A 103714-nucleotide genomic window follows, 5' to 3' on the forward strand; every position below is an offset into this window, starting at 1 on the left:
CGCGGCGCGGTAACACGCTTCGTCAATACTATTAAACTCCCTGCTCCCCTTCCCGCCCTGGCCGCGTCTGCCGGTGCGTTAAGACGAGCTCCGCCCGCCGTACCCATCTACCCTCACGACGCTATACTCAATATTCCTCCTACTTATCGGGGCCCGGAATAGTTACGTCCGGTTACGATCTATCCCTATAAGCCCGAAGAATGCCTTCTCGTCGCCCGGTGCTAACGTAGCCGTTAAGTATACGATCTATACCCCGAACTCTCGTATCGCTACGCCAACCTCGCATAGCTTCGGCCGGAACGACCGGGTCCCCTCTAGTACAACGTAGCACTCATCAACCACGACGCGGTCGAGCGCTTATCGTAACGTAAGCCGTACTATAAGTCCTGGAAGCCTTTACTAACGGCGGACTTAGGCGTAACGAAGATAATGGATACGGCCTAGTTATTCTTATGGCTAAGCCATATATAGGACGCGATCCCCAATTTAGTACACCGCGCCTCTAAGTCGGTCCGAAGCGCGGTAAGTAGTATAATAACTACCGTTACGCCGTCCGGTGAGCAGAACGCTGGTAGCATAAACGATAAACTCTTACCGCTGCCCGTGCCCATTACCTGGATGATCGGGCTATGCCCGTTGACGATAGCCCCGACTACCTTCGCCTGGTTCCCGCGGAACGTCGCTGCGTCGTCCCCCGTCATCTGCCGTAGCCGGCCGGCCATGTCCGCCTGCTGTAGCCGTGCGAACCGCCGTAGCCGGGCCTCGAGACGGACGCCGTCGTAGAGCTCTACCTTTCGCTTCGAGCCGCTGCGGTAACCGTCGCTCGCCCGGTCCTCGTCCCCAAACCCCAAGAACCGATGCCACTGCGAGCTGACCTTACGAAACTGCTGCTGCTTAGCCGCTACCCCGCTACCGAACTGGACTAGTAGCCGCCCATAGATCATACCGGCGATCCGCGTCCCGTACCCGGCTTATAGATCCCACGGGCTATCACCGAGCTCGTCTTCGTCCTCGTCGTCTCCCTTCTTCCCTAGATCCCACCGCCCGAACGCCTCGTGTAAGAATCGGTTGGCGATAGCGATAGCAATATGCCGCCACATACTCACGTTCAGCTTGTTACCGAGTAGCCGGCTGCTGTGCCGTTGTATAATTTGCCTGGCCCGGTCCGTCGTCCACGTCCGATCCTCTGTCCAAGCCTACGCCGCCCTACCCTTGTCCCCGTCCTCGGCAGTGTCGCCCGCGTTGTCGATATCTACGCTGGTTACCGTCGCCGCTCCTCCGCCGCTCCTCTTCTGTGTGACCTCGTCGGCCCATAAGAAAGCGCTATAGTGGTGGGCCTGCTTCGTGATGCCTTCTGCTTCCTGCTAGAACGGAAGTACGAGCTATAAGTACTATACAAGTAGCTCGCCGGCCTCTCTTGGTAAATACCGGTGGATAATCTTAGTCTGCCCGCTGCTCCGGTACCCTTTATGGTACGCCGTTACGAAATATATTATACCGTCGTATATAAAGATGTTCCGTACCCCGCCGTTTACCATATTAGCTACCCGTAAGCTACCTATCTCCGTTGCCCGTCCCGGCTGGCCCCCTAGTATATGCATTAGCAACCATAGCCGCTCGCGGAACTGCTCGAACGTATGCCCGTACTCGCGCACTACCTCCTCCCTGAACGCCCTGCTGCCCGATGTCGGTCCCTCTATACCCTACTGACGCCGCCGCGGTTGGGACCCCACGATACGCCGGAACACCCACCCGTCCCCTTCCCTTAGCCACGCGTTGCGGTCGTCGTATAGAAACGAGTAACCCTCTCGGGTCTCGCTATGGTCGTCCTCGATCGACGGCCAGTGAATACGCGGCAGCGCTTCGTCTAGACAGCTCCTCGCCTGGCTGCTGTCCGACACTGCGTCGCCCTGCTCGTCCCCGCCTGTGACTATCGTGAGCTGTGCTAATAGTAGCCTGGCCTCGTTGACGACGCCGTGGAGCATGTCCGATAACTGGTCTATGGTAAACCGTACGCGCCGATACGATATGCGGTCGCTTACCTAGTCGATTACGCCGTCTGCCGGCGTGTTATACTGTATATGCATGCCATACGTCCGCGTCTCGAGAATCCAATCCATCGGTGTTGGCTCGGCTTGGGGGGCCCCGGGCGTACGCGTTATGAACCTCTGTACCATGCGACGGACGTAGACAAAGAGACTCTCTATGCCATCATCGGCCGCCCCCTCGTCCGTCGTAGCGGCCTGACGAGCGACATCGTATTGACTTTGCGTATATGCCTTATAAACGACTAACATACGTGCTACTTTAATGATCGCCGAATATTTTGTTGTATAGTCGGTAATATCCATCCAGCCACCGTCGGCCCGGATGCCTATTATAGCGAGCGTACTTACTATCGCGTTCTCGTACTGCCCTCTCTTAAGCTGGTGGTCTAGTATGCTAATGAGTATTTTGAGTGCTGCCGGCCGGAGCGTATCCGACGTAGTGTTGGAGTCCCCTTCCACCACGGCCTTGGCCAATTATTCGAACTCGTCCTATGCGTCGTACTGCCTCTCGGTGAGCCGGTACGGCGGTCTCCCGTCGTCCGGTAGCTCTTACGTCCGGAACCATATACAGAGCAAGACCCTCTAGATATCTTTATACCGTACCCAAGTGTCCTCCTTAATGCGGTTATTAAACGGCTTCGTAGGCTTAATATGTGCTTCCTTCCGCTGGACCTCGAATAGTACGGCGTGCCCGACCTTATTGGGCGTGGATATGGCCCTGGCGTACTCCAAGACCTCGTTGACCGAAGTCCACATCACATAGAGTACGTCCTCCACGGCCTCCTAGATTGGGCCGGTGGTTTTGTAGAGCTGGCTAATACGTAGTCCACTCAGATGCTCTGCCCATCCCACCCGCTGGAGCTACGGGTTCGGCTCGAGCTTGTTGTTGGTAGCACGGATGAGATCGTCATAGCTCGCCTTGACCTGCTCGGCTTGGTTCTGCCGTAGTTAACGGAGTAGCTCGGTGGCCTGCCGTGACGCTACCTCCTCGGCGACCGCCTCCGGCGCTTGGTCTAGCGGTTAGCCACGCCCTACCTCGAACCATTAGCTCCCAGCCCGTAATAAAAAGAACCGCTAGTATAGTATACTGGACGTCTACGGTATGTTACGTTCTTAACAAGATCTCGCCCTTACGTTACCGCCCTTCTTCTAATCGTTTACCTACCCGTGATGTCTTTGGTAGTGATCCTGGATCCTTTGAGTTTGGCGATAAATATAGGAGTATCGGTGATATCGGATACCGTCCGTGCGTGGGTCGGTAAGATGGTCGATGGGGGCTGTTGATGGGTCGGGATACTGCAGCTGCGTAAGACTGGCCTGGTTCGTACGTATGCCCATTATACCAGAGATGGCCTTGACGATGCTACTACGGGTCGACGGTGGGATATGGCGGTGGCGTGTCCGTAGGTGGGTGGCTAACTCGTCACTAACCACAGCAAACTGACATGTTTTACAAATAGCGAGTGCATACTCTTCATAAAAGATAAACGGCTCCATTACTAGCGTAATTACGATAGTCTTGGGCCGTGGTAGTTGTGGGCTACTACCGAGATAAGTGGTGTTAGTCTTACATATTGGTGGATTGATGTTGACTGTGGTTGAGTTAAGATGCTGTTGGACGGGCAACTATCTTAACCACAGCATTAAACTGGACATGGGCGCTATCTCCTCATTCGGTAGCTGCAGCGCATTCCTTATCTCGTTTAACTATACTAAACTGCTTACCACAAAGGAAACGCTAGGTAGAAATACTATGATTGGCTGCTGCCTCAGTGAGCATAGCAAGGTTATGTGATGATAGCTCTAGCGTTGATTGGTGCACTGATGCACGAGCCATCTTCACCCCATCAAATCGGCAAACACGAATCTATACAAATAGAGATAAATATTGGGTTATGAATAAAGATAAGATAAGTTCTGAACTCGCCTGATTGCCAGCTTTCGATGCATATCTATATCGTCTATTTTAGCTAAGGAAACCTCTACCAACTCTACCCCTATAATCTCTATCAACTCTACACCCTAGTATTCACGCCCCATAATTATTTTCTATGGCGTTTTCTATGAACTCTACTACAGTTCGTCGTGTCCTAGAGGTTAGGTTCGACGCACGAGCCATCTGAGTAACGGCCACCCTACCGATCATTGGTGCAGCCATGCACGAGCCATCTTGACCCTATCAAACCGTCAATCACGAATCTATACATATAGAGGTGAATACTGGGTTTATAATAAAGGTAAGATCATTTCTGAGCTCGCCTAATTCTCAGCTTTCGATGCATGTCTATATCGTCTATTTTAGATAAGAAAACCTCAATGAAGCTGACCCCCTGTCGTTTCAATGAATCTGACCCCTTGTCTTTAGGGACCCATTTCTATTTCTATGGGCATTTCAATGAATCTGAGTCGGATTCATCGTTGTCTGTATGTTAGGGCCTCACGATATTTGATTGTTTGACTCGCTGAAATTCCTATATTTGACTGTTTGTTTGACTTATTTGTTTGATTGATTTGAATGGGTATGTGCGCTGATATAAAGAGCTTTACAATATTCCCCGCCTTGTACTTTGACATCAGTGACCTTGATAAGAAGCGTCTGGACTATGTTGTCATAGGCTTGGGATGATGCAGCCTAAAGAGCATTGCCATAGAAGCATCTGGACGATGTTCTCGTAGCCTCCCTCTGATGCAGCCTGAAGAGCGTTACCATATCTGCCGCCTTCTGCGTTGACATCTGCGCCCTTATCGAGAAGCATCTGGACGATGTTGTCGTGGCCTCCAGATGATGCAGCCTGAAGAGCGTTGCCATATCTGCCGCCTTGAGCGTTGACATCTGCGCCCTTATCGAGAAGCATCTGGACGATGTTGTCGTGGCCTCCAGATGATGCAGCCTGAAGAGCGTTGCCATATCTGCCGCCTTGAGCGTTGACATCTGCGCCCTTGTTGAGAAGCATCTGGACGATCTTGTCGTGGCCTTTAAATGATGCAATGTAAAGGGTGTTGTCATACTCGCCGCCTTCTGCGTTGACATCTGCGCCCTTATCGAGAAGCATCTGGACGATGTTGTGGTATCCCTCGTATGATGCAGCCTGAAGAGCGTTGCCATATTCGCCGCCTTGAGCGTTGACATCTGCGCCCTTGTTGAGAAGCATCTGGACGATCTTGTCGTGGCCTTCTAATGATGCAGCCTGAAGAGCGTTGCCATATCTGCCGCCTTGAGCGTTGACATCTGCGCCCTTGTTGAGAAGCATCTGGACGATGTTGTGGTATCCCTCGTATGATGCAGCCTGAAGAGCGTTGCCATATTCGCCGCCTTGAGCGTTGACATCTGCGCATTTGTTGAGAAGCATCTGGACGATCTTGTCGTGGCCTCTAAATGATGCAATGTAAAGAGCGTTGTCATAGTAGCCGCCTTCTGCGTTGACATCTGCGCCCTTGTTGAGAAGCATCTGGACGATCTTGTCGTGGCCTCTAAATGATGCAATGTAAAGAGCGTTGTCATAGTAGCCGCCTTCTGCGTTGACATCTGCGCCCTTATCGAGAAGCATCTGGACGATGTTGTGATATCCCTCGTATGATGCAGCCTGAAGAGCGTTGCCATAATCGCCGCCTTCTGCGTTGACATCTGCGCCCTTGTTGAAAAGCATCTGGACGATCTTGTCGTGGCCTCTAAATGATGCAATGTAAAGGGCGTTGTCATACTCACCGCCTTCTGCGTTGACATCTGCGCCCTTATCGAGAAGCATCTGGACGATGTTGTGGTATCCCTCGTATGATGCAGCCTGAAGAGCGTTGCCATATTCGCCGCCTTGAGCGTTGACATCTGCGCCCTTGTTGAGAAGCATCTGGACGATCTTGTCGTGGCCTTCTAATGATCCAGCCTGAAGAGCGTTGCCATAATCGCCGCCTTGAGCGTTGACATCTGCGCCCTTGTTGAGGAGCATCTGGACGATCTTGTCGTGGCCTTCTAATGATCCAGCCTGAAGAGCGTTGCCATAATCGCCGCCTTGAGCGTTGACATCTGCGCCCTTGTTGAGAAGCATCTGGACGATCTTGTCGTGGCCTCTAAATGATGCAATGTAAAGAGCGTTGCCATCAAAGCCGTCTCCTGCGTTGACATCTGCGCCCTTATCGAGAAGCATCTGGACGCTGTTCTGGCGACCCTCTAAAGACCCCCAAATGAGTGGTGTGTAGCCCGCTTTGTCTTCTGAGTTCAACGCAGCGTCGTCTGAGGCAAGTAGTCTCTGTAACACTTCGTCATGGCCATTCAATGCAGCCAGGTGTACACTGTTGAGGCCACCCCTCGCTTTGTATTGATAGTTTGTTTGCCAGAATATTGAGACCCATGTTTCGAATCGCCCATCTTGCATGTTATATAGCTGCAAGATCTGCTTTTGTAATACGTCCTTTGGGGGATTTGCGTCTCGCAAGTGTGAAGGCCAGTGTGTTGCTGAATATTCCAAAAAGGGGTACTGGGTAGTGCTCGTGTCTGTTTCTCTTCTACCAGCAGGAAACCGATTGTCTTGAATGTCCCTAAATGACAGATATTGAACACAGATTTGTGTCATTATCGCGTCTGAATGTGGTTTGTAGAGGGAGTGTTTCCAACGGTTGTTAGCTGGACTAGGGTGAATGATCCGTTGAACGAGGAATTCCTTGGCGGTCTGGTGTATCAAATAGACTCTGTTGTCGTTTATGAAAACAAAAAGGCCGCAAAGGTCCCGGATCCGTAGCTTGAAGTGTATATGATCAAGTTCGAGATCATCGTGTCTGTCTGCGTTTGGTAGTTCTGTCGCAAGTTGATAGGCCACGTATAGTTCTATCAGCGTAAGAGGCTGCCGAGCACCGACAACGATATGAAGAAGCGTTTGCACCTTCTTTCTATGGCCGTTACTGTGTCGGCTCAGAATCCTTTCGTATGCTTGCTCAACAGACTGCGGAAGTGAGTCGATATCCTTCTGAAATGCTCTCTTGGTGATTTTGTCGAGGTAGGGAAGCTCCTTGATCATGAGATGCAGCCAGAGATAAGTCCGATTGGGTGTTCCCAAGAGCTTTGTCCGTAATATGCCCTGCATATCTTGATCCAGCTGATATTCTCGGCCGGCTTTGAGTACTGTATCGTGAACTACAAGGTTGATTTCCTCGCTAATATCGGCGTTTTTCTCTTCGCCAGCAAGACGGATTGTCTGAGGCTCAGGTATGTTACGGAATTCGGATTCGATGTCCTGATAAGGTCGACTAGTTACAAGAAACTTTAATTGAGACTTTCTTGTAGAAGTTGTTTGCCGCTTGTGGAAGTTTGTTAAAAACTGGATAATCTTCCGTCGGTCATCAATACAGCACTCGTCTAAGGCGTCTAGGACACAAGTGACATTGATTGCTTGATCGTCCGTAGTAGTAGCGATGAAGATACGCCACAGTTCGTCCACTTCAGTCTGCAGTTTCTCTCCGTTCTTTTCAAAGGCCGCTATAGCATGACGGATGAGGAATGGTTGAAAGTTGAAAAGCTGATGAAGAAGGGCACATAAGGCTGTCGCTAGGTTGTTTTGGTCGTCGTTATCCTTGAAGAAGAAGTAGCAAGCTATATGGTGGTTTGTAGATTGGAGCTCCCCATCGATAAGAGACTTGGCTAAAACAGACTTTCCACAGCCTGGGTCGGCGGAAATCCAAAGGAGATCATCGTGACGGCTCTGCTGCCATGTTTGGTACCGTGGATGCTCTAATACCCATTTGCATGTGCCCGGGACTCGGTCAGGGTTGATATTCTTGAACTTCTCATATGCGCTCGTCTTGAATGTTTGATGGCAATCAACCTGTTTTTGGCTCTCGTATCTGACCTCCTGCTTCTGCGTCTGTGCCGAGATGGCCGTATTAGTGTTAGAAACAAGCCTATGAAGATCAGGATCTGCATGAGGCATTAGTACCTAAATATTCCTTAAAAGAAAGTTCAAATGGGGAGATAAACTCAAACAATGAATTTTGCATATAGAAGGACAAAGTAATTAGAATATTTAGGCTAGGAATTATCTACTTACCAGACACTAACTGCGGTATAAGCTTCTCCTGCAGGACCCTATTTGGCGGTATGACTGAAAGGAGCTCCTTTGCAAACGCGGCCGCTGTTATAGCTGCATATTCGTGCCACCGGTTGTTCTTATGAGAGTCCGCGTAGTCGCAAACACCACGGATGACTAGGCATGGGAAATCTTGTAGTCCTGCAGCCTCCATCTCGAAGCAGAGCACCCCAAGGTCTTTGCTTAACTTGTCGCGTGTCTTTCCATGCTTGATTACCTGATTGCCTGAGGCAATGTTGCCGTAATGAATGACTGGATTCGTGTCGTCTCTGTCCTCCCGTTGGATCTTCTGCTTGGGATCACACTCATCACAAGTAGAGTCTGAATCGACGTGGTCGTACTCTGCTTGGAAAAGGCAATCGTAGAGAGCGCCCTGATGACTGAACTTCTTCTTTATGATCTTTGGGCTTTTGCTGATAAGCTCAGATATAAACTGGGGGACTCTGCTGTCTTCGATCATGTGATCGGCCTGGAGACGACCTAGGGCGGCTAACAGGACCTGGGGTGGTGCGTTGAGCGATCCTGTGCGTTGGAACTCTCCCTCCTGCACTGTCTTCCCCCGGTCGTACTGGATAACACCTCCACTTGTTTCAGCGGGTTGGCTAACCACGATGTCGCCCAGCCGGATATCATGTTTTCGCGACGGTACACCACCGCCGATTCCAACCATCAAGCCGAACCGGATTGACTTAAAGGTCCGCAGCAAGTCCTTCGCGACCGTGGCAGCTGGTGTTATTCCATAAATGCCTGCAGGTAGGCAGGCGATGACGACGTTGTGGCCTTGAACCTGACCCAAGACGTAGCTGTTATGGTCGGCTGGATCCTGCCAGGGCAAGTTCGGATGAAGCTGATCGAGCATCCCTTTCGCGGCAGCCATTTCCAGCGGGAGGGCACACACCCAGCCCACAGTATAGTCCTCTACGACAGGAGCATCTCCCCCCGGCCGATCAACACCAGTCTTTCTCTTTTTTCCGGGTTGGAAGTCATCGGCATCAGAGTCTGACAACGCCATTAGAAAGGACTGGTAAGGACTGGCATCCCAGACTCCGAGGGAGCTTACCAGGTGCTGAGGTACGGCCATACTTAAGCAAGCCGTTCTTATCTTTGTTATCACCTGACTCTTTGGTATTCGGATCGTACATCTTTCGTCGGTGGGCTGCTGGCGATCGTATCTTCGGGTTGAGTTTTGGTAGGTCGATTAAATAGTAGGCGTAATATACTAGAAATCTAGCTCAGCTGGGCTTAAACAGAATACAGAGGCATTGATTCCGCAGCTTTACGAGGGGAAGTCCTGCTTCTTAAACGTAAAGTGCTAGGTCAGCCTCACGTTAATTGTACATTACCGATAAACTACTGCAGTCCAGGGCCCGACCCCTTATTATTTCCGCTCCGACCTATCATTTGCTGAAGGACAACTTCTCAATATGCGTGGATGCCTGAGATGAATCTGCCAAGGCCAAATGCACAGGCTGCAGCGCTTGCCAGTCAATTCTGCCTTGTGCAGGCTAAGGACTCACAAGAATCCGCCTGGGCGTCAACGTCGAGGCTTGTCGCGGGCCTCGGAAATAACAAATAGAAGGTTATTTATACAGGGTGCACTGGCATAAGCAGGATTGGTACCACTTGCCCGGAAGTGCACTGTGCTGTTCTCAATATAAAGCAATCATTCGTTGGTGGGAATGAAGCTACCTTACACGACTTCTGATTACAAGCCGGAACTGGCCAATCCCGCTGTTGTAAGTGTAATCCGGCAGCCATCTCTGACTTCGCGTTGTACATACACCACAAAGAGTACGAAGAGGACACTAAATTCGCACATAGCTGTACTGTGTGAGGCTATTCTGAGTACTTATGTAGTTCTGTCATATCTGATATGTATGCCATATGGATCTGTATATCTATTGTCTAGGAAACTCTAGATACTTCCGAATTATCTCATCGTCAGCTGGGGTTACTCCATCCACTCCCCTTCGCGTCATTAGACCTAAAACGGCGACCTCGTTATCCTTTAAGAAGCCAATAAGGAACATACTTCACGTTCGCTAGGTATCTTCTCATATGAACAGGTAGGTAACTGTCGGAACGGCAAGGCTGATAAGGAGCAATGGGCAGGTATCGTGGGCTGGCTGGCGCCTGCCCTGGGCGAAGTGGGACAACTGGCTTAGTCACCACGGCCGGTTAAGGTGGGGCAACCACCCAGGCTGTCACCACCTACTTCGACCGACCCCTGCCCACAATGTAAATAGAAAGAACAAGAACAACAACAGCAATTATCACGGACATCGACGTGATTGTTGCCGAAGATACATCCTCATGAGGAAACGTATCACGCCTGTGATACCAACAGTAACATAATCGAACTTATTATCTCCCGCTGGATTTCGGATCTCCCCGGCTCTAACGACCACACTATTACCAGCCATTGTTCTCCCCGTAAATAGTATCGAACGCTGGATAACTACATAATAACGCCGTCGGCCTCCTACCCTCGTCCCTTTATTATGAACGACGATGCGACCGAGAAGCCTTATACGCCATCCCCGAGCAAAGAACGTCGAGTATATAACGATACTAGCGATACCTATCGCGTACGTCGCGTTCTTTTCCTTAGATCATTAGCCAAACCAATTCGGATATTGGCACGTTCCGAGTCATTCTCGCGATCCAATACCTAGCGTGGTGATGTGCGGACGTATCCCATCGGGTGCTAACTCACCTCATTTTGCCAAGACCTCCAAGTACCCATTATTTACACTTTATTACCCCGCATTTAAAGGGGTACTTGACGATACGTCACTCATTCCTATGCTCTTTTGCCCATTATCATCACTATTAGTTATTACTATTTTGATTGATATTGTTATGTCTTCTGGTGATTCTGATACCTCTATTGCATCTAATGCTTCTATTACTTCTAGTTATACGCAGCTGTATAGTAGTTGAGGTCCACCCAGAAGACCTTACTGCTGCCTGTAATACAGACTGTACGCCCGAGCGCTGTGACGCAGCTACAGTCCGGCCCCACGAACCTCCGGCTACTTAGCATGGTCCTCCGGGCTCCTTCCGGCCCTTGACGTGCCGGCCCGGGCCCAAGAGATACGGGGGCTGCCGGCAAGCCCGCTTGAACTGTTCCTCCAATACGTTCCGCAGAGCCTCGTGGAGCAGTGGGCCCAGTGGACGAATACAGCGCCGTTGTGACTTGTCTCAGGAGGGCCCTAGGGCTAGAACGTCTAGAGCGAATTCATGGCGGCAGACTTCAGCAGACGAGATATACCTCTTCCTAGGGATCCTATTATATATAGGGATTCATAGTGAGTCTAGATTATCAACCTATTGGTCAACCCAGCAGCAAACGGAGGATCCTATCCACCTATTTACACGGTTTATGTCCCGGGACCGTTTCCAACTGCTACTCCAGCGACTACGGATATTCAACACTGCGGAATTCCAGCCCAGCCGGCCCAGCCAGCCTAGCCTAGCCTAGGCCGGGGCCAGGGCCGGGCCCAGGATCAAATGCCAGATGTATACCGTAAAGTTAACCAGTGGTCAGCCCACATCCAAGAGACTGGGGATTCCCTTTATATACCTGGTTCAGACCTTACAGTTGACGAGGCTATGGTCCGATTTACAGGTCGATCTCTTGAGACGACAACGATTCCAACGAAACCTATCCCAACTGGCTATAAGATCTGGATCCTTGCCCAGTCTGGCTACTGTATAACTCTACTACAGTTCGTCGTGTCCTAGAGGTTAGGTCTGCGACGCGGTATCGGGCTCTGGTGCGATGTGCAACGGACCCTGGTGAACGACTTGGGATACGGCGTTCCGGCTCCAGAAATCGAAGCCCGCGCCCAACACAACTGCGGATGTGCCCCTTTGTACCCAAAGCCGGGCGGCCGAGCCACCGATTAGATATACGCGGACGGTAGCGACGGCGGCGAAGATGTGCAATTTTCGGGTGACGTGTCCGCGGATGACTGAGCCCGGGTACAGCGGCGCAGAAGGGTCGAGCAGCTGAATGGAAAGGGCCGGGCCTTCTTTAGCTTTGACAAAGCTGACTGGCGGTAAATAGGTGTTACGCATGGTGTCAGTACTGACGTTTGAAGCGCGAGGAAGAAAAATTATTAGATGCTTCTCGCCAGTGTCCTTTAATATGATCGAGGCACCCCAATCGAGGTCTTCAAGACGGTACAGGCTGCGCCGTCTTACAGCAGGGCACCATTAACAAGCCAAGAAATAGACGAATACGCGACCTCCTTAGCGCGTGGCGCCATTTGCCCGAGTCCAGGTTGAGCCCACTGGACAGAACTTCTGTGTTACTTCATTGGTTGCTTTGTTACTGTTTGGCTTTGCAGGTTATCATAAGGTTGTCAGCTCCCTGTCGCCGCGCCCGGCCCTCATTTCAGCCGTAAAGAGCCAGAATCCCCAGCCCGCACCAGAAAGTACCCGATAAGTCGTTTAGCAGGGATAGGAATTCCAGCCATGGTCTCATTTTATTTACTGATATCGCGCTAACCGACCTTGGCGCAACGGTCCCGGTCGTAGTAGCTGACCCATGAACCACGCTGAATAGCTCCCATATCGGCAGCAGACTCGCATAGAATGATTTCTCCCATGTTCAGAATTACTACTTGCGTTCTTTCCCGCCCAAATGTATGCCCACGAGTAGGCAGGTCACCGACACTTTTGTTCCTTCTTATTTACCTATGCCAACCTAGGTAGTGCATGTTCTCCCCTTCAGGGCAAACAGCAATCACTGATAAGACATTCTGCAACCCTCCACTGCAGGCAGGTCGGTATTGTTTCCTCCAATCTACCGCCGTAGCTTGAGGATGATCTAGCTTGTTGATCAAGGTTAAGGACAAGGATTGAGATAACTTCACACAATTTCAGCCCAACGGTCGCAGAAAGGTTGCGGTCTAGGGAAACTTTAATTATAAAAAATAGCGGCAATGCTGTGAGGACAATTTTCCATTTCCACGTGATAATCTTGACTCCCCGCGATCCATAATCTGTAAAGCCTGGACCAAATTCTATGGCATCCCCTCCGGCTTGAGTCTGTGGCGGCACAGTGGCATGACCATCCAATTGATAATATAGTACAGCTCAAAGTCAGAGTCATAAATATTCCCGGTCTCGTTTCCAAAAGGACAAGCGTGCTGTGACATTGCGTCGCATAGTAGATCCGTAGTCCGCTCCATTTCGACCCTATTTACCGAATAATAGTCTGCCGTGGACGGCATAGCGTCGCCTCGGCGAATACACAGAAGTCTTTGATGCCGAGGCCGAGGGGGCCCGTCAGGGCCTACGGCGAGCACTGCACCTAGCTGCCACCTCCCCCACTACAATCCATCTTTGCCTCGATAATACTGGCGTTCTCAACTTCATCTCGGGTTTCGGACGATCTCCCGCCAGCTCGCAGGCTGCTATGCTTGAGATACTCGACGCCCAGCGGGCAAGGGATATAAAATGCCACTGGTCGCCCGGACATACCGGGATCCCTGGAAACGAATTAGCTGATAAGCTTGCTAAAGAAGGAGCCGCTCTCCTACTGCCTGACCCTCCACCGCTAGCATCATACGCTGGGATAGCGAAGATGGCCCGCGCCAGAGCCCGTGGCTACCATTCACGATGGTGGCATACTTCGAAGCAAAAGCTCAAACCAGGCTATAAGAAAACTGACGCTGCCCTCCGTTGCCCTCCGGAACTGGACCTACGGCGTCCTCTTTTGCACCACCTCCTCGCTGCTCGTTCTGGCCATGGCCATTTCCACGCCTACCACAGGCGCTTTCAGCACGACGGAGACTTCAAATGTAACTGCGGGCGGAAATTATCGCCTACCCATCCAGTATATTGCACGAAGAACCGCCGTACCTCGGCGCTATGGCCGATTACCGGGACCGTGGACGATCCGGGACCACTACCGCCCCCGATAGGCCTGGCCGAAGCCTATTGGTACGCCCTGGTCAGAGACCCGGGTGCCTTTGAGAAGTTCGAGCGTGTGACGCGCTACTATGAGGCTCACTCTCTGCAAAGATAGCGAGCCCGAGATCCCGCGCCTCACAACTCTCTCACACACCCACCGACGCCTTGAGGCCCCGGCCTTACCACACCCCTCTCTCTTCCTTCCTCCTTTATCTTCTATATAAGAAAATATAAGAAAACAGAAAAATGCTCGCGTAGGCAAATATGCCTCCGAGGGCCGGTTACTTGTTGCGGCAACGCCGTCTGTGGACGGCGTAGGGCTGCTAGAGACCCATTCGCTTCTGCCGAGTCAGGGACCCCCTGCTGGCGTGCTTTTTGGAACTGAACGGACCCTGGGGATTAGATACTAAACTCCACTGCTCTAGGCACGAGAAGAAAAGTGTACATTATAGACTGCCTGACTTGTCGTACGCTATAATGGCGGCACGGCACATCATATGCCCAAAGGGCGCTCTGGTTGATCGGAGCTTAGTTACATAGATAGCTGGGCACCTGTCCCTGATGATGTAAAACACCACTACTACTACTACTACTACGACGGCATAGCGTTGATTGTTCAATTGGGTGTATATCGAAGTTAATCGGCAGAGCTAAGAGTTTACTAACTACTTAGTTATGTTTGATTCAGGTGGCAGACATGACGCCCTATACCATACTACATTCAGCTCGCAGTGACGTTCAGTGTACCTAAGCCCTTTAGTAAGTAAGTAGGTATCTTGAAGAGAATTAGTCTCGTAAAGGCAGTTTAGTATGTGAATCGGCACTATTGGGCTATAAGAGCTCGGAAATATAGAAGCGTTTTACGACGAAAAGCACTGTATTATGCGTGTAATGCTCCCATGACAGACATTTTGTTTGGGCTTGAATCGCGATTTACTGGAACAGAGCACTATATAAATCACCTGGTACTACATGTAGTGTTGGATCTCTGAGCAGTCGGCAGAAAAGATGGATCTGGAAGGCGGTATGGGCACTTACAAACGGCCCTTTCACTTATATACCACTTCTGGGAGCCCACAATCTCCTCCTTCCACCTCCAGACGCAGCAATAATAGACCATTATTGACACTTCGTTCCAACCGTACGGTTGCCCTGCTGACGTGTATACCAACATGTAGACACATAAATACTGGATTAGCTGATAGCCCAGGAGGCTGAAGCTAGATATGGGCTGGGCACTCGGAAGCATGTGCTTGTAGCAAAGTGATTCCTACGACAAGCCTGCTTCATGCTTCTGATAGCGAGAGTTACCCACCGGCAGTTGAGTTCATTCTATCCTGAGAGAGTAGCGGGACCTGCGAGAGTTACTTATCTTAAAACTTTTGTGGTAGGCTGTATCAAGCACGGTCGAGAGACAAGGACAGGCATGAGTAGGTTCCGCAGACACAGCAGGAAGACTGTTCCTTCCCGCTTCGCTAAATGTCTCTCCGCTTCGCCAACATGCATATGAACACCTCGGGAGACTTGATACCTTTTCTGCGTTCATTATGCCACTGTTCAGAGAGACAAGGACTGTTTGTGAGACTGTGTCTGCTAATTGTATATACTTCTTGTCCCTATCACTTGTCCCACTCTCTACATGCACTATTACGGTCAGTTCATTGAGCTCCAGCTGACTATCACTTATCAGTGTCACAGATCAGGCACTTCATGTGATGCGTATGACCATGACTGCAGTGTATAACAGTGCCGATGTCATCATTGAATGAGAGATGAACATGTCGTCACTTAAGGCTTGTATGTTAAGCCAAAGGACTGAATCTTGGGTATTACCAGTAGGTACTTAATTGCTGGCGCGGATTGACCGGCTCTGCACCACGTTCGCGTCCCTTTCCGCTGAAGAGAGCATAGCTGGTTGATCAATGTGCTTGTTCTGGGGCGTCTTGTAATAAATAATCCTGGACTTGTCTAACATTCTGTTAATTTAGTTTGCCCTGCTAGCGTGAATTGATGCCTGAGTAGAGTACTAATAAAAGCTGCGACATAGTGCGGCGATTGGCTCGCGCTCAAGCCCGCACACTGCTACTTGTTGTACTTTTATTTCTCGCCTTCAAGCCCTAAGATCCATAATAGAATCCAAGAATCATTCTGATGAACGTAGAGCGGCGAAGCTAGGAAAAGATTGGCTTGATTGCTAACAGCCTAGAACCTCACCAGCACTTGAATTCTCGCTGTTGTTCTGTTCGAGGCCAGAAGGCCCGGCCATGCTTTTGGCACCTGGGGCCCGTACTCCGTAACCTCGCCAGGTTTACCTGTTGATTATACGTTGGAGCTGGTGGTTGCTACCCTTTAGATTTCAAAGAACTTTGTCGGTGTGGTCTTTTGAGGTATTATGTACGCATACGTGGGCAATGGAGTCTTGGTGCAAAGTAACTGGGCGTTTCCTCCTCGATTTCCCAGACGATTGCTTAGACCAGCCCCCTTTTTCACTCTCGTCGCCCCTGAATCATAACGGCAAACCGTTATAGGACGTTGGAGGCTCTCTCATAGAGCTGACTAGTAAAGGGAAACTCAGTTATCCCATCGGTCGCGGGTCGGCGTCAGTACGTCTTACTCCAGTTTTTCTCCACTCGAATTCGTGCATCAACTGTTAGTTCGCGGAAATAGGGGAATAGGGTCGGGTTATCGTATAATTCGTTACAATCTCTCAAAGATATACGTCGACACGCGACCGATGGGATCTTTACAGAAGTCTCTTTGTACCAGTTACCAATTGCATTAATCACCGAAGACAGAAATGTGTCAACGTAAAAATCACACTGAGTCCTCGGTATCATTTTATTCAATACAACTTAACGAAGGAAGGTCCGTCAATGGAGTTGCGGGGATGTATTCTAGACTAAGCCTGCATGGCTCTGGGAGCTGGCCAAGTCTTGGTCCACTCTATGCTGGAGCCGGAGACGCACCCGCAGCCGGTGGCAGAGCTGGTGCTGAGCCTTCCTTTTCTTTGATGGGCCTCCGCCCAACGAGAACATGCCTATGAAAGTGAGAACCATGAACCAGGGGGTTCAACAGCGGGAGAACTTACTGAGGCCAGTAGGCGTGAATGTTTCGGTCATTTCCGTTCTTGCGGACTTCGATGAGGAAGACTCTAACTTCTTCGGGGCTCCAGTCCAAGGCACGTGTGAGGGGAGCCATCGTAATTGCCTCCATACCAGCCATAAAATTTTCGTTATTCCATGAGCCCAGCTCTTTGAAATATTTGTCTTTCGGCCAGGTATTCGTCGGCCACTTGTAAGTGCTCAGCGCCACATCTTCGAACCCGACCTCAATCATAATCTCCCTCAACTCGGGCGTATCGACCCACACTGCTCCAAGCTTGATTGACGCTTCCATAAGATACTTAGCCCACTCGGACAGAGCATGCTCAGGCTTCAAAGTTCCATCGTCAGATTGAGCAAAAATAGCGGTCTCCTGGAGCTCAACGTAGCCACCAGGTTCGAGGTTACTGTGTTTATGCTGGTCAGCTGCAAGCTTCATCATCTCGTCTTGCGAATTCACAAGTAATTAGGCCTTACTCGTAGCATCTTTGGAGAAACAGTCTCCAGTCCCTGATACTAGATGTCATGAAGCGACTATGGATGTATTGGAATGGTTGCGAAAAGGTCCACTCGTCTTCGATATCATCGACCTCGAACTTCACGTTGGGAGGCACGCTGGGATATCAATATTGACAGCTGTTCGTCGGATAACGACTCTGGTTCAAGCGTACCTGCTAGGTTGGGTGGCCGAAAGATCGATACCCAAGATATCAGCCTCGGGGTGGTCGTCGCCAAACTGAACCGCCCAGATTCCCGTGCCCGTTCCGACGTCAAGAACACGACCAACTTTGGCGTCTTCTCTGCAGGGAGGGGCTATGCCAAGTTCGCCATCCAGCGTGAGGAGACACAGGTGATTAACCAGATCTGGGACATGAGTGAGCAGGATGTCAACCCCACGATTATAGTTCAAAGTTAATCTTACCAAGTCTGTCAAGTTCCCGCTCATCGTTCGGGAATTGGTATTCTAACGCACAACTTCAGCGACCAAACTGACGGGGAATGTTCCCAGGAACCTACTGCCATCCTTGTATCGGTGATAAGTCCGGCCATTCTCCCGGCGATAGTCCAATAGTGAGCTACGCAGACTGGTACTAGAGGACGCAATACTCTGTTATGGAATTCAGTATGCGCAGCAGCAATGAAACGTGGAGACAACCACACTCACGGTTCCCATCTCGGAGCGAGAATCATCCTGCTGCAAGTAAAAGAATCAAACACAACGTATATCATTAATGGCATATCGTGTCAACAAACCTCCTCTTCGGCAGCGATCTGAACTTCAAAATCTTGAGCGGGATTGGCCATGATGGGTTGCGGTGCGGGGTTTCAATGCAAAGGGAAAGCTCCGGGAATGAAGAAGAGGAACAGAAGTAACAGAGGAAAATGACAGAATTGTAATGGCAGGTGGGCTAATATACATGTACGTTTGGTGTTGGACCTCTTTTTAGCGGATGCAGCGCCGCCTTCTTGCACCAAACATGTAGAGAAACCCACGCTCATAGGCTGTTGAGTGGGCACCCGGGGTTCCCCGCGCGAATAGGAAAGTAGCAGTCGGGTGCACCAACGAAGCTCGCATGTTTGTCACATTCGATATCGGCTGGGCTGTTCTCGTTGTTGGTCACAACTTCGCCGGGATTAAGAATCGCAGATTGGTGTGGGGTTTCGAGTCATCCCGAATTACGGTGTTGCTGTCGCCGCCGTGGTTTTGCCATATGAGGAAGAAAAGGTGCGTCAGGCAGGAAGAGGCAGGATCTACCCAATATATCAATGTCTCGGCAAAAGTGTCAAATTTGGGTCTGATGATTTTTGTACAGAGATACACACTTTTCAGACTCGGATTCTGCTTTGAGTATGTCTTGTGTCAATATGACACTATCTAAGGTAGTAAGCAGACTATCCATCCAAAGTAGGGTTTTGCTCTTCGCCTCTCAGTTCCACGCTCAAGTACTCATTCACAGAAACAATCATAAACAATCTATACTACAAGATCATATTCAATATACTGTCCGCCGCCGGAGTACCTCCATCTGCTGATGTATGCGGCTGATCCTGTTCTGACAGGCTGACCATTTGTAGTTCCATAGACTCCGACAACAACTCCCGTATATCCACCACTGACAAAGCCTGCACTCGAATATCCGACTATAGTCATCTCAACGGCTTTCGCCTGGTGCTTGTTTGCTACACCGGCACGAAATGTGTAGTGCGTCGTGTTCAATGCCAGAACTTCTAAGCGGATTAGTGTAGAAATCCGGTACTCTGATGGTAATGCTGTAATGACCGGTTGAGGCACAGTGATATTACCATTGCTGCTGAATGATTCGAATGCGAAGCCGTTTGCAACTCGCTGTCTGATTGTCATACGAAACACCAAAGTCAATGTGCCTTTTCTCGTCCAGATACACCGAAATTCCCGCCTCTTCGTCAATCGAATGAGGGTCAAATTCCAGATCAACGATAAACGAGAACAGCGTTTCTGTCTGCCTTCGACCGACAAAAGTGATGTCCTTTGTAGGAGTGCTGTTCAGTGTAATTGTCGATGATAAGTTTCTTGATGATAATCCGAGTTGTAATGTGTTTGCATGTCCCTCGGCAGAAATCACGTACGCTGACTCAGATGGATGTCGGATGTGTACCCAATATGCTGGCAGAACAGTGTCTGGCTCAAAGTCAACCACATCAACACTCTCATTTACACCAGGTATGCTGCTGGAATTGACATTTGTGCCAGGAAGTGATGCCATCATCTGTCCTCGAATGGGTTCGAGCAGACACGGCCACTCCCCGCCACCTGCTGGCCAGGAAACCGGAAATAAGACCGTCTCTCGGCCCATGGGATACGTCTCAAAGTTGGCCCCTGAACGCATTGCCAGTGCAACACCCCACCAATGACCAGTTGCTTCATCTAGGAAGATATCAGCATGGCCAACTGTTTGTTAATATGATGAGTCCAGGTGCTCAGCAATAACGATTGGATTTGCTGGGTTGCTTTCGTAGGGACCATGGAGAGACCGGGACCGGGAGATATAGCCGCGGTGCAGTTCTTTAGTGCCTCCTTCGGCAACAAGGATGTAGTACCAGTCATCTTTCTTGTAAAGGTGTGGTCCTTCGGCGGTCCCCAGGCCGGTGCCGTTCCATGGATACGAGACATTCCCAAGGGCACCTGTTTCGATATCAATGGTTGCCAACGCAATAACAGTACCAGTAGATAATACAGCAGCCCCAGTGAAGTAAAAAGTGTCGTTGTCGTCGTCAGAGAAGAGAGAATGGTCGTAGCCAGTGAAATTGAACTCAGTCGGAATGCTCCACGATGATGCATTGAAGGGATCATTTGTCGAGAATATGAGGTTTTGCATGACGAAGTCCTTATAGGAAGTGATAGACACGTGGGTAGTTGTTACGTAAAAGGTCTCGTTGTGATGGCGAATTGTTGATGCAAATAGGCCATCTTGACCAGTTGGCGCATTTTCCAGCTGTGGAAGCTGCTCGCATCGATTGAGAACATGGCTAGCAAGCTTCCAGTGGCTTAGATCCGTGCTCGTATAGACTGGGACACCAGGAAACCATGTAAAAGTAGATGTTACACAGAAGAAAGCATCGTCGACGTGAATACAACTTGGATCGGGGTGAAAGCCAGGAAGTATAGGATTGTAGTAATTGGCTTCGGCTATCGCAACCAGGAAAAAAACGAAACCAGTCAATCTCATTTTGGAGAGGCTTGATTGTATACTCCGAAAGAGCTTTTCCTTGACTCGTTGGCTTTGCACGTAGATTGATATTCAAAGGTCTGACGGGCCGTTGAATACGAAAAAGACAGATGCGAAAATTGGATACGAACAAAAATACGAGTGTAATGTAAACGCGGGGCACCGCGCACGAAGAGCATGCGGGATTCAGTAAATGCCTTGACGTCGGTACAAAGCTTCGGCGATGTAAAATGCCAGCCCAGGCTAGCACCTGACACAAGCAGTGTTCAGATCAACTCGGAGAAGGAAAATCCCCGCAATGGAACAATCTTGAATGCTGGACTAACGCATGATTAACTATATTTCCGATTGTTTTCGCGATCCAATGTACCGACGCCGTGCCTATCACTCAATGGGATAGTCCATGCCCTCGGAGGGGCTGTAAGCAAGTGAAATTGATCTGGCAATTTAACAACACAGCCAGGAGTGAGAGCTCTCAAGATCGACCAGAAACGAACGCGGATTCAAGACTTTTGCCGCCAAACTACTCCTAGGAATACATAGCTAGTACATGATACAGATGCTCAAATTACGAGATCAGTTTCTCCAGCCGTTAGGTCCACCCCAGGTTCCCTTGACCATGGACGTATAGTAAACCCACGGAAAGAAGTCCTTCTTCAAGTGGTAAAACGCACGTCGGGGGACTGCTTGATCAAATCCGATAAGATCGCCAAAAGTCTCCTTGGGAACTCCACCATACTTGAACTCGGCAAGCAAAAGTTTACCATATTCGGTAGGGATCGGGCATGAGGTATAGCCATCATACGAAGGTTGAGGCTCGGCGCCATCCAATGACCGCAGCAGGTTGCTGACAAGAATGGGAGCCTGGGATGTGATTGCTGCGGCGGTCTTAGAGGTGGGTAGATTGGATGCATCACCTGCCGACCAGACGTTGGGGAATTTGGTGTGACGGGTTGTTGCTTGATCAACACTAACATAGCCAGCGGCATCGGCGAGAGGGCTGTTCTTGACGAAAGTATGGGGCCCCATCTTCGGGACGACATGCATGAGGTCAAACTGCTTTGTGACCTTCTCTTTTCCATCAGGGCGACCAAAGGTGGCTGTGTTACCATCCACGGCAAGGAGATCATGCTGGAAGAGCCCCTCGACGCCCCTCTCCTTGCGCAATTCTTCAAGCTTTGCGCTGTATTTGGGGACACCAAACATAGTGGGTAGGCCAGTGGCGAAGCTGATCTTGATGGGCGAGCTTGTCGGGTCGTTGGGGTTATACAAGCCTGCACGCTTCCAGTAGTCGAGGGCAAGCCACATGATCTTCTGGGGTGCGCCAGCACACTTGATCACGCCGGCAGGTTGGGTGAAGATTGCATTCCCTTTCTGAAGTCTTCCGAAGGTGCCGAAGACCTTGTCACAAGTATCATAGCCGTAGATGGAAGACACAAGGGAGCCCGAGTCTGCAAGAGCCTCGGGTAGGCCCTTGACGCTGCCGTAATCGATGTTGATACCGGGAGCGACAACGAGCTGCTCATAGCCAAGTTTATCGCCATTTCCAAGCTTGATGTTGTTCTCCTCGGGTGCGAAAGAGCTCACTCCCTGCTTGTAGAACTTAAGCTTGGGGTCAACCAGACTCTCGAGTGGCCTTCGCAATTCTTGCTTCGACTTCAGGCCACCGCCAACCAACGTCCAGCCAGGCTGATAATGGTGCCATTCGGCCGGGTCGACGACTGCAATGTCATCCTGAGAAAATCGACCAGACCGCAACAGCTGGTGGCTAATAGTGAGACCGGCACTGCCTCCTCCGACGACAACAACCTTGTGGTTCCGAGCAACGGAGCTCACGGGGGCTACTGTCGCAAGTTTCCGGATATCGGAAGTCTTTGCAGCAAATTGAGCGCGGCTGGCATGGCGAGATGCCAAAGTCACACGACTGGCGAGCATTTTGGCGTAAATGAAGAAGGAGTGATATGAAAACTTTGCAGAACAGGTGATGGCGTTACTTTTTGGGAAGGATTGGACCACGATATGTCGTGATGATAAAGCAGAGAGATGAGCCACCTCAAGTAAGTATGGCGCCTGAGAAAGAAACGGTGTGCGCCGACTGGAAAATGAAAACGCCGAAGCTTAAAAAGAGGTGTGGGGCCCACTCCACTGCTGACTTAACGGACGAGTTAAATTATCAGAATTGCAAGCCGCGCCGAGCATCCCCCGACAGCCGCGACCGTCTGCTAAAGAAAACTTGCTCATTCCCGGCCTTGACGTGCAGTTGGTGTTTCTTCATAGAAAGAGCCGCACCGGCCGGCCGGCTTGTCGGCGAGACGAGTCGGCGAGAATGGTCGCCGATTTCATTTACAACTCCCCGACCGGCACGGGAGGCACCGGGATGCAGTGGGGATGTCGTTCGATGTTTAAACTTTCTCTCGGCTGCTCCCAGTATTAAAGGTTTCGGCAGATACCCCCACCACTCGGTCCATCTATATTGTGCATTTTCCGACTCTTAGTTGCATCATTGCCTCCATCAGCCTGCATCGCCAAACTCCACTCACTCTCTCCTACACTGTCTCGACTCAACCTTTGCCATGAATCCCGTGCGCGCGTGCGTCAATAAACGAGTTCAATCACCCTGTCTGTCTACGGTGCCAGGGATCGCAAAATCACCACTTACCCGAGGAAGTGGCAGCATTCAGCTCCGTGCCGTGCATGGCACTGGAGCAACCGGGGCCGTCCATCCAGGTGTCTTCACTGCACGTCGCCATGGCATGTTACCAAGGGTCGGTCACTCAATGCCTTTATCGAAACGAAGGAATATTCCCAATGCGATAAGTCCGCCCACTCGGCGCTCATATAGCACCGCACCTGTCGATACTACGCAACCTGTCATTCACGATATCTTCGAGTCAAGGACAGGAACCTGGCAGTACATTGTTGCAGACCCAGCGACGAAAGCGGCCGTCATCATTGACCCGGTCTTGGATTATGACCGGACAACTCAAGTTATCACCACAACCTCAGCTGATGAATTGCTTCAGCTAGTCAAAGAAAAGGACTACCGAGTGTTGCGGATTCTTGAAACTCATGCGCATGCAGATCATCTCACTGCAGCCTCGTATCTTCAAAAGCGCATCGCAGAGCATGTCAGTAAGCCACTGATTGGTATTGGGCGACGCATCGGACAGGTACAAGATCTCTTCGGTCAACGATATGATGTGCCCAGCGAAGAGCGTCATGGTGTTTTTGATAAACTCTTCGAAGACGACGAAAGTTTCAGCATTGGTAACCTGAGCGCGACTGCCATTCATCTCCCCGGGCACACGCCCGACCATTTGGGTTATAAGATCGGAGGTCAGGCCCCCACCACGCCCCGTTATCACACTTGCTTTTGCTGATCTTCTTGACAAGACAACGTGTTCTGCGGTGACTCCCTTTTCCACGTGGACATTGGGACTGCTCGTTGTGACTTTCCTGGTGGAAGCGCGAGCAACCTTTACCACTCGGGCCGCAGGCTTCTTAGCCTTCCAGATCACGTCAAAGTCTGGACAGGCCATGACTATCCCCCGGACAATCGAGAAGGCCCGGTGCCATGGATGACAGTCAGCGACCACAGAAAGCTAAATAAACACTTGCGGGACGGTATCACCGAGGAGGAATTCGTTGCGCAGCGCAAAGAGCGCGATGCTAAGCTCGGTGAGCCAAAGCTGCTCCACCAGTCTCTGCAAATAAACATCCGAGCTGGTAAACTCCCACAACCAACGGCTTCTGGGCACCGCATGCTTCGTGTACCCATGAGGCTTGGAGGCCTGCAGTGGTAATCAAGCAGATACCGCTGGCGGCGGTCGGTGACGCAAGGACTTTCACAGCCATCCACGGAGACTAGCGCCGCGGGAATGGACCTTTTCCAGTGCACTGGGGATACAAAGGCTGGTGGTTATCATGGAGATCCTTCTTTCAGGCTATATACAATGGAGGTTGGGCAGTTGACGGCCCAGTGCGACCACTGACATAGCCTAGAAATTTCATTTGAAGGCTAGGTAAGAGGTGCGGACAGTGTAATAAATAGACTTTCGAAGTAACAGGATTAGGAAGCGAGGAAAGCGGCTGTTCTTTACAACTTTTGACTAAACTACTCCGTACCACATTCTTTATTTCTCGTCAAACCTGGTTGATAAAATCGACCATTCGCGGCAACGTTTTGTTCGCACAGAGGCAATTGAGAAAGTAAGAGTGAATGGTACGAGTATGCTCGAAGCTTGGGGGCAGGTTTTGACACGCGCTTGATACATCAATTATGTAAGGCACGTGGGCCGCCGTCAATGTAACAACGCAGGCCTACGAGTGGGGACAATAGCTAGATTCACTGAGCTTGACTGTTCTGAGACCATTCCGGAGAGAGCAACTCTTGGCCGACTCGGCTCCTTGCTTGGCTTTCCAATGCTTTTGTAGGTTAATTGCCTTTTCTCCATGTCTCAATAACGTGCTAGGCTTCTAGCAAGCCTAGCGTAGGAAAGTCCCATCTTCGAGTGTTTTGGAACCCGTCGAATTGACCCCTGTGAACGCGATCAAAGAAAACCTTGAAACCATTGAATTCAAGTAAGGGCAAAAGGTGCCCAGTGTAGGGTACTTCAGGTTCGTCTCACCAACGGCCATAGCGAGGCGGCCGGCTCAGATGAGAAGATGGGAGGAGACGAAAGATTTAATCAAATCATTCGTTGCACCGTTCGATCCGGCTACTCGAAACGTTCTCCAGTCTATGCGCAGCCTATTTGCTGGACACGAGTTTGGGCCACTTCGGCCATCGCAATGTTTCACATGCCGGTGCAGACATCAGATGAGAACCGATCACACACAAAGAGACTCAGTCGGCATCTATGCGTCGGCTAGATTGTCGGGGGATGGAACCTCAGCAACTTCGGATTGTGTTATTGATTTCGAGTCTGAACGAGGAGACACGTCATGCTCACTCCAGAAACTCAGACGACTCAAGGCTAGTTTGTGTAACATGTGCAAACAAAACCCCTCTCTCCCGCTGTCCAGCTACACTTCAACCCACACTTACCGAAGAATATCACGCCCCGTACAAGGTTTCAATGTCACCGTTGGGGTTCAGGCAACTCTGCCTTGTGTGATCGCTTCCCGACGCTGCTGGGTCAGACTCGATCACCAGTGCAGCCGATCAATCCGAATCTTCTCAATCCAAACACTGGGCGACATTGAAATACACACTTGGGTCGTGTTGATGGAATCGAGTACTAATGAGTCAGCACTATGAGGACGCGACGACTTCAGCGCCGCCGCTTACATTGCCACCAAAAACAGCAGCGCCTCAGAAAGCTAATCGATTATATCCCGTTCTGTCGCTTCTCTCAGTAATATTATTGTTCATCTCGGCAGGGGCTGGTATAGCCTTATCAGCTGTGGTCCTGTTCCAAAACCTCGAGTCAACAGAGGTTCTCGATCCTCTCAGCCGAGCTGTTTTTTTCGTCGCTTCCTGCGTGAGTCTGGTTTACGTCTTCACCCATCTAGTCGCCGGGCGAACAGCGTACATGAAGAATTATGGATCTCCAACTATATACGGCAAATATGTTGCCGGGTTTGCCTTTCTCTTGGCTCGACTAGGTCTCCCCGTTTGGGTGGCAGCAATCACTTTGTCGATATTTGTGGCTGTCAATATTGGACTAGACCTTTCCAAAGGGGTTCAAGAGAATCTCCCATGGCTTAATGTCATAATTAGCATATCTTCTCTGTGAGTAAATGAAGCTCGTAGGGCCGGGTACCGGGAGCTGACAATTTCATAGGTTTTCTCTCGCAGCAGTGCTTGCAGTTATTGAGATGGCAGATCGTCCATTCGCGACTCTGGGCGTTTCTCAAACGTGGTTCATTCGAGGAGAGGATCCACTAGCCTGTCCTGACGACGATGATCTTGAGCCAGGAATTGTCTTCATAGCGCCGAGTCTCCAGGACAAGCGAGAGAAACGCGTCGAAAAGCATGGCGGACCAGGGAAACCTGAGAAGCGAAAACGCAAGACGCTGACTAAAAAGAATCCCCATGAGCCTCAACACGGAGCTTTGTGAGTAATTTTGTTTTTTCTACCCATACGAAGAAGGACTAATGTATGACATAGACGCCATGCCAGGAGTATATCCATGCCCACGCCCTTGAATAATGTTTTCGGGGATCGCCCTGGTGCCATGATGCCCGACTCTCCAGTCTTTTCCAATGCATTCGCATGGAAACCGCCGACGACAGATGGCGCGACACCAAAAGCAAGCGGTGCAGTGACACTTGACGACTGGGTCACATGGCGGGAATATGCCAGTATGCGTCAGGAAGGCTCCGATATATCCACTGATACCTCAGCGGGTCCTGACGAAGTAATCTTGCCATCTATGTCTCGCCATGCTCAGTACTCCCCGCGTAGTCAGGCTCTACCTGAGGAGCAAGGGAGGTATGATTCTAGGAGATGGACTGCCATTGGCATGCAATCTCCTCCTATCAATGGTCGATTTCTGGATATTCCATCCAGGAGGCCACTGACGCCGATGATGACTATGGAGGAGGAGAACAGGCTTGTAGGCCGCAGGCCTTCTACCCGAGATGGGGACTGGGAGGCAAACTATCATCTACAGATGAGGCAATCTGGCCGGCCGGCAAGCTCACACACTACGACAACATTCAGATCATCTCGGTATGGTCTCGGGACCATTTCAGACCATCCTCCCACACTGCCTCATATAGCAAATCTCGTTACTGGAGCGGATGGCATTACAAACAGCATCCGGCCCGATAGCAATGTGCTGCCAAATGAGGGGCGCCGGAGGCGTAGGATTTCAAGTGTCAGCTCCCATGAGGGTCGGCGTCTGACGTACAGGACAGAGAGTCGAGTCACGTCTCAACACAGCTCACGGCCAAGCACGCGCCCGCCGAGCCAACGTCCATCTGTAGCCACCTTAGCTACGCGGCCTGCGAGCCCTACGTTGACAGTTCGGTCCGTCAGATCCGACGTGCACAACTTTTCGAGACCTCGGACTTCGGCAGCTGCCAGAATGCAGTCCAAAGTCGCTAGGCGTCTTCGAGCACTCAAGCAACAGGAGACTGAAAACACTGCGCAGCCTCAGGTGGATGAACATCGACCTACATCTCCAACTACCCCGATGTCTCCCGCCACTCCAAGAACAGTTAGAGCAGCAGCGGTGAAGACTCTTCAAGATAGGCTCGGTAAGAGGAACCTAAAGAAGCAATCGGAGGAAAGCCCCCGCCCAGCAACTCCGGAGACACCTCGGACAGCCAGGGCCACAGCTGTCAAAAACCTACAAGAACGACTCGGTAAACGAATGATGCGACGGAATGAAGAAGAAGCCGCTCAAGCTGTAAAATAGTTTGGGGTCCTTCGTCAAACATGTAGGCTTGACGACATGAACCTCATGCAAAGCGTCATTAGACTTGTATGAGTAGGCAAAGTAATAAATAGATCAGTTTAGCTGTGGAGACTAGAAAATTTCTCTCTAATTCAAGAAACAAAGCTACAAATCAGATCGTTGGTTTTTTGTTATGTATGTTAAAGTTTCTGTTATGCGCCTTGAAGGTGCCACCAGGGCTCCCTATCATGTTTCCCAAAGGCCAAATTTCCCAAGCATGCAATCCAGAGTCTCCTCAACGAAATGAAAGTAACCAAAATGACAAGGAACAGCCACCAAAACAGAGCACTGTTACAAAACTCGCTTTTCCTCCACAGAAAGCCCGAGCATCGACGTATGCACCTGGCTCTGTATCCGGCTCAGCGCTATGGGGATCCTTCCCGAGGGCTGTAGTATGCTCTTCCCTGGAGTTCTGACTTTTCGGCCTTGTCTGCATACTCTCTATCCCACAATGCTGCTTCTATCGTCTCGTATGCAACGTCGGGGTGTTCTGGGGTTGAATCGTCAACCTCACGATCCTGAACAATCTGCCATCCAGCGCGAGAGAATCTGCGACGGGCTTTGCTGTTCATTCCTACTATCCTTAGTGACATCTGTTTTCCTACATGCTGTTTCGTTTCCTCCTTTAACTCGGAAAGCGTTTGGACTCCGGTGACGTCGATGAAGGGCACATGTGTTAGGTCCCAGACCATCACAGCCATCTGCTTGCTCGAGGGCATGACGTTGTCGCGCTTCCGCAACATTTCGATGCGTTTAGACGATGCGACACTCCAAGATCTGTCGGCGGACTTGCTCTGTGCTTGATCTCCAAGCTCTTGTCGTTCAAATTGTACTTTGACGGACTCGAGCACCGACTTCTTGATACGGCCAGCGTTGGGGAAGAAGATCGAATCAGTGAAACTGACCAACATGGCGTCTTCGGGAACGAACGTGTCTTCTGCAAAAGAGGGCACAGATGCCTGTTCTCGCTGGATAATGCGGTTCTGACCACTTGTTGCTGAGAACGTCTTGACCTTCGGGAATGCGGATCGGACCAGTGTGTATCCTATGCTGAATAGCACCGCGAAAGCAATGCCCATTTCTGTAGACACAAAGAGCGTGACCCAGAAGGATAGCATCGACGCCACAAAGTCCATAATCGAGATACGCCAGTAACGGTAAAAAACAGAAGCAGGGCCAATGATGTGGATAACGGCCATGATCTAAAATACGTTTGTGAGCTTGCGCCGGTACAAAAGCACGGGACGGGAATCAACGTACGATAATTGCCGAAAGCGTGGCTTTAGGAATCCAGAACAGAGCCCCTGAAAGTTTATACAGGGTGAGTAGAATGAACCCAGCGGTAAATGCGCCGCTGAGCGGACTCTTGACACCGCACTCTGAGTTCACAGCTGTTCTTGACATGGCACCGCCTACGCTCATTGCCCCGAAAAGACTGTTGATAGTGTTTGTGATACCGAGATAACAGAGCTCTTGGCTTTCGTCGATGGCGTAGTTGTTCTTCCGGCCAAAAGCCTTTCCGATGGCCAAGTGCTCAAGGGCTGAAGCTACAAGAGGGGCAATTGCTCTGGTGGTAACCCTAGAGACGAGGTCTCCGGCAGGAATCTTTGGCGCTTGAAGACCGTTGGCCTTGACCTTGCTGATGGCCCACAAGGAGTCTTCTCGGTCCTTGTTGACCAAGAAACTGATTGTCGTGTAGATGAGCAAAAGGATAACCGCACGGCTGCTGCAAGCGAATTTTATTGCTGCGCTCTTCTTTCCCCACTTCTTTCCGATGAACTCGAGGATGTACAGCATCAAAATGCCACTGAACCCAATAGCGATAGTAAGAGGCTCCATTTCCGGTATGCGTGAGAGAACGTTACTGATGATGGCCGAGGTGCCTGAGGGAACATCGCTTAGGCCCACAAGCGAGCCAACCTGGCCCAAAAGGATCGTAATGGCAGCTGCAGACAGGAATCCGGACAAAACTGGGACGGAAATGTATTCCAAGATGAAACCGAGTTTTAGCAGTCCAACAATGAGAGAGTATATGCCGACCATCAACGCGACTGCGGACGAGATGTCTTGTGCAGCAAATCCTTCCGTCTTGAGGTCGGTGATAATCTCCGCGGTAAGGAGACCCATGATGGAAGTCGGCCCGGTGGAGAGATCTAGATCAAGGTTAGAAAATGAATACTCGTGGGCATGTTAATCGTTAACCACGCTCGCACTCGCCTTTCGAAGTTCCCATGACGACGTAAATGGCAGCTGGTAACCAGCTAGAGTAGAGGCCAAACTCCCCAGGGATTGTGGCTATCTTCGCATAGGCCAAAGCTTGGGGAATCATCATAACACCAATCGTCATTCCTGCAATGAAATCGGACAGAAGCCATTTTAGGTGGTACTGCGGAAGCCATTGAACAATCGGAACTTTTTCGATGAGATACTGCCCAGTTGCTTGGGGCAATCTTGGTAGTCCTGAGGCCACCTTTCTCCGAATTGTGTTGATGGTGCTGTCTGTCTGGAAATCAGACTTGGCGTTCTGGATGAACTTCATGGTGATTACTGTCACTGTGTATCTCCTTACGGAAACGAAGTCTGAAGAGTCGTCTAGGTAAAGAGGAATAACAAGTCCGTCACGTAATCATAAAGGTCAAGACAACACACCTGATCGAACGAACCATTCACTTCGACGGTGAGATCAATGCCTTTTATCAGATGTCTCTACGTAAACGGTTTTCTTGCCGTACGGTCAGACACCATAGCCTGAAATGATAGAAGCCGAGATCTACTACCCAGAAAGGGCGAAGCATTGGGATGACTGATTTCATGCATTAAACTTCGAGTGACTTTCCTATGCCAGCTGCGGCGAACAAGCTACCAGGAAATCCCCTCCTCGCCTAGATGTTCCAAATTATTCCGATGCCAAATTAAGAACTGTGCGTTCTCTGGTGTGCGCTCCTCGTCGATGATTGGCCTTTGGTCTATTTGGCTCCTTATTTAGCCACGGCAAAAGCTTGACTGTCCGCGGACAACAGATATGATCCTGTACCATTCGAGTCTGCGGTAGTCTCCTTGTCAAGTAACAGGTTTCCGGCATTTAGTATGGTGCTGGATAAGCCTGAGAATGGCTCTTGAGATCTCAATACTGCTTGCGCAAAGACATCTGCTCCACATCGGCACTTGAGATCTCCATCATTTGCGCCAAGGATAAAACGCAGAGTGGGTTTGGGTAACCCCGGGACGGGGGTAGCCGACGGGTATATAGAGCGGTGCTATCAGAGGTGGCTTGGACTTGGATTAAAGAGCTTGACTGGTTCAAGCTTCAGATGAAACAGGGAGTCCCCGCCTCAGAGCGGTACGAACGCAAGTCAGTTGTATGGCTATGAGCCCCGCTGAGGAAACATGTATGTGTGTGGGGGTTCCCAGCATTTCGAGATTGCTGTGAACGGGACTGGGTCATCCTTCTCGCCTGGTTTGCCGTCTGATGATGTCAGTCTTGATCACTTGCCGCCTCTTCAGGACGCACTGGGGATGGACATTCCAACACCCGACACCAGGTTGCTTCACAACATGAGACAGATCCTGGTTGAGATTTATTTTAGAGGAATGGTTTCCAGGGTTGCTCTTAATAGGACCGAACTCCAATTCTCGATACAATCATCCGACTGGCTTCAACGTTCCAACTTCCAGCCAGGAATATCAATCCGTGCTGCGTCTGATTACATGTAGCCTCCGAACTGCGATTCAAGCCAGCTAGCAGTGAGCTAGCAGGAACACTACCTACTCATCTAGCCCCTATCAGTGTTATTCGCTAAAAGCCCTAAGATAGTTGTGATGGGAGCACGTTGTTGGAAACGTCGTTGGATGTCAATAAGTTGACTTCGCATACGTTTACATTTCTGGCCGCTTACTCGGCGCGTGGGAGAACGCGTTATTCAAACCTCATTATCTCAAGTCGAATTCGAGCCTCGTTGAAGTTATGTTGGATAGGAATCTTACGCCAAGGACAGCCTGTGATCGCATTTTTGACTGTCCAGTGACTCCATACGTCCAAACTCTTCCAAACTCAGCTGAACGAAGAAGGTCCGCCCTACAATTCATTTGACGTGAGCACGTATAAACTTACTGTTCGCTGACATGAGCCAGGGACAGACCCCGAATCAATTCCAGGGATGCCGAAAACGACTGGTTGGCTGAGTTTATCGTTCCAGAGATATGATTAGATGAGCGAATGAAAATGCGTTGCTGGGGTCTTGACAGATGATTCTCAAACCCTGCTACCACGTGAAGTGGCAATTTTTGAGACGCGAGCATAGCATGTTATATTGGGCATGGATTAGAGTCGTATTCTCCTTTGGCTTGCTATCAACTCCTCGAGGAGAAGTTCCATGTAGGTCACATTAAAGGTAGATAGCCATACAGCTCATGTTAGTGCGATGAAAAGGGGCTACAGCAGCTCGGGATCCGAGCGCAGCGGTGGGCGCGCCTGCGGTCTCTTTCAACCGTTACGTTGCAAATGGTTTTTGGGGCCAAATACAAGAAGGTACCCAGTATTATCAATATCTTGTTCACATCTACACTTCTTTGATCAGTCACACTCGACTGGAGTTAGTGCATCTTCAGCCATCGCTTATGGGCATGATATTTGCACTCAATGAATCAATGCCTTTGCCTGTAGGGCACTTAGCAACCCTTCTCCTTCATCGAGATGAGTGGCTCTTGCGAAGCTCTCGTTGAAACGTGCCCACGGTGTTGAAGCCGCTAGTTCAATTGCTTCGTCAATTATAGGTTGGAACGCGATTAACATTGCAGTCTCATGGGGGGAGAACCGATGCCCTTGATTCACAGAATAGGTTGCTTCTCCGTGTGGGTCGGATCCGGCCAGTATGGAATGGTCGCACTGACAGAAGGCTGCATTGATGCGCCTCAGGGGCTTCAGCCGATATGATGGGCCTTTAATGCTCCACTAACCGGTGGGCTTAGGTACCTAGCGGCGCAAATCATGGGGTGCGGAACAGCGAGACAAAAGCTTAGCTATTGCGGGGGTTCCTGGAACAGACCTACATTGAGTGGAGGAAGCCGGGGAGACCACCGCAGGTCTAGAAGAGCAATCCTCCCAGGAATCGTCGATTTATCACAGACTGTGAAGATGTTAGGCTTCTTGGAGAGCCCACATTGACTTAGAAGCCTTTGAGGTATCTTTGCCACTTGAACGATGTGACTTTCCTTTACATTGTGATCGCGTCCGAGGCACTGCTCGGCATCTAAGTCTTAGCTCTCAATCGAGTCTACTTGAACGGCGAGGACAGTAAAATCAGCAAAACAGTTGTACTGGTTGTGGTCATTGATCTAGGAGTCTCTATCATATCTGTCTGGCGGGTGCCCCTTGAGTCCCTCTCGTGCCTTTGAAACCTCTCGGTGTTTGACAATTTTTCGGAACTTTGATTCACAGCCCATGAACTAACTGGCTACGTACTCAAGTCAGAGTGACCACTATGATCATTTACTCACAACCCAATCAGGGGTTGATACTCTTGCCTCTTGATTCTGTTAACTAGTTTGACGTAAGGTGTGAGCTGTAAGTGTGTAACAACGGAGCATCGTGAAAGGCTAGCTTGTATTTTGTTGGTTGATCTAAACTTAGAATTGAAGGCGGAAGAAGATCAAAACAGCACATCGAAAAGGGGCGGACAGACGAATGATGGGGGGAATTGTTGGTCAAAATCTGTTTCTGTGCTTAAATAATTCGAAATTTCCCCCCTCGCCAATACAACAATCTCATCCACGTTCTCATACTTCTCCTGCCATTGTCCGACTTCACAAAGGGGGTGCGCGATAACTGTTTTCGTCGCCGAGCAGAAACATTCTGATGGCTTTCCTAGACAGTGACTTTCGAGTTTTACTCTACTTCTTGCAAGGCAGCCACTTGATATTGATCTGTTGGGTAAACGCTACAGTGGCATCATCGTCGGTGATCGAGCCGTAGGCCTGTGGGTTCTTGGACGTAAGAGCAATTCGATTATTGACGTTGAGGATGCCAGTGGCACCACAAGGCGAATAGATGAGAGCCGCGGTAGGAATAGTGTCTTGCTTGGTATAGACCTGGCCGTCCAGCCAAATACCCCCTCCGGCGATGGAGGTCTGCGTTGTAGTAGTGGCTGCGGCGTCTTGGGAGAAGAAGTACGTCGAGTAGAATGTTCCGGTAACCCCATCCTCAAGTTGAGCGTATCCATGGTATGTGCTGTCCACAAGAGCGAACTGAAAACCGCCTGGATACTTGAGACTGAGATGGAGAGCACAGTTCTTGGAGCGTTCGGCAACTGAGAGTCCCGGTCCGATGTAGGTTTGGAACTTGTCGAAACCAAAGGTGATGACTGTACGGTCTGGAGAGATTGTGGTGGAAACGGAGCCTTGGGGGCAACCGCTTCCTGAGAAACTTGCGCTGACGATCTGGATTTCCTTCGGATCAGGGGTGTCGGACGCTCCAGTGGGACCCAAGGGGATAGCCACGGCCAGGGCCACTAGGAATAAAGCAAGAAGTCCTTTCATTTTGGGTTTTCTGTCGAATAGAGTGTGGAGTAATTATGAAGAAATACTGGTTACTTGGTGGTATGTACACTTTTTTGTTGAGGTTCGATGGAACAGTGGTGAAGATCGTAGTCTTCAGGTCGCTGTCGATCTCGTATATTTATATCCGTATTTGAGAGGCACACATAGTCACCCGCGAGCTGGAACAATAATTGATTTCCAGATTATTCTTCTCGGGCTCGAGGTTCAATGAGCCTGTCGGATATGAGACACAACCTCAACAACAAGCTTCTCGCGGTTCTCACCTCGCTTAGGAATGCAGCCGTTCTCGAAGTTGCTCGTATAGGTACTGGAGACTGACACGATACCTCGCGTGTATTCCCTTTCAACCTGCATTGCACCAGGCGGGTATGTTTCTGGGAAGACCAAATGAAATTAAATTGGTCACAACATAATCCATCAGCTGACCACTGTGCCAGGACGCCACAAAATGGGGATTCGAGGCTATGGAATAACCGTGCCAATGATCTTGAAGGGAGGCCATGTTTGGAAGCCTTGACGACCTGAGATACATTCGGCAAAAACAATCAGAAATCCTCTTGGATACTTTACACAAAAGAAGTGAACCTTTTAAGCTCCAAAATGAAGCACTTCTATATCACAAGATACCAGAAAAGATGGCAACCACTTTCGACGAGCCGACGAGGTTTCACAGACCCTGCCTTGTGTTTCGGCACAACCATGGTCAACTATCAGGACTGGAAACTGGAAGTCAATCATTCTCAAATATTGATTTTTCAGATTGATCGCCGAAATTGATATCCTTGAAAAGGCTTAGTTTAAAGCAAGCTATATCCAAAAGACATCGCGGCATTGGTGATTTAATCACTGCGCGAGATGCCCGAATCGTCTCCTGGAAACAGCAACGGAAGCGCCGGCGCTACGCATTTTCAAACCTCGATGTTGCCTGGGCCAACCGAGGTAACATCGCTCAATGTGGTGAGCATATTGGTTTTAGTGGCCCTGGATCATGTTCTGGCGAGAAAATGCCTCTTTGCGCTCGAAGTGAATTTAGCCTGGAGCCCTGCAAGTTTTGCCTCATTGTTTGTGCCTTATTGTTTGTAGACTCTGGCGAGATGTAATTGGTCCGGGTGTGACAACTTGCAGAAAGCGGCGTTTACTATTACTCTTAGGCCGAAATTAAGTCTCTTGGATTGACTCTGCTGGGCACCAGATACCCTCCGAGGGGGGGGGGGGGGGGGGGCTCTTCATGAGATGTCGCTCGCATTCTTAGGCCTCCAGCAGCCATCGTACCTCCTTAACGGGACTTCGCTTTTGGGAATGCCGCAGGACCAGACAATCAAACCCCGAATGGCTTTTATTTGGGACGAAGTAGCGACATGATGGTGTGGCTCCATAAAGATTCGAACCATCCAGCTGGAGCTAGGTGTCAAATGATCAAAGTTCCCTAGCCTGAATGTATTATCCAGAGATTCACAGAAACTAGGAAGTAGGCGGCACTATCGAAGCCTACCTTGGGTAGCTTACTCCCGGCTATGGGTGTTACTCATGTCGGTTCGAGATATCAGTCAATAGTGTCAAGAGATTTGAAAAATGTGTCAGTGGATTACAGGATCAACTCCGGCTAGGTCTAGATCCCAGCGTAGCTATTTTAGTCAAATTCATCTAATTCCTCATTATTTTGCCGACGATACTTGGCTCACGAGCTCTCAGCCTGCTTAAGAAGGCCTTCCAGGTTGATGCTCTTGGGCCGCTCAATGGGCAGTCCCAATGCTCGGTCCCAGATTAACTGAGCAAGGGGTCCCAAACCGCGGGAGACACCGAAGGTGGCGGTGTAGTACAGGGTCTCGTGGAAGCCGTAGTGATGGAACAGAACTCCAGAGCTTGAGTCAACATTAGGATAAGGGTTCTTGGTCTTGCCATGCTTCTTGAGCACTTCGGGGGCGATCCGACTGTTCTTTTCCACGAGTTGAAAGACAGGGTCTTGCGCAATCTCGGGTCGGGCAGCGGCATAATCCATGAGAGCCTCGAAACGAGGATCGGGTTTCCGGAGAACGGCGTGGCCGTAGCCAGGGACAACTCTGCCGGAGTTGAGGGTCGACCACAGGTAATCTGTAACGTCCTTGTCAGAGTAAGACGAGGGAATGTTGTCCTTCATCTGTAGGATCCAGCGAAGAACCTCTTGAGCGGCAAGTCTACATGGAGGATTAGCGTTGGCCTGTCATTGCAGCCGTGATTGACGGTGACTACATACCCATGAAGAGGCCCTGCAAGACCTTGGAGACCAGCGCTGTAGCTAAGGAAGGGATCGCTAAGGGCGCTGCCAACGAGGTGAGTGGCATGGGCGGAAACGTTGCCGCCTTCGTGATCTCCGTGCAGAGCAAGGTATAGTCTGAGGAGATCTTGGAAGTTCTCGTTTGCCTTGTCACCCTTTCCAAGCATGGCAGCGAAGTTGTAAGACCAATCCTGCTCCAGGTCGACTTCTGCGGGGAGGGCACCGCCGCCGCGGTAGGAGTTCTGGTAGATCTTGGCAGCGATCGTGGGCAACTTGGCCAGCAGCGAGATGGAATCGTCGAAAGTAGGCTCCCAGTAGTCAGCCTTGTTGATACCCTGCTCGTATGCCTTGGCAAACTTGGAGGTGTAGTTGAGGGCAGAGACCGCAATGGCGAATTGGGTCATGGGGTGCAGGTCCTTCGGGAAATCATCGAGGAGCTTGTTGACAAAGGCGGGCAATTGAGCTTGCTCGGCCAATTCACGAGAGAACTGGCGAACTTGGTTTGTGGACGGGACCTGGCCTGTAAGAAGAAGCCAGAACATGGCCTCGGGCAACATTTCAGTTCCAGTCTTTCCCTTGGGAAGCTCCTTTTGGCAATCTTTGATGGTCCTGCCGTGGAACCGAATGCCTTCGTTCGCATCCAGGACGGAGCCCTCCCAAACCATGGCCTTAAGGCCTCGCATTCCACCCAGAGTGTTCTCAACCTTGACATCCCCAATGACTTTGGATGAGTGTGCCTTGACCTTCTTCAGGAGCTCCCGCTTGGCGGGAATGACACCCTTTAGTGTGGTCTTAAGGTCCGGTTCGGAGGTCGAATATTGACGTGCATTGAGAGCAGAGCGAGCTGCCAGGGGCTACATATTGTCAGACTATGTACCCATACCTCTGGCGATATTTGGTTGCTATAGGTTCAACTTACCCTCAGAGCTCCAAGAGCCCTGGTGCTCCTTGTGATGATCATAGCCATGGTTGCCGACCGAGGGAAGCTCCAAGGGAAGATCGGCGACGGAGAAGCTGTGAGGAGGGGTAAATAGCAGGATGAGGTAACCAGAGAAAGCCAATGGTAGCTAAATGGCTGCTCGATCAATCGGCAGGATCGGATCAAGTTCTTCTTGGGAGGAGTAGATGTTGAGACAAGCAACAGGTGATGAAAGTACGGTAGGAGGAGAAACAGGAAGAAAAGTCACTAGGAGACGGACGAGGAAACTTCACATTGTGCCGACTTAGCTAGATAAGCAGGTACCGCAGCAGGCCGAGACAAGACAGCTTGACCCGAGGTTGGGGAAGCCTGGGTGAGCGGCACTGACCTAGGTACCCCCGCGGGAGAGGGGATGTGTAAGTCAGCGCACCGCCGCACCTCGACGCACTTCGGACCGTCGCCAGCCATGCAGTTTACCTTAGCACTCAATAGCAGTGAAACCACCAGCCTCACGTTAAGGTAAGGTATGTTCTTATTGATGGCTTGGCTTGCTGAGCGGCGCTGGGCGACGCCGGCGGGGTTGTCTTCAAGGTCGGTGGGGGAGTGCACTGGAACGACAGGGGACGGGACCCCAGCTTTTTGCCCTCCTCCTCCACGTTTGGCGCGGGCAGTGCGGGTTCAAGCGGCCGGAGCGTCATTGCTCACATTCCGTGCGCCGTGAGTGGTCGGGGAAGCTCACGGACCCATATTTGCTTCACCTTTGCCCTCCTTCTCCACGTCGTTGGCACTGTGAGTCTGTGACCGATGAGGGGAAAAGAATGGGCCGAGGCAAGCCGACGCAACTGCGGATCTTTGGTGCCATCCATTGGCCAATGATAATGCCTCCTGATGCCCTTGCACGTGGTGACTTTCGATCTTGCCGCTGCTTACCAAGGCTGTTGATTCGCTTTTGCCCGGCTAACACTCGCCGAAGTTGAGCGCTCACATTTGCTCAGTCCATTTCCCACGTTATTTCCACAGAGCTTCTCTTATGTAACATCCATTGTCCCGAGTGCCGAGTTGTTGCCTCTCGGATTTGCTTAGGTAGAAACCTGCCTCGCCGGCGATACGACGCTAAACTCCTGGTAATAGACAGGCACCTTTACTCTACAGAGTGAACCACGACTGAGGAAAGCCTTGCGAATCGTATCTTTCACTTCTACCACGCAATTTGTACTATCATTGCACTCCTACCCATCAACGGGAACAAGACACGACAATGATGCGACGAGTTGCTGCGCGAGCAGTCACCCGGAGGGTTCCTCTCATCAGACCGTCTTCAATACCCACTATTGCCGTACGCTGTATCTCGACAACTAGGAATATGGCTCAAGCTCCGGCAAACCTGTTCCCTGCCTCCGCCCCTCCTAGTGATAACTTCCAACTTCTTCCCGAGTTCAAGAAGGCTGGCGCCGCTGAAGATGAAGTCTACGAGGCGCAGATCAAAGAGGTTGAGGCATGGTGGCAGTCACCGAGATACGAGGGAATCAAGCGGCCATACAGCTCGGCCGATGTAGTTTCCAAGCGCGGTTCGCAGCATCAGTCATACCCGAGCTCCGTCATGGCGAGGAAGCTCTTCAACCTCGTCAAGGAGAGGGAAGCCGAGGGCAAGCCCATTCACACGAGTACGCACACTCCGCTCCTTGCCTCTCCATAAGATTGGCAAATGCTGACCAACATCGCTTTGTAGTGGGAGCCATAGATCCTGTCCAGATGACCCAGCAAGCCCCTCACCAAGAAGCCCTGTACATCTCAGGCTGGGCCTGCTCCTCTCTCCTGACCTCTACGAACGAGGTCTCCCCCGATTTCGGTGATTACCCCTACAATACCGTACCGAACCAGGTCCAGCGTCTCGCCAAGGCCCAGTCGATGCACGACCGGAAACAATGGGATTCTCGACGAAAGCTCAAGGCCGAGGAACGCGCAAAGACCCCGTATGTCGATTACCTGCGACCCATCATTGCCGACGGCGATACTGGGCATGGCGGCCTCTCCGCCGTCCTCAAGCTCGCCAAGCTTTTTGCAGAGAACGGCGCGGCAGCGGTGCATTTCGAGGATCAGCTCCATGGCGGCAAGAAGTGCGGTCACTTGGCCGGCAAGGTTCTGGTGCCCATTGGGGAGCACATTAACCGCCTCAATGCTGCCCGTTTCCAATGGGATGTCATGGGCTGCGAGAACCTCGTCATCGCCCGCACCGATTCTGAGAGCGGCAAGCTCATCAGCAGTGCCATTGACGTCCGCGATCACGAGTTCATCCTGGGAGTAGCGGACCCGAGCTTCGAGCCCCTCGCCGAGACAATCCAGGCCATGGAGGCCAAGGGCGCCGTCGGTGCCGAAATCGATGCTTTCGAGGCCAGCTGGGTCAATAGCACCAAGCTCGTAACTTTTGACGAGGCCGCTGTGGCGCACATGCAAAAGGAGGGCGTTTCCCAGGACAAGATTGACGCGTACCTCGAGGCGACACGCTCGAACCGCGACATGGGAATCTCCCAGCGCCGCAAGCTCGCCAACGAGCACACCTCGACGCCCGTCTACTTTTCCTGGGACGTCCCCCGCACACGCGAAGGCTTCTACCACTACCGCGCCGGCATGGACGCCGCCACGAAGCGCGCCATTGCCTTTGGCCCCTACGCCGACCTCCTGTGGGTCGAGACGGGCGACCCCAACGTCAAGGTCGCTACGGATCTGGCCAGGGCCGTCCGCGCCGTCTACCCGGGCAAGGGACTCGTCTACAACCTCAGCCCTTCGTTCAACTGGATGGCACACGGATTCACAGACGAGACGCTCAAGAGCTTCATCTGGGACATTGCCAAGGAAGGGTTCGTGCTGCAGCTCATCTCGCTCGCTGGCCTTCACTCCAACGCCACCATCACAAACGAGCTTGCGAGGGACTTTAAGAAGGACGGTATGCTGGCGTATGTGAATATTGTCCAGAGGCGCGAGAAGGAGGGTGGCTGTGACGTCTTGACGCATCAGAAGTGGAGCGGCGCGAGCTACATTGATGGGATCCTCGGGGCTATTCAGAGCGGCAGCTCGAGCAGCAAGAGCATGGGCGAGGGCAACACTGAGAGCCAGTTCCACTAGAGGACTATCTATGACAATGCATAGGGCGGCGTTGCGGAATCTTCTAGCGTTTTCAGGATATCATTTTGTCGTTTCTTGATGTGCATCTCTCAACTACTCACCCATATGTAGCAGCCGGTGTATGGAACCATAGCTGTAAAGCCCCGAGTCTAGCAGATACAACAAGATTATTGGTGTTGCAAGCTTCTTGAGAATAATTGATTTAAATTGTCTATGCACAGTTTCATCATCATGGCCATTGGCCGTGTATGCCCCGGTGTCTTGCCCAGCGCCCTAAACTCCAACCCAATACGGTATCATATCGCGAAAATCGGATTCAAACAAGCAGCGCATCGCAACCTTACTCGAGGCTGGTGCGGCTAGCGTTGTTGATGGGGGCGGGCGCCGCGGGGCCCTCGGGGGTAACGTAGGCCTTGGTCATGCCGCCATCGACGACCATGTCGTGGCCGTTGACGAAGCTGGACTCGTCGCTGGCGAGGAAGAGAACAGCCTGTGCCTGCTCAATGGCCTCACCGAAGCGGCCGGTAGGGAAGTGAATCTCGCGGCGCATGCGCTTGGGCGCGTCGTCGCCGAGCCAGTCCTGCAACAGAGGGGTGTTGAGAGGCGCCGGGCAGAGGGAGTTGAAGCGGTAACCCTCACGGGCGTGGACCATGGCGAGCTCACGGGTAAGAGCGAGGACGGCGCCCTTGGAGGCGGTGTAGGCAAGCTGAGGAGTGGCAGCACCGACAAGCGCGACGACTGAGGCGGTGTTGATGATGGAGCCCTTGGTCTTGTTGTTGCGGCGGAGTGCGAGAACGGCGTGCTTGCTGCCGAACCAAACACCCTTGACGTTGATGTTCTGTGTCAGATCCCAGATCTCCTCGGGGGTGTTCACGGCATCGTCGTCCTTGGCGTGCATAATTCCGGCATTGTTGAAAATAATGTCGAGTCCACCCCAAGCATCAACGGAATCGATGAGGGCCTTGACCTGGTCTTCCTTGGAAACATCGGTAACCTATGATGGCAAGGAAGAAATCGTCAGCAAAATGGAACACTCTAATCATTGGTTTCGTCTTGTGTCGTGTGACGAGGCAAGAGACGAGACACGAAGAATGGCGGGGCATGGCGGGGTAATTCTTTTTTTCCGGGTTGTGGAGTGTGCAGGTGTGCTGGGTTGTTGTCACTGCGTCCAGTGTAGTGCAGTGCATTGCTGTCGGCGTTTGATTTGGTGCACGCCGGAGCGGCGGGAATGGGATCTTCCAACACTTTTCATTCGCGGCCAGACTCAACGTACCTTGGTCTCAATTCTAGCTGACGGGAGCAGCGACAGAACCTTGGCCTTCGCCTTCTCGAGTGCCGGGGCAGAGATATCGGCCATGGCAACGCTGGCACCCTCCTTCGCAAAGAGAATGGTCGTCTCCAAGCCAATGCCACTGTCACAATTGCTTGTCAGCTTATCGGATCCTGTATACCATGTGTGTATGATGCGGTGAACGTCCAGCCACTTGGGACTCATCCCGATGCGCCGTGCTGATAAGGCGCCTCTGAGACCAGACCATGAGGGGTTGCAACATTGCATTGGATGTCCTTACCCAGCAGCGCCAGTGACGACGGCGTTCTTGCCAGCCAGGCGACCTCCAATCTCAGCAGGAACGGAACCCATTTCAACGGTGTTTGTGTTTATTTCGGAAGGTGTCTTTTGTGTTGGAATGGAGAAGTTGTGATGTTGAATCGCAAGTCACAGATGGTAAATCGCGAAGTGGCGGAGGGACGAGTTGGGGTTCGGAGGTTCTGATGTGGTAGTCGAAGTGCCGTTGGTAGCTCGGAGCTCTAATAAGTTGGAACAAAGTGTGTTGATGAGAAGAGACAAGAACGAATGGTCACCACGATGCGACGGACACGATGTGTTTAAAGAAATCAGCAAGCCGGGGCTGGTCTAGTAGAATGGAGCCGAAGAAGGATAGAAGGCCGTCGTCTGGCAAGAAATGAGTCAAGGAAATCCGGGGTCCAGGCCACTTCTTGCCGCCCTGGCCAATTTCCATGGACTAAGACAGAATGATGGACGGGATTGCTAAGATAGTCGCAAACACGGAGTAGGCACTGGATACAAAGCGCGCAAGCGCGGTACGGATACATATCGAGATACACCAGACATCAACGCCCACACCCTTCCCAGCTCACGATTAGCTGCTCGAGCCTTCCTCTGGCGAGATAGATCCGACAACGGCGCATCGGGAACACCATCTCGGCTCCCATATGTGACATGGGGTGAAGGGGGGAACGGGGTGACGGGGTGCAGCAAGGACCGTCCTAGGTTGGCAAGTTGGGCAGGCAAGCTGCGCATCGGTGCCAGGGCCGTGGTGTCCCTACTACCTGTCGTGCCTGTCCAGCGGTGCAGGACTGTGGAAAAGAAACGACTTGGGTCGTGATCGATAGACCGTCCGACTGCCACCACTGATCAGAACGGAGCTTGTCGGTCAACGATAGGCGGCATCGCATGCGTTGGTGGAATTCCCAATACGGAGCATAAAACGTGTCGACGGGCGCAAGTTCCGATATCGCGTTATCTCTTATCAGTGGGTCAGACCGCGGCGTTGCATGACGGACGTCCAAGTCAGGAACCAACCCCTCCGTGTCTGATGGAGGGGGGGATGAGAGTGAGTGAGAGCGAGAGAAGAGACACTGTGGTAAGGTTGGGTGAGGTGTCCCTAGGCGAGAGGGTGAGTCGAGCGAGCGCTACCTCCCAAAGGTCGGCTGCAGCTTTCGCGGCATGCCTTATCTCTCTATCTTGGAGACATAAGAAAACCCCATCATCGGTGGACGTTGAATACCTTGTAGTCGAACCAGTTGGGGAACAAAGGAGCGAGACCCTATGTGCATGGTTCCGAGAGTGCAGCTGGATTGGTGAGCTAAAGGTAAATCCAAGCCAATAACATCGAATTGCGAGAGCTAAGACTCAGAGTTATCGGGCTAGGAGTAGACCAAGAAAGGCACAGACTCGGGATCTGCTGGACTGAAAGTTGATCAGACAAGTCGCCACTGAGCGTCTCGTCAGGTGTCAAGGTGTGTGTATGTGTCCGTAGTCCGGACGGTGTAAGATTGGGCGGCATGGCGGCAGAATGCAGGCAGAGTGAATACGGTGTGCGTCTGTAACCGTACCATCCGGAAACACTTGGTGACTTGTGAAGTCGAAGGCGGAGAGGCGCAAGGCAAGCGAAGCGGTAATGGAAGCGGTCAGTTCGAGCCCCTCCACCCCTCTCAGGCTCACATCGTCATGTGGGCAGCCAGGGGGCCTCGACGGTGAATGAGAAAGGTCCATGTGGTGTTTGAGTCCGGACGCATCGGAGAAACCATTACCATTCACAAACTCATCATTCGTGGATCGTGGCAGATCGCGGCTCGGGACCGCGCTGAGGGGTTCCCCGAGTCGAGGGGCGGCGGCGGTGCCGATAGACGCCTGGCATTCGGGGGGGTAGACTGTGTGAGGGCGGCGGTAGAACACTGATTTCAGTTGAGCGAGCAGGCGGCAGTACGAGAAATGGAGACGAAGATGCGCATGTACTCGAGTAATGTCATTGTTGACGATTGTACAAGATCAAAGAAGGCATTTGCATTTGCCGCGCTGGCGACAAAGAAGATGCGCAAAGAAAGCTGTGTGTGGTATCAGCGGACAATAGACCATGACAAGGGTAGAAGCGATAATAGCGGGCTGTGGAGGCAGTAGAGGGGTCAATGACTGATGAAATTGAATCCCCATCGTGAACCCCTCCATTTCAGAACCCCCGTTGTCGGCAAGTCAAGCGCGGAGGATCTGGCCATCATGGGGCCAAGAGATCTATCTGGGTTCGGGGATGTTCCTTTTGGCATCGACTTGCCGAGTGCCGCGGTCTCAGGTCAATCAATCAACAGCGCGGCAGCATACGGGACGGGAAATGGCTGGCGTGGGGTAAGATTGGCGTTTGATGAATTGGCGACGGTGATGAAGTTCACAGAGAGGTGGTGATGGTGGTGATGGTGGTGACTGAGGTGGAGAAGACTGAGAGCAATCTGAAAGTTGGGAGAAAGGAAGGATAGGTGGACAGAGCAAGAGGCAGCGTGCGAGGAAACATGGAGAAGATATTGGATCTCACAAAAAAATCTCTCATACTCACACAGTGATGACTACTAAGTTGTAGCCAGCTGCAACAGCAAGTGCCCCCAATGGCGGTTGAGACAATTCCATTATTTTCGTCACAATCCAGCAATAGCATCCCAGATCACTTTCCTGCATCCTGCCCATCCAGGCTGTGACTTACCTAAGACACGCATTTACTAGATGGAAGCCGCCCATGGGATCCTGCCATTCTGATGATTTGATCGAGGAAGGCGTGTTCCTGCCTGAGGTTGAGGACTTGACACTAAGGTAAGGACTCGGCAGGAGGCAGAGGGACGTACCGCGGTCTAGCCAGCTAGGTCTGTGCGTGACTGTCGCAATGACGCACCTGGAAAGTCACCGTCCCTCCCCTCCTTCCTCGCTCTGTGCCGCTGGGTGCCGCTCACCTGCGAATGATTTTCCCCGCGTCGAACCGAGAGGCAGGCGGGAAGGGAAGCAGGTGTCGATTGCCAAGAAACAAGACAACATGGAACAGAACGGGAAGCAGCTCACGCGGCTCGATACCTTACCTTCCATACTCAACATGCCCGGACCAGGATGCAACGCAGGTGACATGCTGCCTTGAGTAAACAGATTGGCGCTCCGGGACGATGTCATTGCTCACTTGTTGGAAGCGATGTTTAGGTAAAGCGTAAACCGCAATCAAGGGCAAGTGCGAGGCATGGCAAGGTTACTTCCAGGTTGTTAGCGTCACTCGGCTTCCCCAGCTCCCCCAAATCCCCAATTCCATTGGCCGCGCGCTCCCTTATCGGCGGGACAATCCACACCAGTTGCCGCAGACGAGGGAACCTTGGGACCAGTCAAGGTACCTACCTACCCACCTACCTTTCTATGGCCAGATACCTTCCGATCTATGGGAGTAAACATCCGGGGGGTGCGCGGGCAGTGTGCAGCGGCGCGAGTCGTCCTCCTGCTGCTCAGTGCTCGCTCACTCCGTAAAGTACATTCCCACGGATAACATACCTCTCCAAAGATACGATAATTGCTCCGTACCGCTGGCTCTCCACGTCTTTCCGCGTTCCCTCAAGATCCCGACCTCAAGTCCCTCAAGTCCCTCCGTCTTCAGTCTCTCGTCTCGCTCAGGACCCACGATCTTGTTCCGCCTCGGTCTGCTTCTCGTGTCTCTTGCGCGCTCTCCTGAGCCTCCCTCCCTCTCCTCTACCGCATCCTACTTCTAGACATCTTCATTTATCAGCTCGTACGCACATAGAAAGTAGCAGACGCTTCCTCCCGTCTTTCTACCACGACAGACTTTGCTACTACCACACCTCCAACTCCAACTCCAAGCCGCGAGCTTTCGTCCCATCCGTCGCCATCCCAAAGTCAATTGATAGCTTCGTTACACGCGCGCTCTTTTACCCATTCCACCTTAATACACAATGGCGTCGTCCAACGAAGCCGTGACTATCGAGTCGCTACCCGAGCTTCTCAAGAATGATAACAAGGTCAAGCTTGCCGGCATCGATGTCGACGGCATGCTCCGAGGAAAGCTGGTGTCCAAGAATAAGTTTCTGTCCGTCGCCAAATCAGGCTTTGGCTTCTGTTCTGTCATCTTTGGCTGGGATATGCACGACATGACATACATCAAGGAGCTGAAGATCAGCAATGCCGAGAACGGCTACCACGATCTGATTGCCATTCCCGATCTCTCCAGTTTCCGCCGCATCCCCTGGGAAGATAATGTGCCTTTTTTCTTGGTCAGCTTCTTCGACCCGGACACCCAGGAGCCTATTTGCGCATGCCCTCGTGGTCTGCTGAAGAATGCTCTGGCTAAATTGCAAGCCAAGGGCTACGGTGCCATGGCAGGAGGTCAGTTTGCGAATGGGTCCCGTCAACGCCCTCATTCTCGTCGAGAAACACCAAGCTAACCGCGCGTTCTCACTGACAGCCGAGTACGAGTTCTACCAATTCAAGGCGCCTACCCGCTCCGCCGAGTCCACGAGCTCAACCGCCGGATACCTGCAAGAGAACCCCCCACAAGCTCTGCCGTCCCTTACAGAGGGCATGTTTGGCTACAGCTTGACACGAACGGTGCACAACAAGGACTACTTCTATGACATTTTCGAGACTTGTTCTCAATTCAAGTGTGACATTGAGGGCTGGCATACGGAGAGTGGCCCTGGTGTCTTTGAGGCAGCACTTGAGTTTGGAGAAATTGGACAGATGGCCGACAGAGCCAGCTTATTCAAGTACGTTGGCCAATATGTTTTGGATGGCATCTTACTGACCGCGTTTGTTGCAGGTACGTTGTCAAGTCGGTCGCAACGAAATACGGCATCACGCCGTGCTTCATGGCGAAGCCAAAGCAGGGCTTGCCTGGAAACAGCGGACACATGCACGTTTCCATTGTCGATAAGGATGGCAAGAACCTGTTCGCTCGAGAGACAAAGGATGAGAACGCGCCATACCCCGATGTCGCCAATCTCTCAGACCTGGGTCGGCATTTCCTGGCCGGCTTGCTGGAAGGCCTCCCAGATGTCATGACAATGTTGGCACCCACAGTCAACTCCTACAAACGCCTTGTCGAGAACTTTTGGGCGCCGGTGACAGTATCATGGGGCTTGGAACACAGAGCAGCATCAATTCGCCTCATCGCCCCGCCAACGTCAAAGCCTGGCGCAACGCGATTTGAAGTTCGTGTCCCCGGCGCAGACACCAACCCTTTCTTCGTTCTGGCAGCAATTCTTGCTCTCGGATGGCGAGGTGTAGAGAAGAAGCTCGAGATCCCCGTCCCGCCCTTGGGCAAGGGCGAGGATGTTGGCGGCAAAGCTGACAAGGGCGTGAGGCTCGCAAAGAGTCTGCGTGAAGCAAACGATCGTTTCATGCGCAAAGAAAGCATTGCAAGAGAAGTATTCGGGGACGACTTTGTCGATCACTTTGGTGGAACAAGGGACCACGAGATTCGGGTCTGGGACGAGGCCGTGACAGATTGGTATGTATTAACCCTTGGAGTAACATATGATGGCGATGGCGGTGATAAGCATGGCTAACAAAGCATCTACACAGGGAGGTAAAACGGTACATCGAAACGGTCTAGTGGTCCGGAGTTTGGCGGAGCGTGTTCTTTTACTGCTACTTGCTTGGATTTTTAAGATATTTTCATTCCATATCGGATCAGTCCGGGAAAGACGTCAAGCCACGCGACTATGGAGCTCGTTGGAGCCCTTGCCCATCTCACGAGAGGAACGGGGGGTTAGGCCTGACCTCTCCACTTCCCATGCCTTGGCTTCGCATCCTTACCTACCTTGCCCGGCGCTGTTCAAAGGTACCCTATCTAGATACCCTCTTCAAATGCCGACATATCGATACACGTATGGCGCAGCGTCAGCCGCGGCTATTTGGCCAATTCATACTGGCCAGTGAAGACATGTTTGAGAAAGGTTTTTACCGTGCAGAATGAGGGATGACATGGAAGTGAGCTTGATTGGTGGTATAAGATGCGCCTTTTGTGACAACTCGGTGCGCCGTTGCATGACCGTTACGAGCGAGCGAACCACTGATCCAATCCTGGATGGGGGAGCGCCGGAAGCTTATGATGAGACCCATTGCCTCCGCGCGGCGTGCCGAAGTGCCTCACAACTAGGTAATACATGCAAAAAATGTGATGTGCCGGTCGGCTGCTCCAAGTGGTCACACTCCTTTCATTGGCCCGCGATGGCTGAGTTGAGGCCTCATGTCGGTCAAGTTCGCCGCCCGTGACAAGTTGGAGACGTGAGTCAAGAGAGGTTCAAGTTTGTTGGTCGCGCCGCCGCAGCGCTGCCCCTCTCCTCTCCTTTCGGGGGCGATGCAATAGAGGGGATGCTGCAGCAACAACCGGAAGCTCCGATGCGGGTTCAACCTCGGTGTCCGACCATTGTCTGGCTGCACTCTGCAAGGTCCTCTTATCCTGCATTCATGAAAGGCCGACGACTGCTAAGGTGGGAAAGACGGCCTTTGTGGGCAGCGTTGACGGTGGGCCTAGCAAAGAAACGATAGAAAACTTCACGAAACACGAGATGCCAAGGACTGAATTCCATTTTGAGGGAATAAAAGCTCCCAAACCAACAAGCAAGAGGTACCGGGGTTCCCTCACAAGTACAATCTCATCAAGATATTGCCATTGACGTCAAGTACGTTAGAAGGAGCTGATATATTGATAACCAGAGAGAATCCGGATCTTGATGCTAGATACGGATAGTCCCCGAGCTATTGGCTTGCCTTGCCTCACCGCATCGATGAACCCATTTTTCATTTCGCCAATTATCAAATTCCATGATCCATGTGCCGAGCTGGGCTGGGCTTCTAGCCTTCTGGAAGGAAGGGAAGGGAAGAGCAGCGTTACTTCATGTAAACCACCACAGATAATGGGGCAGCGGGCTGGCTTCTGGTGTATCCGCAGAGACTAGCGTACATGATTGCCACGCCGTTAGCTCCGTTTGACAGGCAAACACTGCGTGGCACCCTGGGCGGTTGGAGCTCCCAAGGAAGGCAAGTCGACCATGGCCCCATGCCCCCTTGCCTTGCCCTCCCTCGTGGCTTTGGTGGGCAGCGAGAGTGTTCAAGTATGTAGTTGGGACAGTTTGGCAGGCCCTTTTTGCCATCGGGAGATGTCCGCTGGAGGGTGGTGGGTAAGCTGGTAAGTGACAAAGAAACGGTCATCACAATGGTCTCTCTCTTCGCGGTTGGTCCGCCGCTTCGGGCCGGGCTTCCTGCAGAACTACGACAGGGCACCAGCGATCTTTGTGGTGGAACTTGAGGGCTGGCGAGGAATCGCACCCGATGCCGCTCACCGTTCTGAGTCCTATCAACCGCCATGTCTACCACGTTGGTAATCGAGTCTTTCTGGAAAGGAGCGAGCAAGCGCCCTTGAAGAAAGCATCCTGCCGGCCAGCGTTGCATCCCGCCAGGACCATTCTAGACCTTCACTGTTGGGGTGGCATTCCGGTCCTTGGGAGACGTATTGAGACGTGCTTTGACTAGGCAGCTCCTTCTGAATGGTGTAGGTACTTCACACCACAGTACTCCCAAGGTAAGACATCAGTGGCCGAGGTCGTGAAGAGAATGCCAGGTTGAGCTTGGCTCCGGGTGACCCTGGAACATCCGAACAAGGTAGTTCGGAGGCGTGCCGCATCTTGGTATACCAGACGGCACGGCTTCGAGTGGACGAGAGATGTTTGTAACTATTTTTACACCGTACAGAAGAGGAGACGAGAAATACGAGTGAAGTGGGAATTACCACAAGAACAAGGTGACTATCCGACTCAGGATGTCTTGTGCGGATAAGAATACTGAGTCGTCAAATCGACACCTTTGCGCGTAAGATACGGGAGCTAGAGAGAATATGAAGTTTGAGGTATCCTAAAGAAACATTGCTGTCGTAAGCCCAGTGTCTTGTACCGGGATTTGGCTTGATTTGCGTTTCTCTTTGGCCGTTGTTTTCGCAAGTGTTCCCTTGCCCTGAAAATCATACCCGTGCTCCAAGCTCAAGTGCCATTACTACCCTGTCTTATTGTCTAATCCTGGCATTATTATCCGTACAACTGCAGGCAAGCTCAGGCCCTGCCCGTGTGAATACCTAGGCACAGGGTAGGGCAGGTTACCTTAGTTTTGAGAAGTTGAGATGGCTTGCCGCAAAGAGTAAATGCAACTTGCCAGCCACAGCCCAGCCGCCCCGTTGTTTTCTGGTCCCTCTCTGCATGCATGCACATCTTTGGTCGGGGGAGAAGAGGGAGGGGTGTTTCCAATGGCTCGAATTTATTTTTTTCTCTCTCGTTTTCGAATTCTCCATGGTTTTCACCAAGTCCTGGGTGGCACACACATTCCATGCTCTCTCTCCCATGCTCCATGGCCCGCCATCGATCGCCTCCCGCACTTCCCATGCTGTCTCCTCTCTAGCCAGTGACTCCTTACGGACAAGTGCTCCGATCAGAAGCCAAGTGTGATTTGATGGCGTCAGGTCCTGGCAGAGGAGCAAGGGGAAGGAAGAGAGAGAAAAGGAAAAAAGGATGTACAATGCGTGGAGGTTCCATCCATCGAATCCTGTCCAAGTCAAGTTCCTGAAGCATCCCGCGGTAAATGTCCATTTCCCTCATCAGGCCCTCTCTCCCCCCTTTCAAATTAGCCTTTCCCGTCTGGTCTTGTGCATTGCGTAGTCCTCGTCCCCTTTGTTCTGCCATCTTCCTTTGTCAACACTGAAGAGGCCAACGGGCTCCCCTTGTCTTTGGTTCCTAGTGATCTTTCATTGACTACCTACCTCATCGGTTGTCAAGGGGGTGAATACAAAGACATCAGCCAACCCTCGACGGCAAAACCACTTGATGTATCCGTCCTGATACTCTGTGCGTAACCCACCTTCCCCGCGCTGATATTGGCCTGGGTATTTCATCCATCATCTCTTGCGTTCCCTCCTATTCTTCTTTGGGGAATTTTTATTAGCCATCCCACGTGTGGCCATATTACACCCGAGGAGGCCGGGCCCACGACCGAGTCCCCATTTGAGAAATCTCGCGAGCAAAGACAACAACCGTGCAGCGAATCGCTCCATGAGAGTGACAGACGACAGAAGCTTCTTTGCAAACGTGAAGACACGATAGAGAACGACGTCTTCCATCAGCTGGCGCAAGTAGAAAATTCTAGTATCAGATTTTCAACGGATTTTTTTCTTTTCCAGCTCGACGAAATGGGTGAGGACGTTGACGCCGTTGGCGACCCCGGCATCGGCGATGGCGACGGACGTAGGGGCGAGGGTGCCGGTGCCACAAGAAACCGGACGGACCACAGGGACCGGAGGAGGCCGTCACGAACAGACAATGCTCAAGATGCCGACGACGATGATGAGGACGGTTCAGATGAAGGGTCTGATTTCAGCTCCGTATCTGTCGACGAGCTCCCGCCCATCCGCGCTTATGGTCACACATACCACGGTTCCGGTGTATTCCTAATGCCCAACGACGAATCCGAGCGCGCTCGTCTAGAAATTCAGCACCAGCTTTTCAAGCTGTGCCTCGAAGGTGGTTTGACAGCGGCGAAGCTCCCCAAGGATAGGCCTCTCAACATTCTCGACATCGGTTCCGGCACCGGCAACTGGGCCGTCGAAATGGGCGAGCAGTACCCCCTGGCCAAAATCATGGGCGTCGACATCTCAGCCGCACTCTTGCCCACGACCGTGCCGGCCAACGTTGCCTTTGAAGTCGAAGACGCAACCCAGGACTGGGCTCGGGAGAAGGATAGCTTGGACTTTGTGCACATGCGAAACATCGTCGGCGGGGGCGTCTCGGACTGGAAGGCGCTTTTCAGGCAGGCGTACGAGCACCTCAAGCCCGGCGGACAGATTGAGTTCGCCGAAGTGAGGACGAGGTACTTTGACCTGATTGACAGCAGCGGGGATGAGCCCGCTGCTCCCACGGTTGAGGAGAAGGATCACGGCGAGATGACGGCATGTCGCGAGTTCGAAGTGCGGTTCTCGGAAATGGCCAAGATTGCAGGCGTCGACTTTGACCCAACACCAAAGATCCCTGCCCTGTTTTCCGATGTTGGGTTTGAAAAGGTTGCGCGCTGGTCGGATCTGGTTCCCATACAGGCTGTGGGACATGATGAGAAGATGGTCAGAAAGGGGGCACAGTTTGCTCATATGCTAGAATACGGTATGGTCATGGTCCGCACTTTTGACGAGTCCATCTCAGTTGACTAACATTTCACCAGGCTTGGAGAACTACTCGTTGGCTGTATTTGCCAAAGGGGGTTGGGATGAAAACGATACCCGGAGTCTCCTGAAGAGAGTCCACAAGGAGTCGCGCGATACCGCAAACGAGGCGTATGGCAAAGTGTAGGTTTCTCCAAAGCAAGATTGTAGCCTGACCGGGAAACAGCTGACTGACTCTCATTCAATAGATCATTTGTCACGGCAAGGAAGCCTTTGTGATGAAGCTTGACACATTCGATTCTTTCTATAGATACCCAGTCTACATGGGCAGGATCATACCAATAGAAATACATACCTAATGAACTCACATCACTTGGAATCCTGGAGTAAGACTTGTCTTACCGCAGAAATGTTTGAACAATCCCACAGTCCTCTCAGCAACGATCTATTCACACTTCGATGCCGGCATGAACTACCACACCCCCGCGGGATTTGACCGACCCCGCGGTCGGTCGGTTATCTGCCGATGTGATCCCTTGATCGGCCACAGCGGACCCGAGTCAAAGACTCGGGCTTTCCTCGGTGCCAACCGGCGGTGGCTCATGTCGAGTCTAAATATGCACTCTAAACCTGTGCAACCCCCCCAAAACTTCCGATCAGCCTCCATTTCGCCTTTATCCGTGTCGCCCCCCTAAACCCGGTCCTGACTGGACAGGCACACACACACGCTATGCTTAAAGAGATCGACTTGGCTCAAAACAAAATGTGCCGAGCTCCAAACCCGCTACAGAAACTCCCGAGAGGCCTTGATCCCTGAATGTTTCACTCTGCCTGCCGCTGCAGCTAGCCTACGCGCTGCAAGGTTGGTGGTCCAACATGCCTAGACCCCCTCAGTTCGCCCGATGCCCAACGCTACTTTTCCTATTGTATCCTTGTCTTTTCTGCCCAGGCATCTTGAGGGAAATGCTCTGCTGTACGCAGTATGGTAAAGTACTTGCTGATGTGGTATCGTCGAACAATGCGTCAACCAGCTGTCACACTACTAATACAGACAGGAAAGTAGTATTCCGATGATCACACACCATGTTGCGCAAACTTTCATCGCCGGTCTGATTGACAAGTCACCTCTAAGCGTTGGATACCAGTCCCTCAGATGGACGTCAGTAAGTAGAATCCTACACTAAAAGAGGCTTAATGACTGGAACTATAAAGTATCGGCTCGGGTGTCGAATCGTGCCCTGCCTACTTCTACTAGGTAAGTGTAAGCCTCATGCCAGTCCATGAGTCTAAATAGACTCTAAATCGAGTCTAAACGCTGATCACTGCCCATCCATTAGGCATCATTTTGGATGCTTCTTTTGGGATCCTTGTTCCATTCGCAGCCGGGCGTATAACATTTGGACTTACGTGGCATAGCAATAGCAGCGTAGATGTCTCAAAGCAAGAACACGGCCATAGAGCCTTTGACGAGGGAGGCCTCTCGTCGGTTCAATCCATGATACGCCCGCCTTTTTATCTTGCATGAGGTCTTCAACTCGTTAATACGTGGCTCAGACATCAATTGTCATATTTCTTGAATTCCAAGTCATCCTACCTTACGCCGTTGAGCTGGGGAGCGGCAGTCTCCTCTGTCAGCACGTAATCCCGCACTGCACCCTTCCAATCACTGATCCTGACGTCCTTGATCTTGACCACGATGACTCGTACTTCCTCACCCGCGACAAAGCATCCCCTGCCACCATCCTCGGCCTGAACGCTTGGGTTGAAGCTCTGGCCTTCGTCAAATGTGTTGTTTTCCAGGTGTGCCTCGCGGTAGAACTTCTCCTCGTCCGAACCATTGTAAACCAATCTGGCGGTGCCGTTGATTGTTGCACTAATACTAGAGACCGCCGCGGTGTTGAGATTCAATAGGAGGGATGCGAGGCTAGACCGGTGCTCGGGGCCGGGACTGCCGCCGGAAGGTCGTCGGCCAGAAGTTGGCGGTCTGTGAGAAGACCCTAAATGAAGCCGTCAGCAAACTTTGCAAAGCCGCTACCACGATAGATCTATAACATACAATCATGCACCAATAGAGAGACATTGGGGTTCGAAAGAAGGTTTTGTGTTTTTCTTGAGGCGGGGTTCGTGGTCATGACAATAACGGGGCCGGTTGAGTGGTTCGAGGATGGGAGGTAGGTGTAGTTCATGAGGGAGACGTTCGGCGTGTTATCGGTGCATGTCGCGAGGTGAAGCTATCGAACCGGCAGTCTCGTCAGCCATATGTCTACATTGCTGCTGTGGTATAGAGCCGCCGCAAAGCTTGATCGAGGTGGGCAGAAGAGCTAAGAGCTTACGAATCGCGCATTCTCCAGGCATTGTACGACCTCTTGGGGAAGAGTTGCCGTAACTTGCTTATTGGTCTCGCCGGCCGAAGCCTCATAGTTGAGGGGGACCTGTTGATCCATTTTGGTGAAGCTGTTTTTACGGATGTGAAGGTGTTGGGTAACGTATCGTGAGCTTCTCCGAACGAGCCTTGTCTGGATCGGCCGGGCTGGAGAGGAAAGATGGGCGCAAAGTCCCAGCCCACGCTGACTAATGCGGGGCAAAGCCAACGGACCTTCCATGTTATCGAGGAATGACGTCGAGGAACTCGTCTTCTAATCTTATCACCAGCTACCTTACCTAAGGCAGCTTTGGGGAAGTCCAGCACGTCCCGCCTGAAATCCGGGGTCGCCTTTCACCGGCTTTCAGCGCCCACGGCTATTGTCGGCACCGCTCATTCCAAGATGATCGAGCGCAACAAGCCGAAGCTCCTTTGAGACCTCGGGTTACCTGGGGCATTCGCATTGAGCTCTGCGCTTTCCTCCTCTGTAATCAACTTTGCTTTCTTCTCCTTCTCCCTTTGTACGTTCAATTGATATCCCAGGCTTGAAATCCACGTCACAAAGCTTCAATCATCCAACATGCGTTCCATGAAAGCGAAGCACCGGCTCGTCCGACCCCTCCCTCGGCTCCTCTCCACTGCCGCAGGCCAGACGGTGCCGGCTTCAAGCCAAATCATACCTATCACCTCTCTTCTTATTGCCAACCGCGGCGAGATCGCGCTCCGAATTCACAAGACCGCAGACAGGTTAGGAATCAAGACGACAACCATCTACACGGACCCCGACAGCAACAGCCAGCACGCCGCGTGCTCCCCGCACTCCTTGAACCTAGGCGACGCAAGAGCGTACCTGGACGGCGAACGCATCATCTCCCTAGCCAAGAAACACGGCATACAAGCCCTCCATCCCGGTTATGGCTTCTTGTCTGAGAACTCCCGATTTGCCGAGAGGTGCGAAAAGGAGGGCATTGTCTTCGTTGGACCTCCGGCGCAGGCAATGACCGATATGGGAGACAAGGCGCGAAGCAAGATCATCATGACGGATGCCGGCGTGCCATGCGTTCCAGGATATCATGGTTCAGATCAAGGGGAGGTACAACTATTGGAACACGCGAAGAATATCAAATTCCCAGTGTTGCTAAAGAGTGTCAAAGGTGGTGGCGGAAAGGGCATGCGCATCGTCATGACCGAGGACGAGTTTGCTGCCCAGCTTGGCAGTGCTCGTGCCGAAGCTCGCGCTTCCTTTGGCGAGGGTGGAGAGGTCATGTTGGTGGAGAAGTATATTGTGCGCCCTCGTCATGTTGAGGTGCAGGTCTTTGCGGATAAGCTGGGCAATTGCGTTGCCCTAGGCGAGCGTGATTGCAGTGTCCAGAGGCGACACCAAAAGATCCTTGAGGAGTCTCCAGCGCCTGACTTGGACGAGGAAACTCGTCTTGATCTTTGGGAGAAGGCCAGGAAGGCTGCTCTGGCTGTCAACTACGTTGGCGCTGGCACTGTTGAGTTCATTCTGGACAAGGACACTGGCGACTTCTACTTCATGGAGATGAACACCCGGTTACAAGTCGAGCATCCCGTTAGTGAGATGGTTACCGGCACCGACCTTGTCGAATGGCAATTCCGTGTTGCGGCTGGAGAGAAGCTACCTATGACGCAGGAAGAGATCGTGGAGAATATCAAGCAGCATGGCGCAGCCATTGAGGCTCGTATCTATGCCGAAAATCCGGAGAAGGGGTTCATGCCTGATTCCGGCAAGCTGATTCACCTTACCACGCCCAAGACGAACGAGGACATCCGCATCGACGCTGGCTTTATCCAGGGTGACACTGTCTCGGAAGCCTACGATGGCATGATTGCCAAGTTGATTGTTCGCGGCAAGGATAGAGAGACTGCTATCCGCAGGCTAGAACTGGCTCTCCGCGAGTACGAAGTCGTTGGTCTCAGCACCAACATCGAGTTCCTGAAACGTTTGTGCCGGTCTCCAGCATTCATCGAGGGCGATGTCGAGACGGGCTTTATCGATAAGTGGAGAGATGAACTCTTCAAGCCGCGGCCAATCCAAGACGAGGTCTTTGTCCAGGCTGCTCTCAGTTCATTGTCTCCCCAACTATCACACGCTGCTCCCCACGGAGGTAGCTTAGGCTTTGGTGAGGCCAGCACCCTCAGCGAGCGCAAGTTTGCCTTCAAGGTGCTCGACTTGTACAGTGAGCAAGAAGGAGAAGTTGTGGAAGTCAGCATCACACAAAAGTCCCATCAGCTTTTCGATGCGCGTGTAACAAGGAAGGGAGAGCAGTCACCCCATGTTTTCGAGAACCTCATCAGCAAATTCCAATCGAAGTCTTCGTCAACAAACGCACTCACAACGTTCTTCTCCAGCGAGAGATTGGAGTCGACGGTCGTGCAGAATGCGCAGAATGAGCAGGACACCAAGATTGCTGTGTTCCAACATGGCATCAAGACCGAGCTCTCCCTTCTGCCGCCAAGCTGGTTTGAGAAGGCCCTCGGTTTGAAAGAGGTCACCGCGTCCGTCGTGGCACCGATGCCTTGCAAGATTCTGAAGAATGAGGTGGAGGAAGGGCAAACGGTGGCCAAGGGAGCTCCGTTGGTTGTGTGAGTGCCACCCTATCCAAGACCGTTGTCAAATGATGGTTCTAGTGGCTGACTTGAACACATAGTATCGAGTCTATGAAGATGGAGACAGTTATCCGGTCGCCCCAGAATGGCGTGGTAAAGAAGCTGGCGCATAAGGAAGGCGTGAGTAGTCCTATTCTTTCACAATTGCAAGCGCTTTCACTGACACCATCCTTAGGATATTTGCAAAGCCGGAACAGTCTTGGTACAATTTGAGGAAGAAGCTACGGAAGATTCATGAGCGGGCGGTGCTCGATTGGCATGAGAAAAGAATAATGGTCTGAGGTTTGTACAGCGACTAGGCTTAGATTAACGACTCGCTTTTATTGAAGAACTCACTCGTGCCACGTTCTTTATTGACTCAATTTCCAAAGGCTCACTTCAGCGCCCAAGCTCTTGGGGACTTCGTACAGCTGTTGGTAGGTGGGGTGTACACAGATGACATGGTCATTCGCGCCGACGAGCGTGTACAGAGTGAGGAAGTTGGCGACAATAGCTCCCTGCGTAATGATGACTTGATCATTAGGAAGTGAGCCCGAGATGTCGTTCTCGTATAAGTTGGCGATCTGCTGGCGCGTCTTCTCTGATCCGTAAATTGCGCCTTAGGTCATTCGTCGAGTTGCGATGTCGAGGGGACCGGCAGCCGACTTGTCGCTCGACAACTCTGTCAACTCCTTGATTGATACAGACTCGCAGCATGTTTCGGCAATGTTGAGAGCACCTGGCGTTGTCTCCAGACGATCCATCCACTCTTCTACCTCGAAAGCTTTGATCTGAACCATGATTTCGGTCGATGTTGTGTGTCGGGCGTTAAACTTGATGTTGCAGCTTGTACCAGTGCACTGATTGACTGATTGGAAGCGATGAGTTGGATTAAAATACTAAATATGTGTGCCTATTGCTCTTTTATCTAAATTCTCCAATTGCAGTGCTTTACCTGACTTATCTTTGGCGTGAAGCGTCAAGCATGTCTTGGCATATTATGCGCCCTTGAGACGGGGCGAGACGATGGGTCGCACGGTGAAGTGTCTCCACCTCTCGACGCCGACTGGGAAGGAAAGTCGAGACGAGAACTAACGCTGTGAGAGCCTCGGTTCTAACTTCTCGCAACACATTCGTTCTTACTTGACAACCGGTAGTACTAAGCACCTAAAACTTTTTACTTTCACGTCTCATACAATCTTAAGACAGATGCAATTCATTCATTAAACGGGCGACCGACTACTTTAATGGGTCTGGGTTTGTGCCGATGCCGAGGCCAGGATCGGAAGGTAGGTAGAGTCGAAAGCTCGGCCCATCTAAGCCACTGCTGTGTTGGCCGCTGATGAGGACCTTGGAATGGCTTCCCAAGCCCCCCAACTATCGATTTCCTTCATATCAAGAATACTAGTACCCATGGTGCCTATGCGAATCGAGATTTACAAGCGTCTTTCATCATCAAAGTGGTCTAGATTCATTGGCGAAATACAGTCAAGCCCGGAACATGTACGAAAGTAGGCATTGGAAGACGGCTTCGAATGCTCGATGCTGGCCATCGATAGATCGCGAAACGAAAGGGAGGGTAATGGCCATAGAGGTTGCATTTGTGGTGTTTTGTAAGTTTTTCCTTACTCCGCAGATATTCATGCGGCATACCCAAGTAGGATATTGAGGTAATTATTTAATGTTCGGAAGACACAAGTGACAGGTACACAGGGTTCCGAGAGTCCTCTCAAGGCCGAGCCAAGTGCGAATACCATTGATATCAGAAATAGGATGTAGAAAGCAATCATCTTAAGGTCTTAAACACTCTCGATGACTCTCAATTCTTGATGGCTGTCACCACGGGTCTCAACACGGCTGCCAGGGACATCTTAACCTACAGACTAATATGCCCTTCGCGCCGAGCCTCGTCGAGGGGCTTGACGTGGAGGAACTAGAAACATGCCACATCGATCAGCTAAGCCAATATCGGCAATCTTTTGGACCACGGCAAGCCTTTTTCGAAGGCTTGGTACCTTGTGCGATCCACATACGACAATAGCCTTTGCCGAGCTTGTCTTTCAAGGTTCATAAGCCTCAGGTTTTCCTTCACGGGGGCTCTTCTGCCGTCCCACTCGTTTTACAGCCCTCGGTCAGGAAGATAGACGTTCTGTTGTTTTCAATCCTCCCATCTCTAATATTCCTTATTCCTGAAGCAGATCACCGGCCACCAAGATGTCCACTTTACCCCCCGAAAAAGATGATATGTAAGTCCCAACATATCTCCATACCTTGCCAAGCATCGAATTGACAGAACAAGTTCCAAGAGCGGCTTGGAAGTGGGCAGTACCGTCGAAATCGGTCACCATGACCATCCTCGCCGTAGTGAAAGCCAGATGGCTACTGGAGAGTCAGCCAGCACCAGAAGCCCAGCCCCATCTACCCCTTTTTCTAACACGTTGGACTCACAGGCCAAGAAACCCCCTTGAAGGCATTCCCCGAGAGCAACTCAAGATCGATGCAAGACTCTTCGCCATAGGCCTTGGGCTGCAAAATGAGATCACCTACTTCGAAAAGGGGGCGTTGGCAGCACAGAGCCCAAAAGCCTACGAAGACATACCGGAGCTCACTGAGGATGACCGAGCCATTCTAACAAACGAAATCGAGCATCGCTGGAGGCATCCTAAAGCCCTCTATTTTACCATTCTTATGAACTCGGTCAGCGCAGCAATCCAGGGTTGGGACCAGACGGGTTCCAACGGAGCGAACTTGTCTTTCCCTCAAGCTTTTGGCATCGCGGATAAAGGCGAGGCCTGTGTCATAGCTGGAACATGTGCAAGAAACTCCTGGATCATTGGTGCCATAAACAGCGCGCCATACATGGCCATTTGCGTCATGTAAGTCCTTGGTTAACCCACATTGGAACTTCTCACTAACTATGCGTAGCGCTTGTTGGCTTTCTGACCCCGTTAACAACTGGTTCGGGAGAAGAGGTGCAATCTTTCTGGGCGCCATCTTCAGCATTCTCGGCCCTGTTGGCCAAGCACTTTGCCAGACGTGGCCACAGATCTTGGTCTGCAGGGTCCTTCTCGGCATGGGAATGGGACTCAAAGAAGTCACCGTGCCCGTGTTCTCGGCCGAAAACTCACCACCTAATATACGTGGAGCTCTGGTCATGTCGTGGCAACTCTCCAGCGCTTTTGGTATCATGCTAGGCTTCCTTGCAAATCTCGCTGTGGTCGGGTTTGGGGACATCGCATGGAGACTCCAACTTGGTTCTGCCATGATACCTGCGGTACCTTTACTTTTGGGAATCTACTTTACACCCGAATCGCCCCGATGGCTGTTGAAGAAGCGCAGGTTCATTCAAGCCTACGAGTCACTCCTGAGACTGCGTGGCAGTAATCTGCTCGCCGCTAGGGACCTTTACTTCGTCAACGCTCAGGTCGAGAAGGAACAGGAACTGATAGAGGCTGATGGGCTTGGGAAGAGCAACTTTTTCGCCAGGTGCCTAGAATTGTTTACCATCCCCAGGATCCGTCGGGCGACCCAAGCATCGGGCATCGTCATGGCAGCCCAGCAGTTCTGTGGAGGTATGATCAAGTACACCCCGCAAGGTTCGAGGACACTCCGCTAACAGCCGCAGTCAATCTCATGTCCTTTTACTCTTCGACGCTTTTTGAGGAAGCAGGGGCAAGTAATACCATTGCTCTCTTGGCCTCATGGGGATACGGCATGGCAATGTTTCTTTTCGCGATACCGGCCTTGTGGACCATCGATCGCTGGGGCCGCAGAGCGCTGTTGTTGGCCACCTTTCCAAACATGTGCTGGGCTATGTTAGCAGCAGGCATGGCCTTCTACATTCCGCAGAGCAGTCCCGCACACCTCGGTGTCATATGCTTGTTCATCTATCTCTTCGCCGCCTTTTATGGTCCGGGAGAGGGACCAGTTGCGTTTGTCTACTCGGCTGAGGTCTTCCCTTTATCACATCGCGAGGTCGGCATGGCTTGGGCAGTCGCAACGAACAACTTCTGGGCCATCGTTGTGGCACAAACATCCCCGCCACTTCTCCAGGCAATCAAACCCCAAGGTGTTTTCACACTTTATTCTGTCTTTGGAGTAGTATGCTTGGTTCTCATATTTCTGTTCCTTCCAGAGACAAAGCAGCGCTCTCTTGAAGAACTGGATGACGTCTTCTCAGTTTCTACCAGGCGACATGCGTCTTATCAACTGTTCGAGGCGTTGCCATGGTGGTTCAAGCACTATATCATGCGTCAGCAAGGCGAGCCTGAGCCTACTCTATATCGCTTCGAAGTAGAGGAAAACATTGAGTCGGGATCAAAGTCCTGAACGCATGCTCAATGAAGGCGAGATTACGTATAGACACGGGATTATGCAGGGATAGCAGGGGCTGGGTTTTTCCAGACTTACTTACTAACGGACGAGAGCAATAATTGGATTACAATGGCGCATTTTCAACGTTTTACAAAGCGGGGTTCCTTATGAGCAATAGGGCAGATAAAAGTAATAAATAAAGCGGAGTTTTATTAAAACTACATGTAGTTATTAGATCTTGGAGTTGTAAGATCTTGTCATCGCTTGATAGACATCTTTTGGATTGGCCCACGACTAGCACCAGATCCTGTTTTTTACTTCTTTCTTCTTTTGGCATGTTTTGTTGAAGAAAACAAAAGGGGAATATCCGAAGGCTTATGCACGACGGCTTTCCTGTTGCAAAACGTACCTAAGGGCCATAAGGTCAACATGTGAGTTGCAGGGTCCAGTCTCGGTCTAAAATAGCTAGTAAAATTAGAAAAAACGAATCGTTCAGACTTTGAGGGTGATTGGTCAGAACATTGATGTCTGAACCGTAAACTACTTTACACAGCTTTGGAACCCCATAATGGTAGTTCTTGTGAGCCAACTGTGATGATTTTAACAGAGGTTGTGTACTTCGTCTATCCCACCGAGTGATATTGACACCAGAATAGTTGACTGTTGTTAGTCGCAGCCGTGGAAGCTAACGTCGACATGCGTATCCGTATGGTTTCTCGATTCAATGACCAACACCTTATCTAGCTGAATTATGTGAGTCAATGCTCGGCAACAGCCTATCGCTAGTTTGATCGCCGCAACAATTTTTGGAATGGCCGGTGGGGTTTCGGGATGTTCAGTCTCGTCAATGCTGCCTGCCGGAACAAACTTTTTGGTTGAGCGAACCCACACTTCTGCCTAAGTCTTTTGCGATACAGCATTTCAGGGGCTCACAAGTAGCCAACACCTGGATATATAACCATTTATCTATGGACTGTGCAACAGTAATAACATCTCACCGAGCTATTCTCGCCATTACTACATCGTTCATCCTTCCACGTACCAGTCTGCACTATGGCCAATCAAGCCTTCAGAAGCCCCGTGCCTCTCACATCTGACGAGGAGGAATTCATGAAGCATGAGCACAAGCGTGTCAAGTTGACTGACGAGCAACAAGAAGCCTTCGACAGTTGGGCTGGCCCGAAAGACCCCGACGTTTCCGATGCGAAATTTTGGATTGAAAGGAACACCGAGCTTGATTTCAATGCCTTTTCGTTTGGGTACCTCAATCTGTTCATCAAGCAGGCGGTGTGGAGATACCACCACCGCGAATTCAAGGTGAGCCTCGAGAGGCCTGAAGTCCAGTTAAGATTGCTAAAAGTTTCCAACCGACCCTGGAACAATTGGTCGTCAAACGTCCTGGAGCCGGTCTTAACCTTGGACATATGCCCAGCCTGAAAGAGAGATTTCCTGTTTTGTTCTTGGGTGAATGGGAGGCCGTCACGCTTCTCGTCCGCGAATGTTGTGTGCTGAGGGTTGTCGATGAATTGTCTGATAAACCTCAGTGGTGGCTCAAGGTCAACGACGACAGTATTGTTGCAAAGTGGAAATCGGAGGCTTTGGAAATCGACTGGGCGTCGTACATCGAGCATGCTCACTTCACTCCTTCTATGGCCGATGCGGTAAGTTGGCCTCTATCTTCAACAACAGTATGTCGGCGCTAACGACCTCAAGTGCATCAGTGAATTACGCAAGAAGGCGGAAGTGTATGAACAGACAGGACTGATGCCGGTCTACGATTACTGCACTGCGGTTATCAAGTCTGACAGCATCTTGACCCCTGAGTTTGTCATGTCTATTCGAGATGCCGTCAAGTCACTTGAGGATGTCCCCTCAGATTGCAAAGACTGGCACCCTAACAGCAACGATCAAGTCTTGGATCTAGTCCACCCCTCACTCTGGCCCTTGGTATACGGTAGTTCTAAGATGCTTCATGACCGCACGTGTCCATGACGCGCTTGACCACTGCGGCATGGGTACGACAATACGCCAGCCGACAAAGGCGGAGGCTACACTATCTTCCAACACTTCTTGGAGCAGTACTTCGAGAAACAAGGTGTTGAGCAGGGAGTTTCAATGGCTGCCTTGTGATGTGGACCTCAATCGAATCAACGGAAAAGCCAAAATTGCAAGCTACATCAACAACCTCCATCCTGTAGAGCAGGCCCACCTCTATCCAATCATCGAGCAGCTCATTGAAAAGTCTTTACCAGCTTGGGATCTCATCTACAACTGGGAGGATAAGTTCGCGGTGCAGCGTCTCGTGACATCCAATGTACAGAAGCCAATGTGCCCTTGTCCGGACATTTTGCGGTCGACGCCGGGAATGCAGGGCGCAGGCACGTCCTCTTGCTGAGAACGAAACCCCGCGAAATCAAAAGGATCCGGAACGCAACGCTCGAGACAAGGCCTGGTTTAGAGAGACACATGGTCCTCCACTTCCCGACGCTGACCCCGAGGCGAAAGATTACGTCAAGTTCACTGCTGCCGACATCAAAAGCAGTGACTTTTTTGGAGGCAAGGACCGCTGTCAGGTCATTGTCAAGTTGGCCAATATCCATCTCACGCCCGAAAACCCCACATACGAAGGTGGCTCATGGCATACCGAAGGTCTCCTGAACGAGCACATTGTTAGCACAGCACTGTTCTACTACGATTGTGAGAACATCACGGATTGCACTCTCAACTTCCGAACATGTGCCAACAGAGAAGAACTTGACGATTCTGACTCACGGACCTCGCTCGACTATGAGCAGTACGACTGGTGGAGCATCAAGCAGGCATTCGCAATCGATCCCCGTGGCCACACGCTTCAGAATGTTGGATCGGTACATACGAGAGGCGGCCGGGCACTTTTCTTCCCTAACCTCCTCCAACACCAAGTCTTCCCTTTCAAGCTCGCGGATCCCTCGAAGCCTGGTCATAGGAAGATTGTAGCCCTCTTCCTCGTCGACCCGGCCATTCCTGTTATCAGTACGTCAAACGTGCCGCCTCAACAGAAGCACTGGTGGCCCGCCGAGCCTAAGATCGAACCACTCCTCGCCCCAGCACCAGATGATCAGGGATTGATCCAGTGGGAAACGGCGCAGAAAGAGTGGGCTAATTCTGAAGACGCATGGTTGAAAGCTCGAGAAAATTGGGAGCAGGCTGTTAGTAGAGATAAGTGGCCCATCGGAATGGAAGAGGCCAAGGAGCTGAGAAAGGAGCTGATGGCTGGAAGGACATGGATGAAAGAGAAGGAGGCTGGCTGGCTCAAGACGGAATGGAACTTTTGCGAACATTAGCTTTATGTTCTTGATTTTCGAGGAGACTTTGACATCTTATAGTGGAAACATGCTTAGTACCTATGCTTCATTCTGACATTCATCACGTAGTCACATAGTACCGATCAGATTTTCGAGTCTTCGGTCCCCTATTCTTGGGCGACGCGACGACTACCCCTGTAATTCTCAGATAGTCACTCAAGGTAGATAAAAGTCCAGTTTGGTTCAATTTAGGGCGAAAGAGATCTTTACAGTGAGACCGGAAACACACGCGGGCATCAAGCATGGCAACACACTCCAGATCTCTGTTTCTGAAATGACGCACCATAATGTTAACACGGGAGACTCGCCAATACCGCGAAGGTTATACAACATACAACATCCCTTCTTTATGTGTAGACCATGCCTCCGTTCGCACAGATGGTGTCTCCAGTCACCCAGCGCGATCTTTCTTCGCACAGAAAAACAACGATATCTGCCACATCCTCCTCCGTGCCACATCTGGGTTCGGCAGGAACCTTCTTATTCTGTTCTTCCATCCTCGCAAGATGTACAGGCCCGGCAGCACGGTACATATCGGTGTCGACAGGGCCGGGGTTGACTGAATTCACCGTTACCCCGTACTTGTGGCCCAGCTCTGTGGCCCAGACCCGTGTGAGGCCCTCAACGGCGGCTTTGGATGCGGCATATACGGATTGAGTTGGATAGCCGCCGCGGGCGGATATCGAAGACAAGTTGACAATACGACCGCCGCGGTTGATGTGAGGTAAGACGCTTTGAGTCATGAAGATGACTGCTCTGACGTTAACCGTCATCAGCCGATCGTAGTCTTCGATCGTGACTTCTTCAAGTGGTGCATTTCCTCCAACACCCGCGTTGTTCACCAAAATATCGATCTTGTCGGTCTGGAATTCTTGGAGAGCAGCATTCAGAAGAGCAGAGGGAGCCTCAAGAGACGCCATATCGGCGCGGACGCACGTCACTCGAACCCCCAACCCCTTCACTTCCTCAACCAATGTGAGAGCAGTAGTTTCGGAGGAAGGAGAGACGTAATTGAATGCAACCTGAATTACGTTAACATGAAGACTCATCGTCAATGGCCGACTCAGTCAAGATGCAGCCGCTAGGGATACACCAGGCGAGGAAACTCTGAGTGATCGACCTGGTTGACTGTAATAGGTAATAAGAGCAGGACTTACACTTGCACCTTGTTTAGCAAGAGCTCTGACTATGCCAGCACCGATTCCTCGAGCCCCTCCTGTCACTATTGCGATCTTTCCGTTGAGAGACATGGCGATGGCTTGAAGTCAAGTGGTCGTATAAGTTTCGAATCACGCTCCACGAACGCAGACATAAACCGGCCCAGCTGAAGCGGAGACTGAGAGATTTAGATCTTGATTAGAATCTGAGGTCTCTCAAGGTCTTGTTAACCATGCCCAATGACGAGATGTGTTCAGAAAAAAGGCAAGGAATTCAGAGTCTCTCATAGGTCGCGTGCGGGGAGTCGCAGTGGGCGGGGGTTTCCCTCCAAATCAACAATGTGGCGGAAACCCAACCGGGTGACAGTGCGCCGAACGTGGGGTAGCGGTGACTTGATACGGCGCCGTCTCTGGTGTCTTGTGAGGAGATGATGTGTTTGGGCCAATTTGTTGAGACTGGACGATCAGATGTGGAAGACGTGACCAATGTGCTCGGAGGGGGTAAGCGAGGGGTAAAGAACTCCGAAGCTCCTGCAGCCAGAATAGATAGACATTAAACAAACCTGCCTACCTTTTGTGAGATCAGATGTACCTACAGTACCTGTTGTATAAAAAGCTGGCCGCACTTAGGTTGAGGCTCCCAGCTCACTTCGTCATTGACACCCACAGATTCCCGACCCCTTAGCCTTCTTTGCCATCAAGTTTAGAGTAATACTCACCACTGATACCTACTATGAATGCATCAAACGCAGCCGATATCCTTCGCCGAAAACCCGACAACCTTGCAATTTATACCAACCCTGAGCATGACCTTTTTCTCAAGAAGCTCGATATTCCGATCCCAAGCGAAGGGGAGTGCCTAGTTCACGTGCGAGCAACTGGCATCTGCGGCTCCGATGTTCACTTCTGGAAAGCAGGTCACATTGGAGAGATGGTTGTGACGGGTGAAAACGGGCTAGGCCACGAGAGCGCAGGCGTGGTCGTGGGCGTAGGGCCCAGTGTGACAAAGTTCAAGGTTGGCGACAGGGTGGCCATCGAGTGCGGCATCCCTTGTATGAAGGCATCGTGCTTCTTCTGTCGAACAGGCCGATACAACGCCTGCCCAGAGGTGGTTTTCTACTCGACGCCCCCATACCACGGAACCCTTACACGCTACCACGTGCACCCAGAAGACTGGCTTCATAAGATTCCTGATGAGATGTCATATGAAGAGGGCTCTCTTCTTGAGCCGCTGTCAGTGGCTCTGACGGGACTCGAGCGATCCGGCGTTCGCTTGGGTGATCCCGTGGTTATTTGCGGTTCTGGCCCTATCGGCATTGCCACTTTGCTGGCTGCTAATGCGGCAGGTGCAAACCCAATCGTCATTACGGACATCAATCAGACCAGGCTAAACATGGCAAAGAAGGCTGTTCCCAGAGTGCGAACTGTGCTCATCACCCCTGGAAAGGAGCCGCAGGCAACAGCCGAGGACATCAAAGGGGCTCTTGGTCAAGAAGCCAAAACAGTGCTCGAATGCACTGGTGTTGAGTCAAGTGTGGTCACTGGTATATACGTAAGTCATCTACACAAATTGTACGTCGGGCAGGGATATCCAAGCTAATCAAAATTTGTAGTCTTGCCGATTCGGAGGCATGGTCTTTGTTATCGGCTGTGGTAAAGACTTTGCCACGATTCCCATCATGTACATGGCCGGCAAGGAAATCGAGTTACGGTTCCAGTTTCGCTATCGAGATATCTACCCTCGGGCCATTGGGCTTGTTGCTGAGGGAGTCATTGATCTTAAGCCATTGGTCACCCACCGATTCACCCTTGAAGATGGTGAGAAGGCCTTCAAAACAGCTTCAGACCCTGGTGCTCTGGCGTTGAAAGTCCAAGTGCTCGACGATTGAAACCAGACTAGTGATACTCAAGCATGTTGAAATTAGTTCACCGTTCGAGGGAAAAAGTTTAGCTGGACAGGAATAGGGGTTGCGGGTGGTGGTATCATCTTAGACAGATGAGGTCGTATCGAGACAATTCGCAGCCTGCAGAGAGGAGTTCCTTGTGCCTTCACAATGATTTGAATAGTTGACGTATTGTTTTCCCCTAAATTCGGGATTACTTGGGTCTTAAGGTAACCCTGGCCGCCGTCGCATTGTGTAGGAAGCAGGAACCTCTGATGGGCCATGCCTCAAATCAAAAGGACACAAATCCCCAGCCGTGACATTGCATTTCTAGGGACACTGTTGTCGGTACCGTAGTATTCCTGTTCCTTCCAGCATTCCTTCAAAACACGTAGCACCGTATCACAGTTTGTGAATCCGGAACCTGAGTTTTCGAGTATTCCCTCAATCAAATTCTCGAAGAATGGTTGTTGACCTGGCCCTGCCATTGCTCCAGCGACGCACATGGCCCACGTCACAGGTTTTAGAGACAAGCCTTCAGGTACGCTTTGAAAAGCATCCATGACGTCGGATACTGCATTGTAAATGATTTCAGACGCGTTCTCGGGTGGATCCTCTGTGTTGCCTGAAATTGTGTGCAGTTGCACAAGCACTGCCGTTGCATATATGCGAGTGATCGACTGCGATATCAAGGCTGAGGCGGGCTGGCCAGTCAAGTTAGTATCTTCTCATGCTCGATGTCATTGGAAAGCTGTACTACCTTCTGTTCTACACCCAAGTATCCAACACCGTCTTCGAGACGTTTAGTTATGTCTGCTATCTTGCGGCTCAGAGCTCTCGGGTTCATCTCTGCAACTTGTGCTTCTAGCAAGGCTACATCTCCAAGAGCTAGCATAGCCCAGTTCTGGCAACCCATGACACAGGATATATCGATTTCTTCGTGACTGAGCCACATTTGGTAAGGGAGCCTCGGTGGTTCACCTGTAGAGACACATGATAGAAGCTCGAACCAAAGTAGCTGAGACACATGGAACCTGATGGCAGCACTCATAATTATTTGGAATCCAGTCTCAATTCTTGTGGAAGATTCGGACCTTACACCCACGCTCTCCAAGTCAATTTGACCCGCGACTAGCACAAGAGCGCTCAGATGTGACTGCCAGTTAGTGGTCCCTCCTTGGAAGACCTAGCCAGGTTAGCAGGGTGTAAGCATGGGTTCAAAAGTGGTTGAAGAAACGGGTGGATACCTCGAAGCTGATAAGAAAAGTTCCGCAGGTGAGAAACTCGACGCGATATTCGGGATGGCTGGCGAAACCGTCTGTCTCGCAACGACTGAGAACTTGACGAAGTTCCTGCATCGCATTGGTGTGATATCGGATAAGCTCTGACTCCATCTCTTCTGTCTTACTTTGCGACATGGCGTGTTGGTGTAGAGCTGATAGCGTGAAGGCGGCTTGACGGAGCGGCCCTTGCTTGGACAGAAGCCAGAAAAGCCATCCTCGGCCACCGAGCGCTGGCTTGTCCACGTAATAGGCGTATTGAAGGGGAAAGATGTAGTCCAGATAATATGTCAGAAGCTCGGCTTCTCGATATTCAGACCCGCCAGGCGAGAATATTGCTGACTCTTCAAGGGTTTCCCCCGAAGGCTCTGTTGCGGCTCTAGTGGATGAACGTGTGGAAGAAGCCTGCAGTTTTCGAGTTCGGCGGAAGTTCTGTTTCACAGCATGCTTGATGCGTTGAAGTTCGACCTGTAATTTGGTTGGGTTCTTGACCCATTCAGGCTCCGCTCCATAGCCATGGCATACTATGTGTCGATCTGTGCATTCTTTACATGTCGGAGATGCTTCATCGCACTTCCTGTGGCGGATACGACATGTCCAACAGCCTCCACTGCTACGGCTCAGGGGCTTGGACATTGTTGCGGGGGTGTCTCTGAACCAATCTCAAGGTTTCGCTTTACCAGATTCATCGAGAATTTCCTAGAGATACTGTTAGAAAGACTCCAAACAGATCTTATTGCCCCGTCTGCAGAACAAATTTGCTCGGGCTGTTTTGTCGACGTTCGTCGCCGTCTTCAATTGTGTCGGTTAATCTTTCCCAACCCCCCGCATTAGTAGCTCTGCAACTGCGAAGGTCTCCACAATTTGGGCTCAATTGACTCGGGAAGGAATGTCGAGCCGTACTTTAGGAAGGAAAGTCGAGACGAAAGGACTACAATCGGGTTCCACATGATTTTTGAAGTAATAAGGTAAGCTAGGAACTCGTCAAAAGCGTGCATTCTCGTATTACAATAATACATCATCATCATCATCATCATCATCTCGTATTACAACTGTTCGATTCAATATTGTCACGCTTTTCCAACAAAATTTGATTCATTCGATTTTCTTCCCAAGAATTACTCTAGTTCTCCTGGATCGTGAGTGATCACAAGCGCATGTTAGCCGTTAGAGGACCCTGATTCCTCTCTACCTCAACCCTCGACAGCAATGCTTAGCCCTAGATATTTTCTACCACCTACCTTCGGTACTGACCATTCAACATGGATCTGTCCCCCTATTTGGAGACCATTGGCATGCCAAAATGATAACACAAAATTTCTCCCAGTGGCGTGAAATATTTCTTGCGATGTAGTTCTCATGGCGAACAGGACGTTGGAATTATGATTTCTCCTAGGCGAGAATTGAGTGACTTCCTGTCAACAAACACATTACGGTTCCAAATTCAGGGGGTAATAATTTCTTTCCATTCTCTGTCGTTTTACACACTAGGTAATTAATCCACTTCACGAAATACAGATTACAGACTAAACATTCCATTAGACTCGACTCGGCTCAGTAAACCCTTCCCAACCTGCACACCCAAGTTGGTTCAGTAGATACCAGCTGTATGCTCCAGATGAGAGCCATATTATTGAGACAGAAGACCTAAGCCTGCTTCTTGTTGCGGTCGCGGAAGTGATCTCTGGCCTTCTCGCGAGCAGCGCCGCGCTCTGGGTTGGCGCAGAAGACGTAGTTGCCACGGTTCCTGTCGCAAATCTCCGCGCCACGCTCTGTGGGAGTCTTAGTCATTTTGCTCAATCATTGGAATGGCATTGAACAGTCTTCGACTTACCATAGGTGATGATCAAGTCCTCGCTAGCCGCGCAGAAAGCAACGTCATCGCCCTTGCAATTGGGGTCGTGGTCATCGCGGCCACGGTCACCATCACGATCACCACGGCCTCGGTCACCATCGCGGTCACCATCGCGGTCACCATCACGGCCGCCGCGTCTGTCGCCATCGCGGTCTCCATCGCGGTCTCCATCGCGGTCTCCATCGCGGCACTCGCGGCCTCTTCCACCGCGGTCTCCATCGCCGCGGTCTCCATCGCCGCGGTCTCCATCGCCGCGGCGGTAGCATTCGCAGCGGCGTTCTCTGTAGCCGTAGTACTGATCAATCTCACATCGGGTGATTCTGTTGAATTCGCGAGCCAGCTCAATAGCCAACTCCTGCTGCTCACGAATGGCGCAGAAGAGCCTGTTACCTCCGTCGTTAGCGAAGCAGAGCCTGTTCTTCGCATCTACAAGCTCCGTTAGCAATGCTGACGCCATGCTGAAAAGGTGTCGGAGGAACTTACCGTAGCGAGTGAACTCCTTGACACTGCGACCGCAGTAAAGGTCGTCGCGTGCATCGCGGCATTCGCCACGAGGAAACGCCTCGGTCTTGGCCAACTCGGCAGGCTGCTCGGCGGGCATAGCCGCGACGCAGGTGATGCCGGTAAGAGCGGCGACGAAGAGCTTTGAGTAGAGCATGCTGACGATCTATGCGAGCCGCAAGTGCTGGTATCAAAAACCAAAGGTGGGTATAATTGGAAGGCTATCCTGAGCTTCAACTGATTGCTGTCTTGTCTGTCTAATGAAGAGAAAAGAGAACAGTAGTTGACGGGGAACGATGCCGTGCTTTATAGTCTGGGATCTTCTGAGTTGTAGGTCGTCTTTCCCTTGCATTGTCGCCTGCCGAGCAATCGATGAACTACAGGCGCTCGCATTGCACCAAGTCTAGCTCGACGACACACTCAAACGTTGTTCATCTCTGTGGCATCCTAGGATGTCCATTCCTCCGACACATCCGTGGAGAGCTACCCTAGCTGTGTAGCTTTCAGCAAGCTACCTCTATCGGCTTTGCTCCGAGGCATCCTGAGTCGCCTCCTTCAGATCAGATGAGCTGCAACCAGTATGTGCCGTGGGTTGGGTAGCTGTCACTCATGAACTAGCGGAGTCTGAGGAGCAACGGTGTCCTACAGAATGGTGGTGTGTAAGACTGAGGTCTGGCGGCAGTATGCCGGTTGCACCGTGATGTTCGTGAGATTTGTCAAGGATTCCTGGCAGAAGGACTAGAAGTTCATGCCTCCACGTTCTGCTTGCTTCGCTTAATGGTGTGCCTTTCAACTCTAATCAAGCTGCAAATGGGGGAAGTGGTTGCATAGTGCAAGCATGAAATGGTTGCAACCTCTACAGCTCGGAAGGGTTGAAACTCTCTGGGTAAGCTGAGCAAGCCAGCTTGATTTCCTTTTCGGATATCCTCAATCTGGAACTATACCCTTGGCAGACCAGCAAGTCTACCGAATAAGAATGGATTATAATGCGCTCCCAAGCATCGAAAGTGTAAGTTTCCGGTACCTATTTCCACGTGTTAGAATCACTTCCATATCCGACTAACAGGTCGTTTGACTCATTTTTGCGAGTAATACTCACCTGTAGACCAACCATCAACGAACGGTAAAGTGTTTATGAGATCCGATCTCCAAGATAGATAGGTTTCAGTATCTCAGTTCAGCCTGCAGGTGGAGGATCTATCTTAGACTAGGGGCTACTATCCCATACCCCAATGGCAATTCGACCGTTTCCACGAGATGGCCCTTGCTACACCCGAGCTTTCCTGCACCATGTCAAGTTTCAACTTAGGTGTCGAGAAGACTGAAATGAAGAAACATTTCATCCATCATGGTCAGTGTCCGGGGAAAGCGGATAAGTGTGGCTCCGTCGCTCCAATTGGACTTTGTCCAAGGTGGCGGCAAACATTTCACGCCTCGAAAACCGCAAACCTTGCCTTTTAAGCCATTGTGCTTCCTGGCTGGGCGGAAGGTTCATCGCGAATAGACTCTGCGAATCTTCCGGTAGCCCCAAAAGACAAGCTCAGTTATGTATATGCTGTTCAAGGTCGGCGACAAATCACCCTCGAGGCTGTTCTTGATCAAGGCGTTGATGGCAGACTGACGTGTGATATCAAGCTTGATAACTGTAAATGAAGAGTGAGTGTATCTGTTTAGCAGATGAATCTTACCTGATACGCGTCTATTTAGCCGCTCGTACGACTTGCCTTCCTAATTAGCATCGCGGGGCAGTACCCGACCTTCTGCGACTCCCGAGAGCTCCGCCTGCAAAGTCCCCAGCATCCCGAAGCGTAATGTCGAAATGAGCATTTCAGTAAAGGAGGTGTTCGGAATCGTTTTCAACGTTGCGTCCTTGACCTTATTAGAACAGGGTCATGGCCTGGTTCAATCTCCTGCATCCGCGGCGCACAGTCTATCCAAAGCCTCCAAGCGAGCCCTGCGCTATAATGTGACTGCACAATTGTCAGCACGAACCACACTCAAAGTATGGCCAGCACAGCATAGCTGTTCGATTGATTCAAGATTGAGCAAAGTTCGGTTCGCCTGGTATGCATGGAGAGTTGCGGACCAAACACTTTGCGTTCCCGCACAAATGTTTCGGTCTCTGGCATTGGTTCAAATCTTGAGCAAACTGTTGCAACTTGCGCTGATGTTCTGCTTCCGGCATGAACTGCTATTTGTTTGGAAGACAGAGGTTATTGCTCTCCTTACATTACTGATGAGGAGTCTGCTGCGTATCAAACCTCACGTGGATCGCCTGAGCTTCTGATCGGCGTAGCGAACGACTCGGGCAGCTCTTGAACCGCAAACCGTCGATCTGGCCTATGGAGTTGCGAAGTGAAATTAAGGTTGACCAATGAATGGACATGCAGGCCTCGCCAAAAAAGTTATGGCATTGAACGCTTCCACGAGGCTTGCATGAACGTTCCTATCAACACCTGGCTATGAGGCAAGAACTGCCGTTCCTGGTGATCGTCGTGAGCAAAGTTCATGCGAACCGGTTCACGAACAGAACCGCTGAAGCGATCTACCTACCTGTCCGCCGTGAAGCTCCAACACTGTCCACGTGCCATCGCGATCCGGGGAAGTTTCACAAGACCGAAAGTAAAGGAGTAAGAATTCAAGACAATGGGTAGTCGGGTATGTCGTTTATTGAAACTCGTTAGCCCCCAGCCATGAGGGCGAGATACATAGAGGATATCTTGGCACCGGTAATGTACAGATCAAACGCCCATCGAGGACTCTCTTTCTTTACCTTCCTATCATATCGTCCGCTCGAGGTAAGGAAAAAAAGAAAACCGCTCGGATATTCATGCATGATAGCTGAAAAGAAACAAAAAAAGGCCGCAAGCGCGTTGGCGGAAAGAATGATAAGACGTCAAAAAATAAAATGGCATCAGCACTACCGGAAACCTCCCTGGGCGCCACCGTTGTTGAAGTATCCCTGGTTCGCGCCTCCATAACCGCCGTTGTTGTAGCCTTGCTGCGCGCCGAAGCCATTGTCGCTGTATCCATGCGAAGGCGGGCTCATCGGCGGGGGAGGGCTGTGCTGGCCGTCGGGTGAGCCGAGGCGAGAGTAACCACCTTGCGATGCGCTACGACTTGGAGCCATGGGCAGAGGACCGGAGGGCGGCATTCCAGGGCTTTGCGTACGCAAGGGAGACATGAGCTGGCCGTGGCCATTCGGGTTGTCGCTATATGATCGCATGCCAGCAGCAGCACCAACACCAGCAGCGCCCGCAGCCATAGGTGCGGCACCCCATGCGCTCTTCTCCTGAGATGCCGGAATGCTGTAGGTGTTCTCTTGGACCATGCCGTTCTTGCTGAAAGCGCCAGCATTGTACTCGGTGCCTGTCGCGCCGGCAAACGAGTCAGGGTCGACGCCGCGCTTGTGGAAGCCCTCAAGCTCGAGTCGCTCTTCTTCGGCTCTCTTAGCGGCAAGGTTCGCCTCGTTGGCGCCACGTCTACGCTGGCGAATGAAGTACCAAAGACCAAAGGCGATGAGAGCACATCCCACACCGACACCTCCAGCATATACGGCCGTTTTGGCAGTTGGGCTGAGCGAGTTGAACTTCTCACTCACGGACTTGCTAGGTTCTTCCAGGAGAGCTTCCTTGACAGTTGAGTTGCCCCTGGAAAAATGAGGTTAGCATGGAGCTTTCATTGAGTTGCGTTACAGCTTTTCAGCTAGTATGACTTACGCAGCAATCTTGATGCTCTCCCACGAGCCCGTCTTGTCTCCAAAAGAGTACTCCTTTCCGGAGCTGTAGTCCGTCACCTGCGCAGACTTTACATACATAGTGTACGGGCCGGCGGCGTAGTCGGTGTCACCTCCAGCCCATTCTCTAGTTCCCGCGGCCATACGGGGATCACCGCCTGCCCAAATGCCGAGACTGAGGCGCATAGGTGTCTGAGGATAGGCCAGGGAGTTGTTTGCATCCTTGGGGAGGAGAGTGCGAACGTTGTTGCCGTCAACCCACCACTCGAGCTTCTCCTTGGTCCATACGCAGGTGTAGTTGTGGAAGTCATCCTGGATGCTACCCGTCACAGGGTGCTCGGCACCGTTGTGCCAGTCCTCAACACCTTTGCCGAAAAAGTTGCTCAAAGCGTCGTTCTTGATGCCAAGGAATTCCCAATCAACCTCGTCCAAGGTGTCGCTGAGCCACATCATGGAGCTCACAATTCCCTTTCCCTTGGCGGCCCTCATATGGATCTCGGTACGGCCCCAGAAGAAGTAAAACTTGGATCGAATTGTGGGAGAGTCGCCTTGCTTGCTAATCGTAAATTCCGCGCCATTGTCGGAGGCGTACGTAACAGGGCCGACGGTGGTTTCCCAAACATCGGTCGAGGGGGTAGAGTTGAAGTTGAAGTTGAAGTCCATGCCAAAAGCCGGATCGGCAGGACAGGTTGTGTTCATCGGATTACATTTCGTCGAGACTTGAGCAAGCGCGGGCTGGGCAAGCGATGCCAGCACCGCCAGTGCCGACAGAGTGTATTGAGACAGCATTGTGAGGGAGTGTGAATTGGAAATGATCCAATGAGACTTCAGGAAGGACGAGCAGATGTCGAATTAGCGACCTGGGACGTTTGCGACACGTCTAGTATCGCCAGAAAGTCTGCAGAACACAGCGCACCAGCGGTGAAGTCTTCTTATAACAAGAGAGTGACAATAGTGAGTGATAAGGAGTGTGTGTTGTCTGAGACGGACGAATTCACCGGGCTCAACGTCGCAGACACAGACCGGGCTGTTGGAACAGAGGGAGAGAAAGTAACCTCTGTGGAATGTCGAAAGGAATGGCGATGGTGGGGTTCAAAATCCAAGAATTCAGAGCTGGGAATGAGTGTGGATATGGGGTGATGGCGTTCACTATTCAGATGGGGGCAAAGGCACGCATGGGAAGAAGCCGAAAGCACAGACTCGGGAATTGAGTTAGGGACTCAATCAAACGGAGAGCAATGATAGGAGGCGGCCTCATCTCAACGTGGGCAAAGCGGAGAGACAGATGCAAGACAAGCCAGGGGATGCCGGGCGCGTGGCAAGCAGCATGTTGATTAAAGGGGGTGCCAATGTCTCTTTCTCCTCTTTGGGTTCTTGGAGTCGCATCTGCAACGGGCAGCGTTTCCGCACCAGCGCCAACCAGGATTAGCGTTATAACTATCGGTCGAACCAGAGGCGAGCAGCATTCTAGGGCCCGGTTCGTGGTGGCACCGGCAGAGCAAGGTTATCAGAAAGGAAATTGTTGGACATTCGCTAAACGGTCAAGCGACCGACTGGGAAACTCTCAAGATTATCCCGAGATTGTTGGTGGGCCGGCCGGAGGAGAAATGGTACCTTGCGCCGGGGGAAACGGCTGTGGCGATCTGATGAACTGCGTCATGGGCGGTTGAAAAGCGATCAAATACGAAGCATTGCGAATAAATCCCATTTGCGAGCGCTCCTGGGCACACTCGTGATACTGAAGCAAACGGTTGCGCGCATCGAGGGCCTGTTGGTAGTTAATGTTGCGGATGACCATATGAATACCCGCATTGTGTGATACAAGAGAGGGCCCGCTTCAGGAGTTGACGATCACACCGCCGCAGCGTAAATCTCGAGGCACCTGCCCAAGCTGGAAGCATGAAACAACATCTGCCAAGCAGTCGGGTACAGAGTGCAGTGGTGTTGTTTGATTTCAAGCCGCATCTGAAAACAAAGTTGGGGTTCCAACTTGCAATAGCGCATTTGAAAGGCGTTCCCGATGGTCAGTACTTCGTAATCAATCCGGTATTCGCGTGGTGAGTGGCAGGAATTCCCCAGCTTTTGAGCATCATTCTCCAAAAAATACGACCGAGTTTTGTTGTTGCCAGCATCTTCCTTGTTGATCAAATGACAAGAATTTGCCATCGTAGAACACGAGGTGACGAGCCAGAATCTGGGCCTGACTCGAGGTTGCGAGAGCGCGTTAACAATGCTGAGCCTCAATGCCGTGATTCGAGGCTAGGGTAGTTGTTAGTGAAGAGCGATAGTACTCTCTTAGATAGCAGAGAACAGCCATCTCCAGACGAGCCAAGATGCGCCGAGCACGCTCAAATGAAAAGACGACTGGAGGCGTGATGGGCGCTGTGAACGAGTCGAGGTGTCGTCAAGTGGGATCTACAGGCTTGAGAGCCAACCTGAAGAGAGTCGGTTGCTGTGGGTCTCTGATCGTGACGAGTTTTCATTTCGCAAATGAGCGATTGCAGTATGATTTCGTATATTGCTGCAAACTTTTGGGCTGGGACTCACTGTAATAGCGTTCGTCCATGTGGCGTTGAGTTGTTTGCGAAGCTTCGATCATGGAAGCGTCGAAGGTTTGCAGAAATTGAGTGAGACAAGGAACATGAGGATGAAGTAAGGTGAGTGAGTAAGGTGGGAAATAAGCTGAACAAGGTGAGATGAGTAAGGCTACTACTACGGCAAAGGCAATTTATCGGGTATTCGGCGCATGGCGGGCCCAAGCGTCCGGGTCAGGGCCGGCCGAGAGACCCACATCCTTAAATGACAAAGCAACCGCTAAAACACAAGATTTTCAGCCCTTTTTTTTTCGGTCACCGCGTCCCGCGTGATAGACGGCTTGGCTAGACCGATGTCGCTCGTCAAGTCAAGCCACAACGAGGCATTTTCTGAATCACACTATCATTCGACATCCTCACTCACGTCAAGAAACTGTAGTGAGACTTTAGCTCACCAATGACCCAAGACTCTGGAGGTTGACTTCAGGACATGCTCTTTCTTAGTATGCACAATGCCAACACCAATTTCGGCAATCTATCCGTGCCAAAACCCACATCGTCCCCGAACTTCACCAAACAAACGTGATTTTCGGCAGCCCAGTCCGCTCCCGATTACGCGGCGGTGGATTCTGTCAAGAATGGACGCTTACCTGAGACGTAATAGTGGTGCAAACCGCCCTGCAACGACATGCTTAGATACGATAACGCAATCCAAACCCCAGACAAGGTCTGCGGGATGAGCCCATGAAATTTTCAGCTGTTGTTTGTTCAAATATTGGGCTGACTCCTGGCTCCTGACTGACTCATCTCCCTGCCTAACCTCGAATTCAACCTTCAGCCAAAGATCGCGGAACCATCAAAGTAGCCAACATGAGCGCGGAAAGCGGTCTGCAAGTCGCAGACTCATCCGACACCGATGTCGGAAACGAGCTACCAAGGAACGAGGTTCAGCGGTGCAGCTTCGGCGACTGGCTCCGTGACGATGTCAACATCCGTTATACCGATGTCCCAGTCCTCGCTTGCTGTCTCGTATCCGGCTTGTGCGACAGTGTGGCAGTAAACGCAGCTGGTGTCTTCGTCAGTATGCAAACAGGTGACATTTTAAGCTATCAAGAAGGGGAAGCAACATGGGAAACTGACCTGTTTGAAGGAAACACCATCTTCATGGCTCTTGGCGCCTCCAAGCTTCCGGCTGGCGAGCCCCTCCTCTGGCTCAAGTCCCTCAGCTCCATCGCCGCATTCTGGCTTGGGTGCTTCTTCTTCTCCAAGTCGAGGCACATTCACCCCAAGCGCAGAAGCACTCTCGCCCTTTCGTTCCTTCTCCAGTCGGCACTCGTTTTCCTTGCCGCTGCCTTTGCTCAGACACGTCTCATCGCCGACTTTGGAAAAGTCTCGGTGCAAGGCTCCGACTCGAACCACGTATTCAAGACATCTGAGAACCCTCTTGTGATGGTCCCCCTTGCGCTTCTGGCCTTCCAGTTCGGCGGACAGATTGTCACGAGTAGAATTCTGGGATACAACGAGGTTCCTACCAACGTCCTGACCAGTGTCTATTGCGATCTTCTATCCGACCCTAAGCTCTTCGCACCCCTGAAGGAGAACCCCAAGAGGAACAGGAGGTTCTTGGCTGTTGTTTTGCTTGTTCTTGGAGGTATCATTGGCGGCTGGCTGCAGAGAAGTCGGGCTGGCATGCCTGGAGCTCTTTGGATCTCTGGAGGAGTGAAATTCATCATTGCCGTCGCCTGGATGGGTTGGGCAAGCAATGAGCCGGTTGAGAGCAAGCTGGAGAAGGGCGTCAAGTCATAGCGAAGATGTCGAACGAGCCGCAGGCTGTGAGCAGAATATATCCTTCCATCGTTCCCGAGTTCGAATATGGAACAAGTAGCCAAGTCACCATGTCCGGCTGGACTATGTGCTTCTGTGAAATGACGGTCAAGATGGCCTACTTTATGATTGCTCACAATCTCCAAAGAACCGATTACCGCCGAAAGGAGTCTATCAAGACGGGCGCTCGATGACATCCATCACCTGGACAGGCTGTTGCGGACCCAGTATTATTGCTGCATTCCGAATCTCAGTTGTTGCTGCCGGTGGTTTCGGATAATGATATAATGGCAGGCAACCTGCTTTGCGTATTTCTTGAAGGTCGAACCCAATTATTCAACTGAGAGCAGTCACGGTTGTTGCTGGCTTGCATAACCTCCACTTCTTAGTTCTCGCCGTCTTCTCCCCGTCTCAGCTTGGCGATGCTTGTTGGTGAAGGGGGTTTCATGCGCCATATCAAATTGTCAGGGTCTTCGCAGAATACCAGTCAGCTCGTCCAGGAAAATTCATCGAGTCCAGCAACTACACCAATCAGATATTGACACAATATGTTCAAAAAGACCGCTTGCGAGCTGACACATATGTTTGTGAGCAGCAACCTCTCGTGTATAGATTTCGACAGAATGCCTTATCTGCTGTAGTCTTCTCGGCGTGTGCCATACTCGGTTAAGATAAAATGATCGATTTCGCTCGCTTCAAATCTGCCGATGTCGAACCTTTGGTACGCAGACTAAGCCACCGCCATGGGTTGTCAACCAAGTTCTCCGTGGCCTTTCGGCACACTCCGGTGCGCCAAATATGGGGTCTTCAATGAGACTCTAAGGTAGTGCATGTAGAGTGCCAGACAGCAAGGCACTCTCAACTTGACCTTGATTAAACGAAGACTTCCCCACAAACCATTCCCAATCAAGCTTCACAGGATACCTTACATGGCTGGCATCCTGCATCGCCCGCGCCGCGCCTGGGTCCAGGAATGGCCCACTCCGAACGTAACCCACGGGCCCGGATTCAAGATTCGCGAGAACCGCGATCAAGTCTTTTTTACCATCTTTCAGGATCACTTCTAAGTTGGATGCCAGCTCAGGATAGCCACCTAATCTTTCGTAGTTAAACCGCTGTGCTTCTCGATACGAGAGTTGAGGTTCGCGATATCAGCCATTGGCAAATCATAGCGCTGTAGGGCAAGCCACAACGTCAACGGTCATCCCTAGCCTCCATCAATAGTGTCTTGCACCGTTGGTATCACAATCGAGTCTCAGTCTGTGAACGAGCGCCAGCTCATCAAACCAGCTGGCACACGACCGTCACACACACCGTCAGCCCATTGCTGGTGCTTCCGCCATCTCGTCACCAAGAATGACCCCTTGCATCGCAGCACAGCCACCTTGGCGTCTAGAGCGTAGAGTAACCGCGCCGTCTTACCAAAGATATGCGATGTCATAATCGAGATTATGCTCCCCTGCCGATTCAGCATCACTTCCATTCACTACCAGACAGATCACAGTCTCGGAGGACGGAAGGGCGAGACACTCCTGAACAAGACCCTGCCCAACCTGAACGAAAAGAATCTAGGGGTCCTTCCACAAGAGGTTAGCCCCTCGTCATCAACAATCTTTAATTGGTCGACCGGCCACACCTCGACCCCTGCAACACATCCTTCCCATGCCAACCTTTGACGTCACCGAGGGTGGTGACTTTGGACCGCAGATCACCGACAAACAGGTTTGGAGTCGCACAGCACCCAACCACCAAACCCGCCAAACGGCGTCTCAATCGGCTCTAAGCGTCTAACAGAGCTAGCCGTCCTTCGCAGAGCAGGAATGGGTGACGGACGGAGGGGATTCGAATGACCATCTTGGCATCATTGTGCAGCATCAACCATGCCAGCCTGCCAACAATGTCTGCAGCCAGGGTCTCGGCACGGGCGTCCGCCCAGGCGAGGTACCTTGCGGTGAGCTGTAACAGGTCACAGCAGTAGGAGAAGCATAATGTCATGAATGAGAATGGGGAGGGGGGGGGGAGAATCAGGGGAAAAGGTATGAGGTAGGAGAGGAGAGTTAGATATAACCTCCACGTTCCTCCCGCCCAGAGTCTTGTGTTCCGTTTTATCCAGTATCCCAAGCCTTCATCCACGGAAGCACCCACACCATCAACCACAATTCCCAATCTTGTAGGCATAAACAAGCCTTGCGCCAAACCATCCTAGCAAATCATCACTTTCCAATCACACAAAACCCCATACCTCCTCAAAATGCCATTCTTCGGAGGCGGCCGCCACGAACCCTCTCCCGAACCTGTTCGGGAGCTGACCCCCCCACCCTCAGAGCCCCGCCGCACCGGCTTCTTCGGCTCCCGCAGAGACCCCTCCCCGGAGCCAATCCACCACCAGCCCGTCGCCGAGCCCCCCCGCAAGCACGGCCTCTTCGGCTCTTCGCGCCGTGACCCCTCTCCCACGCCGACAGCCCGCACATCCCGCACCTCCGCCACCTCCCACTCCTCTCTGTCCTCGACAACCTACCACACCTCCCCCGACGGCCACCACACCGGCGGAGGCGGCCTCTTCCGCCGCTCCACGGACGCGTCGTCCGGTCGGAAGGGCGGTCTGCTGCACAAATTTGGCGGTGGGGGCGTAGAGATGGACCCTAGCATCGTGCAGGCGCGCGAGCGCGTCATGGGCGCCGAGGCAGCTGAGAAGGAGGCCGACCGCGCGCTCATGGCTGCGAGGGAGATGGTTGCCGCTGCGAGAGCCGATGTGCGGAGGCTCGAGGAGGAAGCCAAGGAGGAGGCTAGGCGGGCCAAGATTAAGCAATACCACGCTCGCGAGGTTTCCAAGCGTGGCAAGGCCTTGGGCCGTCACGGAGACTAAGTCCTCGAACATAAATCTTTAGGCAACCCAAGCGACATTTCTTTTGTCATTATGAGTTCATGATCTGGATCATGGCGTACGATGAACAATTCGGAGTTGGGAGAGAGCGAAAACACAAGATTTCACATTATGTAGTTATTACTATTTTTATTTACATACATGAGCGACCATTGGGAAAATGAAATATTATCTGTACTCTCATCATCGAATGGAGTCTTTCAGCGAAAAATGTCGGGTAGCTTGTTGTACCCAAAGTAGATAATGTGAGTGGGAGCATTATCAAGAATGTTTGAGCGTTTCCACAATCGCTCGTATCCCATCAACTGCGAGATAGCGTCAGTACATAGGTACATACTTCAATAAGGGGAATAATAAATAATTTAATCATCCGACCCTATTTCACTTATCTCCGCCTATGAATAATCTCGAAATAGGGCGAAATTAGAGAAAGACTGGAGATAGACGTAGTGACGCCATCCAGCAGTCAATGGGATAGTAGTTTTCATTCGAACGCTGAGGTACACAGCTTCAGACAGCTAAGCCTCGACGTCTAGTGAATTTGAAGCGATGCAAGTTGAGCACACAAGCACGACAGGGTCCTGATCCCTCAACTCGCGACCGACAGTGCTGACAAGCTGACAAGACCTCTCCATATCTGTCCGTCGTTCTCCAGTTCTCCAGTCCGATTGCAACCGGGGCATCGAGTGAGCTCCGAAGGATAAGCACGGATCGGGGATTTTCCCGGGATACCCCTTCACAAATCCTCAGCCTCGACACCCGGTCAACACCACTCGTTCCTTCTCTCATCCTCTGGCTCTGACCGGAGCGGACACGAGAATCTGCGGCGTCAGATTCCTTGCCGCCCTATCGATTAGGTTCTCGGATAGTAAATTCCCATGTACCGGATACCTTTGGATACATTAGCTGCATCTCCGGGTCCGGTCAACTGACAGCTGGGAAATAAAGGTTACCGAGTTTACTGATTTCACTGGGGGGGGGGGGACTGTAGCTGCAGTGACAGAGTTCATTAAGCATCATCTAGAGACAACTTTTCTCGCTTGCTTGAGAACAGGCTAGTGGAAGAAAGACCAGAGCTCTCAGCCGACTGCTGTTGTTGAGCTTCCATCCGAGACTTCTAGTACCCTGATTCAATGTCTCATGCCATCCACCTGCCACCTGCCAATCACGCCGTTCCTCCGGCCGTGCGGTCCGTCTGCGTACGCGTTGAAGACCGAAAGCGACAAAGGGAATGAAACCTGACCCTCCAACCCTGTATGTGCATTGTGAAGTGAAACGGGTATTTACATTTTGCTCAAAAGTGGTCAGTGCCCAAAGGTATCAAGAACTCATGTCGGCGACGAAATCCGTAGAGTAGCCGCCAGAGTGAAAAAGAAAAGGTCGCGTCAGCCCAAGGAGCTGGACGAGCTGCAATAAAAAGACGTAGGGTGAAGGTCGAGATGCAAATCGGGGTTGAAAGGTCCAATCCGTGGGAACGCCGACGCCTTCCAAGTGCCAAACACTGAAAAAATGGAATTCGAATCCGTCCAGAACAAGGGCTGCTCGTTCGATCGTGGTCGTGAGAAGGTGAAGAATGATCAGGGCAAGAAACGGATCCACCAAAGTAGAGGTTTCTCACATGATGATGCACTGAGACTCCTCGCGATCCTTCTTGACACTGAGGGCGACGCGGGCGGCCTCGGTGAAGGCCTCGTTGACGCCGCGGTTGCGCATGGCGGAACACTCGAGGTAGCGGAGGGCATTGATGCGGCGAGCGACCTCCAAGCCCTGCTCGTAAGAGATCATGGGACGCTTCTCTCGCTGCTGGCCCTCGGCGGCCTCCTCCTCCTCGTTGTCGGCCTCGCGGAGATCGCACTTGAGGGCGACGAGAACCAGCTTGACACCGGGGCAGTTGTCGGCGATCTCTCCAACCCACTTGCTCTCGACGTTCTCGAGGGAGTCCTTGCTGTCGACGCTGTAGCAGAGCATGATGAGGTCGGTATCGTCTGCATCTAATTAGCAAGCGACCTCTTGATCCTCCCAAATTTAGAGTGTCATACCGTAAGACAAGCTGCGGAGGCGGTCGAACTCCTCCTGGCCAGCGGTATCCCAGAGGGAGAGCTCGATGTGGACACTGTCGACGAAGATGTCTAGCAACCCCAGGTCAGTATTTAAATCGGCAGAGGGAGAATCGTGCCAGAGGCATCATGCGACTCGGCGCCTTTCGCTGGGAATCGAGGGATCGTACCATGGACATAGTTCTCGAAGACGGTGGGCTCGTAGACGGTCGGGAAGTAGCTAGGCCAAGTCAGCAAGAGATGCGCAATTGGAAGACCGGCCATTTCCAGTCCATGAGGTTTGAAGGCAAAGGAAATATTGTTGTACTCACCCTCTGGTAAAGACGTTCAACAACGATGTCTTGCCGCACGCGCCATCGCCACTGCAGTTCGCAATTCAATTAGCCAAAGTCCTCAAGTCGCAGCCAGGCGACACAGAGGGAAGGGTCTGAGGAGGTCTCACAGGAGGACCAGCTTGCGCTGGACGGTCTTGTTACCACCGCACAAAGGCATGCTGGGCGAACTGGAGGAGGTGGGTTCGGTCGGGTTGTAGGAAGTTGGATAAGGAGGGTTGATCTAGGTGAGTCGGTGCGATACGAGATCGATTTGTTTGCTTGCTTGTTCGTGGAAAGCAAAAAAGTTGTTGTCGGCCAGCAGGAAACTGGGGGAGGGTTCGTGGTGCGTCGGTCGATCAGCAAGGGGAAGGTGCCAGAGAGCGTTCTGGGTTGTTGTTTGCAGGTGGGTTGGCACGGCTGGTTGGTGCGCGATGTGGTGGTGAAAGGAAATGGACAAAGAAAGACCGATGGAGTTTGGGGAACCACCTGCCAGTGGAAGGGAGGTAAATCGATGGTAACGCAGGAAGGAAGGCACGGCACGGTGCGGTCCAGGTGTAGGAATAAGGGAACGGTGGGGAACAAAAAGAGCAGGGAAGGTGAGGTGCACTTCACGCAGTGCAACAGTGCCTTCTTTTGCTGGAGAGGAAAGTGCCAGGCAAAGCGGAGTGGCTTGGGGATGGCTGTGACTGTGGTAATGTGAGGCAGGCAGACGGAAAGAAACAAATGGGAGAAGGAGGCGGCACACTGAAGACCAAAGTGAGGTAAAAGGTGCAAGTGTGAATTTGGAGTGAGCAAAAGATGCAGGAGCGGGAAATTGGGTTGGAAGAAGGTGCGCTGCTCAATTGGCTGAGATCAAGTCAGAAGGGCCACTCAATGGAGTAGAAAAGAGCAAGAGCGGACGGGGTCAGGCACTCTTGCTGGGGTGAGCCCAGGAGGAAAGGAGACGGGAACACTCACTGCTTTTTGGCGCTGGGCTGGAAATGGACACTGAGGACCTGAGGAAGGAAGCCACCCAGCTGAATGGAGACAGGAAGGAGCAACAGGGACGTGGAGTGAGGTGCCTTCCCAACTTGTTACCTAAGAAACCTCGCTCTGGCTGCGGTATTGGAAGACAACTTACCTATCAAGGTATTATCATTGTTATCATTATCATCGCCATCATCATCCGTGAGAGTACCGTACACCTCAACATCAGCCCGAGCAGAAAAGGGGACCAGCGCAGGGAGGCGGCGTAATTGCGTACTCCGTACGTAGTACAGCGACGAAGGGGGAAACAACCTGGACGAATCCACAGGCACCGGAATGGGGAACCTCATGAATGTCACTGACTGAGCGCCTCCACCAGGTTGCGGAGGTCCCTCTGCCAAAGAATGCCCTGAGCACATGAACGCATACGGATACCTACCTTACGTGGTTACTCGACACGCTTCCCTTGACACAGCGCGCCATTATCAACCAGGAGATTATTCACTTGGACTGCAACTCCAGTCTGCAGCGTACGGATATCTACAGCTGCCTACGTGCCTACCTACCTTGTGAAAGTATACGAAGATGCTAAAATATCCGTAGATGCGAACCGGGAAGAAACAACTTGAACGAGTGGAGACTTCCCCGCCACACAATTGCACGCATCTGCACACACTATCAAGCTGCAGACATGTCACGGCAGGGAAATCAAATTGGGCTGGACAAGAAAAGAAAAGAAAACCCCTCCGAGGAAGCCACCATTTGCCCTCCGTCCCGAACGTATCCGGACGTTGAGCAAAGCCATGATATATCCCTCTCACGAACCACCACGATGGACGCCATGAAGAGGCTCGGGGCATGGGCCAGTGCGTGTTCCATGTGAGCTGAGCTGAGGCCGGCCATGAGGCCTCGCCAAAACGGCATCGTTGATCCAATGCTTTTCCAGCTTAGCCTTTTGGCTTTTCTCTCACTGCCCCCTGCCACAACATGGCCGTGGCGCTTGAGAACCCCCGGAACCCCTCAACTCGACTCCCGTCAAGGCCGTTCTTGGTAAGACTGCAGAGCAGAACGGGGTAGACAAGGTCAACAAGGGGCACCAAGTACTCGCGCACAGGAAAGCATCGTGAGAGCTACCTGGTACAGGTTTACAGCACGCCAGAAACGTCCAACGGAGCTCGATTGCGTTATAAGCTTAGGCCACCTTATCTTCCGCTCTTTCGCCCGGCTGCGGCACCTTTTGAGAACGCCAGACACGATTCATCGTCAAATGCCCCGACCTCTATCCACACGAACCTTGTACATCCGTCTCACTCACATACGACTATGCAACTCCGATGTATGTTGAAGCCACCACGGCCGTATCCCCTGCCCCATCTCAATAAGTAAGGTATACTGACCAAAAATTGAAGTGAAAATACGCAATCCTCCAGTTTCACCTCATCAATCCCGCCGCTCAACCTCAAGCCGCCGTGGGCTGTACGACTCGCTGCGCCCCTCACCCATCCCACACCATCGTCATGTCCATAGTCCACAGTCGAACGAACCAAGGAAGTAAGCCTGATACCCACCTCTGTCAAAACAAACACTCTCCACTACTCAAACGAATAACTCCATCGTCAACCAAGGAATCACCACCCTTTGTAGCAGGCGTATCCCAGCGACACTCCCGCCGCAAAACGCCGGAGCTCGACTCGCTGGAAGCCCCGAGAGCGGCGCCTTTTTCTCGGATCGAGGACGTGGGCGAATCCACCACACCTTTCACCTTAGATTCTAGAGGCGCAAAGGCCCAAGCCCGTGGTTACTCCGTGCGAGAAGGGCTGCTCTTTTGGCCTCTGTCCGATATGATGTTCTCGTTATTGTTCAGGGCTGTGAAACCCCTCGGTTGACCGCTGAAGGCATTCCGGGATCCTCTTCTGCCCCTCTCTGCACCTCACCAACACCCCTCATTACCCCTCATCACTTCCTGACCTTCCCCATCAGTAAGGTAAGGGCACCCGGCATCGTCAGCCTCACTGGCGACGCAAACCTGCGCATCGAAGACCGTGAGGCACAGCCAAGAATCGTGACGCATCGCCGCGCCTCCGCCAAGCACCGTTTCGCCGCTCCATCATGGTTTAGATCCTCAACACCCCCCCTGTTATGCCCGACAACGCCTCCCGCACCCAGTCCGAGTGCCGTTACCCCGGATATTCGGGTGTCAGTGCTCGCCTGCTGGTTTTATGAATGCCTCACGTAATTAATACTGCCTGCCACCGTATCGTGAACCGTTGGATTATTGTTCCATTTCTCTATATGTTTGTTATCCGGAAACGTTCGATGTCACCGTACCTTGGGTATCCATTACTACAGCGTTCCACCACCATACGTGCAGCCTGCAACATGCTTCGCATTCTAGACCCATCCATGACGTGCAGTTGGCGGCACTAAAGCTTCCACGCATTCGTGCGCTGAATCCGCAGACGCGCTTAAGCACGTCGTCCCTCCCTTCCGTCCTCCGGCAGCGTCCCATCCCGACCTCGTTCCCGCCGGACCCGATCATGCATAGGCGATCGCTGGCTACTGCGACCCAGCTCCGTTCTCTCGGCTCGCACGGCGCGCACAGCGCCCGCACTTTGGCGCACGAATTCTCGACCTCGTCTTCTAGTCTGCCCCGCAAGCCGGTCGTTTTTGTAGTCTATGATTGTGATTCGGCCGGATCTCGCCGGTCCTTTCGCATTCCCCCTTCAGTCATCGTCTCTCTGCAGACCCTGCCTACCCCGGCCCATCCTCTCTCCGAGGCTCATGTTGCCGGCCTTGCGATGCAGACCATTCACAAACTCCCTGTCCCCAAACTTGCCTGATCGCTCTCTTGCCTGGTCATCGGCCTGTCGCACGGCGTTTTCCCGTTCTTCAAGAGTAGCCAGACGGCGCTCCCGGTCCGTGTCGAGATCTGAAGCGGCTGCCTGCATCGCCGCCAACTTGCGCGCCCTTTCCTCCTCAGCGCCCTTGCCCTCAAACTCTTTGCCACCACTGGATCCATTGGTACGGGCAGCAGGTCGTCTGTCGTACCCTTGCCGACGGTTCTCGTTGTTCCGGCGGCCCCTGGAAACTGAAGCATCCCCGTCTCGGTCGCCGCGCCTGTCGTAGCTTCGGGGCGATCTCTCACGTGGTTTGGCGGAGCGATCCTCCTCGGAAACCGAGTCTCGGCGCCGCCGTTCGCGGTCGTCACGCCTGTCGCGTCGATCGCGTCTGTCGTAATCGTCCTTTTCACCAGAGTCGCGTCTCCGAGGGGACCTGGATCTTGACGCACGTCTGCGCTGGTGGTGTCTGTCTTCTGAATCGCTGCGTCGATGCCGCCTTTCGGAGCGGTCTGCTTCGTTGGGGTCGTCCCTCCGACGGCGCGGGCTCCTCGATCTTGAGTAGGATCGCCGCCTCTTGCGGTGCCTTTCCCGATCGTCGTCGTCGTTCCGGTGTCTGTGATGCCTCCTCTTGTGTCTCTCCTCCTTGTCTTTCGACTTGGACTTATCGTCTGCCATACCCATGGATGCAAGTAATTGCCGGCGCTTGATAGGATCGTTCATCATGGCTTCGTAGGCGGCCTGCTCCTGTCGCTTGATGGCGAGCAAAGGATCTTCTCGAACTTTGGCTGCTGTGTCGCGTGCTGTGTTGGCCGTCTGCAGGGCCATGAAGCTCTCCTGCCCAGCTTGCTTCTCCAAGTTCTTGTGTTCCGTTCCCTTGAGCAAGTTGTCGATGCGGCGCTTGCCCAGGAGGTAGCTCTCGCGCTCCTCGGTCGTGCCGGTCTGTCCATCGGTAGGTCCGCTGTAAAGAAACTCGACGCGGTCGACTCGTTTGGTGTGTCCCGCAGCCTCCAGCTTCTTCTGAAGTTCTTCGCGCTCGCGCTCCTCCTTCAGCTCGTTGATGCGCTGTTGTGTCTTCTTGCGCTCATCGAGGGCTTTGCGTTCCTCCTCCCAGACCTTGGCCTGGTTCTTGATGAGGGAAGGGTGGAAACTCTTCTTCAAGTTGAGATCACCACCCATCTTGCCGACTGCTCAATGGAGTACACTGGGTATTCTTCAACAGTTGATAGGGGATGTGTCAAGTCGGGAGTTGGTTCGTGTAAAGGTTCGTTGTGGAGGTCAGTTGTTGATTGAGATGGATGTTGAAACTACCTTACCGTAGGCAAAGGAGAGTCAAAGGCTGGCGCGGCTGGGGTTCCAGTCAAAAAAAAGCATAGGAGCAAAAGTCGCCTCCATTCATGTGGTCAGTGCACAGCCAGAGGCCGTTGGTGGGTCCGCCAATCGATAAGCTCCCCCCGCCTTGATTGTCCACCATTACTACGGGCAGACAGCTGCACCTACCTGCCTGGAACTGTCACGGTCGTTGTTAACCAGCCTTACCTTCCTGTTCGATTTCCAACGACGAACAAACCTACTGTACTTACATTATCCTTCAACAAGCTTTTCCCTACAGCTCCTTGCCAATTCATTCACTGAAGTGCACCCCTTGCGACCACCTATCCCGATACCGATAGCTTTCACACTAGTCAAGATGTCTGACGACGAGGACTTCATGCAGGAGTCTGATGAGGAGCAGTGAGCTTTCCCCAGACTGGCCTCCCAACCCGGGGTTCCGTGGCAGGAACCATCGAGACTGACTAGGCGCAGGTACGACTTCGAGTACGAGGAAGACGATGATGAGGATTCCGGAGACGTCGGCATCGAGAACAAATACTACAATGCAAAGCAACTGAAGCTCACCGATCCCGAGGATGCAATTGCCGAATTCTTGGGCATACCACCCTTAGAGGAGGAAAAGGGCGAATGGGGTTTCAAAGGCTTGAAACAAGCCATCAAACTTGAGTTCAAGCTGGGGCAGTATGAAAAGGTACAACCAACTTCTGGAGAACGTCCTGCCACCAGCAGAAGGAAGGTGCTGATTTCCGGAACCAGGCGACGGAGCACTATGCCGAGCTGTTGACCTACGTCAAGTCGGCCGTGACGAGAAATTACTCCGAGAAGTCGATCAATAACATGCTGGACTACATTGAGAAGGGATCAGACAGTCCCAAGGCCGTGGCGTGCGTCGAAAAGTTCTATTCGCTCACACTCGAGAGCTTCCAGAGCACGAACAACGAGAGACTATGGCTGAAGACGAATATCAAGCTGGCCAAACTCCTCCTCGACCGCAAGGACTATAACACAGTCATCAAGAAGCTGCGAGACCTGCACAAGGCTTGTCAGAAGGAAGATGGCAGTGACGATCCCAGCAAGGGCACATATTCTATGGAGATATACGCCCTCGAGATCCAGATGCACGCCGAGACCAAGAACAACAAGCAGCTGAAGAGACTTTACCAGCGCGCCCTCAAGGTCAGGTCCGCTGTCCCTCATCCCAAAATCATGGGAATCATTCGCGAATGCGGTGGCAAGATGCACATGAGCGAGGAGAACTGGGCCGAAGCGCAGACAGACTTCTTCGAATCCTTCCGCAACTACGATGAGGCCGGCTCGCTCCAGCGGATCCAGGTGCTCAAGTACCTCCTTCTCACGACCATGCTGGTTAAGTCCACCATCAACCCGTTTGACTCGCAGGAGACGAAGCCCTACAAGCAGGATCCCCGAATCACTGCCATGACCGACTTGGTAGACGCATACCAACGCGACGACGTTCACGCCTACGAGAATGTCCTTCAGAAGAACCAAGACATCCTTGCCGACCCATTCATCGCCGAGAACATTGACGAAGTGACGCGCAACATGAGGACCAAGGGAGTCCTGAAGCTCATCGCACCGTACACACGTATGAAGCTGTCATGGATCGCGAAGCAACTGAAGATCTCAGAGCCTGAGGTCCAGGACATACTGGGTTTCCTCATCGTTGACGGCAAGATTCAGGGCAAGATCGATCAGCAAGCCGGCACCCTCGAGATTCAATCAGACGCGGACAGCGACCGCACCAAGGCTCTGTACGAGTTGACACAATCCGTCGCGACCTTGTACACCACCATGTTCAAAGAGGGCGAAGGCTTCCGATCAACCGAGTTCCCTACCGATGAGCAGACAATGGAGATGATGGGCGGCGGCATGACCCCCAGAGGCGGCGGTCGTGGACAGCCGCGGGGTGTTGGACGGAAGGGCAAGGGCGTGATGCCATCGATGTGGACATGATGAGCATGTTTATACGCGCGTGCCGGTTGATCACAGCGGATAATAGACATAGCGGGCAAAGCCAACTACAGGCCATTGCCCCATGGCTGCTCGGTCAGCTACATTACAACAGGGACGGGAACGGAAGTGGCTTAGACGATGAAGAGAGACGATGCGATGATGGTCTCGGCAAGCACGGAGAAGGAGTAGAGGCGTTGTCAAAGTAGCTAATCAGGCCATGACAAGATACCAAAGAACATTCAATCAACATCATTAGTCAAAAGAGGATGGAAACGCTTTTCGTCAGACCTCAAGCAGCAGGCCAAACAGTCACCGCAAGGTTGGTATGGCTGTGGGCAAAGCTGCCCTATAGACGAACGCGATCAAGAAGCAGCTTCCCGCTGCGGGTGGCTCAATCCAAGGAGTTTCCAAGACCCTGTGGAACGCAGGTGGAGAGATACGAGGCAGAGGCAGCAGGAGACGGAGAAAGAGGCTAGACATGGGACAGGCTATCACGTCGTACGACGACGAATGTGAGGGATCATGAGAATGGCGTTCCGGGGACGTCTGAGGTCCTCTCGTTCATCTTGAAGGGGACAAGACTAGCAGACTCGATACGGATGTTGATTCATCGACTCTTCGGACCTCGTAGATCCCGTGGAAGGCAACCGAAGAAACCGAGAATACGAAGAGACACAAGTGCACAACGGGGACCTATGGAATCCTCCATTTCGATCTTCCCATCAACGCTAGTAGAATAGCGATGGTGTTTACCGCGACGATCCAGAACCTAAGATCTGTCATCCAGCCTTTTGGCTTCGTTCCGGAATCTCGTTTCCGGAAATCTCATTTGTCCAAGAGTTCCGGAATACGACCATCTACCTCCCCCCGCGACACAAAGGACACGACGAGGGGGGGCATCGAGCTGACCAAACAGGAAGAGACAGATACAAAAAAAAAGAGTTTAGACGCGCAGACGATAGACTGAAGATCAACTTATTTGGCTCTCACTCGACACCGCCATCACATCCCCAATTCGCAAATCAATAGGCCGAAAGGACGTCTGACCGATCGATCCAGTGGTAGTTTGTTGTGTTGGCCGCGGCGCAGAACCCCAGGCGAGATGAACCTGAGCCCTGGTCTTGTGTGGTAACCACCACCGGACCTTCATCTATTTCGTCTTCAGACCTTCACCTTGCAGCAACGATGTTGGGTGCTCAGCTCAGCTCAGCTCGCTTGCTTGGTTTGCATGGCCCGCGTCCGTTGGTCTCGATGCAGTTTGCAATTTTACCCAGACATGGGCGCAGCAGCAGAAAATCACACACACACGCACACACGCGCGCGCAGAAACTGAAGGCAGGGAGCCGAGCTAGAAAGCGAAGCAGAAGAAGAAAAGAAAAATTCTGCACCACCATCACCCACTGTCTCCATCGCCCACCCCGTCCCCTTCGGCATCGTGTCCGTGGCTGTCAAACGACACGACACGATACTGGCCCGGGATTGTCCCGATGGTTCCTGGCAGCGTAGCATAAGGTAGAGAGGGAGAGGTGGGCCCGAGAACTTTTAGTCGCCTTTGCCCTGGTCGTCGACGTATACTAGCTGCAACTGCAAGTCTGATGAACATTTTTCCCACAGACTTCGCTTCCCGTGATGTGCTTTGCTTTATTGCGGCATTGCCTTAGTTGTTGGAGTAGGATCTCCAACAACATCGGCCCATCAACATCCATACACCCGCAGATCACACCTAGGACTGGTATTATGCAGTCGAGTTTCACTCCCGGACCGTCTGCTAGATGCATAGATGGTGGTTCATTCCGTCTCCAAAATACCACTTCCCAAGGTTGCGTCGTCTGCCATCGAGTCGGACCTTGACCACCACCCGCAGGTTCAGTGGTGGGTTGTTGACTGACGTAGCTTCTGGTCCGGAATCTGGATCTGTCATACTACACAGCATGAAGACTTTTTCTTCTCAACCTTTTTCCTTCTTCGGTTCTGCGAGGCCAGCCCAATGATTGTGGTTCGTTGGCAAGGCAGATCGCCGTCACCTCCTTGGAATTGGAGACCTCGACCAGGGGAAGCCAATCAAACGGTCTTCATTATGCGTCTTTCCGTGGCCACCACCTCCTCCGTACAGTCAAGTACAGTACTGTACGCCTCCGCGAGCTCGTGAGTAATGGGAAAAGCAGGCGTGGCAGGGCGATTGACGAGCCGGTCCATCCACTCAAATGCTCAAACGACACCTGCATAAGCCGCGACAAGGGCAAATCTGTGGTGCGCAACGCAGGCGGCAGGTGGGCTGCAGGGCAGCGAGCGAGTGGCCTGCTTTGCCTCTCTGTCTCCGTCTCTCCCCATGCTCCTCTTTCTCTCGGCCGATTACTGGGCGAATGCAGGCTGGAATCCGTGACGGGATGAGCAGGCGAATTTGGCTCAAACAGCGGAGAGGGGGTTGGTCTACATGTTAACGAACCAAAAGCCCGTATTCGATGATTGGACGATGCATTCCAGGAATACAAGAGACGAGAAGGACAGGAAACGAACAGGTAGAAGGACCTGCGGGATCGAGGAGGTCCGCAGCCGGAGCAGTCCAAACTCAAGCGGAGGAAAGCTGATGTGACATGTTTGGCAAGTTGTGTGTTTGTCTGCATTATGGATGCTTGTATGCCGCCAGTGTAATTAGATTTCCTTTGTGCCTCAGACTGCTCGTCATTACATGGTGGATGTCGGTACTACTTACTCATACAATCGATGACCCAAGCTGATGACTACACGACCGTGATGATCAAGATTTGGAGGAGGGGAGCACGGGGGGCGAGGTGTTGTAAAATATTCTGCTCATGGCAAACGTGTCTCGCTCGCATGATGCCATGGAAGATCTGACAGAATTTGAATTCGCGGGGATGTTTGAGCCGAGCTTGGCTGGAGAGGTGCGCCATGAGCGTGCTTCTGCAGCTTGCCGCACTCACTGGCCCTAATTGGCGGTTGAGAGCAGGAAGCGTGTTGTACATACAATGAGAATGGCGGTTCCATTAGGCACAACTGCAGTCAGAAGAACGATTGCAGCTGGTTGTTGGAGATTGCGCCGTAAACCATGTCGATTCGTAGCTATCCGTATCCCGTATGCGCCGAGCATTTCACTTCTTGTCGTGCTTGTTTGCCTTCCCGCCGCTCCGGGGTAGACTAGACAGGTTGATCAGCGCAGGCATGGCTCATCGAAAACAGAGCCGACCAGTAAAGTACGAATCAACGACATAGGTCAAAGACACATGTCCACATCGATGAGATGTCAATTCTGACGTTGGCTCAGTCGTGGACCTTGATCAAACGATGAGGCGATAATAGCGGGCTTCGTCTACCATGGAACAAGTGATCATCCTCTACATGCGCAGGCAGGGGTTGGACTTTTCTGAAGGATGGGCTGTCATATTGCCAACTTCGGTAGTTATTTTGGAGGCCCTTTGTCGGGAAAGGGTACAGGAGTATTTCGTGCAGCCCCAGCTGCGTATCTGCATGGCAAGCTCCCGAGGCTGGGAGTATTCGAGGGGATCAAGAGGAAGACTGCAGAGAAGGCGAATTAGGCCAGAATGCCTATACCATCTGGCCTCAACCCCCCATTTGTGTATCCCACTGCTCAAGATCAAGTCCAGAGGACTTCGTAAAAGACTTGTAATGCATCATTCTTCGCAGCCTGTGGAGACGGGACGGAGCGAACGTGGGACGGGACGGGGTCTAAGTGGGCGGAAACGCAGCCGATGCGACGTTGCTGGCGACTGAACGCTGTTGACATTGGTAGCTCACTCACGATGTTCTCGGCGCCCCAGCTAAAGTCTCCAGAGCCCTGAGTCGGTACGTCTCCTTTGGAAAAGGCGACACTCTGAATATCGTCTTTGAAGAAGCGTTATTGGATGTCTCGGGTGCTGCACTGCCCAGACCAGACGGTTTTCCTTCATCTTGTAATCGATCCATAACTTCTTCACATGCCCTTGACTTTTTTGCTGATGATCGAGCAGTGGACAAGGCCTGATCAAGGATGCGGTGCTATTCGTAGTCGTCTATTCCTCCAAGGATACAGACTAAGACGAATATGTGATGGCGTCAGAGGAATACCAGGGGCATAGGGCTTGGGGCAGTAACGTTGTTATCTTGCCATGCTCCTCCTGCCGAGAAAGCAATGGAAGTAACTCTCTTTTGGCACTCAAAAGCCGGAAGCAAATCGTTTCCTCGAATTTGGAAGGCCGTCATCAGTTTTCTTTCTTGTCGATTCTGTCTACTGATCGTTCTTTCTTTACGTCTTCCCTGTGGTATATGGAGGAGAACCCTGCAGAAAGCCGAACAGAGTGGACGGAATTTTTACTCATGTCATCTTCGAGACGCAAGACAGACGAGAAGACGTATTCGTACACCATAGTTGCTTCTGGATCCCTTCGTCTTGTACGGGATTGGTGTGCCTGGCTCATTTCGTATAACAAGCCTAATGGAGCAAGAGGAAAAGACGAGACTGGCCGAACTAACTCACAAAGGTCGGCAAGGGCCTTCTGTCGCGCGCCAAGTCTTTGGAACACCTGGTCCCTCCGATTCGAGTTGTTTTGACAGGAAGAAGATCGGGAGGCTCAGATTCTTCCTCTGCTTGAGACGCCCGGGTCAACTCTCGGTTGTCCCGTATTGGAACACCTTGCGAGCTATTCTAATATAGAAGATTCTCAGAAGCAGAAAATGTTGAAATCGCTTCGGTGAATGTGAAATGACCCTCGAGTCCTCGACGTGTGCCAATGATTCAAGATTGTGCCCATCAGGAAACGGGGCATGCAGATCTCTAGATGTCCCCACGCTCCACGTTGCCACAAGACCGAATTTGCAGATTTGACATTGTCGAGTTTGCTTTCCCCTGGACAAACCACATTCTCTAAGTCCAGGTCGCGTGCGGAACAGACCGTCCGAAAGCTCCACCAACCAATCTTAGCCGCATGAAAGGTGAATTGACAGTTCGTAGTCGTCTGGCATTGTTTGATCATGATCTGGAACCAACGTACTTGTTGACGGATGTCCGTGAAACTAGTCAGCATGTTTGGCTAGTGACTTGTCGAATCGAAAGCCACTCATCCCGATGTGTCACGGATCCCAACTACTTGGTGGCCGTTGGCAGGCATCGGCTGCGCCGCTTGTCCGCCTTGTCCGAAGCTCAAATCCGCGCAACAGAGTACCCTCCATTGCCTCTTTGCGATGAATGGTGAGTTGGCTTCCATGAGAGCATTAGCCCTCGGCGCCCAAAACTGGGCATTGCTTGCAGGGTCAATTTTGTCGCGAGGTTGCCTCTAAATCGATTACCCGCAGTAATGCCCAAGTCTGCCCTTCTAGCATTGCTGCTGGGTGCCATTCGCACATGTTGAGCCTGATGATTTGTTCAAATGTACAGCTGGTATTTGTCCCGAGTGTCTTGATAGGTTGACAAAGACAGGATCTTCTCGGCAACGTCTCTTGCAAGGTCTAGTTTAAGACACATGTTGTTAGTCGGGGCCGAAGCACGCCGTCGGAGCTACTAGATAGTCTCTCATTTCGACCGTTCCGACAAGCGGGCCATGAGCGGGATGTGCGGGCGGACGATGTAGTGAGGTCGTCTCCCTGCACCATCATGGAGTAGGTGGGGATGATTTGCCATGGAACAGGAAAAATTCGATATCACGGCCTCCATTTTCTGACACGGGAGTCTTGGAAACCGGGCAGACACACAGTGCCCAGACGGATCTCTCGGTCCTAGTGGCCAGGGGCATCAGCAACTGCTAGTGAACTCGACTCATGGCTTCCACTCCGATTCTGCTGTCAGTATGATTTAGTTCTCTTGCTTCTATTTGACGAGTCTGGATTCGGATATTCCAACTTTCGCTACGTGGAGGTGGCCAAGTCATTATATCCGTACTTCGTATGGGCATTGTGAAAGCTGAGCTGCACCGGGATCGGCCATCTCTCGCGGGGCGTGTGGCACTTCCTGAGATGAAGTTCCCACAATGAGGTGTGTAGGTGCAATGTTGCGAGAGGTTTTACTTACGGTAAGTGTGATGCAGGATTACACCCGAGAAACCAGCGTGGTGCTCACGGAAGCGTGTCGTGTCGACCGGCTTCGGGTGACGATCCGTCCGGAGAGAGAGAGCTAGTTCAACATGGTGTCGAAGTTGTCCGTGGAAAACGTTTGGCCGTAGTGTAGTAGCCGACTACACCGTCACAGCTAAAGTGTGCTCGGCAGCGGCCGCCGTCGGCCGTCAGCCAGTGACAGGCCTGTTCCCTGCATAGCAAAGCGCGGTGGGGTGCGCCGGGCCAGATTCGTAGCTTACTTTACGGATAGTGTAAGCCAGTCTCGTGGCAACTTCAGTCCAGTCAAGATAGCAGGTCAGATTCAAAACGACACCATTGGTAGACCCTCAAGTTGTTGGGAATATTGGTTTTAGGCTCTGAGCGGTCAAGATGCTCAGGTGATGGCCAATGGATGGACAACGGCGGCTCTCGGGAACGACAGCAGAAAAAGGAAAGAACCAGCGCGGTAACTTGTCTCTGACGCCACGAGGGCTGCTGTGATGGAATGTCGTTAGCCCACAATGCTGACGCTCCTCGTGGTACTCCGTAATCGTCCCGCTTTCCTGTGCGGCTCGTTCGCCGTGAGCCTAGTTCTCCTTCCAGTCTTTGACGTGCGTCTGTGGCCATGCTTGGGGCCAGCGAAAGGAAGAAGCGAGGCGGTGGGACGTGCTGTTTTGATCGCGGCGGCTGTGACATATGCTCTTGCTCAGCACCTTAGTTACTATCTTTCGTAGGAGTTGCGCTTGTTGGACCTTTCGTTGCCAATGGTTCACGTCGTTGTTTGGAGTTTTGGACAGACCCATGGAACTGACACCCATGCCATGGTTGAAGGCGATGGATTACTCGGCGCGTGTGGCTATCGTGAGCGACGTTGTACGCTTGCGAAAGCATCCAGTGCCTTGCTAGGCGGAGGTACTTTGCACACATTCTGCTGGCTTGGAGCCTTGAAGGCACCGAGGCAGACGGCAGGCCACAGTGGGTGACGGGATGTGTGGAGGGAGTGTGATCACGATTGATAAGGTCGGATCAGCACTACAGGCATGTATCCATACCACCTCACTACGAGATACATGATCCTCTTTCCACGATGATTGTGTTTGGACGTACGTACCTGGTACGGATACCTTGTTCGAGGGCTTGTGGAGGCCATCGCATTTTACCTCCCATATGATGCGCTAACGAGCCATCGAGGGATGCCACGGTCCTTTGTGTGGTCTCGTCTGGCCCGCTGAATGCTGGTGATGCAGTGCAGCATGCTGATGGGAAACGCTTGTGCCAACCTGGAACCCTGTACTACGATGCCCGTAGCCCATCAACGTCGAGGCTTGCCGGGTCTGTCCAGTCTCTGTCAAGCGTCTGTGGGATGGGCACGCCGCACGCACGCACGCACGATGGGGTGGAAATCCCACTCAACCTTGTCCCTTGCTGGTCGGAACGGTGAAGGACAGGGCCTATCCCCGGCACCCTCTTCCCCTAGAATGCCACCCTTGCTTTTATGTCGGCGTCTTTTTGATCTTCTCCAACGGGCTCGCAGATTCGCAGGCTCGCAGTGTCCAAGAGCAGGCCGCAGGTGTGTGTTCGCTCGGTAAACGTCAATGTTTTCCTACGCAAAGACACAGAAATCGGGCGTTGGGAAGGATTCGTGTTGATGTTGCTCAGGTTGTATAGGTCTGAGGTGACTCGTGAGCGGACTACTTTGCATGTAAGGTGGCACATGGTATGTAAGGTGGCACATGGTAATTACTCTACTTTACCTTTGCATAGGCATTGTGTGTGTGCCATTGGCGCTCTCGAATGAAATAATTCTCAATGTTTAGGGGATAATTCGCGCAGCAGGTACGACGGTTTTGTTTGTTGAAAATGAGAAACGAGTTGTGCCAGAGACAAGGCGGAACCCAGGCAGTATTCGTATGCAATATTCAGAAGAACGCGATGTGTAGATAGAGGAGACGGGAAGAATACGACGAGAGATGAAGTTGAAGACGGTTGAAGACGGACAGAGGGCTAAGGTATCCGTACTTTCCTTTCTAAGGTAAGGTAAGGCGAGTCGAGGCGAGGCAGGTTCGTCGTCGAGGTCGAGATTGAGGTTGTTAGGTCTTGCCCTTTTCTGATTATCTTCAGTGATGGGGCGGACCTGCCGCCTGCTGGGACATCGCAAAGTGACGAGGAAAGAACATCTGAGTCCTGAGGTAGGTAGGCTCCTGCCTGACCTAAGGCAAGGTAAGGTACCTCTGCTCTTTCCCCAGATACCGTAAAGAGGGTACTCGGTCTCGATTACTCATCTCTTTCGATTGACGTCTGGTTTCTACTGCTTTCCAGGGTACCAAAAACATCATGCTTGATATCTGACATCCAGCACAAGGTGTTCTGTGTGTATTCGAACCTACCTACGTACGGATATAGAGAAAGGTACGCATCGTCTTTGGCACGTAAGGTTCCAAACTAATGCTTTCAGTCTCGGAAGACAGGCCGCTTCAATGGCACTACCGTGAGGATACGCAATATCACGATAACTAGCATCGTTGAGCCACCTTACGACGGCACACCCACGGCACCCTATCCATTACCTATCGAGTTTCCATGGTGCGCCTCTGCCCGCAACCAATCCATACCTGGCGGAAACCTCCCCGACAGTCGACTGAGGGAATGTCAACCGGTCCAACAGATTGACGTGGCCAATCGACGTTCGAGATTTGGGGAAAACCTGGTGCAGACCTGGCCAGACCGCCGCAGACTGTCAGAGAGGACCAAGAGTCTAGGAGTCTAGGACGCATGCCTAGCTAGGCCCGACTGCAGACCAGGATCGTTGGGCTCAGGCTCTTGTCTCTGTATCTCGTCCGACTTCTCCTTTGTCTCTCCCTCTCTCTTGTTCTGCCGCCTGCCCTCAACCCGACCCTCGAGTCTTGTCATCTGTTCGAAACGGCACCTATCCGATGATGCACGCAATCCTCTCTCCTCTCTCTGTCTCTCACTCTCCGTCCGCTCTTGCTGTGTCACTTTGGCAGATGATTCCGCACACACTTGGCTATTCGGGGCCGAGGGTTGACCTGTGGAGACCAAAGGTACCTTAGATTGAGGCATACAAGGCAAGCCGCAAAGCACATCAAGACTATGGAGTATGGACCTCGACAAAGTATCCATCCGAATGGAAGGAAAAGAAATGGGCCAGGGGGTGTGTTTTTCTCTCTCTCAATTGTCGTCGCTCACAATGCGCCCTCACCTCACAACTCACCATCCACAGACTGGACCCCAATTGGCAATTACACTGGACATCCGTATCCATTCCCGTCCCCGTTTTCCCCGTCATCCCCGTTGACAACGTTTCCATCCACCCATTTCACCCCATCCCATGTCTATCCGTATGTATCTGTATGCCCATGCCCCCTGCTCAGTCCCATATCCCGTTACGCCCATCACGGGCGGTTTGCTGCGCGCGCCGCTATGGTTTTGCTGCTGGTCTCTGGATATCCCACCATTGGCACCACAAGTTCACAACCACCCACGCAGCACGCTACGGATACCATGTCATGCCATACGTAGTACGAATACCGGACTATGCAGATTTGTATCAGAACATTAGCCAACCATTGCGAGGCACAGCACCCCATCATGGTACTTGCCCACGGCATCACACAATGAAGCCCTCTGAGGGCTGCCGTACGGATACTTTCCCCCTTCTTTCTTCTTTCTTTCTCTATCCGTTCATCTCTAGGTGCCCTGTCATGGCCCAATTCTATCCCCTGTTTTCCCTTGCCTTACATGGGATTCATGTATCTGTACGGATACCTGATGTTTCTCCCTTCGAGTCTTCAACACTTGTCGACCTGAGTACCCTACCTACCTTATGCGTACGGATAGGTACTCAGGTTTAAACGTCAAGGTACTTCCACGCTGCTCCAACTTCAGCACCGGATGATGCCGTCCAATTGCTCATGACCTTGTCGCGGTCCTGATATTATTGTTTCCCTTGATCACCCCTGCCTCGATGCCGTTACTCCAGTGTTGTGTCATGCTAGCTTCCATCGTCTGTTCTTGGTGCAACCATGGCTACCTACCTACCTTGACCCCCAGAGCAAGATACGATACGGATACGCTGCCTGTCTTTTTTTTGTCTGCCGGGCCTCATCCACCTTGTTCATGCGTGTGGACGCAACACAAGTTGACGGGCTCGGGACTCTGATTATCATCATTCGCCCCTGTGTTTTATCCCGTCCATTCCTTACTTACACCTGCTCTTTTCCCTTCTTCTCCGTCCTCCCATCTTCCTCCTTTGGCTGGACCTCTCACCTCTCGCCGTTCATCTCTCCCTTCCTTTATTTGCAAATTGACATTGGAAGGAGCTTACAGTCCAGCATACTCGACCTCCTAATCAACTGCTAGCTAACATCTATCGTGTCAACTTGACTACAGTCAGACCATCACCCAGCCATCAAGCCATCGTCAGCAAGCAGGCAGTACCTACACGTACAACCGTGATACCGGGCTCGTCTGCCCTACCCTACCTGTACCTACCTACCTTACCCTCCGATCTCCAGCTGCGGCACGGCACTGCACACTCACATCACATCACATCACATCACATCGAATTCCTCCACATCGTCCGTCATCCGTCATTCGTCGGAACCACCTCAGCTCGGCTCGCCGAAAGGCCGGAATCAAGAACCAAAATCCAGATCCAGCCGGTCCAGGACACCCATTCAAGCTGTATTCAGCACGGCAAAGAGCACCACCGGACACGCCAATTTCCAAATCCAGACAGGAGGTCAGACTAGGCTCCAAGACACCAAGACGTTTTGGCAATACCAGTCTTTGCCGCAGGCAGTGAGTGACAGGCACATACTTCCTCTTAGTCTAAGGCAGTGAGAGTGTTAGCATCGGACCACCTCCACAAGCGAAGCCCGGACCCCAGAGTCGATCGCACAAGTTGGCAGGCTCTCGCGACTGTCGCAACGGCGATTCGCACCAAGAAACGTCAACGTCCAACGCCGCGCAGGCGGAAAGCAAAGGGCCAGACGCACCCCGGAAAACCACAGGTCACA

At 52.0% G+C, this 103714-nt stretch overlaps 34 protein-coding genes across 34 annotated transcripts; 13 read left to right on the forward strand and 21 right to left on the reverse strand.

Annotated features, from left to right (window-relative positions):
- Positions 1–411: 411 nt before the first annotated feature.
- Positions 412–2804, reverse strand: BDP81DRAFT_455618 (uncharacterized protein; the record flags this gene model as incomplete). Its single annotated transcript, XM_060593079.1, has 10 exons — positions 412–440; positions 596–909; positions 985–1134; positions 1201–1361; positions 1524–1588; positions 1712–1999; positions 2043–2059; positions 2095–2279; positions 2397–2513; positions 2652–2804. The coding sequence occupies 10 exons, from the start codon at positions 2802–2804 to the stop codon at positions 412–414; spliced, it is 1479 nt and encodes a 492-aa protein (XP_060438049.1).
- A 176-nt stretch (positions 2805–2980) lies between these two features.
- Positions 2981–3581, reverse strand: BDP81DRAFT_155774 (uncharacterized protein). Its single transcript, XM_060581949.1, has 2 exons — positions 3137–3581; positions 2981–3083 (listed from the first exon to the last, which is right to left on the reverse strand). The coding sequence occupies exon 1, from the start codon at positions 3543–3545 to the stop codon at positions 3210–3212; it is 336 nt and encodes a 111-aa protein (XP_060438050.1). The 5' UTR covers positions 3546–3581; the 3' UTR covers positions 2981–3083; positions 3137–3209.
- Positions 3582–4657: 1076 nt separating this feature from the next.
- Positions 4658–9405, reverse strand: BDP81DRAFT_485703 (ankyrin repeat-containing domain protein; the record flags this gene model as incomplete). Its single annotated transcript, XM_060595170.1, has 5 exons — positions 9183–9405; positions 8084–9121; positions 6337–7953; positions 4979–6168; positions 4658–4939 (listed from the first exon to the last, which is right to left on the reverse strand). The coding sequence occupies exons 1-5, from the start codon at positions 9262–9264 to the stop codon at positions 4658–4660; spliced, it is 4209 nt and encodes a 1402-aa protein (XP_060438051.1). The 5' UTR covers positions 9265–9405.
- A 2452-nt stretch (positions 9406–11857) lies between these two features.
- BDP81DRAFT_155815 (uncharacterized protein) lies at positions 11858–12477 on the reverse strand. Its single transcript, XM_060581950.1, has one exon. It carries the CDS (start codon positions 12203–12205, stop codon positions 11873–11875), a length of 333 nt encoding a protein of 110 aa, XP_060438052.1. The 5' UTR covers positions 12206–12477; the 3' UTR covers positions 11858–11872.
- A 4308-nt stretch (positions 12478–16785) lies between these two features.
- Positions 16786–18510, reverse strand: BDP81DRAFT_442131 (methyltransferase domain-containing protein). The gene is made up of 7 exons (XM_060591650.1): positions 18314–18510; positions 18166–18256; positions 18071–18112; positions 17820–18012; positions 17626–17763; positions 17136–17555; positions 16786–17084 (listed from the first exon to the last, which is right to left on the reverse strand). Exons 1-7 carry the CDS (start codon positions 18320–18322, stop codon positions 16991–16993), a joined length of 987 nt encoding a protein of 328 aa, XP_060438053.1. The 5' UTR covers positions 18323–18510; the 3' UTR covers positions 16786–16990.
- Positions 18511–19191: 681 nt separating this feature from the next.
- BDP81DRAFT_476588 (glycosyl hydrolase) lies at positions 19192–20855 on the reverse strand (the record flags this gene model as incomplete). The annotated part of the gene is made up of 3 exons (XM_060594780.1): positions 19192–19668; positions 19756–20053; positions 20150–20855. 3 exons carry the CDS (start codon positions 20853–20855, stop codon positions 19449–19451), a joined length of 1224 nt encoding a protein of 407 aa, XP_060438054.1. The 3' UTR covers positions 19192–19448.
- A 277-nt stretch (positions 20856–21132) lies between these two features.
- On the reverse strand, positions 21133–22923 carry BDP81DRAFT_442134 (Sulfide:quinone oxidoreductase/flavo-binding protein). The gene has a single exon (XM_060591651.1). It carries the CDS (start codon positions 22788–22790, stop codon positions 21432–21434), a length of 1359 nt encoding a protein of 452 aa, XP_060438055.1. The 5' UTR covers positions 22791–22923; the 3' UTR covers positions 21133–21431.
- Positions 22924–23632: 709 nt separating this feature from the next.
- Positions 23633–24658, forward strand: BDP81DRAFT_335133 (putative metallo-beta-lactamase domain protein; the record flags this gene model as incomplete). The annotated part of the gene is made up of 2 exons (XM_060585827.1): positions 23633–24191; positions 24249–24658. 2 exons carry the CDS (start codon positions 23633–23635, stop codon positions 24656–24658), a joined length of 969 nt encoding a protein of 322 aa, XP_060438056.1.
- A 1440-nt stretch (positions 24659–26098) lies between these two features.
- On the forward strand, positions 26099–28223 carry BDP81DRAFT_455625 (uncharacterized protein; the record flags this gene model as incomplete). Its single annotated transcript, XM_060593080.1, has 3 exons — positions 26099–26589; positions 26642–26914; positions 26969–28223. 3 exons carry the CDS (start codon positions 26099–26101, stop codon positions 28221–28223), a joined length of 2019 nt encoding a protein of 672 aa, XP_060438057.1.
- Positions 28224–28627: 404 nt separating this feature from the next.
- On the reverse strand, positions 28628–30801 carry BDP81DRAFT_466298 (sulfate permease; the record flags this gene model as incomplete). The annotated part of the gene is made up of 3 exons (XM_060594377.1): positions 28628–29464; positions 29523–30415; positions 30480–30801. The coding sequence occupies 3 exons, from the start codon at positions 30799–30801 to the stop codon at positions 28628–28630; spliced, it is 2052 nt and encodes a 683-aa protein (XP_060438058.1).
- Positions 30802–33845: 3044 nt separating this feature from the next.
- On the reverse strand, positions 33846–34886 carry BDP81DRAFT_508655 (uncharacterized protein). The gene has a single exon (XM_060595705.1). It carries the CDS (start codon positions 34794–34796, stop codon positions 34152–34154), a length of 645 nt encoding a protein of 214 aa, XP_060438059.1. The 5' UTR covers positions 34797–34886; the 3' UTR covers positions 33846–34151.
- A 1172-nt stretch (positions 34887–36058) lies between these two features.
- On the reverse strand, positions 36059–38448 carry BDP81DRAFT_442138 (2-methylcitrate synthase). Its single transcript, XM_060591652.1, has 3 exons — positions 37991–38448; positions 37051–37925; positions 36059–36991 (listed from the first exon to the last, which is right to left on the reverse strand). The coding sequence occupies exons 1-3, from the start codon at positions 38036–38038 to the stop codon at positions 36496–36498; spliced, it is 1419 nt and encodes a 472-aa protein (XP_060438060.1). The 5' UTR covers positions 38039–38448; the 3' UTR covers positions 36059–36495.
- Positions 38449–39353: 905 nt separating this feature from the next.
- Positions 39354–41113, forward strand: BDP81DRAFT_335163 (isocitrate lyase; the record flags this gene model as incomplete). The annotated part of the gene is made up of 2 exons (XM_060585831.1): positions 39354–39654; positions 39720–41113. The coding sequence occupies 2 exons, from the start codon at positions 39354–39356 to the stop codon at positions 41111–41113; spliced, it is 1695 nt and encodes a 564-aa protein (XP_060438061.1).
- A 170-nt stretch (positions 41114–41283) lies between these two features.
- On the reverse strand, positions 41284–42959 carry BDP81DRAFT_155928 (short-chain dehydrogenase). Its single transcript, XM_060581951.1, has 3 exons — positions 42685–42959; positions 42387–42525; positions 41284–42107 (listed from the first exon to the last, which is right to left on the reverse strand). The coding sequence occupies exons 1-3, from the start codon at positions 42753–42755 to the stop codon at positions 41454–41456; spliced, it is 864 nt and encodes a 287-aa protein (XP_060438062.1). The 5' UTR covers positions 42756–42959; the 3' UTR covers positions 41284–41453.
- A 3455-nt stretch (positions 42960–46414) lies between these two features.
- Positions 46415–48462, forward strand: BDP81DRAFT_155972 (glutamine synthetase). The gene is made up of 4 exons (XM_060581952.1): positions 46415–47054; positions 47134–47434; positions 47488–48177; positions 48252–48462. The coding sequence occupies exons 1-4, from the start codon at positions 46625–46627 to the stop codon at positions 48280–48282; spliced, it is 1452 nt and encodes a 483-aa protein (XP_060438063.1). The 5' UTR covers positions 46415–46624; the 3' UTR covers positions 48283–48462.
- Positions 48463–49299: 837 nt separating this feature from the next.
- Positions 49300–50047, reverse strand: BDP81DRAFT_442143 (uncharacterized protein; the record flags this gene model as incomplete). The annotated part of the gene is made up of 1 exon (XM_060591653.1): positions 49300–50047. A coding segment is annotated over exon 1 (472 nt), but the record flags the coding sequence as incomplete, so codon positions are not given.
- Positions 50048–51903: 1856 nt separating this feature from the next.
- BDP81DRAFT_466304 (methyltransferase) lies at positions 51904–53145 on the forward strand (the record flags this gene model as incomplete). Its single annotated transcript, XM_060594378.1, has 3 exons — positions 51904–52867; positions 52926–53049; positions 53115–53145. 3 exons carry the CDS (start codon positions 51904–51906, stop codon positions 53143–53145), a joined length of 1119 nt encoding a protein of 372 aa, XP_060438065.1.
- Positions 53146–54456: 1311 nt separating this feature from the next.
- On the reverse strand, positions 54457–55310 carry BDP81DRAFT_466305 (pyridoxamine 5'-phosphate oxidase; the record flags this gene model as incomplete). Its single annotated transcript, XM_060594379.1, has 3 exons — positions 54457–54863; positions 54923–55097; positions 55200–55310. The coding sequence occupies 3 exons, from the start codon at positions 55308–55310 to the stop codon at positions 54457–54459; spliced, it is 693 nt and encodes a 230-aa protein (XP_060438066.1).
- A 498-nt stretch (positions 55311–55808) lies between these two features.
- Positions 55809–58097, forward strand: BDP81DRAFT_335217 (carbamoyl-phosphate synthase subunit L; the record flags this gene model as incomplete). Its single annotated transcript, XM_060585836.1, has 3 exons — positions 55809–57835; positions 57901–57979; positions 58035–58097. 3 exons carry the CDS (start codon positions 55809–55811, stop codon positions 58095–58097), a joined length of 2169 nt encoding a protein of 722 aa, XP_060438067.1.
- Positions 58098–58209: 112 nt separating this feature from the next.
- Positions 58210–58638, reverse strand: BDP81DRAFT_400571 (uncharacterized protein; the record flags this gene model as incomplete). Its single annotated transcript, XM_060588706.1, has 2 exons — positions 58210–58439; positions 58494–58638. The coding sequence occupies 2 exons, from the start codon at positions 58636–58638 to the stop codon at positions 58210–58212; spliced, it is 375 nt and encodes a 124-aa protein (XP_060438068.1).
- Positions 58639–60052: 1414 nt separating this feature from the next.
- Positions 60053–62167, forward strand: BDP81DRAFT_485716 (uncharacterized protein; the record flags this gene model as incomplete). The annotated part of the gene is made up of 4 exons (XM_060595171.1): positions 60053–60084; positions 60295–60714; positions 60764–61410; positions 61464–62167. The coding sequence occupies 4 exons, from the start codon at positions 60053–60055 to the stop codon at positions 62165–62167; spliced, it is 1803 nt and encodes a 600-aa protein (XP_060438069.1).
- Positions 62168–63205: 1038 nt separating this feature from the next.
- On the forward strand, positions 63206–65581 carry BDP81DRAFT_485717 (uncharacterized protein; the record flags this gene model as incomplete). Its single annotated transcript, XM_060595172.1, has 5 exons — positions 63206–63469; positions 63628–63813; positions 63866–64134; positions 64232–64466; positions 64531–65581. 5 exons carry the CDS (start codon positions 63206–63208, stop codon positions 65473–65475), a joined length of 1899 nt encoding a protein of 632 aa, XP_060438070.1. The 3' UTR covers positions 65476–65581.
- Positions 65582–65664: 83 nt separating this feature from the next.
- Positions 65665–66924, reverse strand: BDP81DRAFT_386880 (uncharacterized protein). Its single transcript, XM_060587018.1, has 2 exons — positions 66654–66924; positions 65665–66518 (listed from the first exon to the last, which is right to left on the reverse strand). Exons 1-2 carry the CDS (start codon positions 66744–66746, stop codon positions 65844–65846), a joined length of 768 nt encoding a protein of 255 aa, XP_060438071.1. The 5' UTR covers positions 66747–66924; the 3' UTR covers positions 65665–65843.
- A 301-nt stretch (positions 66925–67225) lies between these two features.
- Positions 67226–68878, forward strand: BDP81DRAFT_361499 (L-arabinitol 4-dehydrogenase). The gene is made up of 2 exons (XM_060586425.1): positions 67226–68205; positions 68267–68878. Exons 1-2 carry the CDS (start codon positions 67387–67389, stop codon positions 68540–68542), a joined length of 1095 nt encoding a protein of 364 aa, XP_060438072.1. The 5' UTR covers positions 67226–67386; the 3' UTR covers positions 68543–68878.
- Positions 68559–70500, reverse strand: BDP81DRAFT_508684 (fungal-specific transcription factor domain-containing protein). The gene is made up of 3 exons (XM_060595706.1): positions 69784–70500; positions 69297–69722; positions 68559–69240 (listed from the first exon to the last, which is right to left on the reverse strand). Exons 1-3 carry the CDS (start codon positions 70450–70452, stop codon positions 68824–68826), a joined length of 1512 nt encoding a protein of 503 aa, XP_060438073.1. The 5' UTR covers positions 70453–70500; the 3' UTR covers positions 68559–68823.
- Positions 70501–71463: 963 nt separating this feature from the next.
- Positions 71464–72329, reverse strand: BDP81DRAFT_400576 (uncharacterized protein; the record flags this gene model as incomplete). Its single annotated transcript, XM_060588707.1, has 3 exons — positions 71464–71588; positions 71651–72097; positions 72155–72329. 3 exons carry the CDS (start codon positions 72327–72329, stop codon positions 71464–71466), a joined length of 747 nt encoding a protein of 248 aa, XP_060438074.1.
- Positions 72330–74819: 2490 nt separating this feature from the next.
- BDP81DRAFT_386889 (family 16 glycosyl hydrolase) lies at positions 74820–76978 on the reverse strand. The gene is made up of 2 exons (XM_060587019.1): positions 75892–76978; positions 74820–75822 (listed from the first exon to the last, which is right to left on the reverse strand). The coding sequence occupies exons 1-2, from the start codon at positions 76695–76697 to the stop codon at positions 75093–75095; spliced, it is 1536 nt and encodes a 511-aa protein (XP_060438075.1). The 5' UTR covers positions 76698–76978; the 3' UTR covers positions 74820–75092.
- A 2334-nt stretch (positions 76979–79312) lies between these two features.
- Positions 79313–80248, forward strand: BDP81DRAFT_466313 (uncharacterized protein; the record flags this gene model as incomplete). The annotated part of the gene is made up of 2 exons (XM_060594380.1): positions 79313–79535; positions 79593–80248. The coding sequence occupies 2 exons, from the start codon at positions 79313–79315 to the stop codon at positions 80246–80248; spliced, it is 879 nt and encodes a 292-aa protein (XP_060438076.1).
- A 2680-nt stretch (positions 80249–82928) lies between these two features.
- BDP81DRAFT_442161 (uncharacterized protein) lies at positions 82929–83595 on the forward strand. Its single transcript, XM_060591654.1, has one exon. The coding sequence runs from the start codon at positions 82938–82940 to the stop codon at positions 83130–83132; it is 195 nt and encodes a 64-aa protein (XP_060438077.1). The 5' UTR covers positions 82929–82937; the 3' UTR covers positions 83133–83595.
- Positions 83596–84764: 1169 nt separating this feature from the next.
- On the reverse strand, positions 84765–85699 carry BDP81DRAFT_466314 (GTP-binding protein RHO3; the record flags this gene model as incomplete). Its single annotated transcript, XM_060594381.1, has 5 exons — positions 84765–85135; positions 85190–85279; positions 85378–85427; positions 85519–85569; positions 85650–85699. The coding sequence occupies 5 exons, from the start codon at positions 85697–85699 to the stop codon at positions 84765–84767; spliced, it is 612 nt and encodes a 203-aa protein (XP_060438078.1).
- A 3511-nt stretch (positions 85700–89210) lies between these two features.
- BDP81DRAFT_335190 (Pre-mRNA splicing factor-domain-containing protein) lies at positions 89211–90503 on the reverse strand (the record flags this gene model as incomplete). Its single annotated transcript, XM_060585834.1, has 2 exons — positions 89211–89485; positions 89633–90503. 2 exons carry the CDS (start codon positions 90501–90503, stop codon positions 89211–89213), a joined length of 1146 nt encoding a protein of 381 aa, XP_060438079.1.
- A 511-nt stretch (positions 90504–91014) lies between these two features.
- Positions 91015–92633, forward strand: BDP81DRAFT_335181 (PCI domain-containing protein; the record flags this gene model as incomplete). The annotated part of the gene is made up of 3 exons (XM_060585833.1): positions 91015–91058; positions 91131–91350; positions 91416–92633. The coding sequence occupies 3 exons, from the start codon at positions 91015–91017 to the stop codon at positions 92631–92633; spliced, it is 1482 nt and encodes a 493-aa protein (XP_060438080.1).
- A 2033-nt stretch (positions 92634–94666) lies between these two features.
- Positions 94667–95385, reverse strand: BDP81DRAFT_156155 (uncharacterized protein). Its single transcript, XM_060581953.1, has one exon. It carries the CDS (start codon positions 95255–95257, stop codon positions 94709–94711), a length of 549 nt encoding a protein of 182 aa, XP_060438081.1. The 5' UTR covers positions 95258–95385; the 3' UTR covers positions 94667–94708.
- Positions 95386–99762: 4377 nt separating this feature from the next.
- BDP81DRAFT_476609 (uncharacterized protein) lies at positions 99763–101609 on the forward strand (the record flags this gene model as incomplete). The annotated part of the gene is made up of 8 exons (XM_060594781.1): positions 99763–99789; positions 99984–100245; positions 100383–100392; positions 100440–100446; positions 100493–100511; positions 100797–100864; positions 101079–101084; positions 101131–101609. 8 exons carry the CDS (start codon positions 99763–99765, stop codon positions 101440–101442), a joined length of 711 nt encoding a protein of 236 aa, XP_060438082.1. The 3' UTR covers positions 101443–101609.
- Positions 101610–103714: the final 2105 nt, after the last annotated feature.

Source organism: Colletotrichum phormii, assembly GCF_030913505.1.
Source record: "Colletotrichum phormii strain CBS 102054 chromosome Unknown BDP81scaffold_39, whole genome shotgun sequence".
NCBI classification, from domain to species: Eukaryota; Fungi; Ascomycota; class Sordariomycetes; order Glomerellales; family Glomerellaceae; genus Colletotrichum; species Colletotrichum phormii.

Coding starts and splice junctions, on each gene's coding strand:
- BDP81DRAFT_442131 (XM_060591650.1), bottom strand. Junction 17,556..17,625: donor TTTCTCCAAAGATGCTACGA/GTAAGGCCTAAT, acceptor GCATAAACACAG/TAACCTCGAACCTGGTGGCT. Junction 17,085..17,135: donor ATTCACGCCTACTGGCCTCA/GTAAGTTCTCCC, acceptor TCACTTTCATAG/GCATGTTCTCGTTGGGCGGA.
- BDP81DRAFT_442134 (XM_060591651.1), bottom strand. CDS start 22,790: ATGCTCGCCAGTCGTGTGACTTTGGCATCTCGCCATGCCAGCCGCGCT.
- BDP81DRAFT_442161 (XM_060591654.1), top strand. CDS start 82,938: ATGGGCGCCGAGGCAGCTGAGAAGGAGGCCGACCGCGCGCTCATGGCT.
- BDP81DRAFT_361499 (XM_060586425.1), top strand. CDS start 67,387: ATGAATGCATCAAACGCAGCCGATATCCTTCGCCGAAAACCCGACAAC. Junction 68,206..68,266: donor GTGTGGTCACTGGTATATAC/GTAAGTCATCTA, acceptor CAAAATTTGTAG/TCTTGCCGATTCGGAGGCAT.
- BDP81DRAFT_508684 (XM_060595706.1), bottom strand. CDS start 70,452: ATGTCCAAGCCCCTGAGCCGTAGCAGTGGAGGCTGTTGGACATGTCGT. Junction 69,723..69,783: donor CTTTTCTTATCAGCTTCGAG/GTATCCACCCGT, acceptor TAACCTGGCTAG/GTCTTCCAAGGAGGGACCAC. Junction 69,241..69,296: donor ACTTGGGTGTAGAACAGAAG/GTAGTACAGCTT, acceptor TTGACTGGCCAG/CCCGCCTCAGCCTTGATATC.
- BDP81DRAFT_155972 (XM_060581952.1), top strand. CDS start 46,625: ATGGCGTCGTCCAACGAAGCCGTGACTATCGAGTCGCTACCCGAGCTT. Junction 47,055..47,133: donor CTACGGTGCCATGGCAGGAG/GTCAGTTTGCGA, acceptor TCTCACTGACAG/CCGAGTACGAGTTCTACCAA. Junction 48,178..48,251: donor GACGAGGCCGTGACAGATTG/GTATGTATTAAC, acceptor GCATCTACACAG/GGAGGTAAAACGGTACATCG.
- BDP81DRAFT_508655 (XM_060595705.1), bottom strand. CDS start 34,796: ATGAAAGGACTTCTTGCTTTATTCCTAGTGGCCCTGGCCGTGGCTATC.
- BDP81DRAFT_386889 (XM_060587019.1), bottom strand. CDS start 76,697: ATGCTGTCTCAATACACTCTGTCGGCACTGGCGGTGCTGGCATCGCTT. Junction 75,823..75,891: donor GAGAGCATCAAGATTGCTGC/GTAAGTCATACT, acceptor TCATTTTTCCAG/GGGCAACTCAACTGTCAAGG.
- BDP81DRAFT_155774 (XM_060581949.1), bottom strand. CDS start 3,545: ATGGAGCCGTTTATCTTTTATGAAGAGTATGCACTCGCTATTTGTAAA.
- BDP81DRAFT_442138 (XM_060591652.1), bottom strand. CDS start 38,038: ATGGCTATGATCATCACAAGGAGCACCAGGGCTCTTGGAGCTCTGAGG. Junction 37,926..37,990: donor GGGCTCTTGGAGCTCTGAGG/GTAAGTTGAACC, acceptor GACAATATGTAG/CCCCTGGCAGCTCGCTCTGC. Junction 36,992..37,050: donor CTTGCAGGGCCTCTTCATGG/GTATGTAGTCAC, acceptor TCCTCCATGTAG/ACTTGCCGCTCAAGAGGTTC.
- BDP81DRAFT_156155 (XM_060581953.1), bottom strand. CDS start 95,257: ATGCAGACAAACACACAACTTGCCAAACATGTCACATCAGCTTTCCTC.
- BDP81DRAFT_386880 (XM_060587018.1), bottom strand. CDS start 66,746: ATGTCTCTCAACGGAAAGATCGCAATAGTGACAGGAGGGGCTCGAGGA. Junction 66,519..66,653: donor TTGCTAAACAAGGTGCAAGT/GTAAGTCCTGCT, acceptor AACGTAATTCAG/GTTGCATTCAATTACGTCTC.
- BDP81DRAFT_155815 (XM_060581950.1), bottom strand. CDS start 12,205: ATGCGTAACACCTATTTACCGCCAGTCAGCTTTGTCAAAGCTAAAGAA.
- BDP81DRAFT_155928 (XM_060581951.1), bottom strand. CDS start 42,755: ATGGGTTCCGTTCCTGCTGAGATTGGAGGTCGCCTGGCTGGCAAGAAC. Junction 42,526..42,684: donor GTCGTCACTGGCGCTGCTGG/GTAAGGACATCC, acceptor CAATTGTGACAG/TGGCATTGGCTTGGAGACGA. Junction 42,108..42,386: donor CAGCTAGAATTGAGACCAAG/GTACGTTGAGTC, acceptor TTGCCATCATAG/GTTACCGATGTTTCCAAGGA.